Genomic DNA, 144,179 nt, shown 5'->3' with positions numbered 1-144,179 from the left:
TGTGCTTAGCACAGGACTTGGCTCATAGTAGGTAATTAATAAATGCTTATTCCTTCCCCCCTTGTTCTACCATCACTGTATACCATCATTTTTTAGCTTTGATAAAATGAAACAAACAAAAAATAAAATCCTTCCATGTCTTCCACACTTCAAGTCTAGTCACCAATTATACCAAATTTAAGATGCTAGAAGACACCAGGCTTATGAGAGGAGAGATTATTCCAACAGAAGACAGAAGTGGTCCAGGTTGAGGAGACCTAGGATTGAAAGAGACAAAAGAAGTGAGAGTGGAATAGGATGAATCGAAGGAGATGAGATATGTAGGAGCAGCATGAAGAAGAGTCTTAAAGATGAAGACCAGATGTTTGGAATTGCTACAGAGGGCAGTGGGGAGCTGGTAGAAGAGAATGGTGACATATGAAAGTCAGAAAAATGGAAACTGTCTTAGTAGAAAATTCTTTGGCTGGACAGGATAGGAAAGAGAAAAGAAGTAAGGAGATCAGGGAAGAGAAGGTGTCAAGAGACAAGATGATAACCACATTCAGATGTACCTGAGAAAAATGCAAAAATGGTTTGGATCCACTTATCTTTGACTCAGAAAAATGTTCTTTGGTGAAACCTATCTGTTACATATGAACCAGGTGAGTCTATTTTAATAAACTTCAAAAGCTGAACTCCATTTTCTTTTTAAACCTGGGCTGTCAAACAAAGCATCCAGATTCTCACTTTCAACTATATCTATAATTTTTAAAAAAGGGCTCAATTTTGAACTTTTTAATGGAAATTCATCTCCATTTTGTTAGAATCCTCCTCCTTTCTTCTCTCTTCTTTCTCCTCTTCTACAATTGCCTCCACTCCCCCACCTCCTTGGTTGTTTTTTCCTCACTAATGTTTGGGCAGGTTAAGACACATCTTACTGAGGAAAACCAGGAGAATACAAGCCTGAAAAACCTGGAGATTTGTTAGTTTTTGAGCAGTTTCTAAAGTTGGCCAGACACATCCTCTCATCCCCACTTACTGGCATTGAGGTGTGGTCCTTTACGGGGAGTTGCTAAATACATAAAGAAAACTTGTTCTCTGAAGGAGCCTTTCCTGCTAGAATGACTTCTTGGGCGTGTAGGTTGTTCCTTCTGGTATCATAGTCTAGGTTTTGCCATGTTGGAACGAAACTACAGGGTGTTTTTGAACATAAGCACTGAGGTTGTATTAAGATCTGAAAATCCACATCCATGAAAATGAATAATTGACCTCATTCTGCAACCCAGCATTTTGTCATGAGTTAGGCACAAGTCCTCCATTTAAAGAGCTCATTAAGAAGTCTCTTTTTCAAAGATGGAAAACAAACAAAAACTGAGATATGGAACCACCTTCTCACTTAGTGAAGGGAGCAAAGATGTGGGCCTCTCATTTGGCATTGCCACAGAACACACACACCTGGGGTGAACAGATGGCTCCCTGCTGCTATTGTTGCCCCACAATCTGGCTGTTCAAGTTAGGGCTTCAAATATAGCAGTTAAACAGGTGATTATGCCTTTGAAGAAAAGCTCTTGGTTGAGTCATGTGTGGTTCCTTTTTACACAGGAAGCATGGTTAAGTTGAGATTTTTCTGAAGAAGGTCTTCAGACAAGGATTCTGAATGTCTTGTTTTCAGGGATCAGGACAGTGGGGAGCAGCAGTTTGCAATGTTATATTAGCTCAGCTTCCCAATGGGACTATGGATAGGTTTCCAGATTAATTCTTTCTGTCTGGATCTTAGTTCTCTTATAGTCACAACAGCTATTGTTGATAGCCCTATGCTAGGAGACTCTACTTTTAATGTGAATTTTACAAAAATATGATTACCCTGCAAAATGATTTGGATTAAGCAGATCTGACTGAAATATATATATATATATATATATATGTATATATAATATATATCTTGTGCCTAATAACTGAAGGCAAGCTGATGATAAAGTCTTGGAAGGGTATATTAATTCTAATGTGCGAATATAGTGAAGGATAGGAATCTAATACTCTAGCAAGATGGAAATATGCTATTATTTCAGAGAATTAGTATTACTTGGACTGAATGACTTGTGATAATGACAGAGTACAAAATTAGCATGACACAAAAGCCAGTGCATATTCTCTTAAGACATCAAAATGGATGTTGTTTAAGCAATATTTTAACTCTAGGAATCAGACCATCTGGAAAGGAATCAGAAACTGAAAAGCAGGTAAGAAGTTTGTTAGTATTATATAAACAATTTAGATTTTGTTCAAGATTAATTTTAAGGTGTTTTTATATTTTCTCCTAAGTGATTCTGATTTATTTTTAAATAATTTGAGATTCTCTCAATAGCATTCTTGCCTCATATCTTTCAGGAGGCTTTTTATTTACCAGCAAAGATGTTTCTCCTTCCTGAAGATACTTAATTTAGTTGTGCTTGAAAAGGGTGGCAGAGCATGAAAAGCTGAAGAGAAAGGGAAAATGAAAGTCTGGATTTCTAAGTGACTAAAAGGAAAATAATATGAATTTCTAAAACTTGTTGTTTTTATTATTCTTTTTTCTTTTCTTTTTTCTGATTACATGCAAAGATATTTTTTTTCAACATTCATCTTTTTGCAAGCTTTCGAGTTCCACAATTTTCTTTTCTTTCTTTCCTTCTTTTTTTCTTTTTTTTTGGGGGGGGGTGTTTGTGAGACAATGAGGTTTAAGTGTCTTGCCTAAGGTCACACAACTAGTAAGTATCAAGTATCTGAAGTCAAATTTGAACTCAGGTCCTCCTATCTCCAGGGCTGGTACTCTATCTACGATGTCACTTAGCTATTCCATATTTTTCTATCATCCTTCCTTCCCTTCTCCCCATGTCAGTGATCTGATATAGGTTGTACATGGATAAACATGTTTAAGTACTTCCATATTGATGATGTTTGTCCTTCATTTTTGAAGATGACTATGACAATGTTTTTTATTATTTTAAAAAACAATCATCTGGGTTTTTTAAAAAATACAGTTAACTGTTAATTATCAACATCATGTAGTATTCACTCATTTTTATTCTAGGGTAAATTTCTCTTTGTCATCTACCATACTCTAGTCATTTTCTCCCACTTTACAATGGGAGAAATTTTAATATCTATCCAAGGAAGTAATAATTTGCTTTAAGAAAATCCTTACAGTTTGGATTTTCTAATTCTTTGGATTGGTCAAATTTTAAAAGTCCACATTATTACTTCTCATCATTAACCCTGAAGATGCTAAAAATCACTTGTCTTAGAATGAGAAAATCTTGGTTTCTGGATCCACCTCTTTACTCAAACTTCATTTTCCTCATTTGGAAAATGGGGATACTTTTTGTAATACCTAGTTAATAGGGTTTTTTGAAGATTCCATGAGGTTATATATATATATATATATATATATATATATATATATATTTATATACTTTATATACCTTAAAGAGATATCTAAATGGCAGGTTTTCCTAAGTATACTTTTGTATGGCTACCATTTGTCCCCATTCTTTCCCATAAATGAAAGAATGTGTCCTCCCTAAAGCAGGATACCATATTTCTATGGTTGGTCTTTTGAATTATGTTCAATGAGTATGGTACATGAAACTGAGAAGGCATGAGAATGGTAGAGTTGTTAGACAAAAAGAACAATACTATAGATAAATTAATAGACAAAAAATACTCTATCCATCTGATCTATGGAAAAAAGGATAAATTTATGACCAAAGAAGAATTAGAGCACATTATAAACTGCAAAATGAATGATCTTGACTATATTAAATTAAAAAGTTTTTGCAGTAATAAAATCAAGGCTGCCAAAATTAGAAGGAATGTAGAAAGCTGGGAAACAATCTTCACAACCAGAAATTCTGATAAAGGTCTCATTTCTAAAATATATGAAGAAATGCATCAAATTTATAAGATCACAAGTCATTCCCCAATTGATAATGGTCAAAGGATATGAATGCATAATTTTCAAATGAAGAAATAAAAGTTATATATAATCATAAGAAAAAATGCTCTTCTAAATCACTATTGATTAGAGAAATGTAAATTAAAACAACGATGAGGCATCATATCATACTTATTAGATTAGCCAAGATGAGAAAACGGGAAGATGATCAATGTTGGAGAGGTTGTGGGAGAATTGGGACATTAATGCATTGTTGATGGAGTTGTGAATGGATCCAACCTTTCTGGAGAGTAATATGGAACTATGCCCAAAAAATCAATAAAATTGTCCATATCCTTTCCAATTCTAGGTCTATATCCAGAAGAAATTGTAAAAAAATGAGAAAAGTCCTACATATTCCAAAATATTCATAGCAGCTCTTTTTGTAGTGGCAAAGAATTGGAAATTGAGGGGATGCCCATCAATTGGGAAATGGCTAAAAACATGAATACTATAGAATATCATATTGTACTATAAAAACCATAATGGCTGGAGAAGCATGGAATGACTTAAGGGATCTGATGCTGAATGAAGGGAATAGAACTAAGAGAACAATGTACACATCAACAATATGAGATGAACAACTTTCATGGAGCCAGCTCCTCTCGACAGTCCAGAGAATGAGGACAACTGTATTTGACTAATATTTGACTATATTATCCCCAACCAGAGGAAGAAAAAACAAAAAACAAAACCAAAAAACCAAAACACACAGAAAAAAATTAAAAAAGCACAATCCTTCTGAATCTGATGAACACTATAAAAATTATCTCTTATGTATCCCTTTCCCTCAATCCTAATTCTTCATGCCCCAAATTACTAATTTGTAAATATATTTAACAAAATAAGTATGTAAAATGCTAACATGACTGTTCCCTGCTGAGGGGAGGGGATGGGGGAGGGAGGGTGGAGGGAAATTTTGTAACTTGGAAATATGCATGTACAAGTGGATGAAAATAAATAAAATTTAAAATTAAACAAAAAAAGAGAATGGTTGAAGCCAAAGACTGGTACAGCATGATCTTCAGGGATGGAGCACTATCCTCTCTAGAGACAATAACAGACATTTAAAGTGGTATTTTAAAGTTTGTAGAGGGATTTACATACATAATTATGTATGTATCTCACAACCTCTCCATGAGATGGAGACTACCACTATTGTTATTTCCTGTCTAAATATAGATGGAGAAATGGGTTCAGGAAAGTTGTGGGACATGTTCAGGGTCATATGACTAATAAGTATCAGAGACAGGATTTGAACCTAGGTTCAAAAGTTCAAGTCCAACAATTAAACTCAATAATGTTTCTTCAATGTTTCTGTGATTTGGAACTGAAAAAGACTTCATAGTTAGAACTCCCTGTTTTTTACAGATCAGGAAACTGAGGCCCTTGGAAGTTAATTAATTTGTCCAAGTTCACATGGTAGAAAGTGTTCTTTCTGGGTTCTATAAGTTCATAGTCATTGCTATCCATTGCACCACAATGCCAAAATAACTTTGAGTAATTTACTATTTGATTATGACCCTTAGTTTCATTATTTGTGAAAGAAACAATCCTGCAACTGCCTTACAGGATTGTTAGCAGGATCAAGTCAAAGAAAATGTATGAAAATGTTATACTTTAGAAGTATAAAAGCTCTGATAAATGTAAGGTGTTATTTTTGTTACTATGTGTTACTAAAACTTTGTTTTGTAACTAACTTGCATGATACTAGGCAAATTACTTAACCTCTCTTAACTTCAGTTTCTTAATCTCCAAAAGGGGCATAATAAGAACACTAACTTTGTGAAGTTGTTTTGAGAAAAAAATAACAGATAGGAAGCTCTTTGTGAACCCTAAGTAAATATTATTGACTCATTTCGATTATGTCTGACTCTTTGTTACCCTATCTGGAATTTTCTTGGCAAAAGTACTGGAGTTATTTGCCATTTCCTACTCCAGATGAGGAAACTGAGGTAAAACAGGTTCAGTGAATTGCCCAGGGCCACATAGGTAGTGTTTGAAGTCAGAGTTGTACTCAGGAAGATTACTTTTTTGCAGCCCAGACCTTTATCCACTGAACAACCTAACTGCCCCTGATGTGTTGTTATCTATTATTATTATTATTATTGTTATTACTTTTTGCTAGGCAATGGGGTTAAGTAGCTTTCCCAAAGCCACACAGCTAGGTAATTATTAGGTGACTGAGGCCAGATTTGAACTCAGGTACTCCCAAAGGTGCTCTATCCACTGTGCCACCTAGCTACCCCAGTGTTATTATTTTTGCTGTTATTATTACTATTTCCTTACTTTTATTCTTCTTCCTTTTCTTTTTTCCTTCTTTTTTTTCCTATCTTGTCATTGTGATTGGAAATGCTTGAGGATTTTCTTTTCCTAGTTGAAACTGTTGGTGAATAACACAAAGACTTTTCTGAATCTGTTGACTTTTCAACATTAACAGAAGCACAAAGGTCTGGAAGCTTTTATTCAAATTTTATAGCTTGGGAAAATTCACATCAATTCTAGGACCATACTGGGACTATATGCATAGCCATGTCAGCATAAAAGACAATCTCTGACCCATTTTCTTTCACTGACTGAATAAAACAGTCCTATTTTGATTACATATAGAGTACATCAAAGAGAAAGAAGCTCAAAGCTGGTATATTAAAGATGACCCAAGAGAATCTAGAACTGGGATGAAATAAGGTCTATCAAAGGTCATATGAATAACTATTTGAGGACTGGACAGAAGTATGGCTTGTACCACAGGAGATCTTGCCTTACTACACTGTACCTTCCTTTTGTACTATTCCAAAAGCCACTGAACCTGCCACCAGGGATTGGTTAAGGGTCTTGAATATAATCATTCTAAGGGAGAATCATCTTATTGGAAGAAAATGAGTATGGTAGCTGTGGCAGAGGATGTACAAGTGGAGCAAGAGGTTATCTTGCCTTCTCAACTTTTCATATCACCTCAGCTGCTCAATGATGCATCATTAGGAACAGGAGGGATAAATGGATAAAGGATAAAAGCCCTTGCCATGACCCTGTTAACACATAGTCTACTTCCTTATTCTTCTACCAATGCTTTAGGACACATGAGTGTATTTTAGACATTCTAAGTGTACTACTTACTTTTGACAGGTTTGACCTCAAGAAGAGAAGTGATGATAACAATGATTTTGGACAGAGGATGGAAGAGGTGTGTGTGTGTGTGTGTGTGTGTGTGTGTGTGTGTGTGTGTGATATGGAAATAGGATATGGGAATGCCTGAATTTGGGAAGAGTGGGGTGAGACCTTAGCTCTTTGAACAAGGTCCAATAAGTTCATTCTTATCTCATAGTTGGAAAAAAATTGAGAATGTTTTATTTGTAGCTCACAAAACCCAGTGTCAATTCAGCAAATTTTATAACTAAATTCAGTCAAGATGCTATTGTCTTTGTGCTGAGGAGAGAACAGATTGATTTTTTTTAGTCTTTCAGTCTTCTATGCTTAAGTAGTCAATTTTATGTCACCAGATTCAGCCATGCTCACATATACAACCTGTAAATGTAATAGATAATTCACTTATGCTTCTATAATAATGCTATGCCTCATGATTTCTGAATTATTTTTAGGTTAGTGTAGATATCAAGCAGCAATCAAACTGAATAAAGGCTTCTAGAAAATAATTAACTGTAGCACTTTTGGATTTTCTATCACATGCTAATAGCCCATGAACTCTTAATATGTGGATGCCTGAAAGCTATACTATTTTTTAAAGATATGCTTTGAGTCAACATTTGTTAATAAATTACAACTTTCCACCCCCTCCCTCAATTAGAGAGAACCAGAAGGCAAATTAATTCAAAGCAAAATAAACAATTTAAATAGAAAAGCAAGCTAAATAACAAGGAAAATTTTTTCACAGTCCAGAGGCACTTGTCCTCACAGACACCTATACTATCAGTAAGAGAAAGTTCAAGACTAGGATGTATGAAAAGTTAGGGAACTCTGATAATAAACATGAGAACTTTTATATCACTTTGCAAAGCGCTTTATGTTTGCTATCTTATTTGATTTCCACAGTAATCATGTAAGGTAATACTATTATTATTATTATTATTATTATTACCATTTTATAAATGAGGAAATTGAGGATAAAAGATTGTTATTTACCTGGGATCACATGGCTAGTCAATGTCAGAGAACAGATTTGAACTCAGGTCTTCCTGTCTTTAGCTGTCTGCTGGAAATCAGAATGGAAGAGAAAAAACACACACACACGCACACACATACACACACATACAATACGTATATATGTATTTGTTAGTATAGCTCATGCTCCTAGGATTACATCTTACCTGGAATACTTCTCTGTGCCCAAAGTTATTGTTTACTATTTCCTACAGAGTTGCTTATGTCAACCACTGGTTTATTGGTGCCATCTTCTGGACTATTTTCTGTGTCAGCTGGAAAATTCCCCCCCCCCCCTTCTCCCCCACTCCACATACAGTGGCTGTTGGTATCTATTGTTCTGCCATCTGTTGGTTATTGATTGAATTACAGCTACTGGGATTATTGACTAAGCTGCCATGTTCTGCTTATCCATTAAATTGCAATTATTAATTCTCTTCTTCACAGAGAGCAGTGATCAGAGATATTTAGTGTGATAACCTGAAACCTGAGGCTATTTCATCTCTTTTGTGAGTCAACTCCATAGCAGCACAGAACAATAGAAGTCCTTAGGTCAAATCTGTTTTTTTTTCAGACTTGTTGCATTTCTCTCCCCTTTTCTTTCCCCTTCCCCTAGGCCTGTCTAATATTTAAACTGAGATGAGAAAATTCATTTAAGTTCCAACTATGCCTCTGCTAGGCAGTAATGGGCGCTCTGGAACTTCATTTTAGTATGACTGGAGAGGAAGGTTGAAGTTACATACTGTGTCTCACACTCTCTGTTCTTACTATGTTTCTAAAAGAGATCATCATCTTTGAACATTTTTCTGGTATTTTGGTATTGATATTTTATTTTTTACGGGTAATGAGAGCTGTAATGAATCTTAGAGACCATTTAACTCATTCTTTTTACAGGTAAGGAAAGTAAGGCTTAGCATGATAATTGACTTGCCAAAGATGTTACAAGTAACAAATAGTAGAACCAGGAACAGACTATATCTATATCTATATCTATATCTATATCTATATCTATATCTATATCTATATCTATATCTATATCTATATCTATATCTATATCTATATCTATATCTATATCTATATCTATATCTATATCTATATCTATATCTATATCTATATCTATATCTATATCTATATCTATATCATCTATATCTATATCTATATATCTATATCTATCTATCTATCTATCTATCTATCTATCTATCTGTCTATCTATATGTGTATATTCTGAACCCAGATTCCTTCTCTTTAGCACCACACTATCCAAAACATTGCTTCAGTCCCTTTAGGGAAAATTAATCACTAGTAGAATTTCTCTTAAACTATATCACAGTTCTAGCACCTCTTTGCTCTGGTCTTGACATTTTTTTTGACAAGCAAGGAGAAAATAGGCTAAGAAAAATAAGGGTAACCAAAGGGAATTTTATTCCTACACTTGATACTTTATGCCACACCAGTATTTAGATAAACCTGTCTTGGCTCAAAATGATGATCCCTCCCAATGTAGTATAATTTTGGAAATCAGGTTAAAGGGAAATGCATGCCTAGTTTTAGGGAAAGGTAAGGAAGGGATTATTAACTTTAATTACCTGTCAAGGTAAAAGTATTATAGAACCATTATCCATGGAGGTACCTTCTACAAGCTGAAAACACAATTATGACTAATGATTCAGATTCAAGATGAAAAGAGTAGTCGATTGAGATCCCACTGGAGCCAGACACATCGAACACAGTCATTTCATTAGTGTCTTGGAGGAGAAAATGGAGTGGGATAATCAAATTCATTGTCTGGTTTACCTCTGTCAATTACATAAAAGTTGATTTCTACTTTTCAGCCTTAGTCTGCATCAAGTTAAGGTATAATAGAGTCTTTGGGGACAAAAGGACAATTCTGGTCAAGTAAGAAGAGGTAGGATATGAGGCTGGACTGTCCAAGAATTGGTCACTGGGGTTTCAGATGCTCAGTGAAAGAAAAAAAGTACTACCAACCTCATTTGTGTGAAATGAAGATTTAGCTTTGACTAAAAGTATTGGTGGCAATAGATGTAAGGGTCAAAAAACCCCAGAAATGGAAAAAAAAATTTCTGAGAAAGGCAATGGACTGGTATATAAGTAACTGATGTACTAATGGATGTTTACTCATTGTGTGAATAGGAGCAAATCATTGAACTTTAGAGTGATTTGGCTTTCTCATCACCAAATTTCTCATAAAGTTATGTAACCAAAAAAATCATGATTGGAGTTCCATTTTAATATGCAGATATGCCCCCGCACTATTTAAAGATGAGGGCAGGATTGTCATCAAATTATTAAATTTCAGTAAGCAAGTGAGAAATGAACAAAGTTTTCCAGGAAAATCTTGTTAGTATGACATAAAATTTTTGGCAAAAGTCATGGATGAATACAGCAATAATAGATCTTTTTCCACTCCAAAGACATTATACTATGCTACCTCATTCCATTTTACAGGACAGAAAATTAAGGCAAGAGGAAATCAAGATCATGATAATATAGTTAGGATGTGTTACACTGGAGGTAATACCACTGTAATTCCTAACATACATCCATAGTCAAAAATACTTAAGTTTAGACACTAGCAATACAATAGTCATGAGCTTTATCTATACTGTATCACATAACTGGGAAAACATAAGAATATATGCTAAATCTACAAAGGGCTAGTGGATCTAAATCTTGTTTCAGAGCTAACAACAGAATAGAGCTGAATATGTTTCTAGGAGTGTGATAATTTGTGGCATTATAGAATTTTCTTTGCTTAATTCTAAAATGATTTGAGAGAGTTCCTTGAATGAATAAGCTAATAGTATTACATTGGTGTACTTAGCAGAGACACTTTATGAAATGTCTTTTAGACTTTACAGAAAAGGAAAATGGGAGATAAGGAGAGAAAAGAAAGAAAAGAGAAAATGAAAGAGGAGGAGAAATGGAAAAAGAGAAAAAAAGAAAAAAAGAAGATTGAGTTGTTCAGCCACTAAAGAACCAAGAAATTCACCAGCAGCAGGTGATCCAACTGATATAACTATCAAAGGATAAGAAGGTGACCAACACATTGGACCTTCCATTCTTCTCTACTTCCCAAAGTTTGAGGAAACTTATTTTCTTTGCTTTCATGACACTCCATCTCATCCTCTCCCATTCTCTTCTCCCTTTGTCTTTAATCTTTCACAACATCAGGGTCTTTTCTAATGAGTCCTGTCTTCTCACGAAGTGGCTAAAGTATTTAAGCTCCAGTTTCAGTCTTTGTCTTTCCAATGAATTTGATTTAATTTAAGTATTCTTGCTTTTCTGTCCAAAAAGTCTTCTACAAAACTACATTTTGAAAGTGTGAATTCTGTGGCACTCAATTTTCCTTACAATGTAGTTCTCATTGCTACTGGGAAAACTGTATCTTTGACTTTATAGACCTTTGTTAGTAAGGTGATGTCTCTGCTTTTTAGAATGCTGTCCAGATTTGTCATAACTTTCCTTCCAAGAAATGTGTCTTTTTAATTTCATGGTTGTTCTCTTTAGCTGGAGTAATATTTGAGCCCCAGAATGTAAAATCTGACACTCCTTCCATTTCTTCTTCTTCTACTTGCCAAGAAGTGATGGAAGCATTTGCTAAGGTATACTTTTTTTTTAAATGCTAGGCTTCAAATCAACTTTTATACTCTCTTCTTTCACCCTTAATTCTTCTTCACTTTTTGCCATGAGTGGTACATGCATATCAGAGATTGTTGATATTTCTCCTAAGCAACTTAATTCCTGTTTTTGATTTATTCAGATTGACATTTCACATGATGTATTCTGATATAACTTAAATAAATAAAGTGACAATATATAACCTTGTCATACACTTTTCCCAATCTTAACTCAATCAGTTGTTCCCTTTTTAGTTCTATCTCTTGCTTCCTGACTCCCATACAGATTCCTCAGGAGACAAATAAGATGATCTGGTATTCCCATCTCTTTGCCACATTTTGTTATGATTCAGAGTCAAAGGCTTTAGTGTAGTCAATAAAGTTGAAGATGTTTTTTAGGAAACTCCTCTTTTTCTTCATAATCCTGCAAATGTTGGTTAGTTGGTCTTTTTTTCCCTTTGTCTCTTTAAAAACCAGTCTTATTTCTGGTCTTTCTTTTGTTCCCATATTGCTGAAATCTAGTTTGCAGAATCTTAAGGTAACCTTGCTGTCATGTGAAATGAGCACAATTATTTGGTAATTTGATCATTTTTTGGCATTAGATTGGGATGTAAACTAATCTTTTTTTTCTCAATCTAATGGCTGTTGGTGAATTTTTCAAATTTGCTGGCATATTAAGTACAATACTATAACAGCTTCATCTTTTAGGATTTTAAGTGTTTCAGCTGGAATTTCATCACTTCCACTAGCTTGATTGTTAGCAATACTTGCTAAGGTCCATAATTTCATTTCCCAGGATGTTTGACTCTAGGTCAGTAACCATACCCTCATATTTATCTGTAATAATAAGATCTTTCTTGTATGATTCCTTATATACTTGCCACCCCTTCTTAATACCTTCTACTTCTAAGTCCCTATCATTTTTGCCTTTTATTACTCCCATTTTTACATGAAAAGTTATCTTGCTATCTCTAATTTTCTTGAAGAAGTCTTTCTTATTCTGGGGTGGCTAGGTGGCGCAGTGGATAAAGCACCAGCCCTGGAGTCAGGAGTACCTGGGTTCAAATCTGGTCTCAGACACTTGATAATTACCTAGTTGTGTGGCCTTGGGCAAGCAACTTATCATTCGCCTTGCAAAAACCTTAAAAAAAGTCTTTCTCATTCTATTGTTTTCTTCTATTCTTTGCATTGTTCATTTAAGAAAACCTTGTCTCTCTATACTAAAAGAATAGCAAGAAAGGAAAATGGCTGTCTGATGAGTGTTTACAATTCTCCATTGATGGGCATACCCTTGATTTCCATTTCTTAAGCACCACAAAAGACTTGTTATAAATATTTTTGTATGGATAAGTTTTCCCCCTTTTTTGATGTCTTTGGAATACAGACTTAGTAGAGGTATTGCTGGATCAAAAAATATTCAGTTTTGCTCTTCAGAATGGTAAGATCATTTTACAACTTCACTAACAGTGAATTTGTATCACAATTTCCCCATATCCCCTCCAACATTTATCATCTTCCTTTTCTGTCATACGAGCCAATCTGATAGGTGTGAGTTGGTACACAAGTGTTGTTTTAATTAATAATAATTTAGAACCTTTTTCCCTTTGATTTCATTTATGTCTTCATATCTTTTGACCATTTATTAATTGAGGAAGGACTATAAATTTGATTCAGTTCTATATATATCTGAGAAGTGAGACTTTTATTAGAAGCACTTGCTATAAAATTGTTCCCCAGCTTTCTGTTTTTCTTCTAATATTGGTTGCATCGAGTTTGTGCAAAAATCCTTTTTAATTTAATATAATCAAAATTATTTATTTTATATCTCATAATGTTTTCTATGTCTTGTTTGGTGATGATTTCTTCACTTCTTTTGACTGCTAAACTATTTTTGCTCTCCTAATTTGCTTATAGTATCATCATTCATGTTTAAATCCCAATTTTCTTTTGATTTATTACTTTAGCATTCCAATCCCCTATGATAAGTGTGACACCATAGAATGAAGCTCTGGGCCAAAGATGAAAGGAAGCTTAGCTGCAAAAGATGTGTCTGGTAACAAAAGTTAAGTTTGATGTTGTAAAGATCAATTTTGCATAGGAACCTGGAATGTAAGATCTATGGATGTGGTCAAAGATTTAATATTGATATATTGAGTGTCAGTGAACATAGGATAGAAATGAATGAATTATTTTAGGTGATCATTACATATACTACTGTGTACTAGAATTCTTTAGAAGATATGGAGTAGCCTTCATAGTGAATAAAAGGTTGAGAAAAGTGGTATTGGAGGATAGTCTCAAAAAATGTCAGAATGGTATTAATTCAAATTCAAGGCAAACCATTCAACTTCACAGTAATACAAATATATGCTATGACTACTGATGCCGAGGAGGCCAAGGTTTTTCAGCTCTAAGAAGACCTACCATATCTTCCATAAATAACATTTAAAAAAGATGTCACATTCATCATAGGGGATTAGAATGCTAAAGTAAGAAATCAAAAGGTAATTGGAACAACAGACAAGTTTGGCTTGGAAGTAGAAATTAAAACACGGTAGAGACTAATAGAGTTTTGTCAAGATAGTTTGCTGGTCATAGCAAATGCTTTTCTCCCTAACACTCAAGAAAAGATGCTACACATGAATAGCCCTAGATGGTAAATATCAAAAGTCTTATTGATTATATAATCTGCAGCTAAAGATGGAGAAGTTCTATATAGTTAAGGAAAGCAAAGATGATAACAGTTACTATAAAAAAATTTTTGTATTCAAATTACAGTTTTGAGTCAAGTCAACTAATATTTATTATCAAGAGCCTACTAAGTGCTAAGCAATGTGGAGGTAGTGAGATGGCCATTGGGTAAAGAACTGGGTCTGTAATTAAGAAGACCTGAATTAAATCTGGTTTCAGACACTTATTAGCTATGTGATCCTGAGCAAGTCACTTTATCTCTCTGCCTCAGTTCTCTCATCTGAAAAATGGGATAATAATAGCACCTATTTTTCAGGGATGCTATGAGGATCAAATGAGATAATATTTGTAAAGTTCTTAGTACAGTGTCTGGCACATAGTAGATTGGTATTTAAATTATATATATATATATATTATATATATATATATATATATATGTATGTATAAAGTCACTATTATCATTATTAGTGCCTGCCTTCTCATAGAGTTTCTGAACTAGTGGGAATGGGAGGAAAGAGAGACAATATGAGAATAACTGGAGACAAACAAGATAGATATAGAATAAATTGGAGATCATTTTATAGGAAAGAATCTTATATTCATGAAAACTGGAAAAGGCTTCATAAAAAGGAAATAATTTAGCTGAGACTTGAAGGAATTCAGGGAATCCAGGAGGCAGAAGTAAGGAGGTAGAATTTAAGACACTGGGGACAGTCAGTGACTAGATCCTAGAGTATATGGCAGGAAATAAGGTGTAAGAAGCCTGAAAAGGTAGTAAGTGGCTAATTGATATAGGATTTTACAAACCAAACAGATCAATGATATAAAACTGATAATAACAACAACAGAAACAATAAAAATAATAACTAGGATTTATATAGCTTTCTAGGATTTAAAAAATCATTTACAAATATCATCTCCTCTTACATTTACAACAATTCTGAGAGGTAGGTAGGTGGATTTTATATTTGATCCTGGAGGCAAAAGGGAGTCACTGGAGTTAATTTAATAGAGGAATGACATGGGTAGATCTCTGTACTTTAGATAGATCACTTTGACATCTGAGTCTAAATACTAAAGAAAAACTTTCTAAGCAGAAATAACAATTTTCTGAACACTGTTTTGCAATTATATATCAAACTTATTGGAAACTCAAAATGCTTCTTAATAATCTTACTTATGTCTAATGTTCCTGGAGTCGAAGGTTCAAAAGTATTACCATAAATTTCAGGGGTGGGGAAGCTTGTATCACCAGTTTGAAATGTTGATCTGGATAATATTTCAAAATTAGGTATAATTTTGTTAGATATAATAGAAAAACTCAAAGCATTTTATAAATAAAATTGAATAAATATCTTTCAATAGGGGTGAGATGTGACTATCTCTGGGATTGACAATGGGTCTGTTACATTCCATTATTCAGAAGAAGTAGGGAACAACTCATATCTCTAAAATTCTAGCACCTTGCTTTGTGGGACAGGTTTCAATTCCATTTGCCTTTCACTTTAATCTGATTAACCTATTTCATTTGCCCCAACAGTCCAACCAATGCAAAACAACAAATATGATCACATAGTAAGAAGAGTGTACCATATCCATGCAAATGGAATATGATAAGGGTTTTCTTTTCCTCTTGACTTGAACCATTGTAGACTATAACCCTGAGAGATGGAACCCCTCATCTTTCCTCCTCCCACTGTTCTAGCAGACCAAACCATAAATACTTTTAAAGAGCCCATGAGACCATACCAGATGGAAACCAAGGGACTACTAAAGAGAGAGTTACTGACACTCGGAACTTGCAGCTTACATAAGGACTGGCTGTCATGGCCCAGATAAGAGATGTTTCCTGGCACTTGGGGTGTCATAGCTATCAATCCCCTTTGAACACTACCCCCAGAAGACCTAGCAATCTGCCACAAGGGATAAAGTGATTGGCTGTCCTGTGTGTCAGCTCTCTGGGGAATCATATTGCTGTGGGGCTGTCAACATTTCAGGGGAGAAATAGACAGATGAGCATGCTGAATAAATGGCAGACCTCTGTTACCTCCTGGGACTCTGATAGCACTGCTGGCTTGAGAGGAGCTTGGAGGGTAAAGAGATGCAAGTCCTATATTGAATTTTGAGATTTGAGGTGATGGTTTCCCACCATAGTAGAAAAATGGCATCACCATTCCTTGCAGATCTCTCCCATTCCATGATGTCTATTTCACCTATTTTGATCCTTGACTAAAGCTAATTATTTAATTGAAGTACAAGTTACCCCTCTAATTACATCCCAGATGGTAGGATGGTGAGGATGACTACATCTTATACTTTTTGGACATCTCTCCCCAGTACTTAGTAAAATGGCAAACACCAACTCTCTAGAAAAATCCTTCTTAGCTTCTTCAGAAGTGAATGCTAGAGACTCTGGAGTTACTTTTCATCTACTTTATATCTATTTTGCATGTATTGATTTATATAGTTGTCTATCCTATTAGAATGTAAGCCTCTTGAAGGCAGGGGCTATTTTTATTTTTGTCCTTTGTATCCCAGCATTTAGCACAGAGTATGGCACACAAAATGTATCTACTAAATGCTTGTTGAAGGAATGATTGCTAGAGACATATATTTCATAGACTTAGATTTGAAAGGGAATCCTGAGATCACTTAATGAAACTCTTCTGAAATCATGAATCCTGTCTACAAGAGCCCTAATATCATTCATCCTCTCTCAAAGCTTTCAAGTGATGGGGAATTTACTATTCTCTTAAGTGAGTAATGATCAGCATCCTTTTGGCTTTTGTCTATTGATTCTACTTTTGCTTTCTAAGTAAAAGTAGAAGTTTTCTTCTTTTTTTTGGATGGTTGATATGATTGTCCTTGAACGAATTCAAGATAATTGTCATTTCCTCTCTGAGTTTTCTCTAGCCCAGGCTAACCATCACTAATTTATTCAACTGATTTTTGTATGATGTTATTCACTACTTTTAGACTCTTATTATCATCCTTATTACCCTTTTCTAGATATTCGGTGGTTTACTAATATAATGATTCATCAATGTGCTGAGGACTTCTCATTTTATTTGTGTGGATACTTCTTCCAGGGAAAGACCGTGATCCATTTGACCTTAGATGGTTTTTAAGAGTCTTCACAGATTAAAAAAATCTTTAATTTGTTACCAGCATGGTGCTGAAGTTCAAGAGACGTAGTTAATTTGATTCTCTGAAATCTTTTCAGCTCAGGAGTACTTGAGAGAATTTCCTTTATAATGGCATAATGTTTGAGAACTCAGACTCATTTCTACGGAATTTTGAGTTCCCAGAAGCAGTTCAAGGCACAATATGAAACCCAGACCTGAACACAATATTCCAAAGGTGGTCCGGTTAAACAAAGTACAGTGGGAACTCTTTTGCTTCACCTAATATATTTGCTTTAATATAGCATTAGATGTAGCATTAGACATAGCAAAAGAATTGATTCACCTCCTTTCATTCGATTTCATGGCAAGTTCATTGTCCATCTGTGATGTCTGTCCCAGATGATGGATCAATTGATGTGAGGACTACCTACCTTGGAACTAAAAATGAACTATATAATCTTGACCATAGGCATTAGTCTCTTAGTTTTTCCTATGTGGATAGTATGGTCAAAACTATTGTACTGATTATGGATTTAACTTAGGAGATGCTACATTGTCTTTGTGCTTAAAGCATTCAGCACAATGGCATCCACTAAGAAAAGCATCTGGAGGATTTCATCATTAACACAGGAGAGACTTCTTTATTCTGAACATGCTACTGGATATCTTCCATGTTCCTGGTAAGCATATTTGGTGACCATATGTCTACCTGTTTTATGCTTTATTTGATATTTATAATTAAAAGTTTATTGAACAATTATCTCTCTTACATCTTTTGAGGATAAATGTGATTTTAACATGTACATAGTAGAAAACCCTTAGAATTTTTTCTCTATTAATAATATAATTTTTTTAGGTTTTTGCAAGGCAAATGGGGTTAAGTGGCTTGCCCAAGGCCACACAGCTAGGTAATTATTAAGTGTTTGAGACCGGATTTGAACCCAGGTACTCCTGACTCCAGGGCCGGCGCTTTATCCACTATGCCACCTAGCTGCCCCTAATAATATAATTTTTAATCAACAATAAGTACAGTGGGATCTTGTCATCATTCTATTATTTTTTCAGTGTACCTTTAAAAATGTGATTGCTAGGGGGTGGCTAGGTAAGTGTAGTGGACAGAACACCAGCCCTGGAGACAGGAGTATCTGAGTTCAAATCCGGCCTCAGACACTTAATTACCCAGCTGTGTGGTCTTGGGCAAGCCACTTAAACCCATTGTCTTACCAAAAAACCCCCCAAAAATGTGATTGCTTTTGAGAAATTGTACTAAATAACCCTATATTTCTCCCTGAATTAAGGATTCATCCTCTTTATTATATTATATAACTTTCACATATAAAATATATTATATATTATATAACTATATAACTTCCAGTGAGTTTGTATGGTATTAGTTCATGTGATAGATAGATAGATAGATAGATAGATAGATAGATAGATAGATGGAGCAATAGATAGAGTACATTACATTTGCTAAGTGCTTTGTTAAGCTGTGGAAGCAAATACAAAGAAGCAAGACAGTCTTTATTCATTTGGATGGGGAAAGATAACACATAAAAGGGAGCTGGAATAGAAAGGAGGAGAATTGTTGCAGAAACAACCTAGGCAGTAGCATAGTATAGAGTGGTCCATAAATTAACCAGCAAGATAAGGCATAAACTGACCTATTGCAGAGGAGGAACTTGTAAGTGGAGGTGGACACTGGTTACCTTTGATTTGGTTGGTTGGTTGGTTGGTTGGTTCTTGTTCTTCATTACCTAAGAAGACCAAAATGACATCACCATGTTTGAGACAAATTACTGTGTGTCTGACTGGCTGATCAAATTAATAGGAGCTAGAAGTGTCCTACGACAGGTTGGGCACAAATAGTCCATGTGAACACCTGGGGTGGGTGTTCTAAAATCATGGATGTCACATTTCCTTTGAGTTACTTCAGTTTTACCTTCCTCATAGAGTGCAGTCCCTTCACTGATGAGAGCACCCCATGATGGGCAGTTCTGGGCCAGTGCTATACAATCGATTCTAAAGTTCTTCAATGAGACCTTCAGGGCATCTTGGTATTGCTTCTTCTGATCCCACCCTCTACCCTGTGAGCTCTTGCCCTGTGTGAGTGATCCATAAAATATTTTTTGGCAAGTATATGTCTGCATTATAACTATGTGTCCAACCCAATGTAGTTGCACTCTCTGTAGTAATGTTGCAATACTTGACAGCTTAGTTTGAGAAAGGACCCCAGTGTTTGGTATCTTCTCCTGCCAGTGATCTTCAGAATCTTCCTAAGACAATTTAAATGGAGTCATTCAGTTTCCTGACATGACACTGGTAGATTGTCTAGGCTTCACGGGCATATAGCAATGAGGTCAACTCAATGACCCTGTAGACCTTCAGTTTGATAGTTGGTCTAATACCTTTTCCACACTTTCTTTCAGAGCCTCTCAAATATAAATTAGCTCTGGCAATTCATATGTCAACTTCATTGTCAGTGTGTACCACCTTGGAAAGGACACTGCCAAAGTAAGTGAACTTGTCTATGGTACTCAAAACTTCTCCAGGTGGGCTGATGATGTAATGAAAATGAGAAATAGTTAGAGAATAGCCCATATACTCCATTGATTTTCATGGATATATATGTGCTGTTCTTTATTTCACACATGCAAAAGAGGAAGGGGAATACAGCAGAGTCACAAGATCTCAGGAATGGAAGGGATCTTTACAGATCATCTCACATAATCTTTACCTGAACAGGAATCCCTTTACAATTTTCCTGATAAATCTGTATTCAGCTTCTCTTTGAAGACTATTACTCCTTAATGTAGTTCATTCCATTTTTGGACTGTTCTTATTGTTAGTAAGTTTTCCCTCAAAGTAAGCCAGAATTGATACTTCTCTTCTTGACTGTTAGTCCTGTTCTGGCCAAGAAGAACAAGTTTAAACATCTTTTCTGTATGACAGTTTTTCAAATACTTGAAGAGTCCTCTCATGTCCATTCTAAAACTTATCTTCCCCAGGCTAAATATCTGTGATCCTCCTATGGACTGGTTTCTAGTACTCTACCATCTTGGTTGTATTTCTCTGAATACACTCAGGTTTATAAAATGTTTATGCTAAAATGTACAGTCAGAATTATGAACAATTCTCCAAATATGATCCAATTAGGCCAGAGTACAGAGAGACTTGCTTTCGGGATTCTAGATTATTAATGCCTCTCAACGTAGCATATGAGAGCATGATCCTTTCTTGGCCGTCACAACTCTTTGATGACTAATATTGAGTATTTAGATTATTAAGCCCTCATATGTCTTTTGTAGGAACAGTTTAGTCATGCATAGTTTAGTCATGAATTCTTTATTCTGTACTCATGGAGCTGAGTTATCAAATCCAAATGTAGGACTTTATTTCTATCCCTTTTAAAACTCCTAGTCTTTGTTTAGACTCCTCATTGTAGCCTGTCAAGATCTTTTTGACTACTGACTGTTATTCAACCTTTTAATGATACATTACAATTTCATGTCATTTGCAAATCTGTCGTGCACTCCATTTCTAGGCTTCAATCTGAATTGTTGATAAAATTGCCAGGAAGCAGTTGGGAAAAGCATGGATTCTTGAGGAATTCTACCAAAGATCTTAGTCCCAAATTGACATTCTATTAATGACTATTCTTTTACTCCAGTGTGGAGCAAAAAAAAATAGGAAACAGGATTCTCTGGGATTGGTGATTCTCTTCTCCATTTCTTCCTTAGTCTTCCCACCCTCCCCATTCTCTATTAACTTTCAGACTTCGTTGTCTAAAGACTAACCTAGCTAAATTTTGGAGAGGCTCATCCTAGCAACTTTGACAGTCTTAGTGACTTTCAATTACTTTCTAGCAAGTTGTAGGGGATGTCAATGGATGTTGGTGTAGAGAATCCCCAACTTGGAACTAGAAATGATTTTTAGGGTAGACAACTCTGTAAAACAATTTTAAGGTGTAATATATATATATATATATATATATATATATATATATATATATATATATATATATATATATATATAGTATCTTTGGATCAAATTGTTACTTTTACTCAACAAAGCACTAATTCTGCATCTTGGCAAGAGTGTAAGGCAGAAAGAAGTCTTTGCTTCAAAGAACTTATAAAAAACGTAGCTGAGATGTTACAAAAAGGAAATTTTAAATGTATAATCAAATGTCACTGAAAAATGCCTAATTCTTCTTATCTTGTTATTTAGAAGATTTCTTGTAGTTTACACTCTATAAAAGTTTCTTTATTATATGGCTCATGTGCTTTGGGTCAACCATCATTTAGAGATTCATATGTCTCTGAAAATGTTAATTACAGGGTATATTCCTTTAAGTCAGCCTAATAATTTATATGAACATCTAATCTTATAAAACAAATTGATTATGGTGGTGTAATTACAAAGCAGCCATTAACTTTACAAAAGGGCTCCATCACAGGATAGTTGATGTTTACAAAGTGTTTTGAGGTTTTCTTTTTGATGAGGTTATCATGTATATCATTTTTGAGGCAGGCATTACACAGTACTTTGCATATATAATTTCATCTGGGCCTTCAGATGAACCTTATGGGGTAGGTACTGTAGGCATGATTATACTCATATTCTAGATATTTTGAATTGTAAGACTTACAAGTATTGCAAAATTACAAGTATTATAATATTTAGGTCATTAACCATACCCTTTCATTTTACAGATGAACAAACTGAGGTCTAGATATGTTACGTGATTCGCTCAGGGTATCAGAGGTGGTAGTACTTAGTGTAGACTTCTTTTAACTCAGGGATGTGTACCTTGGGATAAGTGAACTTAAATTTGTTTTTTTTAGATAACTGTATTCCTTTGTAGTCTTGTGTTTCTTACTTTATGTGTTTAATAATATTATTTGAAGATGAGATATATAAATTTCACTAGATTGCCAAGAGTACCTTACCCCTAAAAAAACTTTACTGATTTAACATCAGGATTATTTTGTGAAAGTTTTACATGATTAACCTTTCACAAATACAGCTAATGCATAGGTTAAATCCTTTAGTTTGCTCACACAAACTTCAGCTCCACTTAGAGGCCTCCCTGGAATTGTAGACCTAATTCATATTACTTTGACATCTTTCTCTCTGCACAGCCCCATTCAATATAGGGTTTTTCTCTTCAAGGGGAGGATCAATTTCATCATTGCTTCAGTGTTAGCTGGTTTTCTGGAGGGGCTTATGTGGATAGTAATGATTACTTCTCTCCAGTAAAGTTTCCTTATAGGTATTTTTTTTTCTTGTTAACATAAATAGACTTATTTCCCTACAAATTAAAACAAAAAAACTTGCCTTTTGAATGAACTTAGAAATCTTTTAAATGTAAAAATGGTCAAAACAATTTTTTTTATTCCTTCTTCCTCCCTAACTTTCCCCTAATCTGATTGCTTGATATATGTTTCAAGTGTATTTCTTAGGTTCCACCTTCTTAGATTTCAAAATTTTATCATATTACAATCTACCTTCCAAGTACTATCAAAAAAGTAGTTTAGATAGAGATTAGGGAGAGATTCAAGAGAATTAAGAAAAATCTCTTTTATCATTTTTATAATTTTTTCTTGAATATTTAGGAGTGCATTTTATTGCTTGTAGACTATCTTTAATACATTATTCTCAATATCATTATAGAAATGTGGATGTGCAAGTATATATATATATATGCATATATATATATATATATATATATATACAATGCAAATTTAAATACTTCTTTCATCTGGACTTGTGATTGTGTACATTTATATGGGAACTCCAAGAGTGAGAAATCCCTTCAATATTCAAATTGGCAATTTATTTATAATATCATCTTTGAGAAATATTTTTTCCCAGGTTTGTTTTGAGATTGTCAAATATCAAAGTATCAATTAATTTAGTTGGGAGGGTTTTATGAAATTCTGTGGAGAACTTTTTAGAAGTTGCAGGAAGGTGTTGACTTGAATTGATAGAGGAGGTTTTATTGACTTGGATTTCCATATAGCAGTGAAATCATAGGTTCAGTCCCTAGCTTTTTCATCTTTTGGAACAAATACTGGTACATAAGCAGTGGTGATTTCCCTAGTCTTTTAACTAGTACTTATCACTGGAATATAAGATAGCCCATGAAATGAAGTTTCTTGTTGACTTTGGATACATGTTGATATCAGTTCTACTGACTACTTTGTTCTCTCCAAAGAGAACCTGAAGTCATTCTTTGGTGACTGTCACTTCTTTCTAGGTCCTGGCTTCATTGATTGTAAGAATGTTCAGATGAAGATGATTTGGTTCCTCCTCTATAATATCCCTTCTGCATATAGTAGGTGTTCAGTGATTATTTCTCCTCCTCCAGTCTTGAATGCTCCTCCTTATCTCTCTCTCTCTGTCCATCATAAAACCCCTCACTTCCTTCAAAGCACAACTGAGGTACCATCTCCTATAGGAGGCTTTCCCTGATCCCCGAGTTACTGATACTTTCTCTCTTTTGAAATCATTTTGTTTTTATTTACCCACATGCATTACTTATTCTTCCAGTTGAATATGAGCGCTTTGAGATCAAGGACTGTTCTGTTTATGTCTCTAGATTCTCAAAGCTCAGCAACAAGTGTTAAACATAGCATTTACTATATACCAAATATATTTCCCTGAGTGAACTCCAATATAACTTGATGTTCACTAGTAAAACATTCATTGAATATATAAGATTGCCACATAGAAAATATATAATCTACATAAATGCAGTGTCAAAGATTTAGCTCAGTTAATTGTTTGTCTTTAGATTACTCATTTTAAAATATATTTCATCACTGCCATTCAAAATACTTTAACCTTTGTCTATGTCATATTTTGCCTATGAAAGCTATAGTACTTCTGTAAACCTTGCTAGATTTCTATGTGTATTATCTTGCCTTGATTATGCTCAAAGGGAGATAAGGCATATTATGGGAGGGAGGGAAATGAAGAGAGCAAAGTTTTCCATCAAAGGGAAGGACAACTGAGTGTGGTAATGATTTTCCAGGAGGGTTCTGATGTTCAAAAGATGGAAAACTTGGTTCAATTTGAAAGATAAAAACTTGGTATAGAAAAATACATAAAGTAAGCTCAACGGATTCAGGGCTCTTATCTCAAAGTACAATTCTCACATACAGACTACATCTATGTTCTGTGCCGAGTCTCATAGAGAACCAAATCAAGGAGCCTGTCCGAGGGTAGAATATGAGTGATTTCCTTGGCTGATATGATTCCAATTTTAGAAAAAGTGGAAATGCAGCCAGGATAGGTTGGCTGGAAGGAAGTTTCTCAGTAGCCCACTACATTTTTTGCGTCTCAGGGAATGTTTTAAGGTATTTAATTTGACAGTTTAAAAATGCAGGTGTTATCTGAGTACAGTGACTTAAATGCTACCTGCTGGTAGTGAAATCAAAACCTTGCAATTGCAAACCGTTTCCTTATTCTCCTCTGAAAGAATTTGCAGATCTTCTCATTTGGACAACAGCTTCCCTAGCTCAGAGGGGCTGGTAATCCTATTGTCACTGATGTCACATATATTTCAAATTGGGATTATTGCTAGTGAGTCAATGACAATCTCTTTCAACTCCCTCCACCCTAAAAATTTTATTGTCTGTCTACAGTGAACAAACTGGTCACAGAAGTCTTCTTTTATAGAGTTCTTGTTGATATAATACCTATTACCATATGCTGATTGTTAAGCTACTTCTAAACTGTTAGGTTTCTGCCACAGTCAATGGCAGGAAATTTAATAATTGGGCTCACTTGCCCCACCTTTTCAGTAAAGCATGCTTCTCTTGGACAATTACTAACTAACTCTGTGACTTTGGGCAAGTAATTGAAGCACTTTGAATATCAGTTCCCTCATTTGTAAAGCTAAGATGATACTCAGTTTCCTTACTTCACAGGATCATTGTGAGGAAAGTGCTTTGTAAACCTTAAAGGACTATGTAAATTTGAGCTGTCTAATATAAATAACTAGCCATGTCAATTTGGACAAAGGCAAATCACTTACCCTCCAGGGATCTCAGTTTTGTCCTCTATAAAACAAGGGGACCTGAAAGGTTGGTGCTACTTCTATATCTATGATCCTGGTGTCCTAAGTAATTTCATTAGCAGACATGTATCAAGTAGCTACCACATGCAGGGAGTGCATGGTACTAAACCTAGGGCATATTAAAATCTTAAGTATATATGCATCTCAAGAGACAGAGGGTGAAGATGAAAAACATTTAAAGTACAGAGAACAGTCTGCACAAAAGTGGAAAATGCTTATCATTTGCTGGGAACAGGAAGTAGGTGAGTTTCAATTGTATATATAGTGCAGGAGGGAGAATAATGTATCATAAATATAGAAAGATATGTTGGTGCCTAATTGTGAAGGACTCTACTTACTAAAAGATACTGTATACTAGGGATTTACCTTTTATCCTAGAAGAGTCACTAAAGTTTCTCGGGCAACAAAAAGATTTTCCTAATTCACCCCCTCCTCCAAACTAGATCCAGTAACCTCTCAAAACAACCTCATTTTGGGGATATTTATTTTGTATACAGATTATCTCAAAAGTTTTAGTGCAGTTTTAAATTATTACTCTTTAAAATTATTCTAAATTTTTTGAGAGACCCTGTATTTTTGTTCTTCTGCATATGCTTATCATATTTGTGTCATTTCCCCCCAAATGAATTTGAGTTTGTTGAAGGGAGGAATTGTTTTGCTTCTAAGTCTTTGCATTCTCAGCCCTTAATACAGTGCCTGGGACATGGCAAACATATGATAAATGCTTGCAGATTGATTTAATCTGATATGTATGAAGTGATACTTATCTTAATTTGTATTTCTCATAAGTACTTGGGAGAATTTTTCCACATGATTGTTGATAGCTTGCATTTCTTCTTTTTTCTTAAAAAAACTGTCTTTTCATATCCATTGAACATTTATCTATTGAGAAATGGAACTTAATTTTTATGTATTTCCTATATATCATGGATATGAAACCTTTATCAGAAAAATCTGCTTCAAAGATTTCACCCCCACACACTATTTCTTTTCTAATTTTACCTGCATTGATATATAGTTTGTGCAAGAGTTTTTCGATGATATAAACAATATTGTCTACCATGGTTTTTTGACTCATCCAACCCCTTTTTTGGTCAATAACTTTCTCTCTATCCATAGGTGTAAAAGATATCTCTCCTATAATTTTTTTATGTTATGGCTTTTAAAAATAGTTCATACATCTATTTATAGCTGACTGTGATATGCAGTATGAATTAATGGCTTAAATCTAATTTCTTCCAGAATACTTACCTTGGTACAAATAAAGAGAGCTTACAGTATTAGTTGGTGTCTTTGAGTTTATGAAAGTCTATATCTCTATATTCAATTTCTTCTGGGGCTTTTTTAACCTAATCTGTTTGAGCAATTTATCTATTTTTTTTAACCATTGCAATATAATTTTGGTCATTACTACTTTGTGGCATATCATAATCTGTGGCACTGTTAGGACTTTTCCTTTCTCTTTTTTTCATAATAACTAACTACTTTTAAAGTCTCTTTTCCAAGGTGAAGGATGTGAGCTATATAGATGATAGGAGGGGAAAAGGAAATATGGCAAAGAAAGGGGATAAGAAAACATTTTTAATTATACAAAAATATTCTGGAAGAATAAGTGAAAGTTGTAGCAGTTATTTCCTCTAATCTGGAATTTTTGAGAGAACATTGTTTCCTCTTGGAATTTAATAGAAAAAATCCAGCTAGTTTTTTTTAAGCTACTGCCTCACTGTTGTTGACCTTATTCATATTCCTTAGGCAGAAAATGCTTCCGAGACCAAACCCGTTCCTTTACCTTTTTTTTTGCTCTTCCTGCTTTTCTTTTACCTCCCTTTTCCCTTTCTCTCTTCCTGAATGCACTAATTGCTATTGGTTCTATCTCTCCAGGATCAATAAAGTGTAAAGTTAATACACTACCCTGTCTGGACTGACTCTCTAAATATCTCCTCCCAAACCCATTGCTCCTCTCTGGTCACAGATGAAAGGATTTAGCTTCTCAACGTGCTCCCATATCTTATCTCTACCCCCCCACCATATTGAACATATATGTCTCTTACATTATCTATAAGAAATACTGTATAAAGAGAAGCATATATGTTTATATAAATATATACAAGTATTTGTTATGTCTATCCCACTGCCTTCCACTAATTGAATATTAAAAAAATAAAGAAAATGTTCATAACAAAAATGCTTAATCTAGCAAAACAAATCCACACATTGATCATGTCAAATATAGTATTATCACTGTATAATTTATTCTGCTAGCTTTGCTCAGTTCATTTTGCATTAGTTCATAGGAGTCTTCCCAATTTGAATCGGATTTTATCCATTTCATTACTTCATATGGTGTTCCATTCCATTTATAAAATGATAATACATTTAGCCATTTCCCTAATAGGTGAAACTCTCAAGTTTCTGGTTTTACTTATGCAGATATGAGTCCCCAGGGTAATATGGTAGACAAAAACAAATTTCCTGGAACCCTAAGTATTAAAAGAAGCATTGCATTAGGAATACGGAGGTGAATGGTGCCAAACCACTTCTGGAGTATGATGGTGAGTTCTGAGTTAAAAATTTTAGGATCATAGGATCACAGACTTACAGCTGGAAATGACTTTAGAGGCCATCAAGGCTAGGCCCTTAATTTTACAGATGAGGAAACTGAGGCAGTTAGATGGTGTAGTGGATAGAGCACCAGTCCTAGAATCAGGAGGATTTGAGTTCTAATCTGGCATTGGAAATTTGACCTTTACTTGCTGTGTGATCTTGGGCAAGTCACTTAGTTCACATTCAGGACCATCTTATCCTTATTCATATCTGGCCTCTGAACCCAGATGGTTCTGGAGGAGGAAAAATGAGACTGGTAACTTAACACAGTACCCCCTCACTCAAATCCAATTCACTTGCTTGTCATGACATCACCTCCCAGATGTCATGGTCTTCTTTGAGAATGAATTACAAACATGATCAACATCATATATGTTTATATATATGTATATACATATATAACATATACATATTATATAACATGAGGGTCCTCTTCCTCTGATTTTTTTAAGTATAGGTGTAAGTTGTTTATTTTTGGACCTCATTACAAATTGCTTTTCAGAATTGCAGGAGCAATTTATTGTGTTTATTTTTCCAAAGTCCTTCCAATATTTATTATTTTCATTTTGACATCTTTATTGATTTGATGAGTGATAGGAACTTTAGATTTGCTTTGATTTTCATTTCTTTAATTATGATTGATTTGCAGCATTTTTATATGGTTGATGTTGACTTGGATTTCTTCTTTTGAAAGAAAGTCTTTGATTTTTTATTTTTTTGGGGTATGACTTTTAATCCAAAGTTTAACTCTTCAAGCTGTGGATAACATGTTCCTACTGCAATCACTTCCAAAAAACTCACACAGGGCACGTGCTCTCAAGGGGGTCAGAAGAAGCAATACTGTGAAATCCTGAAGGTCTCATTGAAGAACTTTGGAATTGATTGTACAACATGGGAGACACTGGTACAGGATTGTCTAGCATGGCATACCCTCATTAGTGAGGGTGCTGTGCTCTATAAGGAAGGCAGAATTGAAGCAGCTCAAAGGAAACGTGACATATATAAGTTTACAGTACCCACCCTGGGTGTGTTCACATGGACTATTTGTGCCCAACCTGTGGTAGAGCATTCCGAGCTCCTATTGGTCTGATCAGTCATGATCAGTCACACTGTAATTTGTCTTAAACATAGTGACGTCATTTTGGTCTTCTTCAATAATGAAAGACAAGAACCAACCAATCTCCAAAAAAACATAAGCTACAAGGTGAGTAGAATTCTATCTGTCAACCAAATAGATTTAGTCATCTGATTTCATCCAATAAATCAAAATATTTTTCTCCTTCCTAACTTGCTCAGTTTATGGCTTTGATTTATTGATTCTATAATAATCAAAGAGGCAATCTTACATGATAAATTTATCTTTCAGGATATAGAATATCTTGTTAGCTATATTATTTTGATTTGAAGAGTATCCCCCATTTTCTTTAATTCTTTTGCTCAGTGTTTTCCAAGCTTTCTGGAACTGTAATATATATTTAATTTTATATTTCTTCTCCTAACATCATTGATGACATTTATATGTCTTTTAAAATAGTCTGTAAATAAATAATTATTAAGCACTTTCTGTGTGCCAGGAGGTGAGCATACAAAGAAAAGAAAAGAATAGTCAGTCTCAAGAAGGTCATAGTCTGGGTGAGCCAACAGCAAATAGTTATGTACAAATAGATATGTATAGGATAAAATGGAAAAATCAATAGAGGGAAGATACTATGTCAGGAAATTAAATTTATGACATGCTGTTCTATATAGGAATGTGGTAAAAACTCAAGTTTAAGAATTGCAGGTATAATCACTAGAGGGTAATTCTTTTTTTTTTTTTTTAGGTTTTTGCAAGGCAAATGGGGTTAAGTGGCTTGCCCAAGGCCACACAGCTAGGTAATTATTAAGTGTCTGAGACCAGATTATAACCCAGGTACTCCTGACTCCAAGGCCGGTGCTTTATCCACTACATCACCTAGCCGTCCCTAGAGGGTAATTCTAAAGGAAAAACTATTAAAATGATCACATTATAGTTTTTAGTTAGATTAGAAGTTCTTTACATAGGAATCTATGCATACATAAGCACACATATGTACATACATACATATATATATATATACTGATAATAACTTCACTTTAAAAAGAGATTTTAATAATTTTTTCAGAATCTAAGTTAAATTTATTGGACTATAGTTTTTTTTTGTGAAGCAATAGGGTTAAGTGAATTGCCCAAGGTCACACAACTAGGTAATTATTAAGTGCCTGAGGTTGGATTTGAACTCAGGTCCTCCTGACTTCAGGACTGGTGCTCTATCCACTGTGTCACCTAGCTGCCCTAGACTATAGTTTGAAGAATAATTTAATTCCCTTTTTTTGTTAATTGGAGATTCAAACATATGTGCATATATACACATATTAAAAATATTACACATATTTATATATACACATAATCCTATATATAAAACTTTGATATATACATACATAAATACACAAATATAATTCTTTCTTGGAAAGAACCCTAAAATGTAGTCAAATATTTGGCAATTATATCTTAGCTTCAGAGAAGAGATAGGAAAGGGCCTCCATTTTCTGGCAAAAAAGGTGGGAACTATAAGTGCAGAATTTCATATGCATTGTCAGACAATATAATCGAGTTAGAGTGCTATTAAATTCTTTTCTTTCTTCTTTTTTACAATGTATGATTCACTGGGGGTTGCTATATAACAACCAATCAAAAACATATATTAAAGACTTATTATGTGATAGACATTGTTCATTAGTCTGATAAAACATTTTTGTCACCAACAAACTTTATTTAAAAAGGAAAAAAACCATGTTGAATAGACCAAGAATAGAGATGTACAGAATCTTCATAGTGACTTCCCTATGACATGATCCATTGTCATATTTTCATTCTTCTCCCAGGCTGCACTTCCATACTTTCTCTAGCTTATTCCCTTGTTGGCTATTTTTTACCTCCACCTCCTTTCTAGTTTTTTCATCTCCCTTCTTTGTATTGTCTTTCCCTATTAGAATTTAAGATCTTTGAGGGTACAGATTTTCTTTTTTTTTCTGTTTGTATCCCTATCACTTAGTACAGTGCCTGCCTTACAGTTAGCCCTTAATAAATACTTATTGACTACTTGTCTCTTTTGATCGAGTCTTTTGACCAGTTTGAGTGCTGAATGTAACTATCTTCAAGCTTAATCTCTCCACTTACATTCACATAGCTATTATGAAAGGCTTTTTGAAGTTAAAAAAAGGCATATTTTGTCAGAGAAGTTGAGTTTACATGCCAATTCCATTTATTAGCAGTGTGTCCTTTGGTAAATGATTTCACCTCATTTTTTGTCATTTGTAAAATGAAGGAAATGCCTTAAATAATTGTCAAAGTCTCTTCCAGCTCCAATTTAGCAACATTCCTCAGTCCAATCCTGAAAAGAAGGGAAGTAAGGTTAGTTTGGTATAAGTTTTCCTTTTTCAAAAATTTTATTGCAATTTTTTATTATTTTCATTTCCAAATACATTCTTTTCCCTACCCCCTTTCCAGACAGCTATTCCTTGCAATAGACTTTAAAAAATTCTATAAAATAATCACCATATCAGCTAAGTCTGACATTTTATATATAATGCCTCACACCTGTAAACTTTCATATCTACAAAGAAGGGAAGAAGGTACATTTTCTCATAGATTCTTTGGAACCTAACTTGGCCATTATAATTCCCTAGTAAGCAGTTTCATTTTTTTTTTCTTGGTTTGTTTGTTCTTTCCATTTTGGGCTTATTTTTAATGAGCCTAAATTAATTCTTAGTGATAATTGTTTTCCTTTCAAAATGACCCTTTAAAACAGAATATAAGATTTTATCTAAAATCTAAGTTAAACTTACTGGATTATAGTTTGAAGAATCTACTTGTTTCCCCTTTTTTTGTTAATTGGGATATTTGACTGGTCCTCCAATATCTCTCCTCTTCTCCAAGATCTTTCAAAAAGCACCATCAGAAGTTCAGCAATCACATCTGCAAGTTTTTTTTAAGAACACGAATGTAGTGATTTGTTCCTTGAACTCTGAGGCTGTAGGGGAGAACATATCTGCTTTCAATGCCTTCCCTCAGCCCTTCTCCATTCCACTATCTGTGACCAACAGAACAAATCTTTTTTTCTTCTCCAAATCTACCCTTTAAAAACTTGGAGACAACTCTCTCATGTTACTCTTAAGTCCTCTATTTTCAGAATATACTTCCCCAGTTCCTCTAAGCAGTCCTCAATAGCAGGGTCTCAAGATCCTTCTGCTGGTTCTGTGTTTTATGTCTTTGCTTACTTCTTGGATAAGGACTTGATGCATCCATAGCTAGAGCTCACCAGGTCTCACCGGACACACAACTTCAATGATCTGTAAATCTTCACTGATTCGGTCTTCGCTGGCTTGCTCTCTTTATTCAATCTTTACAAGTTGCTACAATCAAACCTCTCTGTTCTACATACTGACTCTGACCTTCCTGGATGACTGCTGAATTGTTTCATTTACTTCTTATCATAGAAATGTAGAATTAGAACTGGAATCTTAAGGGAAATTAGAGGCAATTGAGTTAGATACTTTAATTTTTGCAGATAAAGAAACTGAGGCACTGGGAGAGCATTGTAACTTGCCTAGAGTCAGAGGGGTTATGATTCAAACTCAGGGCTTTCTAACTCCAGTTCAATGTCATATAATTCAACCAATGAATTTTTATTAAGCTACTGTATGTGCCAGACACTATGTTAGGTTTTGGTCCAAAGAAGGATGTGAACCCAATTCACAAAGAACTTAAATTTCTCTAGATGATGCTTTTTTCTGCATCAAATCATGGACTCCCAAGTGTTCAACACAAAAACCAGCTATGCATTCAAAGTTTTTGTCTCTGCTCCCAGGCAAGATTCTAGTTTCTGAAATGATGAGCATTAGCTTTGAGAGTAATACATTCTGTCCTGGGCAATTGTGGGCAGTTTCAAAGCTTGTGCAGCCTTAAGGGTACACTGCTAATCTTCTGTTCTCTGATGGCCTCTTAATGTCCTGAATCTCTGCTATAAAATCAGATATGTAGTTCAGCCTTCTCTCTATCATTTATTATAATCTTCCCATTCACTGAGAAGTGTGTTCCTCTTTCTTCTTTGATCCTTCATGTCTTAAAAGTCTGCATCTGTCAGTGAATTTTCTTTTTTCTTTTTCATGGAAATCATTTGTGATTGTGCTATTAGGATTGTATTCTTTAAAATATATCAACTCTGGCATCCTCTCTATAATTTTAGGGCAGAGGATCATGGAATAGAATTTACAAACCTTAAAATGCTATATAAATGTTAGCTATTATTATTATTATTACTGAATAATGGAATTACTAAACATTAGAAGGAACTACAGAAATCATTTGCATGAATTTCCCTTTTTTTCCCCCTGAACACTTTGACATCTATTCCTCTAAAATCTAAGGCATGAATTAGATTTGGTTAAGCTTTATACTTGACATTTAAATATATAATAATAACAATAGTTCATTTATGGAATAAAATGCATTCTATTTAGAATCAAAGCCAATCCTCAGTAAAACTATTAGATGGGTTAAGTTTCTCTTTGTCTAGTTCCTACCTTTTCCTTCAGCATCCATTCTCTTTTAATCTTCCTGTATACACAACAGTTCTTGTGTAAACAAGGTGAGTTCTTTTGTCAGTGAATCAAATGAATGCCTACTATGTGCTTAGCACAGTACTCTATGCTGTGGTAGTGTGAGATCTAGTCTTTTCCAGAGCCCCTACATCTTTTCTTGGTTCTCTATCTTTTGCCTTAGTTTTCCTATTCTTCCTGGATTCTGGATCTAGCTTCAACCTTTTGCTACCACTACACTGAGTTTTAGCATACTTCTTTATGCCATAATTTTGAAAGTACTCTTTGAAAGTACTTTTCATATAAAGACACGTAGAACCCCCTTTTCTCCTTAGCTCAGAACAGATGAGGTTTAAGATGTTCCTTCTATGATACATTTTATAGATAGTTATCTAGCTTCTGTTCAAACACTGGAAGTGATGATAAATTCATGAGAGGCAACTTGCTCATTGAGCTTTTGAGAGTCTAAAGGAGTATAGGATCATAGATGTAGAGCTAAAGGTTCTATATGTAGAAACTGAGGCCAAGGAAATGTAGTGACTAACCTAAGGCCACCAATAGCATTCATCAGAAGGGGGATTTGAAGCTATATAATCTAACTCCAGTTCTTTCCTTTATACCATATTTCCTCTGTGGGAAGGATGAAAAGATAGCTAGGTTTGTAGACAGATATTAATGGGAGGTAGGGATGTGGATAAATTTCTGAGCTTTACTTAGATTGTTACCATATTTATAGTAGAAAATGAAATTAAATCATTTAGCAATGAGGAAGGAAGTGAAAGTGAGTTTGAGCAATTGAAGGTCTAGGACAGTCCTTTTCAATACTTCCCAAAAGGGAAGTAAGAAGGGAATAAACATTTATTAAACACCAAATATGTACACTGTGCTCCATGTTTCACAAATATTATCTCATTTGAGATAATACTAAAATTTTGAAGAATTGGTCAGTGTCCCATAGCAACAGGAGGGACATTTCTTAGCTATTTCATTTCTTTCTCAAAAACACCTTGTGAAATTAGAGAAAGTTGGTGATTGAATTGATTTAGGATTAGGGTTTAAAATGATAGGATTAAATGATGGGGTTAAAATGGAAGGATAAAGTGGCATAATGACAGCAGCATTAAAGTTGTTAATGATGGAATTTGCCATATGTAGGGAGTTCTGGTTGTTCTGGAAGAAGTTAATAAATCCCAAAGTAGGAGAATTTAAGATTAGATTTCCTTGAGTGGGTGAAAAATATTTTCTGTAGATTAGAAGGGAAACAAGAAAGGGGATAGGTCTTAAGGAAATGGTCTCAAGCTTTTGATCACAGAGCACAGCAGGGCAATGTCCTGTGATAAGTAGGTCCAGGCTGGGGCCATGGTGTTTCATGGCTAATAGACATTTACATTCTTTCTTTAGCAAGACTCTGTTGCCTTTCCATTAGACTTCATATGCACAAGGATCTGTTTTTTGACTCCATGTTTGGAAATTAATATAGATCTCATCAGCTATGTTCTTTTCACTAATGTCTAGAACTCTGGAATATAAAAAAAATAATATAAAAAAATAATTTATGCAAAATCAATTGCTCTCCTCTCAGGCTTCTGACTGAGGGCACCAGTGATCCTGAATCTTCTCCTGACTCATTAGACTTTCCCACTTGTATCCCACCCAGTAGCCTCATCTAATGGTGAGCTCCTCCATGGAATCTCTGAAGAAGTACCCATATCACCTATGTTCTCTTTTAACTAAGCTCTGCATTTGACTCTCTGGACTTTTTCACTTTGCCCCTACCTTAGTTGTCTTTCTTCCTCTCCCATATCTTTTTGAACTCTTTTTAATGTATGTCTTCCCCCATTAGAGTATGGTTCCTTGAGGGCAAAGGACTATCTTTCTTTTTGGCTTGTATTTGCATTGTTAGCTTTCTGTACAATGCCTTAACATAAAGTAATTTCTAATTACTGAGTGCATAGTTGGTGCTTAATTCATGTTAAGTAATTAATAAATACTCTAATCTAATCAAGTGCCTACTAGATGCCAGGTATATGCTAGGAATTTGCCATGCTAGAAGCTAAAGATTCAAAGAAAAACATGTAAATGTAAAAATGGGTATCTATTGAGTATGTAGTTCAACAGAGTCAATGAAGATAAAGAGTAATGAAGTTTGAGAGATCTATTGTAATGTCAATGTGAACTGTGAAACTCCAAGGATGATAGTGGGGAATGTAATAGAAAAGAAGAATGTAATCCAGGGAGTTAAACTATCTTGGAAGTTAGAAATGAATCCTGATGAGTAGCAGATGACAGCAGTCATGATTTGGAGAGGGTGATACTGAGGGGTTGGTATAGGCTTCAAAGATGAGAAACAGAAAGAAGATGTCAATTTTGATAGCCTGGAATGACATCCTGGCTATCAAGAAGTCGGTCAATTTAGAGCTTTCTTTGTGAATAAGAAGCAAGGAGAGACAAAAAGGCCTCCATAGGAAGGGGGGGGAGGTAGGACAATTGCTAAGGTCTAAAATTGCTGAGTCTATGATTTAGCTTGTCCTCAGGAGATATGTACTTTTGAATCTTAGGAGCACCCCAGGAGATGAACATATCAAACAAAATATCCTTATTACTTAGTTTTAGAAACCTAATTTACCTCAGGCTTAGCTGTCATTATTTTGGCTATGTTTTTCTAAGAAATATTTCTGATCACACACACACACTTACACATATTTATCTTTCTATCATCTATCCAACTATCTTTATATATATATATATATTATATATATGCATATCTACATCTATATCTTTGTGATCTATGGATACATAGCAATTGCCAAAAAAGAGAAAATCATACATTTATCTCCATGTGTTTAAAAATTCTTTACTATGTGGCATCTGAACAAGCATTTTTGAACCTTTCCTTTATAACCCCTTTAGAAAAGCAGACCAATGAAATGGAATGGCTGACCCTGCCTCAAACACTATACCATCATGTTCTAAGTACAGGACTGTAACAATAAGAGTTTCTTTCTTTTTTTTGTATCGTAATCCTATGCAGCTCAAATAGTTTACTTGTGACTCTCACCTTGGGTACAGATCTCAAACTAAACACTTTAGTGTTATCAATTAATATAAGAGAAACCCATAGAAGGAAGTGAGGAGACTGTAAAAACCAGGTGGAATTGAAAGCACATAAAAGGGGTTCAACAATTTGATCTCCATGTCCTGGACTCCTGGAATATTTTCCTTGAACTGGATCACTTAGTCAAAAGCCTCACATTCTTTTCTGAAGGACAGCAGAGATAATTTTAATCATAATGGAAAATAAATTCTGTGAAAATCTTTAAAAGAATAATCAGAGAGTTAGCACACTGGAGGGTATGTAACATGCCACCCTTAGGGCTTTTCATTAGCATTCACCATCTCTTGTCTAGAAATGCCTTGCATACGCTCACCAAGACTTAGGAGAACTACAAAAAGTAAAGCAGAGGTATAAGAGAGGTCATAGATGTTAAGCATGCTAACACTTCCATTATGTATCAAAGCAGGAAATGGAAGAAATGAAGGCAAGGATTAAAAAGGAAACCATATATATGTATATATTGTGCTCCAGAATGTTATAAGAATTCATTGTCAGCTGTGAACACAAAAAATATAAGCAATTCAGGACAAACAATGAAGGCAGTAGTGATTCTGAAAAAGATGTATGATTTGTCTGGATTTGCCCTCATTTTTTCCCCAAGATGCTTTCCAACTCTTTCTAACAGTTTGGTTTCTAAATTAAGTCACATTTAGAATTACTTTTCCATTTTCTTTCCTCAATTTCTAAAATGTAATAAACATGAGAAAGTACAGATGAATGATAAAAGTTAGGATTTCTTGCTCTTTTTAGTGGGGTAAAGGGACCCCAGGAAAGAATCAGATCCACGGGATTAATGGAACCAAAGACAATATGTGACTGCTGATTGTTAAACAAATCTTCCATTCTCTTGGATGTAAATGACATAATGACAATTCACCTTTATAGGAAAATATCTTCACAGTATTCCTATTATTATTATTATTATTATTATTGCATAGTTCTAAGATTTTTGTGGGATGAAAGTGGACCTATGGCTGGAATATAGCACTATAGGAATGTACTTTATTCAAAATGGGAAAGATAGGTAGAAGACTTGGGTGGATAGAGTTGCATTCTAAATTAAGAAACTATATTACTTTGAAGAAATTTGGATATCAAAAGAAAAAAACTGATGGAGATTTGAGTGAAGATGGACCAGGGCAGAAACAAGTGACATTATCATTGGAGAATGGAGTTTGGAATAAGATCTTGATAAAATAGTGAAGAGTAACTTTTATGATTCAAACTTCTGCTTAAACTCTCTCTCTCTCTCTCTCTCTCTCTCTCTCTCTCTCTCTCTCTCTCTCTCTCTCTCTCTCACATTTCCTCCCTACCCCCATTCCCAAAAGTAGCATAGTTAATAGCATCTGAACTTGCCTTAATATTTGTTCCATTGTTTAAGAGATGGAGTAAACAAATTTGCATTTGATTATCATCAAAAAAAGGTAGAACTGGCTGCTCGGTTGGAAATGATAGGAATCTTGCGAGCTAGTGACCAACCACTCTATTTTAGGATCTATGATGAGGGAGAGAAAGAAGAGTCTTAGTTTTATAGTCACTCTCAGTTTTAGAGAAAGTGGAGTAGGATCTTGTGACTCCCCATTCTTCCAAGAAAGGCATCCCAGAAGAATTATTGTTCTCAAGAATGTAATTCTGTATATACAAAATGACAATCTTGCTGAGAATATCAGAGACTAATATGGGTGTGCAAGGAACTCATCAAGGTATTTATCTTTTAAAAAGTCTGGTACAGAAACTGATAACTAGGCCAGGTATCTAATTGTAGCACCTGGAAACAGATCAAGCCTTCAAGATCTAAATACATAATGCTCTGGGTAATGTGATTTAATATCCTTTTGGAAACATTGTAGGATTTGGGACTTGGACCATACAAAACTTTGCAGACTAAGGATGTATATGGTAAAGGGTTTGAGTGTGAATATGGAAATGGCAGTAAACTGTAGCTGAGATGTCAGAGAAATGACTGGGAGCAACAGAGCAGCAGCTGTGGCCATGATAGCAGGAATGTGGTGATGTACCAGTCTAGAGAAATGGAAAGGAAAAGGGAAGACAGAGTTATGGGAAATCTATAGTAACTGATTGTTTTCTACTGTGGCAACTTGTCTGTGGGGAAAAAGCTCCAGTCAGTTATACTTTGGATGTCTTCAGGGAATATGGAGGCATGAACTGTTTCACCTCCTCTTACATTAGCTTGTTTATAAACAGACATTTATTTAGTTTGCTTTCTTATATATTAATAGTAGTAGTAATAATAACAATAACAAGGATACTAGCTAGGATTTCTAAATTCCTTTGAGGTTTACAAATTATTTTATAAATATAAATTAATTTTATCTTCACAACAAACCTGGGAGGAAGATGTTATTATTATATTTATTTTACAGATAAAGAAGTAGAGGTTGACTGAGGCTATATTTGACTGCAGGTTTTCTTGACTTCATGTTCAGTATTCTATAAGTCCTAAATTATTTCCTTTATACTGGTTTTTGCCTTTGCTTTCTATAGAAGTTTGGTCAATAAAGATAGATAACAATGCATGTCTTAACTGAGGTCTGAAATTTAAATGATATGTTTGCCTGGATAATTCATAGGGTGTACAAATTGGAAGGTTTCACTTCCAGCTTCAAGGGAAGGGGGCCTATTATGCATGAATACTCAGAGAAATGATGAGCTATTGCTTAGTTTCATGAATGTCCCAGGAAAGTTTTATAAGTGTTCTAACAAACAAAACCTGCTTTTTTTGTGTTCCATTTATTTTCCTCTAGATAAACAGTCCTTAATCTTTTTTGGCTGTTTCTAGAACTCCTTCAGCAATATGGTAAAGCCTATGGAACCTGTTGCTTAAGTTGACAATAGAAAGAAATGTTAAATCTCAAGTAGAGGTTAATGAAAATAAGGTTATCATTTTTTCCCAACCAAGATCATGAATTTCTTGTTTCCTTCTTAGTTTTGGGGGAACAGAGATAGACCCCAGGTGAAGAACTCCTATATCTGGAAATTGAGTTTGTTTGTAAAAAGTAAGCACAGTCCTTGAAGCTAAAATTCTCTTCTAGATTCTACTGAAAAAGAATAAAAATGAATTTTTAATTTAATTCTTCATTTTGATCATTGGTGCTTTGCCATACAGTAACATCTCATGTTTATAAGATGTATATAAAAGTACAGTACAATCCTGTAGTGATAGGACTGCTAGAGCTCCTAGTGGAAAAGTCTGGTGAAGAAAGCTAAGAATAATTAAAAGGCAGATGATCATACTGGGGAAAAAGAGGAAGATCAAAGAAAAAATAAAACTGCTGCCTAGAGTTGATGCAACAGAGATAATAGATGACACATGGAAGTTAGGCTCAGCTCCTATTTTGCTTCTTTTTTCCCCACCAAGGAGAATTACTTCTGGGCTGGGAAAAATAAAACAAAACAGCAACGATGCAAACATGATCAATAGGAAATTAAAGAACCAAACAAGAGGTGTGTAAGAAAGCACTTAGTTAAACTTGATGATTTCAAGTCATCAAGAGATAGATTATATAACTGAAGGACAAAAAAACCTGTTATGTGATTGTTGAGGCCATCTCTTTGAAAGCTTATCAAGAATGGGAAATGTCTTAGAGGAGCAGAGATGGGCAACTATCTTAACTTTCTGTAAAGGAGAGAATGTAAACTATAGGTCATTGAGTTTCTTTCCATTCCTGGCAATATTATAGTGTGTATTATTAAGGATATTTAGAAAAGGAAATGGTGATCACAAAGAACTAGAATAACTTTATTGAGAAAATGACTAGACTAACTTCATCTTCACTGTCGACAGTGTATTGAGATGGCTTGATTAAGTTCTAGGAGTTGACTGTCAGATAAAACCCCCAGACATGGAAGCTTCAGGTGAGCACCCTTGTTCAAGACACTACTACTGTCCTTAAGGATTCTTAAGAACACTTGCTTCTATCAGCACTCCATTTTACCCTGTAATTTAAGAAAGTGCTGCAATGTCCAATCCAATAGAAAAGGCTAACTACCATTTGACCACTTCTCTGCCTCACAAAAGAAATATGTGTGCATTGCTGAGTGAAATACATCTGTAACATATTTCTCTGTTATTAGAATTGTTTCTTCAGAACTGCAGTCTTGAGAACCTCACATTTCATGCTTTGAATTCTGTAGAATTTTAGGCAACAGAATCACTCATATTCTTCCTCTGAAACCTGGGAAATCTGTTTGCTTTCTTAATCCTATTGCTAAAGGGGATCCATCTTGTTTAAGATTTTTTTTTTTTGCAAGGCAATGGGGTTAAGTGACTTGCTCAAGGCCACACAGCTAGGTAATTATTAAGTGTCTGAGACCAGATTTGAACTCAGGTACTCCTGACTCCAGGGATGGTGCTCTATCCACTGGGAAACCTAGCTGCCCCTAAGATGATATGTTTTGACAACGTTTTACCAGTTGAGTTTTTTTGCCAAGTGACCAGCTAACTGATCAGCCTATCTACCGTCAATCAAAAGGCTAAAAAAATCTTAAAGTGAAAATCAAGGAGTGGGAAGCAGAGATCCATCACAACTATTCACCAATGAAAACATGGGGAAGTTCAAAGTATAGATCAAAAAGCAGAAAGTAAAGATATTCCAAGAGGATGAGTACAGAAATAGTAATAATCAGATTATATTGTCTCCATGTATGGCCATACCAACTTATGACTGACTCTACAAAACCAGAGTACCTGTATTTGACAGGTTGTTGCAAGTATCAAAGGAGATCATGTCTATGAAACACATCTTAACTATTATTTTTATATTATCCTTCATTTATCATTTTTCTTGCCAGTTGATTTTTGCCTGTTTCCATAAATAAAAATAACCTTTAAAATTTGCTACCATCAACATCATTCAAAATATTTTGCCAGAGTACTAAATGAAACCCTGAGAGAAGTTCTGAAAAAAATGCCTTGGGTAATTGTTGTATTGTTGAATAATTAAGTCTATAAGCATTTATTAATGTAGCACCAGTTCCATTGGTATGGGTCTCTTTCATTTTTGGTGGAAATGAATGCCCTACCTTTCAAGAAGTGGAGTTGAGAGTAGGAGAAACCTTTAGTTTTTCAGATGGTTTTTGTGTCTCTTCAAAGCCCTGCAGTCACTTTGGTTGCTTTTGGATTCTAGCTTTGAAGGAAAAAAAAACTGACAGAAGCCAATTCTACTTTAGGTTACTGGAGAAAAAAGACTGAGAACAAGCCAACATGGGAGGAACTGGCAGTCTCTATCATGTTCCTATCCTTAACTTGTTACATTAGAGATTTTGGAGAACTTTCCCTTGGGTGAGATATATAATTTTTTCTCTGTCTTTTTTATTGTCTCTCTCTCTCTCTCTCTCTCATGGAATCAAATTTTCTTGCTCTCATTTTGAGAGCTTCTTTATTTTGTATTATGTTCCATATATACATATATATATATTATACATATATATGTGATGTTCTATTATATATTCCTTCTCTGACATGTGTTTACTTCAGTTTTGATAAGTGAATTTTCTTTGATGTGTGTTCATTGTGGAACTTATATTTGATGGGAAAGCCATAGATGGAGCGCTCTGGGTGTCTACATTCCCCCCCCAATAATAAAACAACTACAAGTCAGCTTGATCCTGATAAGATCCCCTAGGGTAACAATATTTAAGGTAGCATATAGATACAATTCTAACCTCGTACCCCCTTTCTCTGAGGAGAGCATAGTGACTCTAACTTGCTGCTTCTACTCCTGGCAGGAATAAAGTCTTTCTTGGAGAAGTATTGGGGTAAAAGAAGAGATTCAAGATGCTTATTCTGCCTCCTTTTGAGTCACACAAAGACACTCCCATGCCACATGTGAGAGACATGCCTAATCACAAATTAACTTAAGAGAAAATCTAGTCTAATGCTTCATTTTATAGAAAATGAAATTTCATCCCATAGAGGTTAAATGACATATCCAAAGTCACACGTTAATTAGTAACACACACTGGTTAGAACTGTGATTTTCTTCACTCTAGTTCAGGGGTTTTTCTCTATTTTGTTTGCTTATAAAAACCTAGCCACATTACTTTAGGATACCACCTTACTTATCAGATGTTCAGAACTTAGAGCTTACTAGTTGAGTCTTAAGAGCTTTTACTGGGATCAAGCATTTTTATTTCCTTCATGATTTACCATAAAGAAAAATAATGTAAAGGTTCTGATCAGTCAAATACTCTAAGAAAACACAGTCATACATTTCAGATGAATCCCACTAATCATGTACTGTCTGAACTATTTAACAATTTAAGACAATCATGTTATCTTCCACTAAATAAAGATGAACTCCACTGAGAGAAAGCATTGTTGGATTTTTGATTCTATCCATGAGAAAACAAAAGTTTCTTTATAGTCTTTATACTGTCTTCCAACGTTTGACATTCAAAACTGAGAAAATATGAGAGAAGATGCGATACCATAATTGTTCATTAAATGCAAGCTTGTCAATTTCAGAGGATTCCAAATAGAAATACACTGAATGGCTTAAAAGTATTGTTGCTCAAGGGGGGAGGGGGAGGTCTTTGCTCACCTATTCAGTGGAAAGGCTGACCAGAGAGTGGCTACAATGATTTTCATTTATGTGGGTCATGGCCACTCTGAACAGTTGTTTGACAACTGCCATATCAAGTGACAAACTGAAACTCAGGATTTAACTACACCATGAACCTAGTATTCAATATGCCCCACATTATCTAGTAAACCACATATGCTTCTATGGTCAAGGTTCTCTCAGATGATATACATATATATATATATATATATATGTATATATTTAAAATCATTCAATCCTGGAAAGTCAAAGCTGGAAAGAATCTTAGACATCATTTCATCTAATCTTTTCATTTTATAGAGGGAAACTCTAAGGCCCAGAGAGAAGTGATTTGTCCTAAATGATGAGGTTTGCTATGACATGAAGGTCCTCTTGGGTCAACTCCCTTTTAATCTTACAGTGAACTGTTGAAATATATAGCTATCAGACTTAGACCCTAAGATTTTATCATTAAACTTTGACTATTATTGAGTAAAATTCAATAGTAGGTTCTAGTAACTGGATCTAGGAAAAATAAAGAAGGAAAAGCAAAATGATGAGACCAACAATTTAAGATGAATCATCCTAAATAAGAGGTTCCTTTAACCTTAGAGTTGCCCAAGTGAAACGTCAGAGTGACTAGTAATAGAAATAAAAATACTTGCTCCTAAACCTTGGTTAATTGCAAATATAATTTGTAAAAACTTTCAAAATACAAATTTGCTGAATGAAATGTATACTAAATTAATATATATCTAGAAATTAAAATATGTATTAAAAATTCTTCTTAGCAGCCTGGCCCCAAATTCCTAACATATCTTCATTTTATTTTCCTTTACTTTCTGGTACAATTGCATTGGTTTTGCTGTGGTAACCTGGTGCATTATGTCTGAAACTTCATTTCCTATTTTGGAATCTTTGCACTGGTTATCTCCTCATACCTGTAAAAATGCATTCCCAGTTTACTCTTGTCTCTAATACTCCATCATTTCCTTGAAAACTCTTCTTAAGGAGGCAGCTAGGTGGTACAGGGGATAGAGCACTGACCCTGGAGTCAGAAGGACCTGAGTTCAAATTTGGTCTTAGACACCTAATAATTACCTAGTTGTGTGAACTTGAGCAAGTCACTTAACCTCATTGCCTTGAAATAACAAAAATCAAAAAACCCTGCTTAAACAATATTTTCTATATGAACCCCTCAGCTACTAATTCTTGCTCCCCTCAAATTTTTACCTTGTATATACTTATGTATGTCTTATTCCCCCCCAAGAAAATATAAGCTTCATGAGAGCAAGTATAATAACATTAAAATTAAATATAATTTTATCTTTTTACTCTCAGTGCCTAATAGTACTTGGCACACAGTAGGTACTGAATAAATTCTTATTGACTAATGGGATGAAACTACTAACTTGCACTTTGTTTTAAAAATGGCTTAACCTCACATTCTATTTGCCCTCGTTCTTTGCTACTTTAATGAGTTCAGCGCTCCTATTGATGTGGCTTCTCCCAGACTCTGCATCCTTATTTTTCATACTATCAGTAATTTGTATAGTGGAGGCAAAGTTGGGTTCCTCAGCAATATGACAAGATTGTGGAGCTGTTGTGAGAGAACTAAATATATGAATTATTACAAAGTAGATAAAACTTAATTTGTAAAGTGACAGCTTAAACCTCAAGTTATTTAGTCAAGTAGTCTTTTGAGAGAATCTACTATGCTCAGAAGACAGTACTGCATGAAGTGATGGGACAGAAGGTAAGAGGAGGCAGGAAAGAGAATAATTGAAAGGAGTTTCACTACTCTCATGTTTTCTCTCCTGAATCCCTCCCTCCTGCTGCTTGCCTTTCTCATCCCAGAGATGCCAATCCAACTGTCTCATCAGTGAGTTTCTGCCTGGAACTTCCATTGAGGAAATGTTTCTGGCTCACTTCTCTTCTGGCTTTGTTCTTGACTCTCTGGACTTTCCTTTTTGTCCTTTTTGCAAGGCAATGGGGTTAAGTGGCTTGCTGAAGGTTACATAGTCAGGTAATTATTAAGTGTCTGAGGAAGATTTGAACTCAGGTACTTCTGACTCCAGGACTGGTGCTCCATCCCCTGAGCCACCTAGCTGCCCCAAGGACTTTTCTACCTCACTCCAAGTGACTATCTCTTCTCCTGCTTTTAATCTCCCTTTTATATGTTGTCTCCTCTGATGGCAAGTAAACCACTTGAGAACAAGAACTATTTTGCTTTTTCCTATATATTTTTTGTTTCTTTTTATGGGACAGTGAAGCTAAGTGACTTGTCCCAAATCACATAACTAGTAAATATCAAGTGTCTAAGATTAGATTTGAACTCGGGTCCTCTTGACTATAGGGCCTGTGCTCTATCCACTGTGCCACCTAGCTGCCCCACTCACTATGTATTTTTGTTAACAGCTGTTAGCAAAATGCTTATCATAGAGTGGGTACCTAATAAATAGTTGTTCTATCTCTATCTATTATCTACCTCCTACCTATTTATCTGCCTTTCTGAAGGAGCTTACGGTTTATTTGCAGATTATGCATGTTCTATAAAAGACTGAAAAATAATTGAAGATTGTATACAAGCATTTCTAGTGTAGTAGAGCTTGTCATAATGGCTAAAGTCTTGGACTTGGCATCAGGAACACCTGATTTCAATTTTTACCTCTGATACTTAGTAACTGCATGATAATAGGAAAGTTGGTTCTCTATGTGCTTCTATGTTCTAAGTCTGGGGGACTTGTTAGTACTAGAGAGCTGTATCCTGCTTAAATCTTAGGGTAAAGTATTCACATGTTGAAGTTCTCCACACTGACAAAATCATACAGTTTGATTAAAGCTATGACAAAGTCAAAAAGTACTCAGCTTAGAGGGTTTGGAGTGATCAGAACAAGATAGAATTAACTATGATGAAATGTTTGACATGAGATTTGGAAGGGAGGATGTTCAGTTTAGGAGCAACTGAGTGCCAAGCCTGGGGTCAAGAGGACTCACCAACATGAGTTTAAATGTTGCCACAGACACCTACTAGCTGGAGAAGTCACTAAACTTGGACAAGTCACTAAACCCCATTTACCTCAGTTTCCTTGTCTGTAAAATGAGTAGAAGGCTTTCTTTGTCGAGGGGTCATGAAGAATTGGACATGAAAATACAACTGAACAACAACATATTCTATTTATAGGAAATGAAACACAAAAGACATGAAGGCAACAATCTACAAGTTCTTGATAGGTGCAAAGAAGATGATATATGTAAACTGTCTTGCAAAGCTTTAAGCATTATATGAATGTTATTGCCATTCAGCACTTAGGACAGTGCCTGGGACATCATGGGTACTATTTAATACATGCTTATTGACTCAGGGAATGGCAAAAAGATGTCTGGAATTCTGAGCATATGCTCATTTATTTAAATCAATATTAACTAAAGAAAAGTGACTGAGAAAATATTAATAATCACAAACTCATATGCCTACACTCTCATTTTGCATCATCTTTCAGAGAATAATATACATAGTGATTGGGAGGCAATCTGGTACAGTGGGAAGATCACTACCTCTGCAGTCAAGGGCTTGGGATTAAAATCCTGTCTCTGACTACTCGTAATGTCTTTATGACCTAATGTCTTTAAATCACTTAATCTGCATGGACCTAAATTTCTTTATCTGTAAAATGAGGGAAAGTTGAACTACATTACCTCTGAAGTCCCTTTTAGATTTAAGTCTCTGACCTTGTGTTTCACTGAAGCTATTTTGGATGAAGATATGGGAAAGGAATAGGTAGGCTTTTTCAAATGATATTTACCTTAGCCTACACCTTGACAGTTATACAGTAGCTTTAAAGGTTCAGAAGATACAACATTCCTTTGTGCTTTTTTTGTTGTCGTTTTTTTAAAAAAAGGCATTTGATTTGTTAGAGCATAATAGTCTCTTAAAGCCTTGTTTTTAATAAAGTATTTCCAACCCATATGTTGAGAATATATAAAATTTCTAGAAAAATATACCAAGAATCAATTTACTTAATGACCTTCTGATTATTAATAATGAGCCAAGTATAAAACAGGGAGATGTTTGCTCACCAAAGGCATTTGCCAATATTATGGAAGAATTCCAGAGCAAAGTTTAAATTGAAGAGGTATTTCCACAATATGTGGTGTGATCCTCCACTGCTAATATTTGTGGATTATACTGTACTGATTGCTTCATGTTCAAGAACATTGCAAAACATCCTAAATGAAATCTATAATTATTAAAAAAGAATTTGATTTAACCATATAAGTTCTCAACCTTCATTATAAAATAGTAATCATCAGAATTTACCTAGCATTGGCTAAGAAATTGAGTGATGGATCAGTGGAATAGATTAGGTATGTGACCATCTAGTAAATAGTAATTTAGTATTCAATAAACTCCCAAATCTAAACTTTTGTGATAAAAACTCATTATTTGATAGAAATTGCTAAGAAAACTGGAAAAGAAGTACGGCAGAAATTAGGTATAGACTAACATCTCACATCATATATACCAAGATAAGTCAAATTGGTTTCTAGAATGGTTGAACTAGTTCACAACTCACCAACAGCGCATTAGTGTTCTGGTTTTCCTCCATTCCCTCCAACATTCAGTATTTTCCTTTCCTATCATAATAGTCCATCTGATAGAAGATAAAGTCAAATGGACACATGATTTAGGTTCCAAATACTAAAGGGTATTACCTTAAACAAATTAGGAGAGCATGGAATAGTTTATTTGTCAGATCTATGGATAAAGAAGAATTTATAACCAAATAATATAGAGAATTATAAAATATAAATGGATAATTTTGATTAAATAAAAGTAAAAAGTTTGCACATAAAAGAAATATAACTCAAATTAGAAGAGAAGTAGAAAACTGGGAAAGAATTTTTTTTGCAAGTATCTTTCCTAAAGGTGTTGTTTCTCAAATATAAGAGAACTGAGTCAAATTTATAAGGAAACAAGTCATTCCCAATTGATAAATGATCAAAGGTTAAGGACAGTTTTCAGATGAAGAAATAAAAACTATCTGTGGTCATAGGAAAAATATGCTATAAAAGTGCTATTCATTAGAGAAATTCAAATTAAAACCACCTCCCATTATCAGATGGTCTAATATGATAGAAAAGGAAAATAATGAATGTTGGAAGGAATGTAGGAAAACCAGAACACTAATGCGCTGTTGGTGAGTTGTGAACTAGTTTAACTATTCTAGAAACCAATATGTAACTATGCCCAAATAGCTGTAAAACTGTGAGACCTTTTGATCCAGCAATAGTACTAGGTCTGCATCCCAAAGAGATCAGAGAAAGGGGAAAAAGAACCTATTTGTACCAAAATATTTATAGTAGCTCTTTTTTTTGGTGGTAACTAAGAATTACATATGGAGGAAATGCCTATCAATTGGATAATAACTGAACAAGTTGTGGTATATGATTGCAATAGTATATTATTATGAATGGAAAACTATTAAGAAATGATGAGCAGGAAAATTTCAGAAACAACTGGAATGGTTTACATTAACTGATACAGAATGAAATGAGCAGAACAAGGAGAATACTGTACTCAGTAAAAATAATATTGGATGATTAACAACTGCAAATGACTTACCCATTCTCAACAATACAATGATTCAAGATAATCCCAAAGAAGTCATGATGATGAAAATATATCCACTTCCAGAGAAAGAATTATTCCATCTAAATACAGCTTGAAGGATACTATTTCTCTCTGTTTCTGTCTCTCTGTTTTCTTTCACAAAATTACTAATATGGAAATGTTTAACATAATTGTAAATGTATGGCTTATATTAGATTGCTACCATCTGGTGGGGGAAGGAGGGAGAAATAGAATTTTGGAACTCAAAACTTAAAAATCAATGAATATTAAAATTGTTTTTATTATGTAATTGGGGAAAAATAAAATATTATTTGAAAACGATTTTGACTCAAGTATCCACATAGGAAAATTCAAGTTGATGAAGAATGTCTGTTGCTCCGATTATGATATACAAGTGAATGGATAACTCAAAGTAAGTCCATCAGTACTTGTTGAGATACTGCTCATGGATAACAGTCTGGGTCCAGAATTGAATAGGAGGGGGAGAGAGAATTGGATTGCTTTTTAGAAATTGTGTTCTATATTTAGTAACAACTTTCTCATTGAAACAAAGGACTACATTTTAATTAATTTAATTAATTTGTATTTTTTTATTTTTAGGGTTTTTTTTTGCAAGGCAATGGGGTTAAGTGGCTTGCCCAAGGCCACACAGCTAGGTAATTATTAAGTGTCTGAGGTTGGATTTGAACTCAGTTATTCCTGACTCCAGGTCCAGCTCCACTGCGCCATCTAGCCGCCCCCAAAGGACTACATTTTAAATGATGAAAATTTTCCAGAGTAATCATATGGTTGTGAAATAGAATATTTTAGTTTCTGGAGAATTAAATTCAGAGGACACAATAAGGATAATGGAGTGGTGCATGATGAGTAGGCTATGTATAACATAAATATAATTGTGAAAGATATTTGACACAAATAATGTCACCAGAGAGATATATGACTAGGTCAATGAAGTGGACTGGTCATGTAGTGACAATCATGGATATATGATTGATAGCCCATGATTTTCATTGGAAAATGAGGAATGTTAAGAAAAACTAGAAGACCTTGACACATTGACTGAATAACCTCTGGAGAACATGTCCAGAGTAATGGAGGATGGGTGGACATGGATAGGTTGTGATCCAGATGATTGGAAGGAACATCCACATCAACAAGATCCCACATCCATTAAAGTATCTAATATTTATCACATACTTACTATGTGCTAGGCAGTAGGACAGATATGATAAGTAAAATATATATGCAGCACAAAATTGCCATCTCTAGTATTGCTAAGAGCTACTTTAAATATGTCAAGGCTCCATAAGCATTCTTATGGTCTCCGAGTCCATCTCTATTTATTCTACCATGATACCTTTCATGATGGGAGTTAAAAGAAATTTCCTTAATACCAGTTTAAATAGCCTGTGGTCTTGGAGGAATTCCTGATAAGGGTGAGCAAGTTGGTTGGAAAAGAGTTCTTTTCTGAGTTGTCTGGGAGCATTTATGGACCTGACTCACAAAAGAGCTGAAGAAGTCTTACATGTGGGTGTTCTCACAAAAGTGTGATTTGATTTCCTTTGGGGAAAGCCCCAGATTGAAGAAGTTTCCCAGCAGATAACAGAAGATTAATGGAAGAGCAGACCAATAGCAGATGACAGTAATTGTTCTGTAGGAAAAAAGAAACTCAAGTTGGGTAGCTAGGAAGGTAAAGTAGAATAACAAAATGGCAAAAAATGTACTGATAGCTAGAATTCTAGTTTCTAAGGTTTTAAAATGTTTTCTTTTTTGGTCACCTCACTTTTATACATGTGGGGCCTTTTCTCTTGGAGGTATAGAACTAGTGGTTGGATAACTGGGTCAGAGGGCATGCACTATGAAGTAATTTTTGTATGTGTGAAATTCTAGATTTCTTTCTGGAATAGTTGTACTCATCACAACTGCACTAATCACTGTGACTGCTTTCCCATAGATCCTTCAACATTTGCCATTTTCTTTGTTTATAATCTTTGTCAGTTTTTTGAATATAAGATGGAACCTCAGAATTGCTTTATTTACATGACTTTTAATATTAGTGATCAGTTGGAGAATAGATGAAAGAGCTGTGGGATATGTATGTAATAGAATAGTATTCTGTTAATAAAATGAGTAAATAGATGATAACAAAAAAGACACAAAAAGACTTGTATGAATGGAAGGAAGCAGAGTAAAGTAAGCAGAATGAAATGGTAACATTCATCATATGTTTGTAAAAATGAGCAATTTTGAAGAAGGGTAATATGAAGGATGGAATGAACAGAATGAGGAGAACACTCTATAATAAAAACATTATAAACACAAAACAACTTTGAAAGCTGAAAAAATGCTGTTCAACATAATGACCATCTGTGATTCCAGAGGATTGATGATGAAATACAATACTCAATTTTTGAAAGAAAAATGATGATCAGGGTGCAGAATGAGATATAGATATTTTAGACCCCACTATTAAGGGAGTTTTTTATGACTATGTGTATTTGTTAAAAGCAATTCATTTTTTTTAAATGGGATGAGAGGGAGAGAAAAGATTTCTATTAATAAAAAATACTTCATTAATTTATTCTAATCAAGCGACTTTTGGAGATTATCTTTGTAACATGCTTTGCAAATCTTAAGGCACCATATTTAGGTGATGATAATGATACAGTTGATGATGATTCTATTTGTCATCTGGCTTGTTCTGGTAAAATATCATTGAGTGAATTCTAAAGACAGAAGGTTTGAATAAACATTTAAAACAACATATTGTACTTGGGAAAGGATTCTGTCGGGAATTTTGGGGAGCACTTACATAGGCATGCTGAAATTCATCCATTATTTAAGGAATAGTAATTTATTCCTTCTAATTTCCTCCTTCCCAATTTAAATGTCATATAAGACTGGAGGAATTCCTGATGAGGCTGAGGAAGTTTTTTGGAAAATCTTGATGGTGGTGACTATGTTGGTGACTGATTTGATTTCATGGCATGGTCAAGTCCCTGATAACATATGTGAAAAAGTAGATGGATAAAGCAGAGGTGCACAGAAGAATAGAACTGGGTGTAAGAGGAAGAGGAAGAGTATAGAAACATAATTGCTATGAATTAGTGTTAGTGTGTTATTAGGGTGATTCAAGGGGGAACTTAAATTAGGGGTACTGTTTCTGCATTATGAGTTTACAAAAAAGATTAGGGGGTGGCTAGTTGGCACCGGCCCTGAAGTTAGTAGTACCTGATTTCAAATCCTGCCTCAGTCACTTAATAATTACCTAAATGTGTGGTCTTGGGCAAGCCACTTAACCCCATTTGCCTTTCCAAAAAACCTAACAAAAAAGATTAGTTCCTGGGGTTGGTGGAAATTGGTTCTTCAATACTACATGTGAGGTCTGTTAACTAAATCCTAGCAGATGTAAGGATCTACTTTAATGTATTGAATCCTTACTAGGATGCACAAAAGATAAGAGACCACCTGAGGGATGCAAATTGATCCAGAAATTATTGAATTATTGAACTTGAAATTATGCATGTAGATCCATATGAATCATATAATTTTGGAACTGCAAAGGAATCTTGGTGGCCATCTAGTCTAAGTTACACCTCTTACAAAGGAATCTCTACTGTGTCATATCTATTATATCATATCTACTTCTACATCTACATCTATATATCTACATCTACATCTATATCCACTATCTATATCATCTATATCTTTGTTTATATTGCTATCGATACTTACACCTACACCTATATCTATATCTATGTCTGCATCATCTATATTTATATATCATATCTACATCATGGCTATTTCAACCTACTTGAAGTTGACCTGCCTGAAGATCTTTAATGAGAGGGATCCCATTCTACTTTTGGATAGCTCTTATTTTCAGGAAGCTTTTTTTGTAGGTTTTTGCAAAGCAAACGGGGTTAATTGGCTTGCCCAAGGCCACACAGCTAGGTAATTATTAAGTGTCTGAGACCAGATTTGAACCCAGGTACTCCTGACTCCAAGGCTGGTGCTTTATCCACTACGCTACCTAGCCATTCCCAGGAAGCTTTTTCTTTTTCTTTTTTTTTGCAAGGCAATGGGGTTAAGTGACCTGCCCAAGGCCACACAGGGCCTGACTCCAGGGCCGGTGCTTTATCCACTGCGCCACCTAGCAGCCTCTAGGAAGCTTTCCTTAACATTATACTTACATTTGAAAGATGAAGCCAAAGTAAGAGTTAGTAGGAAGAAGTATAACCAGATGCTACTCTACAAGTTCATCAAGCAAATCTAGAAAATGCATCAAATCATATCCTGATAAGGGAAATTCAAGGTGTAGGGGAGTGGAAACCACAGTGAGTTATTTTTTCAGTCTTAAACTGACAGAGGGACAAAGACAGAAATTTGTAGCCATTGGAAATGGAGCCTAGTCAGGAATTTGTGCATGGAGTATTCCAGTGAAGGAAGAAACCTAGGAATATTTGTAAGAATTGACATTGAGCATAGAATGAAGAGAATAATTTATATGATAACAATAATGTAACGAATACAGTTGTTGTTATTTATTCATTTCAGTAGTGTCTAACTCTTCATGAATCTATTTCAGGTTTTCTTGGCAAAGTTCCTGGAGTTGTTTGCTATTTACTTCTCCAGATCATTTTAAATATGAGTAAACTGAGGTAAACAGGATTAAGCAACTTGCTTGGGGTCACACAGCTAGGAAGTATCTGAGGTTGGTTCTGAACTCACAAAGAGTCTTTTTGACTGCAGATCTGTACTTTATCCACTGAGCCACCTAATTGTTCTGATGAATACAATGGACAACTACAATTCCAGAGGCATGATGATAAACAACTTATTGCCCACCTCCTGATTGAGAGGTGAAGATTCAGACTGTAGATTAAAACATTATTTTGGAAATAGCCAATGCAAATTTGTTTTGCTGGACTATACATTTTTGTAACAGGAATTTTGATTTTCTTCTTTTCATTTGGAGGGGAGGAGTGGTTGAGATGGGATGGAGAGATAATGAATTTTTGTTGATCAAAAAAAAATAAAATCTAATGAATAAAAGGTTAAATTTGCCTTATTATAAATTTGCTCTTCATTCTGATTATGTCTTCTCTAGATAAATAGGATGGAATTTTATCTCTTTTCTACATTTAAACCTGTTAAATAAGGGAACATGAGTGTCATTTTCCTTCTTAGTCTTCTCTTCAGGCTAAACAGGCTAAATGTTCTGGCACCAGAGAGCCACAGCTAAAGTTCCAATGACACTGATTCAGATTTTACCTTCATGCCCAGCAAAGGAGCCAATAGGTCCAAGGCAGGTAAGCAGGCAGGTCTCCCCTTTTTGTGCCAGAAATAAACCTGACGAAGTCATTCAGACCCAGCTTGCCTTTCCACTATGCTGAGCATTAACTCTGGGTTACTGTCGATAGGCTTATGTAGCATTTTACCTCTGCTCAATGTTTATTTAAGTTACTTTCCCTTGACTTGATTGGGAGTCAATCCAAGTCTTTAAACATCATATCCTAATAGCCTAATACCAGCCAGTTCCCAGCTTGGGATTCAGATGCTTGGCTTTAAGATGTACACATAAGAGCATGGCTCAGAAAGGAAGCAGCTCAACTAGCTGAATATATGCTACTTGTGCTTTGGTTGGAAGAGATATCAATTTTGCATGGGATTAAGCAAAGGGTTTAGAAAATTCCAATGCCCTTTACATGGGTCAGATTTGAAGAAGGTGTCTGAATCAATTTAATGTCCTAGCATAAATCCTGTTTGTAATATTAATCTTTTAGAGAGGCAGAGGAATGAAATCAGGAGCCTTTTCTTAGTGCTGTCCCTGCCTTTCAGGTGGATCTCTGGGAAGGTCTTTGTGGCTGACTATCTATGTTTGATCAATGAAAATAGAATATGGGAGCATAAACTTTGAAACTTCTCTATTGGGAAGTATATGATGCATTCTCAACACCACAGAAACAAAGAATCTCAGAATTCAAAAGAACCATTGACTTCATACAGGATGGGGATTCTTAACCTGGGTCTATAGACCTTTAAGGGGTCCATGAACAGATTTCAGGGAGATCTGTGTACTTCTATGGGAAAATAATTATATCTTTATTACAATATGATTGATTTCTTTTTTATAATCTGATATAAATTATCTTATGAATTTAGCAACATTATTCTGAGGAGGGGTTTATGGACATCATCAGATTACCAAAGGGGTCCATGACACAAAAAAGTCAAGGACCTTTGCTATGGTTCAATTTATATCTTAACAAGAATCTTCTCTACCTTGCCCAAGAAGCCATTCAGCCTTCACTGGAAGACTTCTATCTCCCTAGGCACCCCATTACAATTTTGGATTGCTCTCATTGTTAGGAAGTTTTTTTTTTTCCTCCAGTAAATCTAAATCCCCCTCTTGACAACTTCCACCTATTGTTCTACAATCTGGGGCCAAGCAGAATGCTTCTAATCCCTCTTTCACATGACAACCCTTCAAACACTTGAAGACAGCTATCATATCCCTCCCCAAGTACTTGTTCTTCTAGAATGGACAGACATTTTAAGTTTTAGAAGGATGCAGACATATTCCTCCAAGGGATCCTATAATCCCTAGAGCAAATAGCTTTAAAAAACCCACCTATAAAACAAAGATTGCATAAACAAAACCTGTGGAATATGTTAAAAAAACAAAATAAAGCCAAGATCAGTCGATTTTCCCCCTTTAAAGACAGCTCCCAGTTGAAATTAAACAGAAGGAGAGATATAGACTGTAGGCTCCATCTGGACTTCTGTTTTATTTTTGCCATTATCAATCACAGAGGCATAGTTCAGTGGCAAGAGTAAACACAAGAGGCCATTTCTGTTCTGGAGGGGCTCTGGAGTGGCCAGGGCATTGTGTTTGTTTATTAGAGAGCCAATCAGCGGCAACAACAACAACAATTATCTGAAAGGTCACTAACATGTGGAGGGCAGGATGCTTTATGATTTGTAAAGCTCTCTAGAGGCATTATCTCATTAAATCTTTTGAGGTGAGGTAGGTAGGCTATAATACTAGAAATCCTCTTCCTTTTCGAAGGAAACACAAAGGATCCCTTGCTTGGCTGGATTGAATATTGGTATTTGCATTTCATTATTATCTGCCTCTTCCAAAAATATTGGGGAGGAGGTCAACAATAACTTTTCTAGTCATTCAATAAGCATTTATTTACTGCCTCTTATGTACCAGGTTAAGGCAATACAAAGAAAGGCAAAGATAGTTCCTGTTCTCATGGAACTCATAGCCTAATGAGGGAGGTAAAAACATAAAGAATTATATCAAACAAGATGTCTACAGTATAAATTGAATATAATCAGTGATCAACAAAATAAAGGGATAAGCATTTGGAGGAGGGGATCTGGAAAGACTTTTCATAAAAGATAAGACTTTAGTTAGGACACGAAGGAAGCTGGGAAAGCCAGAAAGTAGAGATGAGGAGGTAGAGAATTCTATACTTTAATAGACAGTCTTCACAAGTTTGTTCTGACCAAAAGGAATTATTCCCCTTCTCATTATGAATCTATTTGAACTTAATGAAGGTGGCCTTTAGATGACTGGCCCATCACCAGGCTAGTTCTGAAGCTGGGTGGTTGCTAGGTTTTCTAATCCAGAGACTCTTGAGGTTCCCCATAAAAATAAAAGAAACAATCCTTACATCACAGAGTTGATAGAAATAGCTATATTGAGCAATTAAAAATATTGTTAGGACTCATCTGCCCTGCATATAAATATATATATTATATGTAAAGGATAGTGCTAGGAAAAAAATTCTCCCCATCCTCACTTGGCTTAAATCCTATAGATTTTTTAAAAAAAATTAGGATATGATAATTCAGAATTCACATCTCATACTCATGTTCCCCTTTTGTGAGAATAGAAAGAATTATCTAGTCATTGGGAATAGAGAAAGATAAGGATAAAAGTCCTCAGAAAGGAATATCCACTGACAAGCTATTATGAGTGAAAAGAAGAATGGCTATTGATGGAGACAGAAGTTTGGAGAGTGAACATGATATGAAAATAGAAGAAAAAAAACTAAAGGGGATGAGACCAGTTTTCACACTTTGTCAGTTAACAAATTTTGGCATCATTTGTTTAGGGGACAGGAAACTTGCAGGTTGTTTTTTTATTTTCCTAAACTAGAAGAAAGAACCCTCAGTACATTATGTATACCCTTTGTGATCACAGACAAGAGTGCTATTGGCTGGACTCTGGGATCTACACAAACAAAGGAAAGATATATACTGATATGTAAAAATATTGATTTGAACAGATTTGCCATCCTTTCAATATGGGAGAAAACGTTTTCTCACCCTTAGAGATACTGCAATTCACTTAGATCAGTGAAAGAGTGTAAGAGAAAGGCTTCCATCAAATGCATAATGTGTTTTAGGATTAAAAACTCTTGTCTCCTAATGCAACCTTTTCTCTTTAGAGTTAATGAAAGTAAGGTCCAATGGGTGGAAAGAACTGATAAAGGCCACATAATATGTAGTAGCAAAGTTAGGATTGACTTCCAGGTTTTTCGGACTCCAAACCCATCAATTTGCCAACTCAGTAAAGGAAGAAACCTAGCTTGTCTTACAGCCTGATTTTTTCATAGAAATAAACTAGGGAAAAATTCAACAATCTCTTCTGACATCTAGTGGATGAAAACTGCCAGGGCAGCCACCTTGATTTCTGAGGCTTGAAACTTTTAAATATATGTATTTGTGGTTGAAATCAGAAAGAACTAAGAATGCAAAAAGGTAGAAATCATCCAAGGAAAAAGAGATGATGTGAGAAGAATATTCAAATATTCTGACTAGAATGATAAGAGCAGGAACTTTGGGTATGGATGGATTATTCAATTCAAATATTTAGAAATCATTTGCTTACTAAATTTGAGGGAGATGAAACACAATATCTGGCAGTTAGAATCTTATAAATTAGTGAGAGAAGGATTAATATGTACCCAATAAACTACACTACAAGTTAGAAATGATGAATTGTATAAGAAAAGTCAAAGAGAAGAATGTGACAGATTTAAGGAAGGATGGATACCTGATATTATATGGCCACAGATTAAGAGTTGGAAGGTTCAGGTCATTACATCCAGTCTCCACATTTACACACCAAGGCCCAGAGAGCCTTATCTCATATCAGAGACATTAAATGACTTGCCAGATGTCATACAGGTGAGAAGTTGCTGAGTTGTTGTTTAAACCCAGGTCCTCTGATTCCAAGTCAGAATATTTTGCCAATACCACTATGCCTCCTTCTTATTGTGGGAATAAGGGAAGGTTTCATGGAAGAGGTGGCTCACTGAGGTCCCTTGCAGTAGTAGGATTGCAATTGGTAAAAACGGGAGAGGGAGTCCATTCCAGAATTAGAGAATAACATATAAATGCACAGAAGTGACAACCAACAGAAAAGAGTAGGGGAATACCTAGTTATCCATTTGATTGGAGTGGAGAATGTATAAAGGAGAGGAAAATGAAATTTGACAGGAAAGTTAGATTGACTCAAGATTGTGGAGGGTCTTGAATGTTTAGTTAAGGATTTTGTATTCAATAGGTATATCAATGAAGGTTTTTAATCAAGGGAGTGACATGAGCAGGAGGAAGATAACTTTGACATTAGTGTGAAAAATGGAGTAGAAAAGGAAGAGAGTAGAGTTAGGAAAACCCATTAGGAGGTTATTGCAATAGACTAGAAGAGAGGTAATAAGGACATAATCTAGAATGGTGGCAGTAAAAAAGAGAGACTTGTGTTTCAGAAGTAGAATAATGATTGTAGGAATAGCAAGTATGACATAAGACTAATCCCGAGAGCCTGGGAGAGCCCTAGTGCCATCAGTAGAAAGGGACAAGTCAGGAGGAGGGGAAGATTTTGAAAGAAATTCTATTGATCAATTGCTCCCTACCCCACAACATATATTCTAGTTAAAACGCTGTTCCTTGTGTATGCCACTCTGTTTTTCCTCTACTGTACCTTCCCTTAGGATGCCCCCATACCTCCCTGCTCATTTCTGATCCTTAGAATGCTAGCATTCTTCAAGGTTTTCCTCATGCCACCTTCTCCATATACCAATAAAAGTCTTTCCTTATTCTATTATCACCATTCCATCCAAATTACTTTGCCTTTACTTTGAATATTTTTGTATTGATTTACATATGCTAATTGTATTTACTTCTTTCTCTTTCAGTGTTTGCACACAATAATAATAAATTCAGATTTGCACATGTGAAACTTTGGGTATTGGCTCTACATGTAGATGGAGATGTCTAGTAGGTAGTTGGAGTTGTGAGACTAGAGCACTGAGAAGACATTGTGGTTATGGTTAGAGATTTGGAAGTCATTTCCAAATGTAGTTTAGAAATGATTGAGAGTGCTACTGGACAGAGCATAGAGAATGAAGAAAAGAGGATGAAAACTGAATCTTGGGAAATTAACACATTTAGGGGGCAGGAAGAGAAAGAGGAACTATTGAAGGACATGGATAACAAATGGTCAGAGAGGTTGGAGTATCAACAGAAGAAAGTAATTTCATCACAGAAACCAAGAGAGGAAAGAATATCAAGAAAGAATGATAATTATTAATGTCAAATGAAACTGAGAAGAAAAGGAGGATGAAGACTAGAAGCCATTCGATTTTAGTAATTAGGAGGACCCTCACTGATGACTTTGGAATGAACAGTTTCAGTTGAGTCATAAAACAGAAATCAAATTGCAAGCAGTTAAGGAACAGATGAGTAATGAGGAAGCAGCGAATATAGAAAATACTTTCTAGAAGTGTGGCAGTGAGAGAGCAGAAAGGTAGGATCATAACTTGATCAGGTGGTAGGGCAAAAGGAGGTTTGTTTTTCCCTAAGAAAGAGGGCATGTTTATAGGCAAAGGGGAAGGAGTCATTAGAGATAGTATCATCAGTGGAGATGGGAACAACAGAAATTAGGAGAAGAAAGGACAAATGGACTTCTTTGGCAAGGAAGATGGTTACCCTATCCTCTGTGAACAAAGAGAAGGGACTCTGAATGACTAAAGAGAGGTTTTGCAATGTGAAGGAGGGGATTTCAGTTACCTTCTATTGCTTTGGTAAAGTCAGAGTTAAGATCATTGGTTTAAACAAATCAACCAACAAGAATTTACTGCTATTCACTTTGCTAAATGCTGTAGATAAAAATATAAGAGGAGACAACACAAACTCATACATATGTAGAACAAATTAAAACTAAATAAAAGCCAGTAGGATATGAGGTAGCAATGGAGGGAGGGAATGAGCAGTTGGAGGGATCATGAAAGGTATGAAGTAGGTGATGCTTGAACTTTGTCAAGAGAAAAAGTCTAAGAGAAGTGGGGATCACAGTGACACTGGAGGTTTGAAGAGAAATCTGGAAGAGCTTTTATGGGAAGTGTGATAGGGAATCAATAAGAGATGAATAAAAAGATTGCCTTGCAGAAGTGAGAGCTCAACTGAGGTGAGATCCCATACATTTTTAGTAGATTCATTTGGTGTGGGTTTGTGACATCCTTTAGTTATGCTCTGCTTAGGAGGCAGATGGTAGGGGTTATCCAGGGTTGGGGATTAGCAGGGTAGAACAGAAAAAGGTCAAGGGATAAGGAGAAGACATCATTGAAATGATTGGCCTTAGACTGTGATGGGAGAGAAGTAAAACACAAGTAGAGGTACTATATAGGATGAAGGAGGCATCAAGACATCAGAGGTCCCAGTGACAGTGAAAAGCATTCTTTGGAGGTTTAAGGGTATAGGAGAGTGGCAGGACAGGAAGCTGTGATTAGAGTAGGGAACTTTAGACATCAAGGTTTTTAGACAGATCATTTTTATGATCCTAAATCTAGCATATAGCCAGAGCAGAGAAGGAGGTCATAGGAATCTGGGAGATCAAGGAGCAGAATGTACCAGAATTAATGAGGAAAGTAGGAAAGTATACTGAAATCCACTCCAATTAAAAAAAGTACTTTAAATGTCTATATGTCCTGGTGCCAAATCAAAATGAACCCCTGCTTCTTCATAAGGCAACTTACATTTCTGGGTAGGGTAGGGCTGTAGGGATAGACTATGTAAGCAAACCAGTATACACAAGATATTTTGAGGAAGGAGAAAGCAACATACAGCAATGGGGATCAGGAAAGGCTTCCTCTAGGGGGTGGCATATGAACTTTAAATGAGGTTCTGGATTCTAAGAGGCAGAGAGGTGAGGAAGGAGTGAGTTCAAGACTTGGAGATTGTTAGTGCAAAGATTGCTGTGTGAAATACCAAATTCAGAGAACAGTAGGTTGGCCAATTTAGCTAAAACACAGAATGTGTAGGAAGGAGTAATGTGAAATAAGTCTGGAAAAGAGGGGTGGGGCAAGATTCTGAAGGGCTTTAAATGTAAAGCTAATAACTTTCCATCTCATGCTAGAAGCAAAAGGGAGCACCACAGAAGGTTGCTTATCCAAAAAGATGTGTATGTTTGAAAGATTATTTTTAGCAGTTTTGTGGAGAAGGGATGGGACAATAGAGGACACTGAAAGCTGGGAGTCCATTTAGATAGCTATTGTGGGAAGAAAAGAGCCTGAAGTAGGATAGTGATCACGTTAGTGGAGAAAAAAGGATTGGTGAGATATGTTGTGGTGGTGGTGGAACAGAAGGGACTTAATTTGTTGGTTATTTGGTTCTTCTTTGTTATTGAAGAAGACCAAAATGATATCACTATGTTTGAGACAAATGGCAGTGTGTCCAACTGTGGCTGATCAGTCCAGTAGGAGCTTGGAATGCTCTACCTCAGGTCGGGCACAAATAGGCCATGTGGGCACTCCTGACTTCTTCAATTATGTCCTTCTCATAGAGTACAGCCCCCCTCACTAATGAGGGCACACCATGCTGGACAGTCCTGTGCATCAATTCTAAAGTTCTTTTTTTTTTTTTTAAGTTTTTTTGCAAGACAATGGGGTTAAATGACTTGCCCAAAGCCATACAGCTAGGTAATCATTAAGTATCTGTGTTCAGATTTGAACTCAGATACTCCTGATTCCATGGCTGGTGCTCTATCCACTGCGCCACCTAGCTGCTCCAATTCTGAAGTTCTTAAGAGAGACCTTCAAGGTGTCCTGGTATCGCTTCTTCTGACTCCCTTGGAGCACTTGTCCTGGTTGATTTCTCCATAAAATGTGTTATGTGCACTATATATGGTGCTTTGAGAGGCATCATAAGGTAGTATAGGACTGGTCTAAATAAGGGCTGGGGTTCAAGTCTCATTTTTAACACATATTGGCTCTGTTGCCCTTTTAGGGTAACTTTACATCCAATTGTCTTGGAGGCAACTCTATTTCTATAAATTGCAGAAGAATTATTAATCAAACAACATTGGTAGACTTTTCTTTTCTACAGGATTCTTCTACTAATGAAATCTTAGCTCTAGTCCCTTTGTAGTTAGTCCCTATATAGCTTTAATGTTTACAGAGCACTTTCAATAGAATATCACTAGGTATTGTGGAAACTACTTAATCCTTTTGACACCTCTCTTCTGGAAGGGGTAGATATTAAATATCACCCAAGCTTTATATTTATCCATTTTGCCCCTCTTCCTTTTTTCACATTAGATTTAGGGAGTGAATAAACTACACCATGTTGTAAACATTAGCTTAGTTAAAACATTAATCATTTGTAGTTTTAACAACCAGTTTAATTAGATTCGTAAAAATCAAAGCTATTTGTCTGCATCAAAAATTCTCACTACCTATGAACCAAGCAGACCCTCTTATCTTCTAACCACCCAGGATAGAAGTTTTTGAAGAAGTTAGGAAAGAAAGTAACCAACCATTACTTTTTCTTGAAACATATAACAGAAAGTCATGTTAGCATGGTATATGATTAGGAATCCTGTTTGTTATAGACTAGTGATGTCAAACTCAAATAGAACTGGGAATACTAAGCCAAACATGTAAAATCCTGCAAGCCACAGATTGACTCAGAAACTCATATATTAACATTATATATGTTCTATTGTATTTTTATTGATTTTGGGAAAGATTTCCCAGTTAAATTTTTTTTAGGTTTTTTGCAAGGCAAATGGGGTTAAGTGGCTTGCCCAAGGCCACACAGGTAATTATTAAGTGTCTGAGACTGGATTTGAACCCAGGTACTCCTGACTCCAAGGCCGGTGCTTTATACACTATGCCACCTAGCCACCCCCCCCAGTTAAATTTTAATCTGGTTTGGTTCCACTCAGGAATGTTGAACGCAATGCAGTCAGTGGGCATTGTTTTTGACACCTCTGATCTAGACTATAGATAATAGGTTACTTAAAGTAATGATTGGTTACTGGAATGAGTTCTTCTTTGCCAACGTGGATTCTATGGTAATGTTGGCTATTGAACATCACAGTTTCTAGCTCAGTGTTGGCTCTGGTTGACCCACACAACAGAAAACAGTACTAATTTAGTTGCTTCTTCCATGTTTCAAGTTTAAAGGGATTATTATCTATCAATTCCCAAGACTAGGAAGAGGACAAAGGGACAAATCATTTAGATGTGACTCTAATCAGTTTTTAAATCAGTTTTTCCATTTTTTCCCGCCATCAGCATCAGCATCATCAGCATCATCAGCATCATCAGCATCATTATCTCTCTCTCATCCCTCTCTCTTATTTTTCTCCTCTTCTTCCTCCTCTTCTTCATCTTCTATTGATACTACTTCTCTCTCTGCATTGATTTCATTTAAAAATTCTATCTACCTTTTTATATTTAGGGGAAAATTTAGGATTTAGGACATGTTTTGGTAAAAGTAGTGAAAATAGAGTGGTTATAGTGCCAGTTACTGAATAGTTATGGGGAGGGGGAGTTGAGGAAGTAAGTAAACTGGTAGGTATCTTCTAAGTCCTTTCTCTATTCCAAGATGCCCCCGGAGGTTGGATAATCTATTCTTGATCTCTTCTTTTTTTGTGGTGTTACTCTACTCTTCAATTTCTTTCTTTGCTGTTGTCCCTCTGCCACTGATATTTTCCAGTTCAACTTGTTTAGTCCTAGGGAAGACTGGGGTAGTTTTCCATAGCTGCTACTGTTAAGCTCATATAATTTCCACTTCTTTTTCTTTCTTTTGTGGAATGTATCTATCATTTTAAGAACTTTCACAAGTAACCTAGGTCTGCCTTTCAAAGATCAAGTTAATCTCAAACCATTCTAGTTCCTGAGAGGTTATATGTTTGATTCTCTCAACACTAACTCCCAGGATATTAGTTAGTTCTTAAACACCTATGACATTGCTTCCTAAAGTTTGGAACTTTTCAGTCCTTTTAAAATCATCTGCAGTATATTTGGAAATATTTAGGATAGCCTCAAATTGCATAAGCATCCTAGATAATCACCTTGGGATGCCATTCAAAGGAAATACATGCATACAAACAAACATATATTCAATAATATACGCTATAAATTTGGTGAATAAAGTATCACTAAAAGTTTTTTCATTGATAGACTTTTACATGTCTAAATTACATGTATGATATGTTTCATGTATGTGTTGCAGTGATACCTGTATATTCTTATAATACAAACAAATATGCATAATAGCAAACAAAAGTAAAGCTACTATTAAAATAATGACAGGTTTATTTGTAGTACAACAGTAGTATTTCAAGGTCTAGAAGTAGTAGTGAGGATCAAGGAATTTACTAGCTACTGAAGTCTTTCTGTTCTTTAGAGAAGCAAAGTTTCATGAAAGTAAAAGAAGCAGATTTTGTATGCAGTGGAATTTAGAGTATTAGACTAGAAAAAAGCATTGCATTTGGAGGCTTAGGACCTGAATTAGAATCCTTGTTCTGCCACATACTACCCATGGGACCCTGGGCAGATTACTTTACTTCTCTTAAGGCGCAGCTTCCTCATCTGTAAAATAAGAGCATTGATCTAGATGGTCTCCTTTCTGTTTGAAACCTATAATTTATGAACATAGGATGGGAATTCTAAAGGGCAGCGTATAAAGGGGTCGGTGGATTGAAGGAAATGGGAAGGAGGTGGAGCTGAAGTGGATAGAGATGACAACTTGAGAAAGTGGATAAAGCAGGAATGACTTTAGAAGACAAATATCAGGGAGATAAACTAGAGGAACTTGCTAACCATAGGGCATAGAGGATTCATAATAACCATCAACTTATCAAATAAATCAGGGACAGGTTTCTAGACAATTTTAACAGCTTAATTGGAGACTGAGGAGTTGACATATAGCTTTGATTCCAGGTGCTGGTTCTAAGATAAGTAAACCTCTTCAATGATTTTCTAGAGACTTGACATTTAATGGATAATAATAGTAATAATATTAAATAATAAAAATACAAATAATAACAAAAAGAACTAGCATTTATGTAGGACTTACCATGGATAAAGTGTTGAATGTGAAGTCAGAAAGACTGGGCAATTCATTTCAAAGTCTCATCTGTAAGATGGTATCATAATGCCTACAGGTCATATCTCTTAGGGACTATGTGAGGATAAAATTTGATTACCTGTAAAGTTTTAAAGTTCTATAAAGGAAAATCTGGTATTTTGAATCAAGTGATGATATAGTTTCAAAGTCTCCCTCCCCTTTCCTCTTCTTTCTTCTTCTCTTCTTCTCAGTTGTGCATTATTGGGCATGTCCCTTAACCTCTCTCAGTCTTAGTTCCTTCATCTACAAAATGGAAATAATAATAGTACCTACCTCACAGGTTTGTTTTGATGTTCAAATAAGATCTTGCATTTAAAATGTTATAGCAATGATAGCAATTATCATCCATAACTTCTTTTTTTTCTTTTTCTTTGCACAGCAATGGGGTTAAGTGACTTTCCCAAGGTCACACAGCTAGGCAATTATTAAGTATCTGTGACCCTCCTGACTCCAGAGCCGGCGCTCTATTCACTGTATCACCTAGCCACCCCTTTATAACTTCTGAATTTGTAATCCCAGTTTCTAGGACAGAGTCTTTTTTCATAGTAGGTACTTAATTACTATATGCTAAATGGAATTAATTGAAGTTTTTTCTTTCTCTTCTTTGAATATTCCAATCTATTTGTCTTTCTAGTCTTTATATTTTTATTCTGTGACCTGCAGTATTATCTTAGATCTTACCAGGCACATATTAATCACTTTATGTATGCTTGACTGACTGACCATTTGGAAGTACCTTATTGTGACTCAAATGAATGAACCAGAGTTGGAAAAAGAAATGCCTTGAAAGGTTTTTTTTAAAAAAATCTTCCCATGCATGGTGTACTCATTTTAATATTTTATTTCTATTTCCTTGCCCTTCTAATTTCATTTCTATCTTTTTCCTATTCAAATTTTCCTTTATTTCCCAAGCACAGTAAAATGAAATGAAGTAAGGAAAAAAATCTCCAAAGTGAGATATTACAATGTTTGAGTTAGTTTAGTAAAGGATATGTGTGCCTGTGGTCTACTGCATGCATACATAAACACACACATACTCATTATATATATATATATATATATCTATAAATACCCATATATGTTTACACACATATACCTGTGCCTAGCCTCTTAGTCTCAGTCTCTTCTTCTGCCCTTTATATGGTCCTTTTAAGATCTGTAGCCTATGATTGTGATCATGGGGATTGTTGCAGGAATGGGACTTTCTCTATATAAGCTCCAAATTGACTAATCTCATAATAACAGAGAGTTAACTTTGGAGCCCATAACCATGGTTTCAAGTCTAGCCACTGACCCACTGTCACAGTCAAGAAGAAAACAAAATGGCATCACTTAGTAGGTGTGCTACTAGTAGGTGTACATTCAGTTTTAGATTGGACGAAATGAAATCTGAGATCTATTCCAACTCTGAGACTTTATTATTCAGTTGCCAAATATAAAACACTGTTTGGTTTTTAAAGTCCTCCCCCATCTTTCTAGTCATCTTATTTTTCACATCCTTCAGTAACAACGAATGTTTGCTGCTCCTCACACAACTTATTTTTTTGTCAAACTCTGAGAATTTTCACTGGCTGTCTTGCATGCCTGGAATGCTCTCCCTCTTTTTCTGCCTCCTGGCTTCCCTGGCTTCCTTCAAGACTCATATCAAATACTAACTTTTATACAATGTTTCCTTCCTGACTATATTACTGGTATCTTCTCTCTAAGACTAGCTCCCATATATTCTAAATATATCTTATATATATGTACACATTGTTTTCATGCTGACTCACATTAGATTGTGAGGGCAGGGACTGTGGGTTTTTTCCTTTCTTTAAGGTAACTAGGTGGTTCATTGGCTAGAGCACTGACCCTATAATCAAGACCTGAGCCAGCCCCAGATATCTACGAGCATTGAACTTAAGCGAATTATTTAACCCATTTGCCTCAAATAGGAATAATAACAGTAGCTATCTCATAGGATTGTTGTGAAGATGTAATGATATAATATTTGTAAAACATAATACAGAACACATAAACACATTTAAGTTTTATTAAATGGAAGCAAACAGAGTAGAGAATTTTAGGATCCCCATTAATTCCAATGATGTTGATAAATCCCAGATAGGAGGAAGATTCTGGACTGCTCTCATCAGGATGGAAGTGGGAATGAGAGAACAGGGTGTGTTTTTTTCCCTAGTGGTATGCCCTTCCTTAGGGTTTTGGCTATTGGTGCAATAGCCTTGTGTGGATTTCAGTCAAATCTTGAGAATCCTTGTTGAGGGATGTTAGGTCTATATTATCCCCAACCAGAGGAAGAAAAACAAAACAAAACAAAACACAGAAAAAAAAACACCCCTACTGAATCTGATGAACACTACATAAAAATGATCTCTTATGTATCTCTTTCCCTTAATCTTAATTTCTCATGCCAAAAATTACTAATTTGTAAATATGCTTAACAAAATATGTATGTAAATGCTAACCTGACTGTTCTCTACTGAGGAGAGGGGGTGTGTGAAGGAAGGGTGGAGAGAAATTATGTAACTTGGAAATATACATGTACAAAGGGTTGAATTTTTTTTTTTTAGATTTTTCAAGGCAATGGGGTTAAGTGGCTTGCCCAAGGCCACATGGCTAGGTAATTATTAAGTGTCTGAGGTTGGGTTTGAACTCAGGTACTCCTGACTCCAAGGCCAGTGCTCTATCTCACTGCGCCACCTAGCCACCCCAGGGATGAAAATTTAAAAAAATAAATTAATAAAAAAAGATTCTAATTTAGGAATCTTGAACTTGTGTATAAAGTGGAAGAAACTGTAAAATGTGGATCAGAACAGAACCTTCCTTGTAGGTTTGTTGTGAGGATCAAATGAGATACCTGTTAAATACTTCACACAGTTGGTGCTATATAATTGTTTATTCTCCTTCTCTTTGGATTCTCCAGTTCCTGACATGTTGTACATGATTAACAGATGCTGTTGTCTGACATAAAAACAAAACAAAACTCCTAGTATCTTGTTTTTTTAATGATAATTACCATTAAATCACACACATCTCCATATATGTATGTGTATGTCTCTTTCTACATATGTATACAGATACATGGAATCATATATGGGTAGTTAGATACTGAAGTGGATAGAGTGCTGGATCTGCTAGTCAGGAAGACATCTTCCTGAATTCAAATCCAGTCTCAGACAGTTAAGTAGCTGTGTGAGCCTAAAGAAGTAACAACTCTGCAACAGTTTCCTTATCTGCAAAAGGAGTTGGAGAAGGAAATGGCAAACCGGGATCTTTGCCAAGAAAACCTCAAATAAGGTCACAGATAGTCCGAAATGGCAGAATAACCTATCATATCTGTCTGTCTATCTGTCTATCATCTATCTGTCATCCATCCACATGTATCTTCACATAAATCTAGATATTTATCATCATCATTTCTAGAAATCTATTCATCCATCCATCCCCTCTCTCTCTCTATATATATACATATACAAACATACACACATGTATGTATTTGTGTGCATGTGTATGCAGATTCCCTTAATGCACATGTCACCCTTGAGCTTTTTCCTTTCCCCTCCCCCCCAAACACTTGTGAATCTTTTTTTTTAAAGGTTTTGATGTTTGAGATACTGACTCAGATTATAACACAGCATTGCCAATGATTCCTGAAGCCTTCCCTGAAGTAAGAAGGAAAAGGAGGTAATGAGAAAATAAGGGATAAATCAAAGAGAGAAAACCAGAGACGGGTCCTGCTGGGCCCAGGCAAGATTTCATGGGTCTCTTTTAAACTTGATATTTGTGAAACCATAAGACAAGTGAAAGAAACCATAGTCCAGGGAAAAACACATAATATGGAGCTACATTTTCTTAAGTGAAAAATCTGCTTCTCTAGAGGCATTGCTGCTCATCTCAGAAAGTCTGGGATACAAATCTTTCCTGCATGAGGAAGGAGTCCTTGGATTTTTGTTGACTTTCCATTTGCCCCAGGCTTCAGGGCTGCCTAGCAAGGGCTCTGCTGGTTGCTCAGAAACCAACAAAGGAGGCTGAGAAGTACGAAAGGGAAGCATGGGCTTGGAGATAATAAGTTCTTCTGGAGGAAAATGAAAATACTTACATCTCATTTCAAGCAGAACCTGGTTGCCAAATGAAACAGCCTTTTATTTTACTTATGTAACACCCTCAGCGAGGTATGCTTAGAAAAAGAACTATTGTGTTATTTGTCATTAATGAAAAGTTCTATCTATATAATAATGACAACCCATGTTTTATATTGTCCCTTTCAGAATGCATTTCTCTGAACAACCCTGATGAGGAAGGGGGGTAGAAAGAGTATCATTCTCTATTTATAGCTGGGGAAACTGAGGTTCAAAGAGGTTATTTTCTCTAAACCAGTAAAATGCCTTTGAATCTAAACCTAGTGAAATTTTGACTACACCACTCTATCTTTCTTATTGTATTAACTAAAGAGAAATTAAATTTATTAATGATTATAACTCCCTTTCTTTTAAAAATTATTTTTCAATTAAGCATTTTAATTAATTTATAATCATTCACTATTGCCACCTACACTGAACAAATTTAAAAAATACAACCTTTCTCCTTTCCCCTCAATATGTAGCTGCATAGTCTAACAAAAAAAACCCATATTAAATGTGCCTTAAATAGATACCTCTTTTTGAATTTTAAGTTCATTTTCTCTCTGTCAAAAGATGTGTGGTATGCTTTTTCTTTATTTTTTGGATTTATTTCTCATTGCATTGAATAGAGATCTAAAGTTTTTAAAAATTCTTATTTTATAATATTATTATTGCACTAATTGTTCTAGTTTTGTTCACTATGTTTGCAACAGATCATAAAGATCTTTCCAGTTTCCTCTGATATTGTTCATTTCTTCATTTCTTACTAAAATATAATATAATAAAAACAATTTACAATAAGATTCCATTATGCCATATACCATAATTTGTTTAATCATTTCCCAATGGAGGGCTAACCCTTAATTTTCCATTTGGGGCTAATTCAAATAAGAACTGTTATGTTTTTACAAATATTAATTCTTTTCTTATTTCTTTGATTTCTTTCTTTCCATGGGAAGAAATTAAAAAATTTAAAAGAAAAAGAAGTCATTATATACTGATCAAAGAATTTATACTGTTAAAGATTACAAGATATAACTGATATGAAATATTTTCTTGAATGTAGGAAGCTGGTAGTTGAAGTCTGATCATAGAATTTTAAATGTAGAAATGGACATTAGGTTATCTGATCCAAACCTTTCTTTTATAGTAAAGAAACTGAATCCTGGAGAGATTATGCTCCAGGATGTACAAGGTAATAATAGAGCTGGGTCATGAGATCAGGTTCTCTGGCTCCAAATTCAGCATTCTGAAAGTTTAATTTCTACTTTAAAATATACAGTTTTTTTAGAAGGGAGAGCCAGTGGGGGAGAAGGAGCATTTGTATATTGTGAGAAAACTGTGATTAAAAAATAATGTGTAGTTGTGGAGGGATATGGAGTGATGCACTGTTTCCTTACAGAATCAAAGCCAAAGCGGAAAGATGACTAGATTTAGGGTCAAGAGACTTGAGTTCAAATTCTATTAATTGGCTATATGCTACATGTGTGACCAAAGATAAATAACTTTTACTTTCCATGGCTCCATTTTCTCAACTTTAAAGTAAGGGGTTTGGATTAGATGACTTACAGGGTCCCTTCTAGCTCAAAACATTTATAATTCTATAAACCTGGGGTACTTCCCTTTTTCTAGCACAAGGGTTCCTTCAATTCAGCTCATAGGATCACAGGGTCATAGCTATAAGGCTAGACAAGATTTTGAAGACCAGAGGTTTTTAAACTTGTGTGTTATGGGCAATTTTAGAAATCTGGTGAAGCCTATGGAACTCTTCTTAGAATAATGTTTGTGTTCTATGTTCAGAATTGATGAAAGTGTTAAATTATTTTTCCCATCTAAGTTCAAGGAACTCTTCAAATTTATCCATTGTCTCCTTGGGAATCTAGGGAGTACAGTTTAAGAGTCCCTGATCTGGTCCAATCCCCTTATTTTACAGATGAAGAAATTGAATCCAAGAAACTTGAAGAAACTAACCTAGATTCACACAAGTAGTAAAAAGCATTGTTAGGCTTTAATCCAATGTTTCTGAAACCAAATCTATTATATTATTGGGTTATTCAGTTATGTTACCCGAAGCCATGGCAGTTTATGAAGTCATAGAATCAGAGTGATGATCTGGAAGAGACTTCAGAGGCCATCTAGTAAACCCTCTCATTTTACCCTTGAGGAAACTAAGACCCAGGAAGCCTAATGACTGGTCTGAAGTTGCACAGGTAAGTAACCATCAGAGGCAAAATCTAAATCCGGGTGCTATGATGACAAGAAAATAAATATTTATTTTTGACTAAACAGGAGGCATTTCTAGGAAGGGAAGACCCTGCAGAAAAAAGGGCATATTCCTTTCTATCCCCATTCAATTTTCTCCAAAGGTCTGTTTTGTCTAAGTTTTCTAACATTCCATTTAACCTCCTTAACTTCCTTATTGTTTATTTTATGGTTAGATTTATTTAATTCTGAGAGAAGGAGTTGAGGTCTCCCACCAGTAGAGTTTTTGTTGTCTATGTCTTCCTGTAAACCATTCAGCTTCTCCACTAAGATTTTGGATATTATATATCACTTGGTGCATACATATTTAGTATTAAAATTACTTCATTGTCTATGGTATCTTTTAGGAGTATATGATTTCCTTCCTTATCTCTTTTAATGAAGTCTATTTTTGAAGCTACTTTGTCTGAGATAAGGATTGCTACCCCTGTCTTTTTCACTTCAGCTGAAGCAAAATATATTCTGTTCCAACCTTTTACCTTTACTATGTGTATATATACCTTTACTATGTATATATCTGTTTCAAATATTTTTTGTAAGCAGCATCTTCTAGGATTCTGCTTTATGATCCACCCTGCTATCCACTTTTGTTTTATAGGAAAACTCATCCCAATCACATTCAAAGTTATAATTACTAAGCTTTCCATTGCCCTCCACATTATCTTCCCTGCATTTGCATTTTCCCTTTTTTCTTATTATTCCTATTCCCATTTTTTGCTTCAGAATATCGCCTCCTTCAGTGTGTTTGCCCCCTTCTATCAACTCCCCTCTCTTTCCCTTTGCACCTTCTTCCTTCCCTTCCTTGTCAGTTCCTCTTTTCCTCCCCCCCTCCCCTGTTTCCCTCTTAATATTTAAAAGCTAAGATAAGTTTCTAAACTCAACTGAGTGTCTGTGTTAAACCCTCTTTGAGCCAAATCTGATGAAATTTCAGGTATTTTTCACCTCCTCCCTTCTTCCTGTCTATTGCAATAAGTCCTTTGCACCATAATTTACTCCATTCAATCATCCCTTCCTCCCATCTTTTTATTGTCCCTCCTTTTTCATGTTCTATTAAGTAATGCATTGATGAGTTGGAGCAGGAGTAGTTGGTAAGATTATCAAGTTGGCACATGATGTAATACTAGGTAACATTTCATACACATTGGACAACTGAATCAGAATCCACAAAGGTCTCAACAGGCTCATTCTGTAGGTCAACCTGATAAGATTTTTTTAAAGGTTTTATTTATTTTGAGTTTTACAATTTTTCCCCTAATCTTACTTCCCTCCCCCCACCCCCCACAGAAGTCATTCCTGATCACATCTAGGCCCCCCCAATAGAATAGGGACTCCTGCCCCCCCCAGCCCCATGGCAGAGGGGTGTGCTTGTGGTCATTCATAGATCAGTAGAGCAGTCAGAGTCTCACACACTGAGATCCTTGTGGGTGTGTTCCAATAAAACTCAAAAGCTCAGGAAGCACCCCAAAACCAGGCACAGGCTGGGGAAATGAGTAAACAGAAAAAAAGGGAACCTGACCATTGACAAATATTTTGTTTATGATCCAAAGGAGGATCAAAATACTCAGTCTGAAGGTGAGGAAGTACAAGCTTCTGCATCTAAAGACTCCAGGAAAAATAGAAGTTGGGTTCAGGCTGTAACAGAGCTCAAAAAAGATTTTGGAAATCAAGTAAGGGGGATAGAAGAAAAATTGGGAAAAGAAATGAGAGAGATGCAGGGAAAACATGAAAATGAAGTCAGCAGCTTAGTCAAGGAGATCCAAAAAATGCTGAAGAAAATATGTTAAAAACTAGCTTATCAAATGGATAAAATAATTAAAAAAATTATTGAGGAGAAGAATGCTTTAAGAAGAAGAATTGGCCAGATGGAAAAGGAAATAAGAAAGTTCTCTGAGGAAAACAAATCCTTCAGATGTAGAATGGAGCTAAAGGAAGCTGATGACTTTACGATAAATCATGACACAATAATTCAACACCAAAAGAATGAAAAGCTAGAAGAAAATGTGAAACATCTCATTGAAAAAGCAACTGATCTGGAAAACAGATTCAGGAAAGATAATTTAAAAATTATTGGGATACCTGAAAGTCATGATCAGGAAAAGAACCTTGACCTCATTTTTAAAGAATTCCTACAGGAAAATTGCCCTGATATCCTAGAAGCAGAGGGCAAAATAGAAATGGAGAGAATCCACTGATTTCCCTGAGACAGAGATCCCAAAAAAACAACCCCCAGCAATATTATAGCCAAGTTCCAGAACTCCCAAGGCAAAGAGAAAGTATTATAAACAGCCAGAAGGACACAATTCAAATATCATGGAGCTGTAGTCAGGATCACACAGGACTTAGCAGCAACTAAATTAAAAGCTCATAGGGCTTGGAATATAATATTCCGGAAGGCAAAAGAGCTTAGAATGCAACCAAGAATCAACTACCCAGCAAAACTGAATGTCCTTTTCCAGGGGAAAAAGTTGGACTTTCAATGAATCAGGGGAATTCCAAATATTCCTGTTGGAATGGCCAGAGCCGAACAGGAGGTTTGATCTTCAAATGCAGGACTCAGGTGAAGCATAGAGAGTGGAGGAGAAGGGGAAAATATGACGGACTTATGATGATGAACTACATGTATTTCTGTATAGAAATACTCTGATAATACTCATACGAACCTTCTCATTTAATAGAGCAGGTAGAAGGAACTTTTATAGATGAAGCACAGGAGAAAACTGAATTTGAAGATATATTGTGCTATAAAAATGGAGTCAATAGATAAAAGGGAAATGTAATGGGAGAAAGAAAAAGGAGAGGAGGAATAGGCTAAGATATTTCATATAATAAGATTTTTCTTTATTATAATGACCTATTGCAATGATATGGAAGGGGGAAGGCAAGGGGGAATGAGGGAATCTTTGCTAGGAGAGGAAACAGCTAATATACTCAATGGGGTATAAACAACTAGAGTAAGAAGGAGAGAACGGGGACAAGGGGAAGGGGGCAGAATTTGAGTGATGGAGGAGAGGATGGACCAATGGGGGGAGAATGGTCAGATATAACACATTTTATTTTTTACTTCTTGCAAGGGGCTGGGATTGGATAGCCTGTCCGGGACCATAGGGCAAAATAGAAATTGAGAGAATCCGATCTCCCCTGAAAAGAGATACAAAAAAACAACCCACAGGAATATTGTAGCCAAGTTCCAGAATTTCCAAGTCAAAGAGAAAATATTACAAGCAGCCAGAAGTACACCATTCAAATATCATGGTGGGGGTAGTCAGGATCACCCAGGACTTAGCAGCAACTACATTAAGGGCTTGTAGCACTTGGAATATAATATTCTGGAAGGCAAAAGAGCTTGGAATGCAACCGAGAATCAACTACCCAGCAAAACAGAACATCCTCTTCCTGGGGAAAAGATAGACTTTCAAAGATATGGGGGACTTTCAAATGTTCCTGTTGAAATGACCAGAGCTCAACAGAAAGTTTGATCTTCAAGTACAAGCCTCAAGTGAAGCACAGAGAGGGTGGAGAGGAAGGTAAATTATGAGGGATTTAATGATGTTGAACTACATGTATTCCTGAATGGGAAGATGATACTGATAATACTCACATGAACCTTCTCATTTAATAGAGCAGGTAGAAGGAGCTTTTATAGATGAAGCACAGGAGAGAGCTGAATTTGGAGATATAATATATTGTAAAAATTGAATCAATGCCTAAAAGGGAAATGTACTGGGAGTAAGAGAAAGGAGAGGTAGAATAGGCTAAGATAATTCATATGAAAGATATTTTTTTTGCAATGGGATTTTGCAATGATATGGAAGGGGGAAAGGTGAGGGGGAATGAGGGAACCTTCACTCTCCTCAGAAATGACTCAGAGAGGAAACAGCATACAACTCAATAGGGTATATACATCTAGAGTAACAAGGAGGGAAGGGGGAAAGGGGGAAGTGGGGGATGTAGGTGATAGAGGAGAGGGTAGATCATAGGAGAAAATAGTCAGATATAACATATTTTCTTTTTTACTTTTATCAAGGGGCTGGGATTGGGTGGCCTGTCTAGGACCATGGAGCCGGGTGGTTGCTGGGTCTCTGGGGTGGTATGTGGGCTTGCTCTTGGCCCCAGGGCTGGTGCTCTGTCCACTGCACCACTCAGCTATCCTACAGCACATTTTAGAAGAGGGACAGGGTGAAAGGAGAGAGAAAATGTAATATATGGTAATGGGGAAGAATGGATGGAGGGAATTATAATCAGCAACAGAAACTGTGGGACAATATAGAAGTAACTTTTGTGATGGACTTATGTAAAAGAATGTGATCCATCTAAGACAGAGCTGATGGTATCAGAACACAGACTGAAACAGATTTTTTTCTCTTTTATTTTACTTTATTTCTCATGAGGTTTTATATTTGTGTGTGGGGGGGTATTATGTTTAATCTTAGGCAAGAATATTTTAGTAATGTATAAATAAAGTCATATTAATCAAAAAAGAGAAAGAAGCCAGGAGGGATGGGAAATCAGGGAAACATGGCAAGATTTGTGTGGGCTGATGCTGAGCAAGATGAGTAGAGCCAGAGAGACATTGTACACCCTAACAGCAACATGGGGGTGATCAACATTCTTGATGGACTTGCTCATTCCATAAGTGCAACAATCAGGGACAATTTTGTGCTATAGGCAATGGAGAATGCCATCTGCATTTACAGAAAGAATTGTGTAGTTTGACCAAACACCAAAGACTATTACCTTCAATTTAGGAAAAAACCTGTTATATTATTATGTAATTTTACTTTCTCTTATACTTTATTTTTCTTCCTTAAGGATATGATTTCTCTCTCATCACATTCAACTTGGTTAATGCATACCATGGAAACAATGTAAAGACTAACAGACTACCTTCTGTGGGGGGTGGGGGAAGCAAGAATAAGCTAATTTTTTTTTTTTTTTAGTTTTTGCAAGGCAATAGGGTTAAGTGGCTTGCCCAAGGCCACACAGCTAGGCAATTATTAAGTGTCTGAGCCTGGATTTGAACTCAGGTACTCCTGACTCCAGGGCTGGTGCTCTGTCCACTGCGCCACCTAGCTGCCCCTATTAGGGGTAAATTTTTAAAATTCAAAATAAACAAAATATTTCATTAAAAAAATTCAAGGAACAATTGGTTCTAATTGTGTATAAACTATTTGGAAAAATACCTAGAGAACCCTTAAAAAATCATCTAAAAAACTACTGGAAACAATTAGCAACTTTAGAAAAGTCATAGGATATAAAACAAACCTACATAAATCCTCAACATTTCTATATATTACTAACAAGATTAAGCAGCAAGAATTAGAAAGAGAAATCCCATTTAAAATAAGTTCAGGCAACATAAAATGCTGGGGAATCTACCTGCCAAGGCAGACTCAGAAACTCTATGAAAAGAACCAGAAAATACTTTTCACACAAATAAAATCAGATCTAAATAACTGATAAATATCAACTGTTCATGGATAGACTGAACATTAAATATAATAAAAATGACAATTCTACCTAAATTAAACTACTTGTTTAGTACCATACCAATAAAATTTCCAAAACATTTACTTTAGTGAGCTAGGAAAAATTATAACTAAATTCACATGGAGAACCAAAAAGTCAAGAATATCAAGGGATTTAATGAAAAAAAAATGCAAAAGAAGGTGGCTTAGCCTTATCAGATCTAAAATTATATTATAAAGCATCAGTCATCAAAACTGTCTGGTAAGAAATAAAGTGGTGGATCAGTGGAATAGATTAGGTGCAAAAGAGACAGCAGGAAATGATTATAGTAATCTACTGTTTGATAAATTCAGAGTCCAGATTTTGGGATAAGAACTCTCCCTTTGATAAAAACTACTGGGAAAAATGGAAGATGGTATGGCAGAAACTAGGATTAGACCAACATCTCATATCCTAAGATCAAAATGAGTGCAGAGCTTTGACATAAAAGTCAATATTATAAGCAAATTAGGAGAAGAAGGAATAGTTTACCTGTCAGATCTATGTAAATGGGAGCAGTTTATGACCAAGGAAGAAAGAAAATTCTAAAAAACAAACTGGATAATTTTGATTACATTAAATTAAAAAGCTTCAGCATAAACAAAATCACTCTAGCCAAGATCAAAAGAAATGTAGTAAATTGGGAAACAATTTTTACAACTAGTGTTTCTGACAAAGTTTTACAACTAGTGTTTTTGATAAAATGTATAGAGAACTGAGTCAAATTTATAAAAAAAACAAGCCATTCCTCTATTGACAAATGGTCAAAGGATATGCAAAGGCAATTTACAGATGAGGAAATCAAAACTATCTATAGTCATGTGAAAAATTGCTTTAAATCATTACTGATTAGAGAAATGTAAATAAAAGCATCCTGAGGTATTGCCTCACACCTCTCAGATTGGCCAATATGATCAGAGAGGATAATGATCAATGTTGGAGGGGATATGGGAACTATGGCACACTAATGTTAGTGGAGCTGTGAACTGATCCAGCCTTCCTGGAGAGCAATTTGGAATTATGCCCAAAGGGCAATAAAAATGTGCAACAGCAATACCAATACTGGGTCTGTATTCTGAAGAGATCATGAAAAAAAGGATAAAAATCTCACATGTACATAGCAGCTCTGTTTATGGTGGCAAAGAATTGGAAATCAAGGGGATGTCCTCCAATTGGGGAATGGCTGAACAAATAATAGTATATGTATGTGATGGAACACTATTGTTCTATTAGAAATTAGAAGTGAATGGCTTTCAGTTAAGCTCGGTAAAACTTGCATGAATGATGCTGAGTGAGATGAACAGAACCAGAACATTATACACCCTAACAACAACATGGGGGTAATGATCAACCTTGTTGGACTTGCTCACTCCATCAGTGCCATAATTAGAGACAACTTTAGGGGAGCCGTGATAGAGAAAACCCTCTGTATTGAGAGAAGGAATTGTGGAGTTTGAACAGAGACCAAGAACTATTATCTTCAATTTTTAAAAAGTTGTATTAGGTATGACATAATTTTTCTATCTCTAATATTTTCTTTCTTCCTTATGGATCTGTTTTTTTCTCTCAATACATTCAATTTTGAGGTATGTATATCATGGAAACAAATGTAAAGACTTTATCAGATTGCTTTTTGTTGGGGGAAGGGAAGGGAACAAAGGATAAAAATTATAAAATTCAAAATCTTGCAAAAATGATTGGTAGAAACTACTATTGTATATAATTAGAAAACAAAATAGTCATGTAATTAAAAAAGAATAAAGTACAAACATTATCATCATCATACAGAAGTATACTACTGTAGAAGTTAAAGACACAAAGACAAAAACAGAGAAACAATTAGTCTCTGCTTTCCACACCCCTTTATTGGCATAACTGGAGTAGCAAAGGGACTTGAGATTTCCTAGTATTTTAACAGCTTTGATGGGCATTTATTGAGTGTCTACTAGGCATCCTCACTGTGCTAAGCTTTGGGAATACCAATAAAAGCAAAAGACAATTCCATCTCTCAAGGAGCTCATTGAAACGGCCAGGGGTGGGGATGGGGGGAGACAACATGCTAACAGCTATGTATGGACAAATTAAATACAGATTAAATTAGAGATAATCTCAGTGGGAAGGCACTAGTAAGGAGGACCCAGAATGACTTTATGTATAAGACTGAAATTTTAGCTGAGTCTGGAAGAAAGCTGAGGAAGTCAATTGGGTCTATACCTACAATTACTATTATAGTGAAAAGCTTGTTTTAGCCTTCTTCCCTCATCTTGCCTAATATATTTGCCTTGTTTAGTTACTCTCTCTTTTCCCCTGGTGCATGGTTTAGTATTCTAGCTCCTTTTTTCCTACCATCAACATACTTGGAGCTGCTTAACTCTGGTTGTCTATGGGAGAATGAGGGAAGTTACTAGATAAATTGTACTTTTTTTTTTAAACTTTTCATTTTGCTTTTGCATGTGTTGGCATCATTATGAGTCAAATCTTTAGGCCATAAAGGAGGAGGTGATCTGCAGTTCCTTTGAGAATCAAAAGTAACTCAGAGGGACTAAATCTCTGCCTTATTTGTTGCATTACAAAGGTTTTAAAAACACATTTAATTGACTTGATTTTTTCATACCTGGAAATAGATTAAACCTGCAATATAGTCAGTAAAGACTGATTCAGAGTAGTGATGAGGAAAATATTACTTCTAAATAGATAGTGTAGATTTCTTCAGAGACTTCAAGGATATGTAGGGTCTCTTCAATAAGTGGGATTCTTTATTCTCTGTGTCTTTATTTCTGAGTAAAAAAGGATCCTGTGAGGTTATGTCTATGAAAACAAATCTTTTTTTTTTTATTTTTATTTTATTTATTTAACAATATCTGGGATAATGAAAGATAAGGATAGGACATGAGTACAGTGGCTGTCAACAAGTCTTTTGAGATTTTCTTTTTCTGTTGAAAACAGTTAATTAATTGGAGTTTTCCACTGAGCTCATAGGAGATGGCTTTTCAGATCTAGTAGCAAGAAATCAGAGAAACACTTTTAAAAAAAATGTGGTATGTCTAAGGGCTTCGATCGGTCTTGTGGCTCTATTAATTCAATTGGGGTCGTAACAAATCTCGTTAATTACCACAGGTGGACATTTTATCAGGGGAAGAAAATAAGGGTTTAGGGCACTTCTCTGTGACAGCCTTTGGACTCTTCAGAAATGATGGCTATCCAGCATGAAATGCGTTTGCTTGATAATGATTCCCGAGCAGCTTCCACAAAGAAAAAGACCTTTCAGCAGTGAATCTAAAGACATCACGGGGGAAGGATGGCCTAGGAGAGATAAAGGGACGAAGATATAGGGGAAAAAAAACTAACTAAAAATGGCAACAGACACCAAGGGAGTTGTTCTGTTACCTTTAGAAAATCCTTTGAATGAGAATGGCAGATATATATATATATATATATGTATATATATATATATGTGTGTGTGTGTGTGTGTGTGTGTGTGTGTGTGTGTGTGTGTGTATATTTCATTGGTATTCAGAAAACCCATCCTTCCAGGAGAAAAATAAATATATATTCTTTAAAAGGGTTAATTCATTCATGAGAATTAACTTAATACATTTAATTCTATTTTTTTAACTAAATGACTCAAAATGACATTTTTTTTTTACTAAATGACTGAATGACATTATGAAATCACTCAAATCTTGTGACTATTACCTAGAGTCTAGTTGGTGCCAAGGTTTTAGGACTATTTTTTTAGGTTTTTGCAAGGCAAATAGGGTTAAAGTGGCTTGCCCAAGGCCACACAGCTAGGTAATTATTAAGTGTTTGAGACTGGATTTGAACCCAGGTACTCCTGACTCCAGGGCCGGTGCTTTATCCACTGTGCCACCTAGCCACCCCAAGGTTTTAGGACTTTTAAAGAGATATCTTGGGGGTCTAATGGAAAATGTTTCTAATTATTTTATAGTCTTTGGCTAAAAACATTTCTTTCTGTCTTCCTAGCACTTAAAGAAAGGTGTCTGAAGACAGCATTAAAGTTAGAATGTTAGTTTCATTAATATTAACTTTCCCTCATCATAAATTATCTCTCTTTCCCAGTCAGCTGTCTGGTAATACTGGTTTAAAAGGGGGCGGGGAGGAACTCTGGACCTCAGATTCATGAGATGATCAGATTTAATAGCATTAGATTTTTGGATATTAAATTCAGTAGCAAGCATTTATTAAATGCCTACTATTTGCAAAGCACTGTTCTAAGATCTGGGATTACAGACATAAAATTTTTGCCTTCAGGGAGCTAGTATTCTATTTGGGACAAGGCATATGCATACATATGAAGAAATAGAAAATATACATAAGTAATTTCTGATAATGGAGGGTTCAGGCCTAATATGAAATTGTTAAAAACGTAGCAGGGATTCTGGAAGTGACAATGGAAAGGCAAGCAGGAGTGGAAGAGGATATGAAAGGGATTGGACTAAGAAGCATTGGTATTAGGGAGCATGGATGAAGTGGTAGTCAGGGAAGGGAGAATGGACTCAGGCAGTTTACCAATCTGAATCTTAGTAAATTTGAGTGGTGCTATATGGTAATAGATTATCATTCCCTTCATAGCAACCCCTTAAGATTTATTTACTAATTCACAGATAGGTTGTGATCTGTTCTAGTGAATGAACTTCCCATACACTGGAAGCTTCTTATGTTGCCAAATCACAGATCCATCTGTGTTCTTGTATACTTTATTCTCCTAGCTAGCTCAAACAGGATCATCAAAACCACAACTATCAATTCATCCTTTTGGCTAGAAACTCTCCCTCAAAATCCAGTTAAGTAAACAAAATAAGTACAAATATTTATGGAAGAGAAAGGAATTAAAATAATTTGATGAATCTGAGGATTCTGTTATCTCACTGGGGGAAGAATGCTAATAGCTGATTTTTTTCAAAAATATTAGTTTGTCATTGCAAGTCCTTGGGTTAGACTGGAAACATGTTTTTCTCATTATCCCTTGAATGGGGATATAAGCATGAACTGGAATTCAGGAAACTTGGGACATATTCTTGACTCTGATTAACTATGGGAACTTGGGGAAATCACTAGCCTTTTGTGTCTATTTACAAAATGAGAATAGGAATGTTCCCTCTACCTATTTTCAGAGTTGCTGCAAATCTGAAAAAATAGAAGTTAGCACTCCACTCCAGCATATAATGCTTCTGACTCTGTGGACTTTATCTCTAGCTAGCATTTCACTACAAAATGACCCTCAACCATGCTGCCTTTTTCTGATCATTGATGAGTTCCTTCTGGTGGCCTCCATGTTGGGAATAGTCCCAGGATGTCATTGCTTCATTTTCCTACCAGTTGTGTTTTGCCAGATTCAATGGAGTGGGCATGTCTTCTCTCTCTCTCTCTCTCTCTCTCTCTCTCTCTCTCTCTCTCTCTCTCTCTCTCTCCACGTTCGGATGTCTTTCATGCATTATTTTCTCCTTGAGGACAAGGATTCTTTTTTTTTACTTGAATTTGTAACCCTAATACTTAGTATGGTGTCTGAAATATAGTAGGTGCCTAATAAATGCTTGTTGGAAGGACCTGGGATTTTGGCAGCATAGGGACTTCACACTGTGGAAACTCCATTCACTAGTGTAGATCACAACCCATCTCTGAATTAATAAATAAATTTTAAGGGTTGCTATGAAGAGTATGACAGTCTATTACCCTTTGACTTCAATTAAATTTGTGGTATTTGGAAAAGTTTAGAGTGTCATAGGGAAGACATATGGCTTAGGGATACAATATGATGTGGCCCAAAGAACATTAGATTTGGAGGTATATTTGAAACTTAGGGGACACTTAACTAGTTGTGTTAAAAGGATGAATCATTTAACCTCTCTCAGCCCCAATTTTTCCCTCTGTGGAATGGATCTAATAATCCCTGTGCCACTATTTTCATAGGGTTGTTGTAAGTAAAGGTCTCTCAGCATCTTAAAGGAATATATGCATGTATGCATGTTAGTGAGTTGATATAAAACTGTAGAAAATTGATTTTTATTCAGTTTGTTTCTCATATTTCAGAGCAGAAGAGACAAAGACTTCTCTATGAAGCAAGAAATAAAAAGAAAAAAAGGAAAGAAAAGAAAAAAAGGCTAAATAACTCTCCATTGTTTATTCTAGGCTTCTAAAGACTCAGATTCCTTCACCCACCATATGTGCATGAATGTACGTATATGTATGTATGGAAGGTATGTGGCAAATTGGATAGAGCATGGTTCTAGAATGAGGAAGACTCATCTTCTTGAATTCAAGTCTGGCTTTAGGCACTTATTAGCTGCAATTTCCTTATCTCTAAAATGAATGGGAGAAGGAAATGGCACACCACTCCAGTACTTTTTTGCCAAGAAAATCCCAAATAGGGTCATGAAGATGACTGAGAAATAAAAGCAACAATATTTTGAATATGTATATTCATTTTATTTTTTCAATGCACAAAATTCTATTTCTCTCCTACCTGCTTTCTTCTTTCATTGGAGAAACAAAGAATAGATTTTTTTGGAACAAATATGCATAAGTAAAAAAAATAATTACCCAATGACCATGACCAAAAAATAGACATCTCATTCTGAAGGAAGGAAACAAATATTAATTAAGCACTTATTATGTACCAGATACTGTACAAATATAAACAAAAAGAAAGACATTCTCTGCCCTCAAGAAGCTTATATTTAATGGGGGGCAACAGAATCCAAAAAGGAGCTTTAAAAAAGAGGACAGATGAAGCTATCCAGTATGTAGAACATGGATTTGAAGCCCAGAGAAAGTCATGAACAGGGTTAGGTGGAGAATGAAGAAATCTATACCCTGAATCCATCACCTCTTTAGCAGGATGTAGGTAGTGGCATATTTCACCATAGATCCTTTGGAATTGTCATTGATCCACTTCATTGGCTGCTGATTTTTTCCTCCATGAGCTACTGACTCTCATGGTCATAGGAGCAGTAGTGATTAGATAATAGACCTGTAACTTGGAAAGGCTTTGCACCAGATTCTGACTTTACAGGGATCATCAGAGAGTGCCAACAGAATTTGCACTCCTTTAGCAACATGGAGCTACCCGATTTTAGCACCTATTTATTAAGAAAAATGAGTGAAGACAGGAAGTTACCAGTTAGTGAGCTGGGGAGTTCAGCGTTCAGCTCTCTCTCTCTGCCCTCTTACCCTGGCTCCTAGCAGTGACTCTGCTCTGAAAGTTATTCTTTTGAGAGTCTCCCCTTTGTGGGGGTGGGATACAGCTCTCCTTTAAATAGGGAGCACATTTCCTGCCACTTATAGGGGTGCCAGATATCTTAGTTCTGTTTCTATGAAGCCATCATACACACAGGTGATCTGATTCAGCACCACCTCAGCAAACTAGCCTTAGGACTCCAGGCGCTATGAATGAGTTCTCTCCTTCAAGCTGCCAATTGAAGTGTTTCTATGGATCTTTTTTCCCCTCCTTGTATGTCACAGGAGCCTCATCAGCTGCTTTATCTATGAGGTTAATTAATGCAATTAACAGTGAATGCTTTAATTGCAGATGTTTAGTGAGAGGAATTATTATTATTGTTTTGCGTGCAACCGTCTTGTAGCCTCGGATGTCTCTTTATTAAAGCAAATAAAACCATAATTAGGTGAAGCTAATACAAACAGTAGCAGCAGCCTGAGACAGGAAGTCATAATTCAGGATGGTGGAGAACAAGAGGAGCCCTTGACAAATATTATGTGACTCCCTCAGTAACCAGTTATAACCAGAAGCACTGTCCACCACGACTCAGAGCTATGTTTTCCCCTACTACCTTGGTGAAAAATGAAGATGCAGTCAAAGGAGACAGATTGCACATTGCTAGCCTTTAGCTGGGACAGATCACATAAATAGCCAATGCCCTTGAAAATACAGACACAAGAAACAGAACCAGTCCCAAAGAAAGCTACCATGTGCCTTGGCTATACATAGACCAGAGAAGCATAGGATTTAGAGCTGCAAAGGCTCTCAGACTTCAACCATGCCAATCTGTTTATTTACAGAGATGAATTAACTGAGGTCCCGAGAGAGATGAAGGAACCCATCTACAGTTATAAACTGGGATTGAAACTAGACCTTCTGAAACCAATATGGCACGTCTATCATTGTTTTCACTGTCTCCCACAACTGGAAATCTCTCCTTCATCATTTCTATCTCTTGGCCTCCTTCAAGTCTCCGATAAAATTCCACCTTCTAGAACAAGGCTTTTCTGTTGCTTTTTACTATCTTCCCTGTGTTGATTATATCTAATTTATCCTAAATATTTTGCTCTCCTTTATGTGATGTTTTGCAAATAGATCTGCTGGGATGTTTTCTTCCTGAGCTTCCTTGATGGTGGGGACTGTCTTTTGCCTTTCTTTGTGTTCTCAGCATTTACCACAGTAGCTAGTATAGATGAGAAGTGAGTGAAGAAAGAAAATAGAGAGTAGTGAAAGAGAGATGGGGAGGGAGACATATCCACAGAGAGACCAAGAGGAACATACTCACAAAGACACAGACACATAGACTTACGACGAGTCTTTGGAGTTTGCTTGTTGAAAGGTTTTTCATTTCAGAGAAGTATAGTTTTCTTTCTCTGTGAAACTTCTTAGGTATCCTAAGGATATTCATTGTATAAGAAAAAAATGGTGAAATATCTGCTATAGTATGAACATGGAAGAAATGAAATGAGAAAAAGAGTATGTCAGACAAACTTAAGTTAGCTAGCATGTGAAGTATGGTCTATAGATATGTTAATGACTACCTCTTTAAGTGAAATTAATGCAGAGATTGTCTAAGTATAGAAACCCTACATTATTTCATGTGATATGAAGATGTGTCTGAGATTCCTCCTATACTCTCAGTGACACTATTCATACAAAATTTATCTCTTTTATGGGTTTGAAGTTCTTTCAGATACATATCAAAGACCTTTCCATGCCTCTACCATGCATAATATATTCTGTAACAGCTTATAATAAATCATCTTACTTCCCTGTCTGCTTAGCGGTAAGCAAACATGGCTATTTCAAACACAACCATCTGAATGCAGGGGTTCGAAAGCCTCACATTAAAATTTGCCCTACCTCCACCTACTATCTGATAGAACTAGAAGGATCTCATAAATACCCCCTGCCATTATTCTTATTTTACAAACAGATGAAATAGTTGCTTTTAATGTATTTAAATCAACAGAAAAATTATTAGAAAATCTGTCTTGTCTCTTCAGATAGGTTCCTTCTGTTTCCTTTGTCTCATTCTCTGTTTTTGAAGAGACAAAACTGACCAGCATTGAAAGGTGAGAGAGAATGTAAGCAGTGCCCAGCCAGGTCATAGCAGAAGGTATTTATTGTTTTGTCTAGTTGTGGGGGGATGGAAACAAAAGGAAACTGTTCAACATGGCAGCTTCTATACCCAGATAGACATGTTAATAGAAGCCAAGATATGGAATAAAATTCTCAACCTGGTAGCTTCAGCAGAGACTTAATTATATTGCATCCCTATGACTAAAAGGGTTAGATTGACTAACTCTTCATGGTTCAATTCTGAAAGTATTTGATGAATATATTTATGATTTAAACATGATAGGATTTTAGTACATAATAGATGGCCCAGGACCCTTCTGCCATCTCAACCTCTGACCCCACCCCAAACAAGTTTCTGGCTTCATATAGATCAGGTCTGATTATGGGGGCTGATAACAGAAGGCTATTTTATTCTTTTATATTATCTCCTCTACCTGGGTTACTTGAAGATCTCTAAATAATATTAATATCTGAGTTGCCTCAGATAGCAATTTAAAAATGGTCTCCAGCTCCCATAAAATCACTCATGGCACTAAAAGAATGTTAATATAGGACAAACTATTTCAAGACAAAAGACAAAAATACAAGATATGGATAATGAGAAAGTTGAATATTAGCCCACAAACAGATGTTGAAACATAAAAAGCTTTGAAATAGTTCACATTCTGATGAATGTGTGGGTTCTTTATCTTTCTCATAGTGTACTGCATAGTGTACCCCAAACTTATCACAATACTCTGTACTTTAGACTCTTGCTAGAAATTTGAACTATTTTGGGGGGTACTATTTAACCAATAGTTCTCTTTTCATCAAAACTATACTATCTGAACTCGGTGTAATAGCAAGAGGAGACAAAGCCCAAAGTTCTGATCTTACAATAAACCTGCTTATGATGTGACTTGGGTCTTGTGAGTGTGATTCATATTCCTCCAGACTAAAAATGATTCAAGAACTATATTGGCAGTCTTCCTCTCCTAGAAGTTCTGATGGACAAAGCCTTGAATTTGAGATTATCCTTGAAGCAATTCCCAAGGATGGTAGTGCCCAGGAACTCTATCTTCTCTAGCTAGAAGGCTTAAATTCTCTGATTGTGCTGGGTAGGGAGCCAAAATTCCCTATCTCCTCTAGATGAGAAGTTGAGACCATGAACATGGCCTATGAATGATCCTTTTGGGCCATGAGAGTTTAAGATTGCTACTCTATTGATGCTCTATCTACTACCATCTCTTGGGTTGGAAAAATCCACCCTTCAGGAATACTAATCTCTGATGTACTCAGAAAACAGTGAACAAGCATATGTAAATCCCCATTGTGTTCCCTCCCTTCCTCTTCCCCTGTCCTTATAGTTTCTGAACACACTTCTGAACACACTTAAGCTCGTCTCTTCTCTGAACAGGAAAAAAGAAAATTGCCAAGAGAACTGAATGCAGTCTCTTGTGCTTTTTAGCTTAGTACCAAGAGGCAGATTCTATAACAAGAGTCTATCCTTCTAAGCGCTGTCAGTCATCTTAAAGGAAGTCTTACCAAAAACCAATTGTTTGATAAACAAGGTATCAATAATCACATCTCTAGAGTGATGATATATTTATTCCTGTAATGTTTGTCTTTTAATTTTCTTATGGGGTAACATTTCTCTATTGTGTCAGTCTTTGATTTTGTGCCTAGATGCCAACTGTTTTATTTTCTTTTTATTTCTTGGGGAAGCTAGGTAGTATAATGGTTAGAATGTTGGGTCTGAAATCAGGAAAACTCATTTTTCTGAGTTCAAATTCAGCCTCAGATATTTTCTAGTGGTTTGACTCTAGACAAGTCACTTAACCTGCTTTGTCTCAGCTCTTCATCTTAAAATAAACTGGAGAAGGAAATGCCAAACCACTCCAATATCTTTGTCAAGAAAACCCCAAACAGGGTCACAAAGAGTTGGATATGACTGAACTGATGAAGCAACAGCAACTGCTTCTGAGATTTTGTTGAAATTTTTTTGTCTTTTTTCTATTTTTTCTGTTGACTAGTCTTTCTTATTATATATTCTCTCTTGTCTGAAATTTTATGTTACCTTCTTTTGATTCACCTTTTGATTTTCTAGGTGACACAGGATAGAATCAAGAAGTTCAAAATCCTGCTTCTGACTCTTACTAGTGTGATCTTGAACATTAGCTCATTAGCTCCAGTTTCCTTATCTAAAAAATGAAGATCCTTTTAAATTACATCACATATCTCACAGGGTTATAGTGGGGATCAAATGAGATAGCCCACAATCTACTTTGCAAAACTTAAAGGTGCCATATTCCTGTTAGCAACTATTTATTGGGCAGTCAGTGAAACTGTCTAATCTCCTCTGTTCAACTCCTTCCTGTCAACCTAATATCCATTATTTACCTAATTTTGCTGTTTCTACCTTCATAGCATGTCTTACACTTTCCTCACTACCCACAAAGCCATCATCTTACTTTTGGCCATCACCTTCTGTCTAACCACTGTCATGGTTTGCTAACTTTTTTTTCCTGACTCGTCTCTCCCTATTTTATCCTCCATTTTTCTTAAGTACAATTCTGATTATATTGTTTCCTTACTCAGTAAACTACAGTGGTTCCCTTTGGTCTTCTGTTTGACTTTTAAAGTTTTTCATAATCTTGTCTCAACTCTACAGTATTCCCCTACACATGTGTTATGATTTTAGTTTAGCTGAAACCAGTCACTTTAGCCATTTCTCATATGTTCTTGCTGTTCAGTAATTTCATTTGAGTCTGACTCTTTTGATATCATTTAGAGTTTTTTTGGCAAAGATACTGGAGTGGTTTGCCATTTCCTTCTCCACTTTTATTTGTAAGTGAGGGAATTGGGGCAAACTGGGTGCCCAGGTCACATAACTAGGAAATGCCTAAGGTGGATTTGAACTCAGGACATCTTTCTGACTCTAGGCTTAGCACTATGACATCACCTGACTGCTTGTTCCTTTTGTATAATGCTCCATAGTCCAACTCTGTATTTTAGCATATTTATGTCTCAAATACCTTCTCCCCTTCTCCCTTCTGCTACATAGAATTCCTGCTTCCTTTAAAGCTCAAGTATCAGCTGAAGACTTTCTCAAACACCCTTCCCCCAACTACTAATGTCCCCTACCCCAAAAGAGTTGGCTTGAATTTATTCATTTATTTTGTATATAAGAGATAGTATCTCCTCAATAGAATTTCGAATCTTTAAGTCAGTGACTGTTTCTTCTCTGGTATTGTAATCTTAGCACCTAGCACATGTGATAGGTGCTCGATAAATTCTTGTACATTTATTATTTCAATAATTGATTATTTAATTTCTTTTGGGCATTTTATGACTGCCTCCAATTTATAACCCTCATTTAAACTTTATTTTTAGGTTTTTGCAAGGCAAATGGGGTTAAGTGGCTTGCCCAAGGCCACACAGCTAGGTAATTATGAAGTGTCTGAGGCCCAATTTGAACCCAGGTACTCCTAACTCCAGGGCTGGCGCTCTATCCACTGAGACACCTATATGCTACCTAGGCTTTTTTTTTAAAATTATAAATATTTCCCAACATGCCCACACCTTTGAATTTTCCTTGTTACTGAGAAAAAAATGAGTAAAACTTAGATGAAAAAAAGTGACTCTATTTGTCAGCCCATATAATATGCCACCTCTTTGTTCTCTACTTTTCTTCTGTATTTGGAATCAGTATTGATATTTTTAAAGGTCTATGTGGGGCAGGAAAATGAGAACAAGAAATTGGCTGGGAGTGTGAAAGAAACTTTCTCCCTTCCTTCCCCATAAATAGAACTACTGAAACTCTTAGAAAATCCCCTTAGTTATTATACTTTTCTCCTTGCTGCAAGAAAGCATGTAGTTCATTGGCTAGAGGGAAGCTTTTTCCTGAGCCAGTTTTGCACTTCATCTCTGAGTTGTTAATAAACTGCCAATATCCTGTCAATATTAGTCTATGAATGATCAGAATGGGTATCATATTTAGATTTAGAAAGACCCAGAGTTTAGATCTGTTCAGTCACAAAGCAACTTTCATCAGAGGACTGCCTTGTAAACAGAGCATCACTGCCATATGGAAACACTCTGGTCCCTTCCAGTTTTAATGATCCATGATTCTAGATTTCCAGTCATGGTGATGGATTTGTGAAGACAAACAGTGCCCTCTCCTGGGCATCAGAAGACTTGCTAGTCTTTTTCCTTTGTATTAATCACTGTGTGACTTGCATTTTTTTTTTTTTTTTTTACATTCAGTAGAGTGTGATTCTATGTTTTACGTGCTGAGAAAGGAAAACCCGATTATCCATCATCACTTATTTTGGTGAAAAAGAAAAAAAGTCTTAAACTTCAGTTTAAGGTGGGAAAATATTTCAGGGGGAGATTTGTCAGTTTTTGTGAGTTACCTGTCAAATCCTTTCTGGTGACTGCAAACTACTTGTTGAGTTTTGATATTGTTTCATTGACTTTATTTGATATAATTAATTATTTACAGTGCTTAGCCCAAAGCTTGACTTGTAGGTGCTTGATAAATGTTTATTGATAGATTAATTACATCTTCTGGAGATCCTGAGATTGGGGTTTTTAAGGGGTAGGGCTTCTGCACCACCTTTCACCTCAGATTAGACCTCTCAGCATTTATACCTGGACACTCTGGACCAAACAAAATATTGTTGTTTCTGAGGCCAAGAAGAAACTAAGGCTGAGAGAGGTTCAATTAATTTGCTCAGGGTCCTATAGATAGTGACTAAGTCTGGATTTGAATTGAGATCTTATTGATTAGGTGACTAAGTCACCTAACTGAGGCACAAGTGTTAATGCAGGGTCTATATATACACAGGAACACATAAATTTGCATTACTGATTATACCATATTTTCATAGAAATATTTAATAATCAGACAATTGAGACTAACCTGATTAAGTTTGGGCTATTGCTGTTCAATAGTGTCTGATTCTTCATGGTCCCATGGATTATACTGTCCATGGGGTTTACTTGGCAAAGATTCTGAAGTGGTTTGCCATTTCCTTCTCCAGTGGATTAAGGCAAGCAGAGGTTAAATGACCAGCCCAGGTTCATACAACTAGTAAATATTTGAATCTAGATTTGAACTCAGGTTTTTCTGACTCAAGACCCAGAGTTCTATCCACTGAGTCACCTAGCTGTCTCCAAGGCAAATGGGGGTTAAGTAATGTGCCAAAGTCACTCAGCTAGTAAGGGTCTTGAGAGATTTGAACTCATTCCTTTCAGAGCTGGAGAAGGAAATGGCAAACAGTATAGTATCTTTGTCAGTTGTTATTATTGTTCAGTTATTTCAGTAATCTCTAATTCTCTGTGACCTCATTTGGAGTTTCATTGGCAAAGATACTAGATTGGTTTAGTGTTTCCTTCTCCAGCTCATTTTATAGATGGGGAAAGTGAGGCAAACAGGGGTAAGTGACTTACCCAGGGTCACACAGCTTGTAAGAGTCTGAGGCCGGATTTGCTCTTAGGTGAGTCTTCCTGTCTTCAGATTGCTCAGTACTCTATCCATTGTAACCCCCACTTTTCCAAGAAAACTCTAAATGGGGTGCCACAAAGACTTGGATAAGACTGATATGACTGAACAACAACCTTTGGACTTCAAATGCAACACTATCCATTAAGTTGTCTAGCTGTGGGGTTTGGACAAATTTAGGGCTTTGACTCTTCAACTCTACCTTCTGCAGGAAATCATTATAGGTCTCTCTACATTGCTTTCTCTGAGGTTACCTTCATCTTCACCATTTGCATGTCATTTTCCCCATTAGAGTATAAATTCCTTTTTACCTTTCAATGTATCTCCAAGGCTTGGCCCTTAATAAATGCTATTGATTGATTATTAATAACTCATTATTTTGCTGTTTTCCCTAATGGTTTAGTGGTTTTTTTTCCAGAAGTTTTGTCTATCAGTTTTTCATTCAAAAACTCTCAGGGTATCCTTGTGAAATAACACTAAAAATTGTCTCTTGGATTCTTCATCCTGGCCTGGGTCAAACTTGGGTTCTTAAAAACCCATGCTGGTGGAACAGAAGATCTGGCAGTTCCTACCTAGCTGTGAAAAGCTTCTCTTTATGTTCTAGGCAAAAGACTTGGCCTGCTGTATAGGGATTGGCCTAAGTAAGTTTGGAAATGTTCAGTCCAGGAAGGTGGAGCTCTAGACTGTAGAATTTTAGACAACTTGGAAAACAGATTAAAAAATACTAAGTACCCTAGGAAAGGGTATTATTATTATTATTATTATTATTATTATTAAACCCAAGTAACCCACTTACTAAACCCATTTGACATTAGTTCTCTGAATGAACAAGAATCTCATGAATGAGGGAAAAAATGTTCAGTCATTTCTGACTCTTTGTGTCATATTTGGAGTATTCTTGGCAAAGATACTGGAATGGTTTTGCCATTTCTTTCTCCATCTCATTTTATATATGGGAAAACTGAGGCAAACAGGGTTAAGTGATTCTCCTAGACAGCAATGTCTGAAGCCAGATTTGAACTCAGAAAGATGAATCTCCTGATTCCAGATCCAGTATTCTACCTACTGTGCCACCTAGGTAGCCAAGAAAAGGACAGGTGGCATTGCAGACCAGTGGAGGAACTTCACCAGGACAAGCAGGATTATGGTTCTATTGAAGAATTAAAATGTCACTGGACCTCTTCCTTTAGGTACTGCTTGTTGAAATGAGCACATTGAAGGTGAAGCTAGAATGCCAAACAGACTTACAGACTCAGAGAGAATTTATTCATTCTTGTTGATTGTGGGATCCAGCCATTGCATTTTCCTTAGGACTTGACATCTGGAAAGAGGTACTGGGAGTTCTTTAAGCCATTTTTTTTAATGGGAAGGAGGAAGATGGTTTAATGTAATCTTTTTGAAAATCCTGACTTTTAACACATAGCAAATAAAAAAGAGTACTTCCATATACAAAGTGAAATAAAAAAAGGAGGATTGTGAGTTTTATGAGGAAAGGGATTGTTTTTATTTTTTGCTTCTTTTTGTCTTCCTAGTGTTTAGGACAGAGCATCACTCATAGTAAGATCCCTAGTAATTGTTAATTGACTGATTGCTAATTGGACCTGACCCTATAAATCTATATACAATTTGTTTTTAAAGTATAAAATAAATCCAGCAAGTTGCTTTCAAAGCTTCCTTTTTTTTGATCAGTTTCATTTTTCCTTCTCTTTTCTTCTGGGTATTAAAAATGCTTTCATGAGTCTTTTTTTTTGTTTTTGTTTTTGCAAGGCAATGGGATCAAGTAACTTGCCCAAGGTCACACAGCTCTTCAGTCAATTATTAAGTGTGTGAGGTGGATTTGAACTCAGGTCCTCCTGACTCCAGGGGTGGTGCTCTATTCATTGCACCACCTGGCTGCTCCCTTTTAAAAATCTTTTATGGAAACTAAAAAAAAAACCCAGTGCTTTCAAAAAAGAAGAAAATCCTAGGCTTTTTCAAACTCTAGTTTCAGAAATTATTCTTTCTGTTCTTTTTTTTTAAATTCCCCTCCATTATCTAAGGAATTATAGACAGGCTATCGGTTGATTTCAAGGATTCTTTATTTCACCTTGGCATGTCTTTTATCAGAAATCATTGGGAAACTTTTTAATTTATGAGTTTTTATTGCGATACTCAATTCACCCTGAGTAGTCTATTATTAAGTGTTCTAGAGGCTCTTATTGTTCTTTATCGGAGGATTGTATCTTGGTGCAATTCATCTGTAGTCATTCTTCATAGAGAAAATCTTCCATATTAGCTTCCTTTCATCATACAATGACAACTCTTGAATACATCATTATTCAGCAATGAGTTTATAAATTATAATCATTAGGCAATTTTTCACATAATCTGATTTTATAAACTGCTTCTTTTCATTATCTTTGGAGGGAAAACAGTAAATGCATCTGTCTGTTTTGATCCCTTGTGATAAGTGTAATAGAAAAACCAAGTAGGGACATCTTACTGAGGAAACAAACAGTCTGTATTTGTAATAAACATAGACTGCAAGATGATTGCGTGTGTGGTTAAGGACCATTGCCCTCTTTAATAAGACACATTAAACACCCATGACCCTGTTTATGTTACAGAGCAACTGATTTGTTCTTTAAAATGGACTCCTCTCCCATGCTTTCTTCTTACAACCATACTCCTCTTCAGCATTGCTTTGGAACAAAATGAAATAAAATTTTTTATTTAGGAAGAAAAAATGACAGTAGATCTCAGATGGGTTATTATTAGCTTCATCAGTTTTAAACTTTGGACTGACTTCCTTCTGTGGCTCAACATGTTCTGGGATGCTTTACTCTACTGCCCAGATTTTTCACAATAAAATATATAAACTTTTGATACAGGCAAAGCCAAAGTGGTCTAGGAAGAATAATAAGTTATGCAGAGAAATGATTTTGGAATATCTGTGCTGTTTCTTTCTTGCATGAGCAAGGATAGTTTTGGATGCCAGTTTTTGGTATCTTGAGTAGATAACTTTTTCAAGTGAGTATTTCTTGCAATATTTTTAGGAAAAAATTTCATTCCTTTCAGTCTCAGATTGTGAAGGACTTAACTTCATAGAATCAGAGAATGCCTGAGCTAGAAGGGAACATCTTGCTTTATTTTACAGTTGGGAAATTGGAACTTGGAGGTTAGTGACTTGATCTAGGTCCCACAGCATATATGAAATAGAACTAGGATTCAAACCCTGGTTTTCAGAATCCAAATGTAATTCTTTTCCTGCTACATTATACCCAATAATTTAACATTTGAGGAAACTGAGACCCAGAGAGGAGATAATACTTGCCCAAGGTTTAACAATTTGTGATAAAGCTGGGTTTAGAACTCAGGTCTTGTGACTCCTAGTCTAAGGCTCTTACTATTGCAGTATTTACTACACATGAATACTGGATTCTATGTATGCTGACACTTGGGAGGGAACTTCCTGGCACTTTGTCGAAGCTGATCTTTGGAGTTTTAAATCAAATTTATTTTATTCTTGACTTTGTTAAAGTATTCTGGGTATTCTTGGTCATCTTTGTGTCCCAAACTATCTAGTCAATAACCCATGGGATTGGGTAAAAGAAGGGCAAATGATTTGACACTAACAAAGGGCTCTGTGGGCTTTGCACCAAATATAAGGGGCCAGACAAGCCCCATGATAGACAAACCAATGGATAAAGCATTGGAATTGATTTCAGGAAAACCTGAGTTTGAATTCCATCTCAGAAATTTACTGTGAAACCATGGACAAATCACTTAATCTTTCTTGGCTTCAGTTTTCCCACTGTAAAATGAAGCTATAATAACACTTACTTCACAGTGTTATTGTAAGGGTCAAAGAGGATTATATATATATATATATATATGTATATATATATATATATATATATATATGATATGGATACATTTACATATATACCAATATACCAATATCAACAAAACTTAAAGGGTTATATAAATTATAGTTATCATTATTATTATTTAAGGGCCTTAGAGAATTTGGTTTTCCTCTCTGAATCTGGAAACTTGCTCTGTACCAGTCAGTCAATAAACATTGATTAACTGTGATAAGCATTGAGGATACAATGAAAGGTAAAAGTCCCTGCCCTCAGGGAGCTACAATCTAAATAGGTATGAACATATATATCATAAACTATATACAGGAAAAATTCTTAATAACCAACAAAAAGAATTAAGAGGAAGTGAGGGAAGGTTTCTTAAAAAAGATGGGGTTTTAGCTTGGATTAAAGGAGGCATAGATGAGGAAAGAGCTTGATCCCAAGCATAGGGAGACAACCAATAAAAATACCTAGAGTAAGGAGAGTGGGTGCTGTGTATGGGGCCAGGGTAGCTGGATCACAATTGGTGGGGGTCAAGCAAGTTAGAAGAGGACTGGAAAGGTGGGGGGAGGGGACAAGTTGTGAAGGACTTTGAAAGCTGAACAAGAGATTTTACATTTCCTTTTCATTTTGATAAGAGATTCAAAGCAGAGAGACCAGCCAGTGAGGTAATGAGGGCCTGTACCAGGGCAGTGGAAATATCGACTGGGAGGGTGGTGGTATTCTTGTCAGTGACAGGGAAAGTTGGAATGGGAGAAAAGAAAGTATACTCAGTTTTGGATATGTTGCATTTAAGATGCTTTAAGGAACATCTGGGTTGAGGTGTCTAAATAGCAGTTGGAGATGTGATCCTGGAGGAGGACAGGAAAGAAATTAAAGCTGGATAAAACAATATAAGAATCATCAAAATTGAGATGAAAATTGAATCCATAGGAGCTAATGAGATAACAATTGAAATAGTATAGAAGACGAAGAGAAGAGGACTCAGGAAAGCTTGAGACATTAGGATTAGAAAGAGAGTGAGAGGAAAGGAGTGGGAATGCCTATTGGAGGAGATTTTCTAAAGGAGTTTAACCACAAAAAGCAGGACAAATGTGGGACAAAAGGGAAAATGGATAGATCAAATGAGGGTTTTTTTTGAGGATGAGGAAGACATGATGTTCATATAAAGTAGGGAGTAACCAGTAGAAAGGGAGAGAATGAAAATAAATGACAGGGTTGGAATGGTAGAGGGACTGATCTACTGTAGAAGATGAGTGGAATGGGATCTTGTGCAGGCAGAGGGGTTAAGAGGGAGTGAGGTCACCTCTTCATGTGTTATGGGGTTGAAGGACAGAGTAGTAGAAGATATTTGGTTGATGTGAAATAAGGTGGAAAAGAGAAGATGGGGCTGCTAGGTGGCGAAGTGGATAGAGCACAGGCCCTGGAGTCAGTAGTACCTGAGTTTAAATCCAGCCTCAGACACTTAATAATTACTTAGCTTTGTGGCCTTGGGCAAGCCACTTAACCCCACTGCCTTGCAAAAACCTAAAAAAAGAAGAGAAGAAGAAGAATGGTCTCAATTTTTTCCCTAAAATATGAAGCAAGGTTTTTGAGTTGAGAGAGTAAAGAGATAGGGAGTCATGGCTGGGGGATAGGAGTAGTTTGAGGAGAGATGAAAAGGTTTGGAAGAGCCATTGCAGTGAGTGGTAGAGTTAAATTAGGAAAGATAATATAAATTTGCAGTGAACTCAGTTCTCTGCAGTTATGTAATTTTATACACTTTTGTTCAGCAATGTATATGTAAGAGTGAAGGCAGGAGATAGTGGGAGTGATCCAAGATTAAGACTTGGCAATATTGAGACATTAAACAACATAAGGAGAAAAGGAACTCAAATGGAGTTCACCCAGGGATCATGGTGGGGAAAGGAGGAGAGTGTAGTTAGTTCAGGAATGATAGCCTGTTGTTGTTTGTCCTTTGGACTGGAAGAGAACCAGTAAGTTCATGATATTGGGGGTCAAGGTACAGTGTGTTTGATTGTAGCTGATTAGTTCAATAGGTGATCAGAAGACTAACCCAGGGCAGATAAAAATAATTTTTTTTGAATATTTAGGATGGCGATGTCTTTAGACTTGTACATTTCACTATTCCTTGAGTTATTGGCATTTTGTTTTTCTCATAGAGCATAATACCTTTTTTGATGCAGGCACACCATGCTAAGTAGTCCTGTTCAGGGGTTCAAATGTCTCACAATTAATACTAAAATTATTCAGTGAGACCTTGAGAGTGTCCTTAAGATACTTTTTCTGAACTCCATGTGAGTGCTTGCCTTCAGCTGATGATGCTTTGTCCTTCATTCTTGAAGAAGACCATGACATCAGGGAGGTGATACCATGAGATTTGAGTGAGAGGATGCTGTACCCAAGTTTTTCCCTCCAGAGTCATCTGAATTGAGTGGCCAGCTATGAATCAAGATGCCTGGGGATGGCCCTGGATGAGAGACTATCAGGGTTAATTGATTTATCTTGGGCTAGTTCTCTGTAAAATAGTGTTTTAGTTAAACATACAGTTAGCATTTGGGATGTGTGGCCTGCCTATCAGAGTTGCACTCTCTCTAGTGCAATTTGAATGCTTGGCAGTTCAACTTGAGAGAAGACCTCCAGTGTCCTAGATGAGAACAGAAGGATCAAGGGATTGGTGGTTATGATATGGATGAAGAATAGAGTTTGGAGTGGCAAGGCAAAGGATGAGGAGGAATAACCATAATTGTGCTCAGATAAGATAATTTCAGAGTTCATGAACATAGCATTGGAGAATTTGTGAATGATGGTAAAATGGTATGGTTATATTTGTGTGTGCTGAAGTGGGTGGAGGAGTAGATCATGGGAAATGAATAAACTGAGGAATTGTGTAGTTAGGGAATACCTATATTTATGTCTATCTATATCTATATAGTTAGGTAATATCTATATATGTATATTTGAGGGAATACCTATATCTATATCTATATATTGCAATTCCCTATTATAAAGGCAGGCATGAAGGAAGAGTAAAAGACTGTTAGCCAAACTTTTTATTAGAAATACATTTTTATTTTTATATAATTTTCCCCAATAATAGGTAAACAAAAATTATTTGAGTTCCAAATTCTTTTTATCCCTTCCATCCCTTCTCCTTGAGAAGGCAAGCAGATCTTAAGGGGTGGAACCAAGATGGTGGCTTGAAGCTAACATGCTCCTGGAGCTTTTCCCTACCAAAACTAAATGAAGCACGGGCATTAAAACTACATATTCCACCAAGAAAAGAGAAGATCCAATGAAGTTTTCAGTGGTAGAAATTGTGGAGGGTCTTGAGTGAAGGTTTGTCTCTTTGGGAGAAAAGGGGAAGTAAAGCTCAGCAAGAAGCTCTTCCCAAGAAATCAGGAAAGCCAGTGGGAGGCTTTTAGCCACAGTACAATTCAGATTCATGCAGCTAGATAGCAAAACAGTAGGGAGGTGTTCAACCCTAAACAAACTCTGAACCTTGGGAACACTGGCACAAATGACAGGCCTGGGTTGGGAACAAACCACTGCATAGTCAAAACCCAGACATAAGGGAAGAAATAAACTTATGTAAAGGCAACTGCATAGGAAACATCTTGGCTAATGACAAACCAAGGATCAGACCCAGTCCCAGCATAAAAAGCTTGGATCTATACTCCCTATATCCCAAGAACAGAGCTCAAACAATAAGGATGAGCAAAAAAGCTAAAAGAGCATTCCCTATAGAAAGGGCTATTACAGCTAAATTACAGAATTCTCACTAAAGGAGAAAATACTGCAAGCAGCAAAATGAAAATAATTTGAATACAAAGAAAACACAATCAGACACACAAGATTTATCAGTCTCAACATTAAAGGACCAGAGGAGTTGGAATATCATTTATAAGAGGGCAAAGGACCTACAATTACAACCAAGAATTCACTACCTTGCAAAATTCAGCATAGACTGTCAGGGGAAAAGATGGATGTTCAAGAAAATAGAGAACTTCCAAAATTTCCTGACAGAAAGACCAGAATTGAACAGAGAATTCAATCACCAAATACATGATGCAAGAGAATCATAAAGAGGTAAATGAAAAAAACCGAAACAAAACAAATGTTAGTCAAGACTATCAAATTATATACAACCCTAAAAGGGAAGATATAATACTTGTAATTCTTGAGAACTGTATTTCTCTTAGAATACTTAGAGGGTTGAATATAATTGAAGAGACTGGACTTAGAGGATATGGGTATGGTTGAGTTATATCTCTCCACTGAAGAGGACCAAGATGACATCTCTATGTTTGAGACCAAAAAGCCCTGATGCAAAGCAGGGGTGTTTACTCTAAACTTAAGTGTCTCTGTTTCTTTTGACCTACTTTAATTCTGCACTGCTCACAAAGCTTAGCACTTTCTCATATAAGGTATCATAAGCTGGGCGGTCTAGAGTCATTGTCTCCCATACGTTACAATCAATTGTGAAGTTCTTAAGAGAGACCTTTGGAGTATCCCAGTACTTAGAGCACTTTGAGACTCTATAGTCAATTAAATCAGGGTTGGATTTAATCCATACTTTACTTAATAAGGGGTTAAGTACCCTGGGAGGTGGGGAACCAAAACGGGAAGTGTGGGAGAAAGTCTGCTTGGGGGGAAGGGTACAAATGGTTCATGAAATGATTTGGTTTTGGATGATACTTTGGCTCATGAGGATTGTGTGTGTCCTTGGAGGGTACTTGAAAAGGGGATAGAGTAAAAACTGATTATAATTTGATGTAATTAAAAACTCTTGAGAAATGTGCATCTGATAAGACAGAAGAGGGAGGTACTTAGTGATTTTGAGGCAATGCTCCTTATCAATCAAGCAATTAATCAATCTGTGACTTTACTTTGATAGTACTTTGAGCTTATTAAGTAATCAATCGAGTTGTGAGAAACGTACCTGAATAATAGTACTTAACTGATAAATAACACCAGGTGTAGAGGCAAAAAGATTTATAATTTAGAGGGAAAGAAGGGAGGGTGTGGACATTGAGTAGACTCTATTCAATGGATTTGGCCAGAAAAGGAATAAAATACACTTCCACTTGGGTTAAAAAAATCTATCCTACTCTACAGGAGGGAGGGGCAGAGGAAAGGAAAGATTAGGGAAGAAAGGACTGATAAAAAGGGAAGGCAAAGCTATAAGTGAAAATAAGCTGAAAGTTAAATTTTTTTCTTTTTTAAAAATTTATTTAAGGCAATAGGGTTAAGTGACTTGCCCAAGGTCACATAGCTAGGCAATTAATAAGTATCTGAGGCTGTATTTGAACTCAGGTACTCCTGACTCCAGGACCAGTGCTCTATCCACTGTGCCACCTAGTTGCCCCCACATAAACTATTTTAAAAAATAGGAGAAGAAGGAGTTCTGCCAAATTCCTTTTATGGCACCAATATGCTGCTGATAACTGAATCAGGAAGAACCAAAACAGACAAAGAAAATTATAGACCAATTTACCTAATGACATTGATACAAAAATCTTAAAAATTTGGCAATGAGATTATAGCAAGTTATTACTAGGATAATGCACCACGATCAGGTGGGAGTTATATACCAAGTAGGCAGACATGGTTCAATATTAGGAAAAGACTCCTTATAATTGAACATATCAATAGCAAAACCAACCCAAATCATAAGATTATCTCAATAGATTCTGAAAAAGCCTTTGATAAGCTACAACATCCATTCCTACTAAAACACTAGAAAGTATAGGAATAAACAGAGTTTTTCTTATAATAATAAATAGTATCTATCTAAAACCATCAACAAATATTATATATATATACATATATATACATATATGTATATATATATATATGTATATATATATATAAAAATGAGGATAAACTTGGAGCATTTTCAATAAGTTCAGGGGTGAAACAAGGATGCCCATTATCACATTACTATTCAATATAGCATTAGAAAGGTTAGCTTTAGCAATAAGAGAAGAAAAAAGAAGTTGAATGAATCAGAAGTGGTATTGAGGAAGCAAAACTTTCACTCTTTGCAGATGGTACACTTAGAGAACCCAAGAAAATCTTATTTAAAAAATTACTTGGAACAACTAACAAATTCAGCAAAGTAGCAGGATATAAAATAATACACATAAATCATATCCGTATATGAACAACAAAGCCCAAGAGCAAAAGACAGAAAGAGAAATTCTATTTAAAGTAACTATAGTCAACATTAAATATTTGGGAATCTACCTACCAAGGCAAACCCAGAAATAGGAGAACAATTTCAAAGCATTTCTCACCCAAACAAAGTCAGAGCTAAATAACTGGAAAAATGTCAATTGTTCATGGTTAGGTAGAGTTAATATAATAAAAATGACAATTCTACTCAAATTAAATTACTTATTCAGTGCCTTACCAACTAACAAAATAATTATTTTACTGAGCTAGAAAAAATAGCAACAAATTTCATCTGGAGCAACAAAAGGTCAAGAATATCAAGGGAACTGATGAGAAAAACTATAAAGGAAGGTGGCCTAGTTTTACTATATCTAAAACTATACTATAGGGCTGCAGTCATCAAGACTACCTGGTACTAGTTAAGAAATAGAGTAATGGATCAGTGGATTAAGATTGGTTCAAAAGAAATAGTAATTTTTTTTTGACTGGAGTAATTTACTTCTTGACAAACCCAAAGAAATTAGCTTCTGGGATAAGAACTCACTATTTGATATGGGAAAACTGGGAAATAATATGGCAAAAACTCAGCATAGACCCACATCTCACACCCTATACTAAAATAAGGCCAAAATGGGTACAGGATTTAGGCATGAAGTGCAACAACAAAGATATCCTAGTAGACCAAGAAACACTGTATCAGATCTATGGAAAGAGACCATATTTATGACCAAGCAAGAAATAGAGTACATTATAAATGGCAAAGTGAATGATTTTTTACTATATTAAATTTAAATTTTTTTGCACTAATAAAATCAATGCTGCTAAAATTCGAAGGAAAGAGAAAGCTGGGAAATAATCTTAACAACTAGGAGTTCTAATAAATGTCTCATTTCTAAGGCACATAGAAAATTACATCAAATTTATAAGATTATGAGTCATTCCCCAATTGATAAATGGTCAGAGGATATGAATAGACAATTCTCAATGAAGAAATTAAAACTATATATATAATCATATGAAAAATGCTTCAAATCATTATTGATTAGAGAAATGCAAATTTAAACAACCCTGAGGTATCTCCTCACACCTGTCAGATTGGCTAAAACGACAAAACAGGAAGGCATTCAATGTTGGAAAGGTTGTGGTAGGATTGGAAATTAATGCATTGCTGGTGGAGTTGTGAACTGATCCAACCATTCATGAAAGCATGCCCAATATGCCCAAAGAGAAATAAAAGCGATCATCCCCTTTGATCCAACAATTACAATTCTAGGCCTATATTTTGAAGAAATCATAAAAAATGGGAATCTTCCCACATGTTCCAAAATATTCACAGAACCTTTTTTTTTTTTTTTTTTTTTTTTTTTTTTTGCAGTGGCAAAGAATTGGAAATTGAAGGGATACCGATCAGTTGGGGAATGGTTGAACAAGTTTGGTACATGAATACTATGGAAAAGTATTATTCTATAAGAAACCATAATGGTTGGACTCTAGAGAAGCATGGAATGAGTTATGGGATCTGATACTGAGGGAAGGGAGAAGAACCAAGTGAACATTCTGCACATTAACACCATTGTGAGTTAATCAACATTGATGGATAGAGATTCTCTCAGTATTTTAGAGAGCTAAGAAAGTCCTATTGGATCAGCTGTAGACAATGCTATCCTTATTTAAAACAAAACAAAACAACAACAACAAAACTCCTTCAGAATCTGATGAACTTTACATTCACTTTTTTAAAAAATATCTTTTATGTGTTTCTTTCCCTTAATCCTATTTCCTCATACCAAAAAATGACTAATCTGTAAACATGTTTAACACAAATGTGTATGTACAATATTAACCTGAATATTCATCACTGAGGGGGTGTGTGGAAAGGGAGGGTGGAAGGAAATTTTGTAACTTAAAAAATATACTTATGCATATGGATGAATATTGAAAAACTTTCATATCATTTATTTGAAAAAATATCAATAAAAAATTAAAAAAAGAGAAGGCAAGTAATTTGCTATAGACTATACAAGTATAGGCAGGAAAAACATTTCCATATTAACCACATTACAAAAGAAAACAGAGACCAATCTTCCAACCCCCAACAAAAAGTTCAATCTGCATTCCTATGCCATCAGTTCCTTCTTCCGGGTGGATAGTATTTTTCATTTAAGTCCTTTAGAAATATTTTGGATTATTTTATTGCTGAGAATAGCTAATTCAAAGGTGATCACTATATAACATTGCTATGTACAATGTTCTGATTTTGCCTAATTCGCTTTGAATTAACTCATGTAAGTGTTCCTAGGTTTTTCTGAATGCATCCTGCTTGTCTTTTTTTTTTTTTTTTTTGCAAGGCATTGAGGTTAAGTGGCTTGCCCAAGGCCACACAGCTAGGTAATTATTAAGTGTCTGAGACCGGATTTGAACTCAGGTACTCCTGACTCAAGGGCCGGTGCTCTGTCTACTGAGCTACCTAGCTGCCCCAGCGCTTGTCATTTCTTATAGCACAATCATATTCCGTCACAGCTTAAGTCATTCCTCAATTAGTGGATATCCCCCTCAATTTTCAATTCTTTGTTTCTATAAAAAAGCTGCCATAAATTCTTTTAGAATATAGTCCTTTTCCTTTTTCTAAAATACATATCCCATTTCCTTTGGGGTACAGACCTTGTAGTGATATTGTTAAAGAATATAGGCAGTTTTATAGTCCTTTGGGCACAATTTCAAATTCTTCAGAATCATTGGAGTAGTTCACAACTTAGTGTCTTCTTTCACAAATCTTCCAGTAGTTATTTTCTTTTTCTGTCATATTAGTCAATAAGATAGACTACTTAGAGTGTTTTGATTTGCATTTCTCTGATCAATAACAATCTAAAACATTTTATAGTACTTATAAGATAATTTTGATTTTTTTCCTCTGAAAACTGCCATTTTAAATCCTTGAATTTTTTTTTTTATCAATTGGGGAATAACTTAGATTCTTCCAAATTTGATTCAGTTCTCTCTCTATATATATTTAAGAAATGAGGTCTTTATCAGAAAAAGACTTGTATTTATATATTTTCTCAGGTTCTTGTTCCCCTTCTAATCTTGGCTGTATTTGTTATAGATAACTACTACGCATAACAAAGGAGTTTGGAGGATGTATTAAAAACAATAATTTAATAATGTTGATTACAAGAAACACAACCAAAACAGAGATTCACACAGTAAAAAATAAGGGGATGAAGTAGAATCTATTATAGTTTCTCTGAGGAAAAAACAAACAAACAAACAAACAAAAATGAAACAAGGTAGCAAGCATGATCTCAGGCAAAACAAAAGCAAAACTAGAGCTAATTAAAAGCTAATGGGGAAACTACATTTTGTCAAAAGGGACCATGGACAATGAAATAATCTCATTGCTAAATATAAATGCACAAAATGACAAAATGTTCATATTCTTAAAGGAAAAGTTAAATGAGTTACATGGGGAAAAAGACAGTGAAAACTAATGGGATAGATCAATCTCCCTCTCTCAGAACTAGAGAACTAATAAAATAAACAAGAAAGAAATTGAAAGGATAAACAGAATTTTAGAAAAGTTAGAATATGATAGACCTTTGGAATGGGAATAGAAAGGAGTATACTTTTTTTCTCAGCTATTCATGGAATCTTCACAAAAACTGATATGTGTTAAGGAATAAAAATCTCATAACTGAATGCAGAAAAGTAGAAATATTAAATGCATACTTTTCAGACCACATGCAATAATAAGGACCATAGAAACATAAGACTAAAATATAATTGGAAATTAAATAATCTAACCTACAGAGTGTGGGTCAAAGAACCAATCATAGGAATAATCAAATATTTCTTTAAAGAGAATGACAATGGTGAGACAACACAACAAAATTTATGGGATGCAGCCAAAACAGTACTTAGGGGAAAAATTTAAATCTCTAAATGCTTTACATTAATAAAATAAAGAAATAACAGATTAATAGTTTGGTATGCAGCTAAAAAAACTAGAGCACATTAAAAATCACCAAATAAATATCAAATTCAAAATCCTCAAAATCAAAGGAGAGCTTAATAAAATTTAAAATGAGAATTTCTATTTTACCATCTGGTTCTAGGTTATCATGACAGTTTTTCTTTATAATTTCTTGAAATATGAAGTCTGGCCCCCTTTTTTAGACCATGACTTTCAGGCAGTCTAATAATTCTTAAGTTCTCCTTGATCTATGTTCCAGGTCAGATCTTTTTCCAATGAAATATTTCATATTTTCTTATTTTTTTCATTCTTTTGATTTGATTTTATTGTTTCTTAATGTCTCATACAGTCATTACTTCCATTTGCCCAATTCTAATTTTTAAGTAATTATTTTCTTCAATGAGCTTTTATATCTCTTTTTCTATTTGGTCAATTCTGCTTTTTAAAGGTTTTCTTTTCAGTGTATTGTTGTGATTTTATTACCAAGCTGTTGACTCTGTTTTCATAATTTTCTTGTGGTATACTCATCCCCCCCCCCCCATTTTCCCTCTGCCTCTCTTATTTAATTTTTAAAATCTTTTTTTTTTTGAGTCTTTTCAGGAATGTTTGTTGGATTTGTTTCCTATAGCCACCAATGTTAGTGCTGCTGACCCTGGAACTGGAACTGTCTTCTGCTCTCCTGCAGCCACAAATGCCAGTGCTCATCTTGTCTTGGAATTGAGACCAGGATCTCCTACTCCTTGTTAGTGCCCAAAAGAACTCCATTCCATGTGACTGTGACTTGGAACTGTGACTTGTGCCCCTACTCCCCAACACCACAACAGACTGTAACTGGGAACTTTGTATGGACAATGCAACAGGCCCTGAACCCAGTCAGCCAACAAAGGTTGTTTGACCTGAGCAATTGTCCAGGTCCCCACCTTCTGTGGGCTGAGAGTTCCCAGTTCCATCTTACTGCAGCTGTGTTCTCAGTTCCCATCACTGCTCCAGGGAGACAGATTTTTTTCCTGCTGATTTCCTAGATTGTCTTGGACTGGAAAAATTGTTTCACTTGACCTTTTATTGATTTTGGCTTTCAGAATTCAATATAAGGCATTAATTTTAAAGTGTTTGGAGGGAAATTTTTGAAAGCTCAGATCAGCGTTTCTCTATTCCACCATCCTGGTTCCACTTGCCCTCATTGTACTTTTTGAGAAAAGAATGAGAGTATTCTAGAGGTTAGTAGACAATAGCTACCAGAATTTTGAATGGGTGGCAGATATGGATAGAGAGAATCTGAAAAGGATAGAGGTTACTGAATGATAGTTGTGGAGGGAGAACCTAAATGTGCTGATGAAGAGCAAGGTGTATTCCTACTCCCTCAACCTGACCAGTGAGTTAGAGAGAATGAGTGAAAGTACAGCCAGGGCTGGGAAGCGTTATCAGAAAGGACCAGTAAAAACTTATGTATATCAAAGGTGGTGGTAGTCAGGAGGAAGGAGCTGTAATAGCCCAAGCTTGATTCATTTCCAGAAAGTGATAACTGTTCAATTGTTCATGACAAAGATTTTAGTTCAGTGGGATATCTAGGAGTTAATTTAAATCTAAATCACCTTGGATTAAGACTCAAAATCCATCCTGAAAATACTCAGCCCTTCTAAACTAAGTTTAATGTGAGGCTACCTAGAGAAGAGTGGGGCATTTGACCTTTAGAAGATGTAACATGAATGTCTATACTTTTCAACATTAAATGATTGGGGAGAGATAGGAAATGGAGCACTATATCAGTAAGATCTGTCTAATGATCTGGCATTACGGGAATTTGAGGAGTCCTTTTTCATTCATCCAACCCAACCTAAAGTATGACTAGAAACACAGCCTCTCCAAGTCAGTGTTAGATTCCTCAAATTTTCCTTTTTTTAAGTTTTTTTTTAAGGAAGAGAGTTGGAAAAAAAAAGAGTCCCTGAACTGCCTTTTCCATAGGAATGACTAGTCTTACAAATGTAGGTGATCTCATGATGTCAGATAAGGAGTATTAGAAAGGTCCTTTGATCAAATTATGTCCCCCATCACTGCTGATGTATTAAACCTCACATAGTTTCTATCAACCAAGACATTCCCCCAGTTAAAATGCACATCAGTGTTTGACTTTCTTTTAGTGATATCTCTCTTCATTTATATTGTTGAGTTGTCATTTACATTTTTCTTTTGATTTTTTATATTTTACCTCACATCAGTTCATACAAATCTTCGCGTGAGTCTCTGAATTCTTCATAATCATTTTATTAATGCTTGGTATTTATATTCAATGTTTGTTCATTTTTGTTTGTTTGTTTCTTTTCTGTTTTTAGATTTTTTGCAAGGCAATGGGGTTAAGTAGCATGCCCAAGGCCACACAGCTAGGAAATTATTAAGTGTCTGAGGCTGGATTTGAACTCAGGTACTCCTGACTCCAGGGCTAGTGCTTTAACCACTGCACCTCCTAGCTGCCCCACTAGTTCATTCATTTTCATTTGACAAATGCCTGCTTTGTGCCCAATTATTTGCTCTCACACAAATATTGCCATAAATAATTTGGTATTTATTAAAGATTTGCTTCTGTCTTTGTCCATATGTCCAATAGTGGCATTACTGGATTAAAAGGTCTGAACAGTTTAGTCACTTTTCTTTTAAAATTCTAAATCATTATCTTGAACTCTTGCACCAATTTATAGCTTTACTAATGGTGCATGTCTTTTATACTTATTTTCCCTTAGCCCCATCAACATTGACTTATTATTTTTGCAAATTTTCAGAATATAAACTATAACCTCAATTGTTTTATTTGCATTTTTTCCTTATTACTCATGATTTGGAGTGTGTTTTCATGGGATCATTTATGGTGTGCAAAACTGTTCATATCTTTTGATCACACTTCTTTTGGAGAATGGCTAAAAGGATAGGCACATTTCTTCATTTTCATCTGTACCACTGACACAGATCCTTATCTGGCCTCTTTTTATGTATCATAGTCTCTCCTGAACAGTGTGAATGATACCTTTTATGCCCTTATATACACAATAGTTTGGGTCCTTCACAAGTGTGATCAGTTGTTCATATCGTCAAAGCTTCTCTTACTGTCCTGTAACTCACATGTCCCTCTTGTCCAAGATGTATTTATCCAAAAAAACCTTTTAATTAAAAATATCTCATATTCATCATATGTACAATTATAGTCATGTGTAATTCCAGGTAAGGAAAGGGGCATTTGTTCACAGGGGGTTGATTCTAACTAGGGCTCAGATATCCTTAAAAGGATCATTTGCCGCAAATTTTTGGGTGTGGTACTGGCCTTAGAATTATACAGCTATTTCTCAGGGTGTTCTCCCTCCATTATCTTACACTCTATCCATTTTCTCACACTCCATCCAAGGAAACCATTGGCACAAATCTCCATAGGGTATATTGGTTTTCTAGGGCCAAAAAACCTCATCAAGGCTAATAGGATGTCAAGTCATTATCTGTTTGTCATAATGAAGTCTGAATTATCTCAACAATCCAAGCCTATATGCAAGTGCAATCTTTGAATTTTATCATATTTTAAAACTTCATTTTGTGTATTTTTTCTGGGGTAAGTTATCACATCATCTGGAAGATTTCCATTATCATAGTGAAAACAAACCTGGTAAATATTCATTTTTGTTATGAGATGTTATACATCAAGGCAATCATAGGAACAATGCAAGCTTTATATGGATCTCTGATTCAGTGAGAATTAGAGAAAATTAAGCAGCTGATGAAGCCACTAGAATACAGCAAATGATGGAGTGGATATCATAATTTTCTATTGAAAGAAGAATCAGAAAGTATTATAAAGCTAAGGCAATTAAGCCAACACAAATGATATGGGAACAGCACAACATGGAGATTCTGGACAGTACTAAGTGGTAACTCATAGTAATAGGTGGTCAGGGAGTAAAGTATTATTGAGAAATTTTTCATAAGTCTACAGATCCCAGACATAAAGGAGGTTTCTGGGAGTATTTAGAGAAGCTATCATAGCTGAAGAGAAGTATACTATTTCTTATGAATTTCCATTTTAATATTTATGTATATGGAAGAATATATACATATATATGTATGTTCCTAGAAATGAATGAGTACATATTTGCATATCAATTAATCAATGAATTATACATCAAGTATTTTATTAAGCATCAACCATATGTCAGACACTATGCTAAGCGGTGAGGAAACAATATAAAAGTGAGACTAGTTCTTGTAGTGAGGGAGGTTACCTTTTACTAGAATTAAATGTAATTGAAATTACAAACCTTGGTGACTAAAAGAATGGCAGTCCACTCCATAAAATGGGGAACCTTGAAGAAGAGATACAGTTAGGCAAAAAAGATGATTGTTGAGTTTGAGATGCCCACAGGATGCTTAATTTGGGGATATCCAAAAAGTATTTGGTGTTTGGGGGCTTGGAGCTTGTGAGTAGATGTATAAATCTGGGGATTATTTGCAATAAAATGATAATTTAAACCATGGGAATCCCATATTGTTATGGATTTGAATTATGTATTAAATTTAGTCTTTGAAAAGGAGAGCTACAGACAGATGAAGAAAACTAGGACTGAAGTATTCAGAGAGACAGTATTTGAATTTAGGTCCTCTCTGGAGCACCAAGTGTCTCCAAGATAAGCAGCAGATGGAGGTAAGAGTGGAGTCACAAGAAGTTCCTGGGACTTACAAGGGATTTCATGTGGAAATATCAGTGGCAGAGTTAGAGAATAAGAGAAATTCTTGGACTAAGTTTCCTTATTTAGAAGAGATATTCTAGAAAAGTAGCTTCTTGGAACCTCTTTTCTCAGTCTCCATAATATTCCTTTTAATTTTTTTTAATTGAGAAGTTACCTTAGGTTTGGGAATTGTAAATACCAAGATAATGAAGTTCTTATTTCTTAGCAAGTCTAGTTTTTTAGTTGAAATCCACAGACACATCTTAGAATATCACTGACTTAAGAAGCCTTAGGAGGTAGCTAGTTGATTCACTGGATAGAGAGCTATACCTGGAGTCAGGAAGACCTGAGTTCAAATTGGTCCTCAGACACTTACTAATTGTGTGATCCTGGGCAAATCATTTAGCTTCTGCTTGCCTTAATTGGAGAAGAAAATAACAAACCATTCTAAAACCTTTTTCAAGAAAAAGTAGAGCATGGTTCATGGCTTATGAAGAGTTGGTCATGCCTGAATGACAGAACAACAATAAAAAAGAAGACTTGGCTATCAAGTATGAAGTGGCCAATCCTTCCTCAGACACATGATATTTCTTAGCTGAGTGACCTCGAGCAAGTCACCTAACCCTGATTGCCTCACATAGAGGTCTACTTCCAATCATCCTGAATCATATCTGACCACTGGATCCAGATAGCTCCAGAAGAGCACCCCCCACACAGCTCCCCCCACTTAAATCCAATTCATGTGCTTGTCATGATATCAACTCCCTGATGTCATGGTCTTCTTCAAGAACAAAAGACAAACATCATCATGTTTCCTTATTGGAGAGATTAAGAATCCTTATAAGAGAAAATCAGGGAAGACAGCCTGGGGCAGAGATGAGTATAATCTTATTGTAGAACAGGGTGTTTTTACCATTAAAATGGGATATCCAAGGATCCCTGATTCTGGAAAAGGAGATTTGTAATTTTATCATAAATTCAGTATAATTTAACCATTGTAAATTTTCCAAATAATTTATAACATACTTAGAGATTTGACTGAGATTCAGTGAAGAAAACTGAATTGCTCATGGTCATATAAGTAGTAGGTGTAAGAGTCAGGACATTAACCTGGATATTAATGACTCTAAATTGAGGGTTATTTCCATGTCAGTATTTGACACTCAACTTAGTGACTACCTGGAGCCTATTGGATACCCAAGATATTAACATGGCCTGCTAGAGAGTCCAGTCAAAGGTACTGTGAGGAAATGAAGGACCCAAACTCCTTTAAAGTTAAAAATGAGAGAAGATTCAAAACTCTTGGATTTCAATGGTTCTTGCTTGAATAAACTAGAATACTTTATATATACATGCTCATTTCCCATGTGTTTGACACATAATAAATGCATAGAAAAAGCTTATTTTCTGACTCACAATTAGAAATCATTTTGAGGTTTTTAAAACCTCATGGCAAATATGAGAACTTCAATTTGACATCCTAATGAAAATTTGAAAATACATTTTTTTTTTAGTTCGAACAAAACAAAAATTATGTCTGGGGCAATTTTTTTTACTTTTCCTCTTCTTCCCTACTCCTGGATATTACATTTATAATCAAAGAAGGATGTTTGACGGGGCATATTAGGAGAGAGTTAGTTTTCAGTACTAGCTCACTTTCTATCTAATTCAAGACAGCCGGCCTCTTTAGTGAGGGAATCCTCTATTCATTCACATCATGAGCTCCTCCAAGGATGGGCATGGGAAAGGCACACAAGTCTACTGCATATCAGTAGCTCTCCCTGGTTAAACATGAGTACTCCTTTTACCTTCAGTACCTTCCACTGTTCTGTGGAAGGACTTGCTGATATCTTAGGCATCCAATTGACTCCAGGTTTGAGTCCTGGTCTACTACCCACTAGGTAGAACACTCTTCAGTTTCCCTGACCATGAAATTTCTCTCCACTGAGCTTCTCTGATGTGACTGCCTATCATGCTCTTCTGGAACATCTCTTAAAGTAGTCAAATGCTTAGACTAGCTTGCCAATGAATAATTTTTTTGGAAATTATCTTTACAGGTATATATATATATATGTATATATATATATATATGCAAATATGAGGGCTTTACTATTGTCTGATGCACTTTATATTGATCCCTGGGAACATTCTACAATATTAGCTATAATTAAGTGAATGGTTTGTAAATTTAGAGATGGAAGGGGTAAACATTAGAAGTATAGGTCTACTAAAAACAAGATAGAAACATTTTGAATAACATAATTAGACTAAAAAAAGTTCTGAATAGGCTAAAATGATGAACTATATCTTTGATACTATTATGAATTTGTGATCTTATGAGACTTTAACTCATCTATATCTTCACAATCATTGTGACCCTTGTCCATGTGTCCCATATATTTTCCATGGGGTAGAGAGGTATGAGGGTGGGAGTAACTAACTTACTAGAGGCCTGTCTCTAAGTCTTTTGACATTGTATGGATATCAGTGATGTATATTGGCTATCTGTCCATAGGTCATTCATCAACCTCCCTATGATATTATGTGTTATTTCTCAACAATGTTCTACTCTTATGTGTCATCTTGGCATGGAGGTGACCCTAACTTCTTGAGGAATATGACTGTAGAACTCCAAACTTTGGAAGATTTTACCACTTTGGAAGTAATTTGAACATGATTTTGGAAAAAGATATTGTCTACTTTCTGAAGTCAAGCCTAGATAAATTTGGAGAGGTTGATCACCAATAGTTTGTCCATTTGGTGATGAATTCTTTGGCTATGGAAAGCCATGAAACAAAGTACTACTGCAAGTAGGAGGTAGAAATTTATTAGAACAAAGTGAATTTCTATATTTCATTTGAAAAATAACAAGTATAGGATATGGACAATGTAAGTAGATGATAATATATGTGTTACCACTGGTGGAGTACTGTATTAGAAGCTGGAGATCATTCATAGGAAGGCAACTGAATTGATGAAGATTCTTGCTACCTTTTGAGGTGCTATTTGAAGAAAAGATGTAGCAACTGGTGATAATTAGCCTGAAAAAGACTCATTATCTCAGTTCAAGATTGAATGTCATTTGGAAAAGAGAATAGCCTTGTTCTTGTTGGTTCCAGATGAAAGAAAAAAAGGTAGAAGCTATAGAGAGACAAATTTAGACTTGATGTAAGGAAAAACTTACTGACAATTTGAGTTTAGTTGAATGGGCAACTTGGGTTGGTGGCAAAAATTTCCCTCTTTGAACACAGACTGGATGACCATTTATAGAGCATTTTTAGAGGATAATATTTTTTCATATAGTGGCTGTATTCAATAGCCCATGAAATCCTTTCCAACCTGAGATTCTTTGGTTTTATGGCCCTGTCCAACCATATTTCTCTCCTTTCTCCTCCTCCTCCCCCTCCAGGTTTTCATTTGCTGTCTCCAAAATTTCATTTGTTTTTTCTATTGTGTCTCAGTCAACCTAGTGCTTCTTGCTACTATGCTGTGCCTCTTCCTTCAGTGAAGCTCAGTTCTTCTATAATTCATCCCTGTTGGTCCAAGCTTATGGAATTTATCTAATCTGATAAAATAATCTATGTGCTAATGAGCCCATAGGAGAAAACTAAAGGAGGATCCTCATGGGTCTTCCTACCCTTTGGAAACAGATGTCTGTGTAATGGAGAGCAATGAGGGAGCATACATATTTTACAAACCTGTCTAATGAGGTGGAATAGAAAGGCCTGGCTTTCAACTCTCAAGAATTTGGAGGTATTATGTCCCTGTCAAATGCCTATTTACCAAATAATGAAAAAGACCATTTTAATGGACTGCTTAGTCAAAACTGAGGGTACACCTAAATTTTATTAACTGTCTAAATTGGTCTTTCTACTTCCCTAGGGCTATAAAAGTAAAAACTGTGATAAGCCTATGGAGAGGGGAGAACAACCTTCTCTCTAACCACCTGGATTGATATGAAGTCATAGGCATATAGTATGCAATTTTTCTACCTATATTGAGCAAAGGATGTGATATTTTTCTTCTTCAGTTGTGCCTCTGGTTTTCCTGAGCCTAGGGAAATGAGTATTGGAGTTGGAATGAATAAAGTCATAACCTAATGAGAATCAAACATCCAAAGAGCACCAGAGGTTCAGGAATGATAATCTATATCAGAGATATCTGGCAGCTGAGTCAAGAGAGGTTCTGGAGTAGCCCTAAGATAGACCTGTCAGGATGCAGCTTGACAAATATTCTTCAGTCAAAAGAGTTCCTGCTTCATTTAGAAGCTATGCCACACTTGGAAATGAAATTGGTTGGCAAATGTTCATAGTGGCCACTTTAAGTTTGAGTTCATTCTCTACAGGAAGGAGACTGATCCCCCATCTCTTCCCCCAGTTCTGGAAGTGCTAAATTTATGCTTCTCTTTTTGCTATAAGTCAATGATATAGAGGAGGCATTGACTCTACCTGGAGGGAGTCATTAGAGGGAGCACACTGGAATGAGGGCTCAAATTGATGATATTAAAAAAAATCTCATAATTCCATAGCATTTTCCCTAGCACCCTGAAAAGAGACACAACATAATTGCCCTCTGGGGAACTAAGTTACCATTGCAAATGGGAGTTGAGATAAAGATTGTGAGAGCATATACGATCCATGTCCATTTTTAATAGGGGCTTTCTGGAGATAATCTCCCTTCCTTCTCCCTACCAACTTTAAGGTTTGACTCCCCTCAAATTGGAGGTCAAACAGAAGGAGATATGGCACTATATCAGGTTTGCAAGTTACTGAATTCTATGATATTAGGGTAGAAAATGACCTTGGAGGTTATCTAGTCCAACTTCCTTTCCTCTCTAGTTAATGCCCTTGAAAGAATGCATGGTAGGAGATTTCCAGTAAGACTGACCTCCTTGCCTCTGCTTTGATTTGATGACAGAAGATATCTGGAACCAACATTTTCTCAGTCTATGTTTTCATTTTCTACTTTGTGTTTCTTTTCTGCCACTGTTGCTCTCCCCTCTATGTTATCATGATCTCTCTCTGGTTCCTTCTCAACATCTCCATTATTTCTCATTGGCCATGGTCTCCCTCCTTGCCCCCGCTCTTTCCTCTTCCCTTTTACACGTCTCATTTCCAGCCCTTTAACCACATAGAGTAAGAAGAGCCCTTTTTTTCCCTCCCTGAGTCTAAGCCACTTCTGCATCTCAGAACAGATCTGTCACCTGCAGGATCTTAGGCGATGGCACACAGCCACTTAACACCCACAATGGGAGCTCTCAAAGCAGAGCAGGAAAAACCTGGGCGAAGTGCCAACAAGCAACAGAGAGGCAGCCTGGCCTCGGGGAGGGACCAGAAGCCTGGCAGTGAGGAGCTCATAGCTCTGCCACAGATTTGCTGTGGGGACCGGAGCAGTCACTTGACCTCTGTCCCTGGATCCACATTTTGGAGAGGAAGGATGTTTCACCTCTCCCAAGGATACTCCAAGGAGCAGCAAACAAAACCCAGAAACCTTAAAAACTACTTGTGTGTCTATATGGATAGAGACACAAACATGTGAAGGTTTCTTTCTATCACTCATCTCCATCTCTTCCACCTACCTCTACAGATAGAGATATGTTACATTATAGATTAGGATCTTTCTATTACTGTAGGAAGAGACTTTAAAGTTTATCTAATTTTACGGAGTAATGAACTGAGGCCCAGAAAAGTTAATTTGCCCACTATACTTAACTTTCCATCACATCTAGCCAGATTATCTTGCCATCTGGGATAATAATCAAGTTGATAGCATTATCAATTCTAGAAAGGGCATGCCAATCAACTGTCCATAACTAAACAATTCTCTTTAGCCATGACTCTCCTAAATGCTTCCTTTGCTCCATTTAGAATGTAAGCTCTTTAAGGTTTAAGGACTGTTTCACTTTCTGTATTTATATAACAAATAGTTAGCATAGTATCTGACATAAAATAAGCACTTCATAAGTGCTTTATTCATTCATTTGTTCAATTAAGTGACAGATTTGAAATCATGGTCTCATGATTCCAAGTTCAGTGCTTTGAACCTGGTTATCATGCCATACATACATGTACATGTAAAGGAGACACTGGCCAATTAGGGTCTAGTAATTAGAGTATGGGAACATGCCATGATTCATCTAATTCACATGGACAAAATTGATTTCTATATATATTGTATATTGGATTTTTCCTTACTCAAAGCATGTGTAGATACTCTTTTATTTTCAGTCACCCTGCTATGTGGTGATAAAGTCATTTTAATGAGTACTGAATCATAACTCCATATTTGTACAAAAGACTCAAAAAGATAAAATACTGCTTTCTTGGCAAGTGGTGAACAAGACAAGAATCCCTTTAGGCCATGGGGTGGGTAAAAGGTGGTAGCAGTGGAAGGGTGATGGCCTGATGTACCTCACTGCCTTATTTCCTCCTTCCCACAATGATGTAGCTGGGGTGCTGTTCTTTCATTTGGTTTTCTGGATTTATTCTTTCCTCATCTAAGGTGAATACATATTGAAGACAAACAGATCAGATTATGATCTTGGGAGCTTTGAAGGGTTAGAAGAATCACCAGAGATATAGAAACTGAATTCCATGTTAGAGTCTGTCAGTAGCCACAGCAACCAAGCTGGTGAGAAACCAGTCCTGAGAAGTGACCTGCTAGACCCAACCTGACAGTGAGTTGAGCCAGCACCAGAGACATCATGATCTCCAAGCAAGGAAGCAACTAGCCTCACCTTGCAAAACCTGGAAGTGAACCTGAGGGAAGGAATGTTTAGTAGTCTTCACTTTGAGTCTATTCTCCTTTGGGTTCAAGTAAGTATATAGAAGGGAGGGTATATTAAAAAGAATTATTTTATATTTATTCATGTGATGTTTTCTCAGTAAATATATCTTTGTAAAAACTAATTTGTATTAATTGATTAATTTATAGTAAGGTGAAATCAAATGGTCAATTGATATTGGTTGGATGTCAACTGGAGATTAATATTGAGGGGAAAACACTGGTTGAAGGCTTGTATGCAATAGTATTAGAAAACAATTTGAAGTCCTTTGGGGTTACCTCTAAAATCTAGAGATAAAGGAAGGAAGTAGATTTGTTCTGGGGACCTGACCGGCTAATCTGAGTGTGGGTTTGGAGAGTGAGCTCAGAGCCTATTCAACACATACGCGCACACATACATATACTTGCATAATTTAATATAGGCATAATATTTACTTCTTCCCTTACCAGGAGAAAAGGAAAATTTGTGGTTTGGATTCCCATGAAGGTAAAAAAATGATGAATATCTTTGTTGATATGAGTAAAAGTAGGTCCTACTACAAATAAATTTAGTGTCCTTATATAGCTATGTGATATTGGGAAAGACATTTAACTTTTCTTTTCCTCAGTTTTCTTCATCCATAAAGTGAAAGCTGGATTTTGTAGCTTTTATCGACCCTCCCAGGTATAAATCAATTTTCCCATGAATTTTTGTTTCCTTGCTTTCATTACATAGTGTAGAACCTTCATAGACTTCTTTCTTTTGGTTCAATGGACTATATAATACAAATAAAATCTAGGAGGAAAAGAATGAAAACAAAGGGCTCAGTAACAAAAATAACTATATACTAGTTTGCTATTAGCTAACATTAATTTTAATAACTATTATTAAAAATAACAGTAAATATAAATACCTCTCTATGGAAAAGAATCCTCCCTGCCTCTAACCATCACAGATGCTGCCTTTATTGGGGTTTGGAAATGTATAAGGTTTAGAATAAGTGTTGGTCACAAGGCATTTCAAGAGTTTGTTGTTGCTTTCATAATTCCATCCCTACTGATTTTGAGAGATACTACTGACTGCATTTATAAAAACAAACAAAAAGTCAACCAAATTAATGGATCTTCAAAAGAAACCCTGACTTTAAAATAGTAACTTTATAGTTAGAAGGAACCCTAGAGATCATCCAGAGTAGACCACTCTCCCCATTTTACAGATGAAGAACTGAGTGCCAGAGATATCTTGATCAATATCTCACTGGTCAGAGATTGGTAGAGATGATTTGATCTCAGGTTCTTTGACTATAATTCAAGCATTCTTTCCAACTAATACTACTTCTTACTAACCCTACAAATATGACTACTACTACTACTACTACTACTACTACTACTACTACTACTACTACTGCTGCTGCTGCTGCTGCTGCTGCTGCTGCTGCTGCTGCTACTGCTGCTGCTACTACTACTATTGCTACTGCAATTATCACCTCACTGGTGAGGAACTCCCTCTACTGATGCTTATTACAGTTTCTTTACAACTTAGTTGCTGATCTTTGAGAAAAATTCACCACCCTGAGCTAATCTAGTTATGAGCCTTTCCAAACTTAATTAGCTGGATCTCTGAGAACAATGACAAATAGTATTTATATAGTGCTTTAAGGTTTGCAAAGCTCTTTCTATGTAATCTTATTTGATATTTACAACAACCTTAGGAGATAGATGTTATTATGATTATTCCCTTTTACATAGGAGGAAACTGAGATGGAAATGTCAAATGATTTGCCCAGGGTCACACAGCAAGTGTCTGGGCAGAATTCACACTCAGGTCTTTCTGATATCCACTGAACTGAGCTGCAAATATATACTCTATTCATGCTTGAATTATTTCCAGAACGTCAACTTTGCCAGCACAGTTCTGCTTGCCTTAATGGCACACCTACTTTAGTGGAATGCTTTGAAAATCTCTAAATGGCAGCTATTATAATAATAATATATAAACATACTGTTGGTTGTATAAATAGATAGAATGTAACATCAAGTATCTGAGTTGTTTTCTGATAGTGGTGATTTATTTTCACTGAACCCACCACATTTGCTCACCCTGGTGACTAAGATGTGTGATGCCTGGCTGGGGTCAGGGGTGAAGTCTCTGGACAGAGAGGAGAGTAGAGCTAAGTGGCCCATGAGAGAGCTAAACCTGTGACCCTGGCCTCATTAGCACCCTACTTCAAACAACAGAGCTGACTAGGCATGGATAACGCCAGGAAATCCCAACTGAGATGCTACACAGGCTGATCCCTATGTAAATCAGGATCCACACTCATTCCATTCCTACAGATAGTCTTCAAATGAGGTTCTTTAACAATCTGAACAATCCTTTCATTTTATGCACCTAATTAGATGACCATGATCTTCACATCCCTTACTCCCTTCCTTCTCCCAACCACTTAGGTCACCTTGCTAGGAAGATGACAGTTAGATGATGCAGTGGGTAGAGAATACTGGAGTCAGAGAGATCTGAGTTCCAATCTAGATTCAGATTCTTACTAGCTATCTGCCTTGGTTTCCTCATTTATTAAATGGGAATAATAATAATAACACTTACCTCAAAGGGTTGTTGTGAGGATCAAATGACATATTTGTAAAGAGTGTAGTATGATGTCTGACACATAGTAGGTCCTATACAAATAGCTATTATTATTATTATTATTAGCTATTAGCCTTTGGAATTCATGAACTTGCCTCACTAGTCTCCATGCTCCGTTATATACAATAAGCAAGATGTCTAGCTCATCTATAGCATGAGTTTTCGTGTAATGTCAAGAAATAAAGAGGACATCTCTGAGCACATTAGGGGAATCATATTGTAGAGGATTTACAGAACGATATGTAGCACAGGATGAAAGGGAGTGTGTGGTTGAAAATTGCATCATTGAATGGACCACATTGATGAGATCATAGATCCCTGGAAGTATTGTTGAAATATTGAAGTAAATCCCTGGATTAACCCAGGTGATGAGAATCTGGAGATAATGAGCTTGAAATCATTGATCAACTTCATCCTAACAGGGAGATGCATCCTGTTTCATGACTGCAGACCATACTTCTGTGTCGAGAAATGTATTGAGAAACTCACAAGAAGGACCAAATGAGCAACAAAGGAGAGGGATATCTATGATTGGACAAACTACCTGAAGCCTGGGGTCTGCTGCTGGTGGAACAGACAAAGACTCATGATATTTCTCCTTATGAGGCTATAAACTCTGATAGCAGAGACTCTTTTATTTTATATCTTTGTATCCACAGGGTCCTGAACTTAATGTTTACTTATTTGAAGTGAATTGATACAGGAGCTGTTACTTCTCATTCCTTTTTGGCAGAGGCTTCTCAGTTCAATCCAAAAGTCAATTCTTTTATCTGCTGCTCAGTTTCAGGGCATTCCAGAATGCTAGGCTTAAGTCACTAGAGTTCAAGGGCAGAAGAATCCAAGTTGGGGGGCAATGTGACATTAGCTGGTTTAAAGAATGTCAGTGAGGATCTGGGCAGGAAACCCATGGTCAAAACAAAAGCATTAAATTCTTTCCTCTTTCATTTTCATGGTGAAAACAAGAATAGAAAAGAAAATAGAGTCACAGTTTGAAATGTCTGCCCAGGTATGTCTCTAAGATGAACCACTTTAACTGAGAAAAACAAAAGGCTTTTGAAATTACTCCTCTCTCAGATATATTCAAAAAGAACTAAACAGTCTATGCTTAGACCAAATAACAACAATAGTTAGTATTCACATAGCCCTTTAAGGTTTGCAAAGAGTTTATATATGTTATCTCTTCTGATCCTCTCAACAGCAGGGAAGTAGAAAACTGAGACTAAAAAGGGTGAAGTGAAACATGGAAATAGATTTTACATGCCTGCACATTTATAACCTGTATCAAATTGCTTTTTTGTCTTAGGGAGGTAGTAGAGTAGGGAGGTAGGGAGAAAGTTTGAAAATCAAAATTTTATAAAAAATGAATGTTAAACATTTTCTTTATATATAATTGGAATAATAAAATACGATTTTTAAAAAAGAAAGGGCTTGCCGGGTTCCTGTAGCTATTACTATCTTAGGCTGGATTTGAACTGAAGTATTCTGTGACTAGATGTCCAGAGCTAACCACTTCACTTAACTGCCTAAAGTCCAAAGTTCAATGACCTTCATGATTATCAGTCATTAGGACTCAGGTAAAACTCAGTTTCTTGAAACATCAGTAATCAGTTTGCACATAATCCCAGTCCTGCCTTCCCTAACTGGAGAATTCAAAACAAAAATCTACATTGAATCTAGATTGATTGAGGATCTGCACCCAAACATAGTCTCCACTTGCACCCTAATTTCTACCTCCTCTTCTAGCATAGAGTCAAAACCCTGATTGTTCTCACTATATAAAACATCACAGAAAATTCCCTAAGCCTGAACAGAGCACTCTGTCTCCACTCTGTTCTCCAAGTACTAGGAATTTCATTTCATCATACTGGATCACACCCCAGAGCCAGCTTAAAACCACCTCTACCCTACCAATTACCAGAATTAGGAGCATATCCTGATGTTCTCTGATAGCCTGGTGAGTAATTCACTACTATGGGCAGCTGTGCACCCTCTTTCCCTTGGTTCACAGCTGCCACCTCTTCATAGACTATGAATTAGAAGTGATCAACTATCTCCTGCCTGGCATTAATATTTGAATCCTCTTAATGAATACTGCTGCTCATATCAGCTTAAAAATTGGTAGAACAGGGAGTTACCTATTTGTTAAGGTTTCAGTGGGGCCCTCTCAACTCCCTAAATAGCTACTGATTTATGTCTGAAATTCCTTTTTTTCATGCCACAGTTAAATTTGAGTATTTGTATCAAAGTATAAATAATGGAAAATAGGACCTTTTTTACAGAACATATTTGCATGGGGTTAAAAGTCTTAGAACCAGGGGCAGCTAGGTGGCGAAGTGGATAGAGCTCTGGTCCTGAAGTCAGGAGTACCTGAGTTCAAATCCGACCTCAGACACTTAATAATTACCTAGCTGTGTGGCCTTGGGCAAGCCACTTAACTCCATTGCCTTGCAAAAAAGTCTTAGAACCAGAAGACACTTTAGAGATTGTGGAATCTGATCCCCTCATTTTAAAGAGAAAGCAAAAATTCAGATTAAGGGAAATCACTTGAACAAGTCATAAAGCTAATAAAAAGCAGAACCGGGATTTAGTGCCCTATATTTTGATGCCAAAGTTGGTGCTCTTTCCTGTCTTATTAAGAGGGAAGAAAGAAGAGGGAGCACTGTTTAGAAGTAGAAAGATGTCAGAAAGGGCAAAGGAATATCTGAGAATAACTGTCCTCTTCAAAAGCTTTCCCTGAGGACCAACAGAGAGTATAGGTTTAACATATTGTGCTAATAGGTGATAATATTCCTGGTTATGGGCATCTGGTAGCATGGAAGATGATGGTATTTTGGAAAGGTAATTGTGCCCTATTTCTAACCAACCATTCATAAAAAGTAACATCCCTAAATTTTAGGGGTCCCAGATCTGTGACTAAGGTCCTCATTATATAGTCTTCTTCTGGGGAACATTGGCTCTGTTCCTGAACCCAAGATCTCAGGTCTATAAGAACACTTTGGATGATTACTTGCTGGATATATGGTGGGGATTCCCTTCCGGAATGAATTAAGCTAGTTGGTCACTCATGAATCTTCTAATTTGAAAATTCTATGATTCTTTGTTTCTATCACAGGAACCAGGATCCAGGAATAGGATACATGAGGGAGAAAAGAAAGATATAAAGGCAACTGTCTTATCTTGTTTCTTGGCCTCTCACATGTAGCACAACTTTGGTATAACTACAGAATAACAAAAAGAAGAGATCATCTCCTCTACACTATAAGACCTCAACTGCTCAGGACTGTTGTTTTTCCATTCCCTTCTTGAAGGTCACCATGGATAGAGACTCTTCAGTATTCCTCAGAAATCAAATACAATGTTTGATCTCCTTGATGGGCAAGACATTCTTCTTTATTGCCAATATACCTGGCTTTCATTTTAGGTCCTCCATATTTGCTTTTGATGAAAGAAGAGAGAATAAAAGGAAGAAATGTTAAGAGGGTACCAGATTGCAAGTTCCTTTAGGGCAGAGACTGCATCATAACTAAATTTTGTGCCTCTCTAAGTTCGATGCACAGTAACACAGGAACCACCTTTGGTTCTTTGTTCTTCACTCTGGTTTCCATAACCAATCAATTGCCAAATCGTCTCTCCCAGTCATCCTCTTTATCCCTCTCACACATCTACCACCTTAATTTATGCTGTCATATTGGATTGGAATGAAAAAAAAGAGAGGAAGAATTGAGTTTTATGAAAATGATTCCTTACTGGGAAATAGGCAAAATAACTTTTACATCTCCCATTTGGATTTCATTTCTCCTCATTTTCTTTCCTACTAATTGAGTTGAAAATATTTCTTGATCTCTTCACTACCATCCTTGTCTCTCTCAGTGGTTAACACTCTTAGAAGAGAATACTATAAGAAAGTAAATTCAGTCCTTTGAACAAAAAAGAGAAAGGCATATTGTTTTGAATGTGCATCAAAAATTAGGGAATAGGATTACAGAGGACCATGCATTTTTAAATGGCAGGGACCTTAGAGTTATCAAATTGACTCCCATTCATTTTACAGAAAAGGAAAGTTAGGCACAGGAAATGGTAAGATTTGAACCAGGTTTTCCAGAATCTTAGTTTAGGGCCCTAATAGTCAGTTTTTTACCCTTAGCAGCCTGACAGGAAAATTCTTAGACTGAGATGTAAAATCTAGAAGAGCAGGGGCAGCTGTCCTATCCCTGGTATAGAAACAGTTCTCTCTCTCTTCCTAAATATTGACCTATTAAGAAAATGGCATCTTGTTACTTTTCAATTTATAATGAACAAGTTCATTTAATATTATTTAAGTAACAAGCCTCCAAATGAACGAGATTCGAATGTCTGTTGTCTTGGGGGGAAAAAAAGATTTATTGGTTGGTAAATATTGAGAAAGAGGAGTTGATAAAGAGCAGTGTCAGCTGCTGCTTTTTTCCTTACCAGGAGAACAGGAAAGTGTTGTAGTTTGGGGGCCCATGGAGGCAGAAAATGGTGAATGTCTTCCTTTGTTGATGTGAGTAAAAGTAGATCCTGCTACAAATAATTTCTTATGTATCCTCACATAGATTTTAAATCATGGAGCTTCCCTACCTTGTTGAATACTAAAGCTATCTTGTTCCCCCCCCCCCCCAAAATGTACAGACATAATGAGGCTTATGTATCTTTGTTTATCAACATCAATATTCATCTTTTAAGGATATATATACACTTGGAACTGGATGAATTCAAACATCACAGAGACTCAGAGAGATTATAATTCTACCCCAGATTGCAAATAGAAAACAGTCTTCCAACCTGGGCTACATAGGGGAAAGGTTTTGTGATCTGTTAACTAAAGGACTTTTCTTTTGATTTCATTTTCTCCCAAATAGTCTTTCTTCTCTTTCCTTTATCAATGGGCTCATTATGGAAGAATTCTTTTCAGGAAATAACCTCAGTCAGTAGAATCCTGTATTTCAGAAACTAGACAGAAATTGGAGAGCAGCTGTGCACACTTGAGGAAAGGGTGCCATCTTCTGGTCAATGTTGAACTTGTCCTAATAGTTGGAAATTTGGGTGGTTTTTTTTTTTTAATTTTGCTTTGGTTCCAGACTACAAAGATAAAGTAGTTGGCATTGTATAAACTTGAAGACTTAAAGTGCTTATGGAATAAGAATTTGTGCCTAATGATCATAGAATGTTAAAGCTGGAAAGGACCTTAGGCAACTGATAATTGAGTCATTAAAATATTCTCTATATCTTTCATGGAATCAACTATCTAAAACTGAAAAGGGGTCTCAGAGGACCCTTTCAAGTTTAACTTCCTCATTTTACAAATTAGGAAACTGAGGCACATGGAGATGAAAAGATTTGTCCAACATCAGTTTTCACCTTTGTGCTTGAAGAACACCAAAATGATATCACTTTGTTGGGGTCAAGGTAGAGTATGTCTGACTATAGCTGATCAGACCATTAAGGTCTCAGAAGACTCTACCAATGATTAGACACAAATAGTCCATATAAACATTTGGAGCAGAGATAATTCTAAATTTTTGCATCTCATGTTGCTTTTGAGCTCCTGAAATTCTACTTTGCTCATAGAGTACAGTGCTTTCTTTGATGTAGGAATACTATGCTGTGACAATGTTTCTCATTTCTCATAACTGATTTCAAAGTTCTTCAGAGACACTTTGACAGTGTCCTTTATTACTTCTTCTAACCTCCATGTAAACTCTTGTCTTGACTCTGTTCTTTGTAAAATAGTCTTTTAGCCAAATATATGTTATATCCCACTGAAGTTGTGCTTTTCCCAGAGTTTGAATGCTTTGCAATTCAGCTTGAGAAAGAACCTCAAGTGTCCAGTACCTTATTTTTCCATATGATTTTCACAATTTTCCAATTGAAATGGAAGTAAGTCAGTTTCCTGGAGTGGTATATTGTCCAGGTTTCACAAGCATACCCATAATGATTTCAACAATTTGACTCTGTAGAGCTTCAATCCCACACTTTCCTTTGGAGTCTTACAAAAACTGAGCTAGCTCAATTTTTGTGAGTCACCTCATTATCTAATATATCCATCCCTGGAAAATAGATTTACTTCCAGCATTCAAAATTTCTCCATTTGCTATGACCAATGGTTCCATGCAGGTGCAGACTGGTAGAGAACCTCTGTTTTCTTGATGTTCATTATCAGGTCAAAATTAGAGCAAGTAGTAGAGAATTGATTCATAGTCTGTTGCATCTCAGCCTAAGAAAGCTGCAACATCACATAGGTTAATGGGTCAGATGCAATCTGAATTTACATTCTTTGACTTAGTCATAGTCAATGTTCTTCCTACTCTGATGTACTGTCTTGCTCATATAATCTGTCTCAGTCACTTAGCACAGAACATTATTACATATCTTTCTGTCCAGAGAAAATTCCTAGCAGGCAGCTCCAGAAATTTAAATAAATATGAAAAGCCAAACCATGTAGGTTCATTAATCTATGAACAAGTATCTACTGAGTCTCTGAATTCTGTGACAGCATGGTATAATGCAAAGAACATTAGATTGAGTCAAGAGATCTGGTTTTGAATACTGAGTCTTTTACTCATCAATAACATAACTTTGGGAAAATATCTTTCTCTTTCCAGATCTCAGTTTTGTCATCTATAAAATGAAAGTGGGAGATTAGAGCCAGTGGTATGCTGGTAAACATTTAATAACTGACTCTCCAAAAAACATGCTTTTATGTTTAACCTGCACTATTAACATCCTATCTTTCCTAAATCTATACATTCAACAGTAAATCAAGAACTGATTTGTAGCTCTTGTGGATTATAGATTATTAATTTAACAATTGCCTCTTGAGAGCTGCTTCAGCATACCCTTACTTAGAAGGTACTATTCTCCTTCTGGTAACCCAGATTTATAACCATGGAGTCATCTATCAGTGTAAATGCCCTGTCACCTTCCAACCATTTGCCAAATTTTGTCAATTCTCTTTCAACCACATCTCTCACATTCATTTTTTCCTCTTCATTCATATAACCACTCTAATGAGGACCTTCATCATTTCCCACACGGACTACTGCAAAGTTCACTTAATTGGTCTCCCTTCCCCGCGACTCTCTGCTCTACAGTCCACCCTCCACAAAACCATCAAAATGATGCTTCTAAAAAAACCTGATTCAAAAAACATCTTCCTCTTGCCTCTAGGAGAAAATCCAAATTCTTCTGTTTGAAATTCAAAGTCTTTTGAAATCTGGTTCCATTCTATCTATCTTCCCAGATTAATTATACCTTACTATGTGCCTCATGCTCTCTGCTTCCAGATGAGCTAGACTGCTTCCTGCTTCACACACCCAACATTCCATCTCTCCTGGTCATATTTTTACACTGACTCTACTAATATCTAGAGTGTGCTTCCTTTTCACCTCTTCCCTTTCTCCCTCCTTACTTCTTATAACTTCTAAATCCCTTGGAAGCTCATTTGGAAAAAAAACACCTCTTAACTTGATGCTTATTTTAATTTAGCTAGCTTCTCCCAGTCTACTTTCTTTGTTTAAATATGCCTTAGTAAAAAGTATCAGATTGGAATCAGAGAGCCTAGGTTCATATCCCAGTTATTCTACCTGTGTGACCATGGGCAAGTTCCTCATCTACAAAAGAAGGTGGGGTAGATTAGATGACTTCTAAGACCATACAATATTAAATCTATGAACCTATTCAGCATTCCCTGCTAGAATTTAAGCTCCTTGAGGGTAGGAATCCTTTTACTTTTTGTATTTGTATTCACAAAAAATAGACAGGCAGACAGAAGGAAAAATATTATGTTCCAGATTCTAGGGAAATAGTAACCAGTAAAGATGGTCCTTGCCCTGAGGGAGCTTAGCTAATGGGGGAAGACAACACATGTGAGAAAGATGAAAAGGGAGATGGGGGGAGGAAGGGAAGCTACTGGGAGCATGATAAGAGCACAGTCAGATGGGAAATGAAGCAATTACCTTATTATTCCATCAGTCCCCATGAATGCTGTAAGGGGAGCATGTGGGATCAATGAGGGGATTTCTTTGTCAACTCAAAGCTCCTAGGCCTTCAGTACATCCCCAGAAGTGGCTAGGGAAGTTACGCTCAGTTCCATATATGTTATATGAGTTAGAAAGTGAGGTGGCATTGGGGTGAGTTGGTGCTGGTAACCCACAATACACAAGGATTCTGAGAAATAAGCCTTTGGAGAAGAAAATTTATTAGTTCTTGTCTAGGAAATTGTTGCATGATTCTAGGATTATCTGCAACTTTTTTATTTTTTTACCTTCCCAATCCCTGTGATTAATGGAAACTGAAATAACAGAATGATTCATAGACTCTGATCAGAAGGAAGGGGAATAAGTACCAAGGATAGGGAATTAGACCCATCATTTCATTGGTAAAGAAATGTCTAAGATTTAGACTCTTAGAAAGTTGCTTAGAGGTCTATAAATTGAAGTTACTTGTCTCAGATCTATGGCCAATCTGAAACAGAGAGAACTTGAATCCAGATCTTCCTGGTTTTGAGATCAATTATGCCAAACAACCTATCCTGAAAGGGAAGGTACAAAAGCTTTTTCCCCCTGCAAATGAAAAGATTAGTTCTTCCACTCAATCTCATGTCCTTATCACAGCTATTTTAAAATGGAACTCACATTAGAAATTTAGGAAAAACCTGCCAATTGACTCTGGGGAGTGAAAACAATTTTGTGTCCTAACCCTTCTTATCCTTTATGCCCCAACAGCTCTCCATTCTTGAGAAAGGTCACAAGAACACCCAAAGACAGCATTTCTTTCTTGTTAAGAGAACTGAGTCATTACTGTGAGGTTCCAGAGGTTTGGAATGTCCTGTTGGTTCTGCTGCTATGAAAACAATCTGTCCAAAGAAAGAAATGGATACCCAATTTGGCTGCATAACTCAGTCCTGCTCTGGTTGTGAAAGCACATTGTTAATCAGAAAAGAAAACAAGTCATGCTCTTTTCACTTAGAGGAAAGAGCTAGCAGTGGCATGAGAGGTGCAATTGTCTCTTAGTTTACCTGAGATAGTTTCAAGAGAGGTTATCTCTTGAATTGCTATTGTAGAGTCAAGGAAGACTGTCCTCATGGGAGCAACAATTCTTCTGACCTCCATTTTTGAACAATTTAAGTGTGAATGAGTCTGATTCCAGTGTTTGGCTAGTAATATCTTATTCTGCTTGCTCCAGGGCAAACTTCACTGGGTTTGTTCTCTACATGGGTACAGTAGTGTTCCAGGAAATTGTCATTTGTAGATCATATCTCATTCTCTGGACATACATCAGCATCTGAGTTACCAGTTGCACTCAAGTTTCAGAAGCTTTTGACCTGCTTTTTCCCTCTCCAAATGTCACATGATATGCATTCCTCAGTCAACAATCTAAGTCTAAGTCATTGGTTTTCATGAAAAATTTTACTGACAAATAACTTTTTTAACTTTCAATAGTATAATGAAAGAAGGATTATTGGAAGATAGTTCTCCAGCTGGACATGATCTAGGGGACAGTCCTATCCAAGAATTTACATTTAAAGAAAAATAATGCAGCCAGCCCTTATTTACACATTTCTCTCTGAGTTTCCCTTCTGGCTCTCCAGACTTTCTCTACCATGCCACCACTCAGGCACCTTTTCCCTGCTGCTTTTCTACTTTCATTTATGTATTGCTTTTGTCCATTAGAATAGAAATTACTTGAGGAGTTTCTTTTTTTTTGGCGGGGGGGGAAGCTAGTATCCGTTAGCACAGTACCTGGGAAATAGCAAGTACTTTTAGTACTTATTGATTTGACTTGACTTGATTTGAGGCTTGCTTCCCACCTAAGAATACAAATAAGGAATACTCTAATACCATTGCCAAATTATTAGACCAGTCAGTGATCCCCTCTCTTCTCTGCCTTATTTTAACTCCCCATTTAATGAATTACTCTGCCACTAACTCACCTTTTCTAGTGGAAAAGACATATTTGGATTATAACCCCCAACTCTACCATTAACTTGTTAAGTGGTTTGGGGAAAATTACTTTACTTTTCTATATCTCAACTTTCTCTCACATAAAATGGGGACAACAGTATCAACTTTATCTATCTCTCAGAGTTGTTATAAAGATAAATTTTCAATTCTATTCAATCCAGCAAGCATTTACTAAGGACTTATTATTGGAAAGGCAAAAAAAAAATAGAGAGTGCTTTGAAAAATGTCCAAAGCACCATAAAAATGCATGGTGTCATTATCATGATGTTTCTCAGTGTGAGTCATTTTAATATTCTGTAACTTTGGATTTGTTTGCCACCTGTGGTGGTCCAGAGATCCAGAGATCCTGGCATCCATCAGGGAGGATGGCATTGCTTTTTATACTTTGAACTGTTTTGTGTGCCCTACTTTATGCTATACATTTTTATTTTATATATATATATATATATATATATATATGTACAAAATAATATTTAGTCCCTAATGAACCATTACTTCAGGATCAGCTGAACTTAACTATATCTTATATAAAATCCCTACCAATAAATTAATAAACATTTGTTAATTGCTTGCTGGGTGATTTACATGTGCTAAACTCTGGTAATACAAAGAAAAATGAAAATCAATTCCTGCCTTCAAGGAGGTTCTATTCTAAGAGAGGAGACAAAAAAGATATAAACACGTACATATAAGATTACATCAGAATTGATGGAAGGTAAATGTCAAAGGGAAAGTACTACTCACAGTTCATCCCTAAATTATCTTAGAAAGGTTAATATCCCTGAAAAGTTCCTGTGTTTCCTGATTGATAAATACTCCAGTGACAGCTATGACATTGTGTTTATTGGATTTTAGAGCTCAAGAGTTGTGAGATCCTGTGTGAAAAGAAGTGGAACACATTTCTTTGCCCAATAAAATGGCTTTTTTTGGTCTATGAGTGTTGTGTTAATAAACCTTGGAAAATTAACATAGAGACTTGGCAGAATTTGAATATTCTGTTCTCTCACAGGAAAAACCTATTGGATGTGGTTTTAGAAACTCTGGTTTGAACCAGGCAGACAGGACTGACAGCATCAGGAGGATACAAATATAGTGAGTTAAATGATGCTTGACTTCCTACACTCCCAAGGTTGAACTTATCAGAATCTTGGAATTCAATAAAATCATAGGATCTTACAAGGGACATCAGAGGATATCCAATCCAATCTTCTCTGTAGGATCCCTGATATGTGGTCACCCAATCTCCAAATTCATTGTACTCAGGTCAGTACAATCTGTTTTACAAACTTACAAATGAATGATGTTCAAAAATTTCCTTTGAACATCAGTTGATTGGAGCTTTGGAAAGCATTTTCCCACAGAAATTTTTTTAAAAAAATAGTATTAGGTTCTTAGGCCAACTTATAATGGTCCATTTAGCCCAGACTGTAACTGAATTCTTGTTCCACGGAACTGATCCATCATTAATAAAATTTTTTTCACACATAAACTCATTCTGAGTTTCAACTTGGAACACAAGAAACACACCTCCCTGTACCAAGTAGAAACCCCAGAAGTAGGATGAAGGTGGGGCTCCCATTCCCAACCTCCTCTGCTAGATCACAGTGGTAGAAGTTAGATTCCATGGCTGGTTCCTCAGCATAGGTTAGAGGATTTGAATCCAGAGTCTGTGACTCAAAATTTAGTGTTATTTCTTGACAAATTCATAATTTCATATTTTATATTTTAGAGGGAAACTATTATGACAGTAATACTTACATAACTCCCGATCAGTTCCATAGGATGCATTTTAATAAATGTTGACCTAAAGTTAATCCATACTCCAGAGAAGTCTTACTCATGAGATGAGTTATAGAATGATGTATTCATTTAATGAAGTGAAAAGTTTTAAAACTACGAATATAGTCCTTTTTGAAAAGCAAAATACCATTTAAGATTGCCTCCATCTCTCAGGGTCTCACTTTCTTCACCTATGAAATGAAGAGGATTGAACCAGATGCCCTCTGAGTTCTTTTTTTAGCTTTAAATCTTAGAATTATTTTTTTGCTGCTAAAATCTCACTCAAGCTTTCATGTGAATGTACAATCACAGGTATACAGAGAAATATACAGAAGAGCATGTTGGTATGTCAAGATTCCTTAGGTACAAAAACTCCCTCCACTGTAGCAGATGACAAGCCATTTAATACATTTGTTGAGAATAGTCTGAAATCTGGAGATACCCAGGATTAAAGAGTCAGTAATTGTCAAAAATGGAAGTTTTTGGTTTTCCTGACTCCAAGTCTAGGATTTCAGCTATTCCCTCATGCTGCTGTACAGTAAAGCAAATCCAAAATGGTATGTATTTCATAAAGTAATAAAGCAATGAAAGTATCAGGGAGTCAGTATGAATCTATGATTCTTCAATTATTAAATTTTTAGTGTGAGCAAATATACCTTAGAATTCAGCAAACAATACAATTTAGGATTCTTTTTATTGCTTTTTAAGATTTAAGAAAATGAGAGGAGAAATGTTGATAATATAAACTGAAAAGTATACATGTGTATTTTTTTCCTTATAGGGAGCCAGTTGTTAAACAATTATCACCACATCGCTAGTAATCATATTACTAAAGAGAGGCCTGTATTCCTTACAAAAAGCACCTTTTAAATTAAGTTATATTTGCAAGCCTTCATTTGTGTTTAAATTGAGTTCCGATAATTTGTCTGTTTTGCATGAGATTTTGCTTGAGATCATGAAGAGTTGGCTAAATGAACTGTCTGCCAAACAGCTTGTTTGTTCATCTGCTCTAGCTATCACAGCACTAAGTCCACCTCTCTGTCTTTCACCTTACCACTTGAAAGAGCCTCATGGACCCCATGAAGCACCTTGTGGCAACTATGATTCATAAGGAATCACTTATGTGGGATGCATGTTCTACTCTGCTGGATGGAAGCCTTCATTCATCTACACCATGGAGATGGAGGCGAGGAAACTGAAAAGGTGCATGGAAACCCAGTAGACAAAAACTAATTTCCTGAGTATTCTTGGCCAGGAGACTATAGTTTAACACCTCTTTATGTTCAAAGGCTGCTTGGAAGCCTGGGTCCCTCCCCAGGGGTCAGGACCTCAATTTGACACCTCATTCCAAAGGCTCTGCCTTCAAGAATGCCATACAAAGGTAAAAGGAAACTTTCATCTACTAAATCAGCATTCCAGAAGGTGCCCATCCCATTATCCTAAGGCCAAATCTCCTGATTCCACATGCTTTCCTAGATGGCACCAGATCTGTAGGCACTATCAAGTTGGATTTTCTCTCATCATTTTCTTCCCTAAAATTTCTGTATCTATTCCACCATGTACAAATTCTCTTGTTCATAGAATAGATCTTGGGAAGTGGGTTAAAGAAACACATAATGAATGGAGACTTCTGTTTCTGGCTAATTTCCTATTGCCTACCACCAATGAAGACAATCAACTTGCATGGGGGATCTAGGTTAGATAGATAAAGTAAGTGTGGAGGACTGTATTAAACTCTGGGGATATAAATAGAAGATGGTTTTTGCCCTTAAAAAGCTTAAAGAGCTTATAGTCTAATGAGAGAAGGCACTAGTTGGGATGCTGCAATTCCTGGGAAGAATGAAAAATCTCATCCTAGGCAAAGTTCATCTTTCATAGTGGAAAGGGTAGTGTTCAAGGTTGCAATGAATGGGGGGGCAGGATAGGGAAGATGTGAATAATAGTTGGAGTACTTGGTGGCAAAGTGAGGAGGTGACTGAAAAATGTGTGGAGGTTTGGTTTTAGACTGAAAAGGTGAAAGAAAGCATGGCAACTCAGGGGCAGAGTCCGTTTTGGTTGAGAAAGAGAGATGAGGATGATAGCTAGGTACATAGAATCCTATTTAGATTATATATATATGTATATATATATATATATATAATATATATATAATTGAATTTAGTAAGTGTTTAGTAAGTGTTTGTTGAATGTTTGACTGCTAAATTAGGGGTCTCAGGAGCCCTTTCACTTTTAAAAACTATTGACCTCAAAGAGCTATTACTTATGTGGGTTTTAGTTATTTGCCACCTGCCACATTAGAAATTAATTTTAAAAATATTAATTTATTAACATAATCATATATTATCTGCTATATGTTAACACAAATATGCTTATAAAAATCTTTTTTGAAAATGGATTTATTTTTACAAATTTGTCAATCTAATGTTTAACAATAAAAAACAGCTGGATTCTCATCTGTTTCTACATTCAATCTATTGTGATATGCTGAAAGGTTGAAGTATGTTGAAAAATATCTGGTCTCATATAGATATGTAGTTGGAAAGGGAGGGATATTCTAGTAGGTAAATAATGTTCTAGTATGATAATGAAAATAGCTTTGAGTCTGTGAACTCCCTGAAAGGATCTCAGGGGCTATCATGAGTCTGAAGTCCATATTTCAAGGACCAATTAATTAGGAAGATTGGAGGTATCTCTCTGAGATGACTTTGATTAAGTCTTGCCTAATGTGGGGATTTAATTAATGGGCAATCTAGATATGAGATCACTTAAAAGGGGGACTATTAAAAATGGCAATAGAGACATAGCTATCTTCAAAGGTCTAAAGAGTCATAAAATAGAAAAAGGAAATAGACTTGTTTTACTTGGCCTAGAAGATAGAACTAGAAAGCAATATATAGAAGTAAAAAAATGAAGCAAATTTAAGCTTGAGGTAAAATCCTGAAAATTATAGTGGTCAAAAACTGCGATCTGCCACCTTGGTGGGTAGGGTGTCTTCTATCATTGGTTACACTGTGTTGTGATTAAAATCAGGGTCAACTGAGACACAACGTTCTGAGCATGTAAAATTTATTGATAAGGTTAACAATCACCAACAAAATTATTCTTTTTGCTTCTCAGTCAGTAAAAGATTACAAGGCAGGGTTTACTAGCCTTTATATTTTTGGGAAGTGCAAGAGAACAGAGAATATGAGCCATCATAGATGGAAAACAATATGATTGGATGGAAGTCTGGAATGCAGGTCTAGCAGCAATCCCTCCCCCCTTCCCTATAATTTAGGATTGTTATCCACTTGCATGATATGTTAATACTATAGCAATAATGACTAGAATGTTTTTTAGTTTTTTTTTTTCCCAAGGCAATGGGGTTAAGTGACTTGCCCAAGATCATACAAGTAGGTAATTATTAAGTGTCTGAGGTCGGATTTGAACTCATGTCCTCCTCACTCTAGGGCTGTGCTCTTTCCATTGTACCACCTAGCTGCCCCTAAATGACTAGAATTTCTTGAAGGCAGTCCATGTTGCAGAGATAACAGACTTTCTGGCACCCACCTGCATCTTGCAAGGCTTGATAAGTGAGATAATAGAGTTCCTTTAATTGTGCATGGGCAGTAAGATGCATAGAGATCATATATTTCCTTTGAATTAAGGTGATTCATAACTCAACAACTTAGTGCAGGGAGGAAAACTGAATTTTTGAGTTTAAAAATATGACAGGCAGTTATAAAATAGAATCAATTACAGAATGGAATCAAAAATAAAATATAAAACCAATATTTGATTTTCTCAGTTGTAGAGATGATTCTTATTCAAGTGTGAACTGATGTGGATAACATCTAGATGCTTCTAATTTTGAAATTCTACCATTTGATTCTATTTAGAATCCTTTCATAATCTCACTGGAGTCAGGAAGCTTGTTTCATGAACTATTTTGCTATCAACTTGCTGCTCCTCTCTTAGAAAAATAATTTCTCTTCTCTGGGTTTCAATTTCTTCACATTTAAGAAGAAGGGATTGGACAAGATGGTTTCAAAAGTCCTTTTTATCTCTGAGCTCCTATGTCTTTAGTTGCCTAAGATGATACTTGAGAAAACTAATCAAGCTTGAAAGAACTGTCCCTGGAAAAGAGATTATACTTGCCCAAGAGGGTAGCAGCACAATAATGAATGGAACTTGCCAAGAAGCAAATATAGGTCTGATATAAGTAGTGGATTAGGGTATACCCCATGACAAGAAAAAAAATTTCCTAACAATTAGAGCCAGACAAAAGTGGAATGAACTTCCTCAAGGGGAAAAAAACTAGCTGAGAGTCTTCTGAGGATGGCTGAGGATACTTATGTGTTCCTGGCTGTGCCAGCCTTTCATGGGAAAACTATTATTACTGACACTTCTTCTTCCCCTTAAGCAGGCAGAGAGTTCCTCCTCACTGAGGGTCTTCAAGTAAAGGCTGGGTAACCCCTTATTAAGAATATTATGGTGAGGGGTTCTTCTTAGGACTCGATTGACTTAGATTGCATCTGAAAAGCCTTCCAACTTTTGAGATTCAGTCATTGAGAAAATTCTAGTCTCAAATAGTTTGGACTGGTATCACTATCAATCTATTAATAAGTCTTAGTTTCTTCCCAGAACTTGCTTTCCTGTTTATATTCTAGTGGTTAAACTCCTCAATTGTGTTGGAAATTTTGAATACAGAATATAACTGTATATTTAACATATTACTTTCAGGAAGAGTTCCATTCTTCCTCTTGGGAATACCTGAGTGTTGGGTCACCAAAGAAAACCCAAGGAAGCAAACAGAACTGGTAACCTAAGTTGGATGTTTCTCAAGGTGTGTCAGTCATAGGCATTTGACTAATTAACTTCACATCTGACACTTTCTTCAAACAGGAAATAGGAATTTTTGAAACCAAGAAAAGTGATAATCTTCTTCTAGCTAATAGATGATATAGTGCTAAAAGCCTCTGTGTAAGGTTGCTTCCCTTCTATCATAGACACTTGGTAATGTGAGAGGAGAGATTCTCCTTTAGAAGAATAGGTAAAGGTGCCTCATTATAAAGAGCTGGCCTTAACTACTAGGTAGCTAGGTGGTTGAAGTGCATATAATGCAGGAGTTAGGAAGCATTTATTACCTTCTCTCAGCCTTAGTTTCCTCATCTGAAAAGTGGGGTAACAATAGCATCTACCTTAGAATATTGTGAGGGTAATGCTAGTTCCAGCTAGTATTACTATTTATTACTCTTTACCAAAAAAGATTGAAAATTAGGGTGGAATCACAAACATTTTGGTCTATTTTACTACTCTGGTCATATTTATCCTCCTTTGTGCCATATAATGGAAAGAATACTTTGTCCAGTTGTTTTGCAATGATGTTTGACTCTTAATGACCCCATTTGGAATTTCGTGGCAAAGATACTGGAATGGCTTACCATTACCTTCACTAGCTCATGAGACAAATAGGGTTAAGTGACTTGCCCAGGGTCACACAACTAGTAAGTGTCCAAGGCTAAATTTGAACTCAGGAAGAGGAGTTTTTCTGTCTCTAGCCTGGGTATTCTATCCTAGATGCCCATCTGACAGCACTTCAAAATTTTGGAGACATCAAAGGCAACTAATTGCTCTTTTACTATCTTCCAACTTAGCCTGGGTTTTGATTTTAAACTAAGCAATTTTTACTACTGCCCTTTTAAATCCAAACATCATTTTCCTTGGAAGAGAAAATACCCATATGGAATAGGAATTGAGCTCCTTTGTCTCCTCTGTATCTCTGCTATAAATTATAATTGATCTATATAGCTGGATGGTACAGTGAACAGAGCACTGGACTTAGCTTTATGACCTTGGGCAAAGTATTTAACTGATGCCTGCCTTGGTTTCCTCATCTGGTAAAATGAGAATAATAATAGTATCTACTTCCCAGTGTTGTTGTGTGAATCAAATAAGAATATTTGCAATAAAGTAGCTAATGGGTAATATATATATGTATATATATATATATAGATATATAGATATATATAGATATGTACATATACGAAGTCCATATTTCTTGTCTTCCTCCCAAGCAGTACAGCAACCCTATCCCTTTACTTGGCTCTCTATTTTCCTCAGTACTTTCATCCTTTGTTATCTGTCCATGATTCCATATTCTATCGTCATTGATAAGTTACCTGTATCTACAGTGGTCTTCTACGGTAATTCTTTCTTTTCTTCATCATTAGTGTTTCATTCTAGGGAGCTTCCTAGTCAAACTTCTGAATTTTAGCCTTTGGGACCCTTCATATCCTTTCTGTAAACATTAATTTTTTTTTCCAGATTCTATGGTGCATGTCAGGCTATTGTTAATTTTCCTCTCCTCTAAAAAAAAAGACTTTAAAAATGGAAATTCCACTATCCACAATGGTTCCCATAATTTCCACCCCTGAAATTAATACCTCTCGATTAGAAACCTATCGATACAATTTTCCCTTATTAGTACCTCCAACTTTTACAAGATTAATAATGCAAATGTAACATCAGCTCTGAATTTATTCTTCCTATTTCTACTCACCCTGGAAGGTCAGTTCCCTAGAGCATGTCTACTATATCTCTTTTCAAGAATTTAGGGAACTCTAATTGGCTGAGGGGTCGTTTTCTAATACATACATACATACATCAACACATAGATACACACACACACACACACATATATATATGGAGAGATAGATATATAATACATATATATATATTTATATAATTCATGAGCCTCATCCAATGTACTCCCTTCCTGCCATTATCAACTGACTTCTATTAGTCACCCGGGCTAAGCTGGAATTTAGTTAGGAATATTTACTGGGGTGGTATAATAAGATTAACTGATATAAAACATCCTCCCATGTCCTGAAGTCTATAATTCACTTTCTCCAAGAACACACAGAGTCCAGGGAAAAAACAAGCTTTGAGAACATGTGATAAGGAGACAATTCACCATTCCTGGAAGTCCTTTTGCTTGAGTCCTCAAGATATTTCCTTTAGATATGGAATGGTTCTCCTGCTGGACTCTCTGTAGAACTTTGAATATACCTTTCCTCATTGCATTCAGTTTGTGCTCAGCTCCTGTTAAAGGCCCAACTATCATGTGTTCTGGGGAATACTGCTAGGATGCTGATGGGAAGTTAAAAATCCTATGACCCTTTCCAAGCTCACAAGGTTCTCCTATCAAAAGATTAGGAAGGAGACTTAGGTTTGCTTGTTTGCTCCCACATTAACCAGTTTCTTTAAATAGGATTTGGCTTGAATGGCTCTCCTTTGCAACTGACAGATGTTCAGATCTCTTGGTCCTGAAATATCTCAGTACTTTCTAAATGGACAGTTTCTTCCACCAACCCAAATACAATTCCTTTTTTTAAGGTTTTTTTGCAAGGCAATGGGGTTAAGTTACTTGCCCAAGGCCACACAGCTAGGTCATTATTAAGTGTCTGAGGCCAGATTTGAACTCAGGTACTCTTGACTCTAGGGCTGATGCTCTATCCACTGCACCACCTAGCCGCCCCATCAAAGACTTTTAAAGACTTAAAAATAGGTAATTTTCCATGCTTAGTCTAAAACTATGATTATTTTTTTCAAGGAGAAGCCTGGTCTCTTTCACAAATTGGTTACATCTTTGGTCTATTGATTTAATTAAGCTATTCCCTCACTTGATGAAGGATTTCAAGGCTAAGTGAAGAAAGTTGATTGCTTCAATTTCTCCCACCTTTACACAAGTCAACAAAAGTTCTAACTTTCACTTCTTCTGGCAGAGAGATACAATGGCCATTTAAATGAAGAAGTTCAGGGTATAACTTAACAAAATGGATGACTTCATTAAAATAGTGACTTCAATCATCCAAACATCTACTATGATTCAGTGAAATGAAGGTATAATAAATTTCCATGGGACAAGGTTTCACAGATGGTTAGTAGCAGAACTGATTCTAACTCATGCTTCCTCTCTTTTGGTTCATATGAGTCCATCTCTTCTGTCTTTTATCTCTATTATAGTATATCAAGTTTTATAGTTAGCTTTCTCTTATTCATCCTTCAGGAGGAGCCTTTATAAGTTTCTTAGTGATGCTGGGTAATTTACAGAAAGTTCCAGCTACCATCAATTCACCATGATTCATTAAAAAAAAGTCAATTATCATTTAGCAAGCATTTGCTGTGTGGTAGACACTATACTAAGCTCTGGGGTTACAAAAAAAGTGTCAAAAGACAGTCCCTGACTTCAAGGAGCTCACCATCTTATGTGGGAGACAACAAGCAAGCAAATATACAAACAAGCAGGATAGACAGAAAATAACAAAGAGAATAAGAGAGAGAAGGAACTGGAATTAAGAGCGACTACAAGAGGACTCCTGTAGAAGAGGGGATTTTAGGTGAGACTTGAATGAAGCCAGAAGGTGAAACTGAGGAGGGAGAGCATTTTGAAAACGGGGATAGGTACCATAATCAGAAAACAGAGTGTCTTGTTTACAGAATAGCAAAGAGGTCAGTGTTACTAAATTGAATAATACATAATAGAGAGTTGGGTAAAAGAAGACTTGGAAAGGTGCATATTTGTTTGGGAGGAAAAAGTTAAGTTATACAAGATTTTGAAACCAGTAGTAAGTCACTGGAGTTTATTGGGTAGGGGAATGAGATGGTTAGATATGTATAATATTAATAATTTGAGAAACAAATCACAAGTCTGGAACAATGGTATAAAGTAGTATTGATGAGCTATCCAAACTCATTAAGCCTCAGTTTCACCAAAATATCTAATCTCTGATATAGAAGGTTCCTCAGGGGCTACATGGTCTAATACAAACTTGAACAAGAATCTCCTCTATGATATATTAGAAAAAGGTGATGACCTGTAGATCTCTATTGAAGACTTCCTCTGACAGCCCATTTTGCTAAGCTCTAATTGTTAGAAAGTTTTTCACAGAACCTAAAAGCCTAAATCTTCTTCTCTTCAGTCTCAATTCATTCTTCCTAGCTCTGCCTTCTATAGAACATATGATCTCATACAAGGTATCCCAAAAGTCTTAGTTCAGGTTTAAGTTATCTAATTTATTACAATTGAAAGCTGCATTAAGATTTTTGGGACCCTGAACATCAAGAGAAAGGGTTATGCTAGATAACTTCTAACATCTTCCAGCTGTAAAGTTACCTCTAAAGCTAGAGTCCTAATTGCTTAGTATGTGTCAGGTAGGAAGGATGAAGGATGGTGGGGGCAGTATAATGATTTCAAGATGGTCTTTGAGATAGGAAGGAAAGGCATTGGGGAGAAGGAGGTGAATCCTTTTTTAAATCTTATAAATATTTTATTTGTTTTCCAATTACAACCGATGGAAGTTTCTACCCAAAAGGAGGTGAATTTTGAACAAAATTTTAAAGGGAGGGAGGGAATAGAATTCAGGAACAAATAAATGGAGAGGGGAATTGCAGATGGGGAGAATGGTGTGGGAGATGCTTTGGATTTAAAGAGGACTAGAACAGGAAGCAGACTGTAGTGGAAAATGGGGGCAGACAAACAAAAGAGGAACAAGCTATAGAGGAACTTCAAGCCCAGGGTGAGGAGTACTAATTTGGGGCGATAGGTGACTAGGAAATACTGCCAAGTTCTCCATGCATTACATAATTCCTGTTGAGAGAGCCAGTCGTGTCAGGGTTGGTAATCTGGATGTCATTAGGAAGTTAGATTTTAGAGCCACCAACAGGGCATGACTTGTCTGACTTGTTCATTTCCCACATTCCTGTTACTAAATAAATACCTTTCAGTCTCCTATAGCTTTTCAGACAAAAGCCTGCATTAGTAACTATAGAATGGCAAACAGTGCGCAGTAAATAGTTTCCAGTAGTTCTTCCTGATCATTCTTTCCTACCCTCACTTAGCTGTCAGGACCATGTCTGCATGCACACACATGCAAATTTGCATGTAGAACTACCTTGATAAATATTTATTGCTTTAATTCTCAGTTCAAAATACTAGAGCTTCAGTGAATCCTTGTAGGAGTTTAGCAGGCAAACTGTGCCACCAACTATGCATTCTTATCCTGGCTGCAATATTTAATAATTCTTTATCTGGAGTCATTGCATCAGATATGTTTCTAGGAAATTTTAAATAATTTTGGGTTTTCCTTTCCAAATACATTTCAAGAATAGAAGAATGTTTACATTCATTGCCATAGAAAAGCCTCACTAAATTGGACCCTGCTCATTTATAATTTACAATAATCCATATTGGGTTGGCAAGGTGGCACAGTGGATCAGTAGAGTGCTAGATCTGGAGTTAGGAAGTTCCAAGTTCAAATTCGGCCTCAGACACTCACTAGCTATGTGACCCTAGAATAGCTGTGTTAGCCCTATTTGCCTCAGTTTACTCTTCTGTAAAATGAACTGGAGAAAGAAATGGTAAACCACTCCAGTATCTTTGCCAGGAAAGTAAGATTTGATTGAAATGACTGATCAGAAACAATAAGAATTCATGAAGGGGTTGGGTATTCTCTATAAGATTTTTAAGGGAAGTAAATAGTCAAGACTTGTGGGAAGAAGTGAAAGGCTTAAGAAAACAGGTTCTTAGCTGATAAATCACTTATGAGTTGTTTTATACTTCACATAGAAAAGATGTTTTTTTCCTTCTTTCAAACCAAATTGTAAGTGTCATGGGAGTAGGGACTTAATCTTAAAGGGAAAACTCTTTCTACCATCTGGGAATGAATCACTCTGGAAAACCAGCTCCAAATGGCCAAAGGGATTTGCACATTTAAGCAGTGCTTTAAAAAAAAAACTTTTGGAGTATGTCTTTCTAATGTTAACCCTATTCAAATTTATGAATTCCCATTGTCTGTTGCCACTAGGACTTTACTTTAGGGGTGGAAACTAGGAGTAAGCTTGGTTGATAAAACTCAAATAGGAGCTTCATTACACCTGACTTAGGTTTTATTGTTTGCTCCCTATTTTAGCGCAAACTGTGTATCTATTGATGATTTTCCTATTTAAAAATTTTTCTTAGTTTCTAAAAGCAACATTTTCCCCACTAAATTATTATTTATGGAATACTTTATTATTAAATTATACAACTGTTTGATCACTTAGCTATTTCTTTTGCAAATTTCATTTAATTTTTTCAATGAACAAAATCTATTTTCTCTCCCTCCCTTCTCTCTTTACTGAAAAGAAAAGGAAAAAGTCATTGTACCTGTTTTCTCTCATTCCCTTTAACATTTATCATTTTAAATTTTTGTCAATTTTTCCAGTTTGCTTAATACAAGGTGGAACTTCAGAGTTACTCTAATTTGTATTTATCTAAATATTAATGTTATGGAGCAATTATATATATATATATATATATATATATATATGTGTGTGTGTGTGTGTGTGTGTGTGTGTGTGTGTGTGTGTGTGTGTGTGTGTATGTATATATAATTTAGCCTTTATAAGCCATTAAATTGATTTAGTATCCTAGACTTCTCTTATCTCTCACATTTGTGTTTGAAAGATTCTACCTAGATACGAATTTCTAAACAGGAATGCTTATGGAAGACATTGACTTAATTAAATGTCAACCCATCCCCCCAGATTTATGTTAAGCTTTTCAGGATGTTAGTTTTGGTTGTAAATCCTCTTATTTTGTTTTTTGGTTATATATTATTCAAATTTTTCCCTTTTCTTTTTATATTTGCTAACAAAGTACCTGCCTTATTGCTGTTCATCTTTTTTATGAGGCAGTGTTACACAAAGTCATCATCCTTATTTTATCTTTCAGAGTCATTGAAGTTAGACACCTAATAATTGCTTAATAATTGATTGAATCCTGTGTGATTATAATTTTAGTCATTAGTTTACAATATTTTCCTCAAAACTTGCAGCATTTTTCTTTTCATAAGCAAACTGAAGACTAAATCATATTTTTAAATGTGTTTTGTTGGGTTCATTTAATTGGGGACCAATGAAGTCTCCCTAATTTTCTTCTCTTTTATTTCCAGTTATTCTGAGTGGGTTC

Source organism: Macrotis lagotis, chromosome 1 (assembly GCF_037893015.1).
Source record: "Macrotis lagotis isolate mMagLag1 chromosome 1, bilby.v1.9.chrom.fasta, whole genome shotgun sequence".
Lineage (NCBI taxonomy): Eukaryota > Metazoa > Chordata > Mammalia > Peramelemorphia > Peramelidae > Macrotis > Macrotis lagotis.
Note: the sequence above shows the minus strand (reverse complement) of the source record.